The sequence below is a fragment of the Electrona antarctica genome, assembly GCF_951216825.1.
Source record: "Electrona antarctica genome assembly, chromosome: 15".
Lineage (NCBI taxonomy): Eukaryota > Metazoa > Chordata > Actinopteri > Myctophiformes > Myctophidae > Electrona > Electrona antarctica.
Genome location: NC_136796.1, coordinates 48,299,055 through 48,443,233, shown reverse-complemented (window position 1 = coordinate 48,443,233; position 144,179 = coordinate 48,299,055).

Here is a 144,179-nt window from a genome sequence, read left to right as displayed (position 1 = left end):
CCATCAGGCCTTAATACCTTTGTGTTGCATAATATCACCCGATAATGCAGTGAAGAGCATATTGGATGTGCATAAAGATAAGAATGTATTTGTCTAACTTGGAGAGATTTGCAAATTAGAGATGCACATGGATTCATTCTAATCTGTGTTTGGTGGCATAATCGTGCTGGATAATGTAGTGAAGTGCATAAAGACAGTTTTTGCCTGACGAAAGAGAGATTTTGTATTTTAGAGATGTACATGGATACATTCTAGTCTCTGGCCCATACGGGGATCGAACACGCAACCTTGGTGTTATTAGCACTATGCTCTGACCAGCTGAGCTAACAGGCCTGCTTACTGAATGAGTTGTTGCAACTAACTGTTTGAAAAGTGGCTCAGAGGGTTTCAGCATGGATCCTGAGTGTTTTCTTGATTTTGGCAAAGTCATAGCACCCAGTGCATTTCAGGTAAGTTTGACAGTTTCACGGATTGACGACCACGAAGGGACTCGAACCCTCAATCTCCTGATTCGTAGTCAGGCGCCTTATCCATTGGGCCACGCGGTCCTTAGAGTGTTGTACATTCTCTGTCAGAATGGTAGTCCTCATAAATGTCCGTCAGGCCTTATGGCTGTTTGGTGGCATAATCGTGCTGGATACTGTGGTGAAGAACATATTGGATGTGCATAAAGACAGTTTTTGCCTGACAAAAGTGATTTTGCATGTTAGAGATGCACATGGATACATTTTAAACTGTAGTATGTGGCCCATACGGGGATCGAACCCGTGACCTTGGCGTTATTAGCACCACGCTCTGACCAGCTGAGCTAACAGGCCTGCTTTTCCCATAATTCTGTGCAACTAACTGTTTGCAAAGTGGCTCAGGGGGTTTAATTGTGCAGTCTGAGTGCTTTCTTGACTTTGGCAAATTCAAAGCATCCAGTGCATTCCCGTTTCTTCAAGGCCAAAGGTCCGCTTTGAAGTATATCATAGTGATGGAGCTCAATACCCTCCATTTTATTTGGCACAAACTAAAAAAGGTTTGATTAACTGGAAACAATCATACTGCAATCAGTCACAGCCATGCATATCAATCAGTTGCCTGAACTTGAAACTCAGGTTTAACCGAAAGTCAACCCGTTACATCTACAAGTACCAAGTTATGGTGAATTCCATAGAACTTCGACATGTACACAGTACACCAACCACGAAGGGACTCGAACCCTCAATCTTCTGATTCGAAGTCAGACGCCTTATCCATTAGGCCACGTGGTCGTCGGTAACCAGTGATGTATTCCTTCTTTCAGAATGTTAGTGGGATGAAAAGTCCATCAGGCCTTAATACCTTTGTGTTGCATAATATCACCCGATAATGCAGTGAAGAGCATATTGGATGTGCATAAAGATAAGAATGTATTTGTCTAACTTGGAGAGATTTGCAAATTAGAGATGCACATGGATTCATTCTAATCTGTGTTTGGTGGCATAATCGTGCTGGATAATGTAGTGAAGTGCATAAAGACAGTTTTTGCCTGACGAAAGAGAGATTCTGTATTTTAGAGATGTACATGGATACATTCTAGTCTCTGGCCCATACGGGGATCGAACACGCAACCTTGGTGTTATTAGCACTATGCTCTGACCAGCTGAGCTAACAGGCCTGCTTACTGAATGAGTTGTTGCAACTAACTGTTTGAAAAGTGGCTCAGAGGGTTTCAGCATGGATCCTGAGTGTTTTCTTGATTTTGGCAAAGTCATAGCACCCAGTGCATTTCAGGTAAGTTTAACAGTTTCACGGATTGACGACCACGAAGGGACTCGAACCCTCAATCTCCTGATTCGTAGTCAGGCGCCTTATCCATTGGGCCACGCGGTCCTTAGAGTGTTGTACATTCTCTGTCAGAATGGTAGTCCTCATAAATGTCCGTCAGGCCTTATGGCTGTTTGGTGGCATAATCGTGCTGGATACTGTGGTGAAGAACATATTGGATGTGCATAAAGACAGTTTTTGCCTGACAAAAGTGATTTTGCATGTTAGAGATGCACATGCATACATTTTAAACTGTAGTATGTGGCCCATACGGGGATCGAACCCGTGACCTTGGTGTTATTAGCACCACGCTCTGACCAGCTGAGCTAACAGGCCTGCTTTTCCCATAATTCTGTGCAACTAACTGTTTGCAAAGTGGCTCAGGGGGTTTAATTGTGCAGTCTGAGTGCTTTCTTGACTTTGGCAAATTCAAAGCATCCAGTGCATTCCCGTTTCTTCAAGGCCAAAGGTCCGCTTTGAAGTATATCATAGTGATGGAGCTCAATACCCTCCATTTTATTTGGCACAAACTAAAAAAGGTTTGATTAACTGGAAACAATCATACTGCAATCAGTCACAGCCATGCATATCAATCAGTTGCCTGAACTTGAAACTCAGGTTTAACCGAAAGTCAACCCGTTACATCTACAAGTACCAAGTTATGGTGAATTCCATAGAACTTCGACATGTACACAGTACAACAACCACGAAGGGACTCGAACCCTCAATCTTCTGATTCGAAGTCAGACGCCTTATCCATTAGGCCACGTGGTCGTCGGTAACCAGTGATGTATTCCTTCTTTCAGAATGTTAGTGGGATGAAAAGTCCATCAGGCCTTAATACATTTGTGTTGCATAATATCACCCGATAATGCAGTGAAGAGCATATTGGATGTGCATAATGATAAGAATGTATTTGTCTAACTTGGAGAGATTTGCAAGTTAGAGATGCACATGGATTCATTCTAATCTGTGTTTGGTGGCATAATCGTGCTGGATAATGTAGTGAAGTGCATAAAGACAGTTTTTGCCTGACGAATGAGAGATTTTGTATTTTAGAGATGTACATGGATACATTCTAGTCTCTGGCCCATACGGGGATCGAACCCGCAACCTTGGTGTTATTAGCACCACGCTCTGACCAGCTGAGCTAACAGGCCTGCTTACTGAATGAGTTGTTGCAACTAACTGTTTGTAAAGTGGCTCAGAGGGTTTCAGCATGGATCCTGAGTGTTTTCTTGATTTTGGCAAAGTCATAGCACCCAGTGCATTTCAGGTAAGTTTGACAGTTTCACGGATTGACGACCACGAAGGGACTCGAACCCTCAATCTCCTGATTCGTAGTCAGGCGCCTTATCCATTGGGCCACGCGGTCCTTAGAGTGTTGTATATTCTCTGTCAGAATGGTAGTCCTCATAAATGTCCGTCAGGCCTTATGGCTGTTTGGTGGCATAATCGTGCTGGATACTGTGGTGAAGAACATATTGAATGTGCATAAAGACAGTTTTTGCCTGACAAAAGTGATTTTGCATGTTAGAGATGCACATGGATACATTTTAGACTGTAGTATGTGGCCCATACGGGGATCGAACCCGTGACCTTGGCGTTATTAGCACCACGCTCTGACCAGCTGAGCTAACAGGCCTGCTTTTCCCATAATTCTGTGCAACTAACTGTTTGCAAAGTGGCTCAGGGGGTTTAATTGTGCAGTCTGAGTGCTTTCTTGACTTTGGCAAATTCAAAGCATCCAGTGCATTCCCGTTTCTTCAAGGCCAAAGGTCCGCTTTGAAGTATATCATAGTGATGGAGCTCAATACCCTCCATTTTATTTGGCACAAACTAAAAAAGGTTTGATTAACTGGAAACAATCATACTGCAATCAGTCACAGCCATGCATATCAATCAGTTGCCTGAACTTGAAACTCAGGTTTAACCGAAAGTCAACCCGTTACATCTACAAGTACCAAGTTATGGTGAATTCCATAGAACTTCGACATGTACACAGTACACCAACCACGAAGGGACTCGAACCCTCAATCTTCTGATTCGAAGTCAGACGCCTTATCCATTAGGCCACGTGGTCGTCGGTAACCAGTGATGTATTCCTTCTTTCAGAATGTTAGTGGGATGAAAAGTCCATCAGGCCTTAATACCTTTGTGTTGCATAATATCACCTGATAATGCAGTGAAGAGCATATTGGATGTGCATAATGATAAGAATGTATTTGTCTAACTTGGAGAGATTTGCAAGTTAGAGATGCACATGGATTCATTCTAATCTGTGTTTGGTGGCATAATCGTGCTGGATAATGTAGTGAAGTGCATAAAGACAGTTTTTGCCTGACGAATGAGAGATTTTGTATTTTAGAGATGTACATGGATACATTCTAGTCTCTGGCCCATACGGGGATCGAACCCACAACCTTGGCGTTATTAGCACCACGCTCTGACCAGCTGAGCTAACAGGCCTGCTTACTGAATGAGTTGTTGCAACTAACTGTTTGTAAAGTGGCTCAGAGGGTTTCAGCATGGATCCTGAGTGTTTTCTTGATTTTGGCAAAGTCATAGCACCCAGTGCATTTCAGGTAAGTTTGACAGTTTCACGGATTGACGACCACGAAGGGACTCGAACCCTCAATCTCCTGATTCGTAGTCAGGCGCCTTATCCATTGGGCCACGCGGTCCTTAGAGTGTTGTACATTCTCTGTCAGAATGGTAGTCCTCATAAATGTCCGTCAGGCCTTATGGCTGTTTGGTGGCATAATCGTGCTGGATACTGTGGTGAAGAACATATTGGATGTGCATAAAGACAGTTTTTGCCTGACAAAAGTGATTTTGCATGTTAGAGATGCACATGGATACATTTTAAACTGTAGTATGTGGCCCATACTGGGATCGAACCCGTGACCTTGGCGTTATTAGCAACACGCTCTGACCAGCTGAGCTAACAGGCCTGCTTTTCCTATAATTCTGTGCAACTAACTGTTTGCAAAGTGGCTCAGGGGGTTTAATTGTGCAGTCTGAGTGCTTTCTTGACTTTGGCAAATTCAAAGCATCCAGTGCATTCCCGTTTCTTCAAGGCCAAAGGTCCGCTTTGAAGTATATCATAGTGATGGAGCTCAATACCCTCCATTTTATTTGGCACAAACTAAAAAAGGTTTGATTAACTGGAAACAATCATACTGCAATCAGTCACAGCCATGCATATCAATCAGTTGCCTGAACTTGAAACTCAGGTTTAACCGAAAGTCAACCCGTTACATCTACAAGTACCAAGTTATGGTGAATTGCATAGAACTTTGACATGTACACAGTACACCAACCACGAAGGGACTCGAACCCTCAATCTTCTGATTCGAAGTCAGACGCCTTATCCATTAGGCCACGTGGTCGTCGGTAACCAGTGATGTATTCCTTCTTTCAGAATGTTAGTGGGATGAAAAGTCCATCAGGCCTTAATACCTTTGTGTTGCATAATATCACCCGATAATGCAGTGAAGAGCATATTGGATGTGCATAAAGATAAGAATGTATTTGTCTAACTTGGAGAGATTTGCAAATTAGAGATGCACATGGATTCATTCTAATCTGTGTTTGGTGGCATAATCGTGCTGGATAATGTAGTGAAGTGCATAAAGACAGTTTTTGCCTGACGAAAGAGAGATTTTGTATTTTAGAGATGTACATGGATACATTCTAGTCTCCGGCCCATACGGTGATCGAACCCACGACCTTGGCGTTATTAGCACCACGCTCTGACCAGCTGAGCTAACAGGCCTACTTACTGAATGAGTTGTTGCAACTAACTGTTTGTAAAGTGGCTCAGAGGGTTTCAGCATGGATCCTGAGTGTTTTCTTGATTTTGGCAAAGTCATAGCACCCAGTGCATTTCAGGTAAGTTTGACAGTTTCACAGATTGACGACCACGAAGGGACTCGAACCCTCAATCTCCTGATTCGTAGTCAGGCGCCTTATCCATTGGGCCACGCGGTCCTTAGAGTGTTGTACATTCTCTGTCAGAATGGTAGTCCTCATAAATGTCCGTCAGGCCTTATGGCTGGTGGCATAATCGTGCTGGATACTGTGGTGAAGAACATATTGGATGTGCATAAAGACAGTTTTTGCCTGACAAAAGTGATTTTGCATGTTAGAGATGCACATGGATACATTTTAAACTGTAGTATGTGGCCCATACGGGGATCGAACCCGTGACCTTGGCGTTATTAGCACCACGCTCTGACCAGCTGAGCTAACAGGCCTGCTTTTCCCATAATTCTGTGCAACTAACTGTTTGCAAAGTGGCTCAGGGGGTTTAATTGTGCAGTCTGAGTGCTTTCTTGACTGGCAAATTCAAAGCATCCAGTGCATTCCCGTTTCTTCATGGCCAAAGGTCCGCTTTGAAGTATATCATAGTGATGGAGCTCAATACCCTCCATTTTATTTGGCACAAATTAAAAAAGGTTTGATTAACTGGAAACAATCATACTGCAATCAGTCACAGCCATGCATATCAATCAGTTGCCTGAACTTGAAACTCAGGTTTAACCGAAAGTCAACCCGTTACATCTACAAGTACCAAGTTATGGTGAATTCCATAGAACTTCGACATGTACACAGTACACCAACCACGAAGGGACTCGAACCCTCAATCTTCTGATTCGAAGTCAGACGCCTTATCCATTAGGCCACGTGGTCGTCGGTAACCAGTGATGTATTCCTTCTTTCAGAATGTTAGTGGGATGAAAAGTCCATCAGGCCTTAATACCTTTGTGTTGCATAATATCACCCGATAATGCAGTGAAGAGCATATTGGATGTGCATAAAGATAAGAATGTATTTGTCTAACTTGGAGAGATTTGCAAATTAGAGATGCACATGGATTCATTCTAATCTGTGTTTGGTGGCATAATCGTGCTGGATAATGTAGTGAAGTGCATAAAGACAGTTTTTGCCTGACGAAAGAGAGATTTTGTATTTTAGAGATGTACATGGATACATTCTAGTCTCCGGCCCATACGGTGATCGAACCCACGACCTTGGCGTTATTAGCACCACGCTCTGACCAGCTGAGCTAACAGGCCTACTTACTGAATGAGTTGTTGCAACTAACTGTTTGTAAAGTGGCTCAGAGGGTTTCAGCATGGATCCTGAGTGTTTTCTTGATTTTGGCAAAGTCATAGCACCCAGTGCATTTCAGCTAAGTTTGACAGTTTCACGGATTGACGACCACGAAGGGACTCGAACCCTCAATCTCCTGATTCGTAGTCAGGCGCCTTATCCATTGGGCCACGCGGTCCTTAGAGTGTTGTACATTCTCTGTCAGAATGGTAGTCCTCATAAATGTCCGTCAGGCCTTATGGCTGGTGGCATAATCGTGCTGGATACTGTGGTGAAGAACATATTGGATGTGCATAAAGACAGTTTTTGCCTGACAAAAGTGATTTTGCATGTTAGAGATGCACATGGATACATTTTAAACTGTAGTATGTGGCCCATACGGGGATCGAACCCGTGACCTTGGCGTTATTAGCACCACGCTCTGACCAGCTGAGCTAACAGGCCTGCTTTTCCCATAATTCTGTGCAACTAACTGTTTGCAAAGTGGCTCAGGGGGTTTAATTGTGCAGTCTGAGTGCTTTCTTGACTTTGGCAAATTCAAAGCATCCAGTGCATTCCCGTTTCTTCAAGGCCAAAGGTCCGCTTTGAAGTATATCATAGTGATGGAGCTCAATACCCTCCATTTTATTTGGCACAAACTAAAAAAGGTTTGATTAACTGGAAACAATCATACTGCAATCAGTCACAGCCATGCATATCAATCAGTTGCCTGAACTTGAAACTCAGGTTTAACCGAAATGCAACCCGTTACATCTACAAGTACCAAGTTATGGTGAATTCCATAGAACTTCGACATGTACACAGTACACCAACCACGAAGGGACTCGAACCCTCAATCTTCTGATTCGAAGTCAGACGCCTTATCCATTAGGCCACGTGGTCGTCGGTAACCAGTGATGTATTCCTTCTTTCAGAATGTTAGTGGGATGAAAAGTCCATCAGGCCTTAATACCTTTGTGTTGCATAATATCACCAGATAATGCAGTGAAGAGCATATTGGATGTGCATAAAGATAAGAATGTATTTGTCTAACTTGGAGAGATTTGCAAATTAGAGATGCACATGGATTCATTCTAATCTGTGTTTGGTGGCATAATCGTGCTGGATAATGTAGTGAAGTGCATAAAGACAGTTTTTGCCTGACGAAAGAGAGATTTTGTATTTTAGAGATGTACATGGATACATTCTAGTCTCCGGCCCATACGGTGATCGAACCCACGACCTTGGCGTTATTAGCACCACGCTCTGACCAGCTGAGCTAACAGGCCTACTTACTGAATGAGTTGTTGCAACTAACTGTTTGTAAAGTGGCTCAGAGGGTTTCAGCATGGATCCTGAGTGTTTTCTTGATTTTGGCAAAGTCATAGCACCCAGTGCATTTCAGCTAAGTTTGACAGTTTCACGGATTGACGACCACGAAGGGACTCGAACCCTCAATCTCCTGATTCGTAGTCAGGCGCCTTATCCATTGGGCCACGCGGTCCTTAGAGTGTTGTACATTCTCTGTCAGAATGGTAGTCCTCATAAAGGTCCGTCAGGCCTTATGGCTGTTTGGTGGCATAATCGTGCTGGATACTGTGGTGAAGAACATATTGGATGTGCATAAAGACAGTTTTTGCCTGACAAAAGTGATTTTGCATGTTAGAGATGCACATGGATACATTTTAAACTGTAGTATGTGGCCCATACGGGGATCAAACCCGTGACCTTGGCGTTATTAGCACCACGCTCTGACCAGCTGAGCTAACAGGCCTGCTTTTCCCATAATTCTGTGCAACTAACTGTTTGCAAAGTGGCTCAGGGGGTTTAATTGTGCAGTCTGAGTGCTTTCTTGACTTTGGCAAATTCAAAGCATCCAGTGCATTCCCGTTTCTTCAAGGCCAAAGGTCCGCTTTGAAGTATATCATAGTGATGGAGCTCAATACCCTCCATTTTATTTGGCACAAACTAAAAAAGGTTTGATTAACTGGAAACAATCATACTGCAATCAGTCACAGCCATGCATATCAATCAGTTGCCTGAACTTGAAACTCAGGTTTAACCGAAAGTCAACCCGTTACATCTACAAGTACCAAGTTATGGTGAATTCCATAGAACTTCGACATGTACACAGTACACCAACCACGAAGGGACTCGAACCCTCAATCTTCTGATTCGAAGTCAGACGCCTTATCCATTAGGCCACGTGGTCGTCGGTAACCAGTGATGTATTCCTTCTTTCAGAATGTTAGTGGGATGAAAAGTCCATCAGGCCTTAATACCTTTGTGTTGCATAATATCACCCGATAATGCAGTGAAGAGCATATTGGATGTGCATAAAGATAAGAATGTATTTGTCTAACTTGGAGAGATTTGCAAATTAGAGATGCACATGGATTCATTCTAATCTGTGTTTGGTGGCATAATCGTGCTGGATAATGTAGTGAAGTGCATAAAGACAGTTTTTGCCTGACGAAAGAGAGATTTTGTATTTTAGAGATGTACATGGATACATTCTAGTCTCTGGCCCATACGGGGATCGAACACGCAACCTTGGTGTTATTAGCACTATGCTCTGACCAGCTGAGCTAACAGGCCTGCTTACTGAATGAGTTGTTGCAACTAACTGTTTGAAAAGTGGCTCAGAGGGTTTCAGCATGTATCCTGAGTGTTTTCTTGATTTTGGCAAAGTCATAGCACCCAGTGCATTTCAGGTAAGTTTGACAGTTTCACGGATTGACGACCACGAAGGGACTCGAACCCTCAATCTCCTGATTCGTAGTCAGGCGCCTTATCCAATGGGCCACGCGGTCCTTAGAGTGTTGTACATTCTCTGTCAGAATGGTAGTCCTCATAAATGTCCGTCAGGCCTTATGGCTGTTTTGTGGCATAATCGTGCTGGATACTGTGGTGAAGAACATATTGGATGTGCATAAAGACAGTTTTTGCCTGACAAAAGTGATTTTGCATGTTCGAGATGCACATGGATACATTTTCAACTGTAGTATGTGGCCCATACGGGGATCGAACCCGTGACCTTGGCGTTATTAGCACCACGCTCTGACCAGCTGAGCTAACAGGCCTGCTTTTCCCATAATTCTGTGCAACTAACTGTTTGCAAAGTGGCTCAGGGGGTTTAATTGTGCAGTCTGAGTGCTTTCTTGACTGGCAAATTCAAAGCATCCAGTGCATTCCCGTTTCTTCATGGCCAAAGGTCCGCTTTGAAGTATATCATAGTGATGGAGCTCAATACCCTCCATTTTATTTGGCACAAATTAAAAAAGGTTTGATTAACTGGAAACAATCATACTGCAATCAGTCACAGCCATGCATATCAATCAGTTGCCTGAACTTGAAACTCAGGTTTAACCGAAAGTCAACCCGTTACATCTACAAGTACCAAGTTATGGTGAATTCCATAGAACTTCGACATGTACACAGTACACCAACCACGAAGGGACTCGAACCCTCAATCTTCTGATTCGAAGTCAGACGCCTTATCCATTAGGCCACGTGGTCGTCGGCAACCAGTGATGTATTCCTTCTTTCAGAATGTTAGTGGGATGAAAAGTCCATCAGGCCTTAATACCTTTGTGTTGCATAATATCACCCGATAATGCAGTGAAGAGCTTATTGGATGTGCATAATGATAAGAATGTATTTGTCTAACTTGGAGAGATTTGCAAGTTAGAGATGCACATGGATTCATTCTAATCTGTGTTTGGTGGCATAATCGTGCTGGATAATGTAGTGAAGTGCATAAAGACAGTTTTTGCCTGACGAATGAGAGATTTTGTATTTTAGAGATGTACATGGATACATTCTAGTCTCTGGCCCATACGGGGATCGAACCCGCAACCTTGGCGTTATTAGCACCACGCTCTGACCAGCTGAGCTAACAGGCCTGCTTACTGAATGAGTTGTTGCAACTAACTGTTTGTAAAGTGGCTCAGAGGGTTTCAGCATGGATCCTGAGTGTTTTCTTGATTTTGGCAAAGTCATAGCACCCAGTGCATTTCAGGTAAGTTTGACAGTTTCACGGATTGACGACCACGAAGGGACTCGAACCCTCAATCTCCTGATTCATAGTCAGGCGCCTTATCCAATGGGCCACGCGGTCCTTAGAGTGTTGTACATTCTCTGTCAGAATGGTAGTCCTCATAAATGTCCGTCAGGCCTTATGGCTGTTTTGTGGCATAATCGTGCTGGATACTGTGGTGAAGAACATATTGGATGTGCATAAAGACAGTTTTTGCCTGACAAAAGTGATTTTGCATGTTAGAGATGCACATGGATACATTTTAAACTGTAGTATGTGGCCCATACGGGGATCGAACCCGTGACCTTGGCGTTATTAGCAACACGCTCTGACCAGCTGAGCTAACAGGCCTGCTTTTCCCATAATTCTGTGCAACTAACTGTTTGCAAAGTGGCTCAGGGGGTTTAATTGTGCAGTCTGAGTGCTTTCTTGACTTTGGCAAATTCAAAGCATCCAGTGCATTCCCGTTTCTTCAAGGCCAAAGGTCCGCTTTGAAGTATATCATAGTGATGGAGCTCAATACCCTCCATTTTATTTGGCACAAACTAAAAAAGGTTTGATTAACTGGAAACAATCATACTGCAATCAGTCACAGCCATGCATATCAATCAGTTGCCTGAACTTGAAACTCAGGTTTAACCGAAAGTCAACCCGTTACATCTACAAGTACCAAGTTATGGTGAATTCCATAGAACTTCGACATGTACACAGTACACCAACCACGAAGGGACTCGAACCCTCAATCTTCTGATTCGAAGTCAGACGCCTTATCCATTAGGCCACGTGGTCGTCGGTAACCAGTGATGTATTCCTTCTTTCAGAATGTTAGTGGGATGAAAAGTCCATCAGGCCTTAATACCTTTGTGTTGCATAATATCACCCGATAATGCAGTGAAGAGCATATTGGATGTGCATAAAGATAAGAATGTATTTGTCTAACTTGGAGAGATTTGCAAATTAGAGATGCACATGGATTCATTCTAATCTGTGTTTGGTGGCATAATCGTGCTGGATAATGTAGTGAAGTGCATAAAGACAGTTTTTGCCTGACGAAAGAGAGATTTTGTATTTTAGAGATGTACATGGATACATTCTAGTCTCTGGCCCATACGGGGATCGAACCCGCAACCTTGGCGTTATTAGCACCACGCTCTGACCAGCTGAGCTAACAGGCCTGCTTACTGAATGAGTTGTTGCAACTAACTGTTTGTAAAGTGGCTCAGAGGGTTTCAGCATGGATCCTGAGTGTTTTCTTGATTTTGGCAAAGTCATAGCACCCAGTGCATTTCAGGTAAGTTTGACAGTTTCACGACCACGAAGGGACTCGAACCCTCAATCTCCTGATTCGTAGTCAGGCGCCTTATCCATTGGGCCACGCGGTCCTTAGAGTGTTGTACATTCTCTGTCAGAATGGTAGTCCTCATAAATGTCCGTCAGGCCTTATGGCTGTTTGGTGGCATAATCGTGCTGGATACTGTGGTGAAGAACATATTGGATGTGCATAAAGACAGTTTTTGCCTGACAAAAGTGATTTTGCATGTTAGAGATGCACATGGATACATTTTAAACTGTAGTATGTGGCCCATACGGGGATCGAACCCGTGACCTTGGCGTTATTAGCACCACGCTCTGACCAGCTGAGCTAACAGGCCTGCTTTTCCCATAATTCTGTGCAACTAACTGTTTGCAAAGTGGCTCAGGGGGTTTAATTGTGCAGTCTGAGTGCTTTCTTGACTTTGGCAAATTCAAAGCATCCAGTGCATTCCCGTTTCTGATGGAGCTCAATACCCTCCATTTTACTTGGCACAAACTAAAAAAGGTTTGATTAACTGGAAACAATCATACTGCAATCAGTCACAGCCATGCATATCAATCAGTTGCCTGAACATGAAACTCAGGTTTAACCGAAAGTCAACCCGTTACATCTACAAGTACCAAGTTATGGTGAATTCCATAGAACTTCGACATGTACACAGTACACCAACCACGAAGGGACTCGAACCCTCAATCTTCTGATTCGAAGTCAGACGCCTTATCCATTAGGCCACGTGGTCGTCGGTAACCAGTGATGTATTCCTTCTTTCAGAATGTTAGTGGGATGAAAAGTCCAGGCCTTAATACCTTTGTGTTGCATAATATCACCCGATAATGCAGTGAAGAGCATATTGGATGTGCATAATGATAAGAATGTATTTGTCTAACTTGGAGAGATTTGCAAGTTAGAGATGCACATGGATTCATTCTAATCTGTGTTTGGTGGCATAATCGTGCTGGATAATGTAGTGAAGTGCATAAAGACAGTTTTTGCCTGACGAATGAGAGATTTTGTATTTTAGAGATGTACATGGATACATTCTAGTCTCTGGCCCATACGGGGATCAAACCCGCAACCTTGGCGTTATTAGCAACACGCTCTGACCAGCTGAGCTAACGGGCCTGCTTACTGAATGAGTTGTTGCAACTAACTGTTTGTAAAGTGGCTCAGAGGGTTTCAGCATGGATCCTGAGTGTTTTCTTGATTTTGGCAAAGTCATAGCACCCAGTGCATTTCAGGTAAGTTTGACAGTTTCACGGATTGACGACCACGAAGGGACTCGAACCCTCAATCTCCTGATTCGTAGTCAGGCGCCTTATCCATTGGGCCACGCGGTCCTTAGAGTGTTGTATATTCTCTGTCAGAATGGTAGTCCTCATAAATGTCCGTCAGGCCTTATGGCTGTTTGGTGGCATAATCGTGCTGGATACTGTGGTGAAGAACATATTGGATGTGCATAAAGACAGTTTTTGCCTGACAAAAGTGATTTTGCATGTTAGAGATGCACATGGATACATTTTAAACTGTAGTATGTGGCCCATACGGGGATCGAACCCGTGACCTTGGCGTTATTAGCACCACGCTCTGACCAGCTGAGCTAACAGGCCTGCTTTTCCCATAATTCTGTGCAACTAACTGTTTGCAAAGTGGCTCAGGGGGTTTAATTGTGCAGTCTGAGTGCTTTCTTGACTTTGGCAAATTCAAAGCATCCAGTGCATTCCCGTTTCTTCAAGGCCAAAGGTCCGCTTTGAAGTATATCATAGTGATGGAGCTCAATACCCTCCATTTTATTTGGCACAAACTAAAAAAGGTTTGATTAACTGGAAACAATCATACTGCAATCAGTCACAGCCATGCATATCAATCAGTTGCCTGAACTTGAAACTCAGGTTTAACCGAAAGTCAACCCGTTACATCTACAAGTACCAAGTTATGGTGAATTCCATAGAACTTCGACATGTACACAGTACACCAACCACGAAGGGACTCGAACCCTCAATCTTCTGATTCGAAGTCAGACGCCTTATCCATTAGGCCACGTGGTCGTCGGTAACCAGTGATGTATTCCTTCTTTCAGAATGTTAGTGGGATGAAAAGTCCATCAGGCCTTAATACCTTTGTGTTGCATAATATCACCCGATAATGCAGTGAAGAGCATATTGGATGTGCATAAAGATAAGAATGTATTTGTCTAACTTGGAGAGATTTGCAAATTAGAGATGCACATGGATTCATTCTAATCTGTGTTTGGTGGCATAATCGTGCTGGATAATGTAGTGAAGTGCATAAAGACAGTTTTTGCCTGACGAAAGAGATATTTTGTATTTTAGAGATGTACATGGATACATTCTAGTCTCTGGCCCATACGGGGATCGAACACGCAACCTTGGTGTTATTAGCACTATGCTCTGACCAGCTGAGCTAACAGGCCTGCTTACTGAATGAGTTGTTGCAACTAACTGTTTGAAAAGTGGCTCAGAGGGTTTCAGCATGTATCCTGAGTGTTTTCTTGATTTTGGCAAAGTCATAGCACCCAGTGCATTTCAGGTAAGTTTGACAGTTTCACGGATTGACGACCACGAAGGGACTCGAACCCTCAATCTCCTGATTCGTAGTCAGGCGCCTTATCCATTGGGCCACGCGGTCCTTAGAGTGTTGTACATTCTCTGTCAGAATGGTAGTCCTCATAAATGTCCGTCAGGCCTTATGGCTGTTTGGTGGCATAATCGTGCTGGATACTGTGGTGAAGAACATATTGGATGTGCATAAAGACAGTTTTTGCCTGACAAAAGTGATTTTGCATGTTAGAGATGCACATGGATACATTTTAAACTGTAGTATGTGGCCCATACGGGGATCGAACCCGTGACCTTGGCGTTATTAGCACCACGCTCTGACCAGCTGAGCTAACAGGCCTGCTTACTGAATGAGTTGTTGCAACTAACTGTTTGTAAAGTGGCTCAGAGGGTTTCAGCATGGATCCTGAGTGTTTTCTTGATTTTGGCAAAGTCATAGCACCCAGTGCATTTCAGGTAAGTTTGACAGTTTCACGGATTGACGACCACGAAGGGACTCGAAACCTCAATCTCCTGATTCGTAGTCAGGCGCCTTATCCATTGGGCCACGCGGTCCTTAGAGTGTTGTACATTCTCTGTCAGAATGGTAGTCCTCATAAATGTCCGTCAGGCCTTATGGCTGTTTGGTGGCATAATCGTGCTGGATACTGTGGTGAAGAACATATTGGATGTGCATAAAGACAGTTTTTGCCTGACAAAAGTGATTTAGCATGTTAGAGATGCACATGGATACATTTTAAACTGTAGTATGTGGCCCATACGGGGATCGAACCCGTGACCTTGGCGTTATTAGCACCACGCTCTGACCAGCTGAGCTAACAGGCCTGCTTTTCCCATAATTCTGTGCAACTAACTGTTTGCAAAGTGGCTCAGGGGGTTTAATTGTGCAGTCTGAGTGCTTTCTTGACTTTGGCAAATTCAAAGCATCCAGTGCATTCCCGTTTCTTCAAGGCCAAAGGTCCGCTTTGAAGTGTATCATAGTGATGGAGCTCAATACCCTCCATTTTATTTGGCACAAACTAAAAAAGGTTTGATTAACTGGAAACAATCATACTGCAATCAGTCACAGCCATGCATATCAATCAGTTGCCTGAACTTGAAACTCAGGTTTAACCGAAAGTCAACCCGTTACATCTACAAGTACCAAGTTATGGTGAATTCCATAGAACTTCGACATGTACACATAGGTGAGGGCATATATGAAAAAAAGGCACCTTACCCTAGAAAAATTGCAACAGAAGGTTTCTCAACTGTTTTGTGTAGTATTAGGTGTCCTTAATAACATACTAAAAGTTTACCAAAGTTTGACCATGCGAAAGGTGTCATTTTCAAGATGGCCGCCGCCAGTTCTTAAAAGACCATTACTCATCCATTATTCATCCTAGACAAGTAATTTTGGTGTCTAACCCTATGTTTTAGTTATGTAGGAATCCAATTAGCTTATATAAATTAGAGTTATGATTATAATAACTAGTGTATTTGAAAAAGTGGTTATAAGGTGGTTATAAGTGGTTTTAAAGGTTCAAAATGAACACTTTCCAATATAAATTTACATTTATCCTTTTTCCACGTGCCATAATGCCCATCATTGGTGATTTTACTTGTAATTCAAATTATGTTGAAGCTTTCAACAATTTACTTAAGGAATAAATGCATTATTACTGTGTGGTACTGTGAAATTAGTCAAAACAGGGCCGCCACGTGAAGGCTCAGTACCGCTAACCCCTATTTTTTTTTTGCTTTTTTCATACTACACCGTTCTATTTCATGGTTTCTGACCATGAGAGACTCAATGGAATACGTATTTTTATTATTGGGTGTGTCTGGACCCTTATTGTGCATATTTACAAGATAGTGGCTACCCGAAATAGTGCTTTACCATGATTTCTACCATGACTGTTGACTGTTTTGGCAAACACAAGCAATATTAATCCATTGGCTAAGATTCATGGCACAGAAGGAACATATTTTCTTGAGCTTGCATATTGTCAAAATGGCTGCAAACATGAAAAAGAAAAGAGTCATTACATTTCCTGTCAGATCCTATTACCCAGGGGGGCAAACCACCCCTTTTTGGATACCTGCATTTGCCATAACATCAAAGGTTGACCACCAGAAATATCTATGACCCAATAGAATCACAACCTATATGGACACACCGGTCAATTTCTTTGCTGGAAATGCAATATGGCCACCACAATATTAGCCCCCATTAGCCTATAATGCGGGTGAATAGGGCAACATTTTTAACTGAGGGATATTTCCACGAAACTTCACAGGTTGATCAATGATATGAATACCATAATGGTTTGTATTGGAAGTTTCCATGATATCCAATATGGCCACCACAATACTAGCACCCAGAAAATAGGTTTGGCTTCTGAACCAGATGAGCTACAAACTCATGGTTTCTAACCACGAAAGATATTATTGTTCTGGGGTGTTTCTTTGCAGAAAGACATCCCTCTGGCTGTATTTTGGTTTTGTTCTACTGTTTGTTGGAATTTCCTCTGTTTATGTTGACAATCATCCCTGGCAGGATCGTGCATCGCTGAGTATGGATGGTCTCTCAGTGACGGGAATGCAGTCCCCTGTCCATCTACAGAGCCAGCCTGGCCTATGTCAATGAACAAGACAATATCATGTAGCTGTATCAAAGGCTGCCAGAAAATCTGTTCATGTGCCAGGGACTGGAGACAAGATGCAGCAGGAGCTTAACTCCATTCCTGACTGGGAATGTCTCAGATGCATGCATCATTCTGTGTGCTCTTTATGGGCCCAAAACCACTGGCTCAACTCCAGTCCGCTCCTCTGACAAGTGTCCTGCTCACTGACAAGAGTGACATCCTAGCACACTGGGAAGAGCACTTCAGTGAGGTCTTAAACAGAGAGTCCTCAATTTCCGAAGAGGATATTGCCACGATACCCCAGCTGCCAATCAAAGCTGATCTGGCTGACCCCCCCACCAGTGCAGAGACAGTGAAAGCACTCCAACAACCCACTTCTGGAAAGGCACCAGGAGGTGATGGGTTGCCTGCAGACATCTACAAGAATGGAGGCATGGCACCTGTACCAGGTAATCTGGATAGGGGGAAGTCCCTCCAGACTTCAAGGACGCATCCATAGTGCATGTTTACAAGAGGAAAGGGGACAGGGCATACTGCGATAACCATCATGGTATAGCCCTCCTGAGTCCTGAACATCACAGTAAAGATCTTAGCAAGAATCATCCTCAACCGGCTAATCAGCCATGCTGAGAATGTTATCCCTGGATCCCAATGTGGTTTCCACGGAGGCAGAGGTACCTGTAACATGATCTTTTCCATTTGCCAGCTGCAAGAAAAGTGCAGAGAGCAGAAGGGTCTCTATATGGTGTTTGTCGACCTCACCAAGGCCTTTCACACAGTCAATCGTGAGGGCCTGTGGCAGATCCCTGGCAAGTTTGGCTGTCCAGGGACATTGATCTCTCTCATCGCGTCCTTTCATGACAGGATGCCAGCCAGAGTCCAAGATAATGGTGATGCATCCCCAGTCAGGAATGGAGTGAAGCTCCTGCTGCATCTTGTCTCCAGTCCCTGGCACATGAACAGATTTTCTGGCATAGGCCAGGCTGGCTCTAGATGGACAGGGGACCATCACTGAGAGACCATCCATACTCAGTGAAGGGATGTCCGGCTTGGCGATGCACGTCCCTGCCAGGGATGATTGTCAACATAAACAGAGGAAATGCCAACAGAAACAGTAGAACAAAACCAAAATACAGCCAGAGGGATGTCTTTCTGCAAAGAAACACCCCAGAACAATAATACTTAATAGAGGGAAATTATGGCTAAAATATTTACAGTATATATCTCTCGTGGTTAGAAACCATGAGTTTGTATTTATAGCTCATCTGGTTCAGAATTTAGAGCCAACAAATCACCAATGATGGGCATTATGGCACGTGGAAAAAGGATAAATGTAAATTTATATTGGAAAGCGTTCATTTTGAACATAAATACCTTTAAAACCACTTATAACCACCTTATAACCACTTTTTTCAAATACACTAGTTATTATAATCATAACTCTAATTTATATAAGCTAATTGGATTCCTAGATAACTAAAACATAGGGTTAGACACCAAAATTACTTGTCTAGGATGAATAATGGATGAGTAATGGTCTTTTAAGAAGTGGCGGCGGCCATCTTGAAAATGACACCTTTCGCATGGTCAAACTTTGGTAAACTTTTAGTATGTTATTAAGGACACCTAATACTACACAAAACAGTTGAGAAACCTTCTGTTGCAATTTTTCTAGGGTCAAACCATAATTGCACCTGTCTAACAGTACACCAACCACGAAGGGACTCGAACCCTCAATCTTCTGATTCGAAGTCAGACGCCTTATCCATTAGGCCACGTGGTCGTCGGTAACCAGTGATGTATTCCTTCTTTCAGAATGTTAGTGGGATGAAAAGTCCATCAGGCCTTAATACCTTTGTGTTGCATAATATCACCCGATAATGCAGTGAAGAGCATATTGGATGTGCATAAAGATAAGAATGTATTTGTCTAACTTGGAGAGATTTGCAAGTTAGAGATGCACATGGATTCATTCTAATCTCTGTTTGGTGGCATAATCGTGCTGGATAATGTAGTGAAGTGCATAAAGACAGTTTTTGCCTGACGAAAGAGAGATTTTGTATTTTAGAGATGTACATGGATACATTCTAGTCTCCGGCCCATACGGGGATCGAACCCGCGACCTTGGCGTTTTTAGCACCACGCTCTGACCAGCTGAGCTAACAGGCCTGCTTACTGAATGAGTTGTTGCAACTAACTGTTTGTAAAGTGGCTCAGAGGGTTTCAGCATGGATCCTGAGTGTTTTCTTGATTTTGGCAAAGTCATAGCACCAAGTGCATTTCAGGTAAGTTTGACAGTTTCACGGATTGACGACCACGAAGGGACTCGAACCCTCAATCTCCTGATTCGTAGTCAGGCGCCTTATCCATTGGGCCACGCGGTCCTTAGAGTGTTGTATATTCTCTGTCAGAATGGTAGTCCTCATAAATGTCCGTCAGGCCTTATGGCTGTTTGGTGGCATAATCGTGCTGGATACTGTGGTGAAGAACATATTGGATGTGCATAAAGACAGTTTTTGCCTGACAAAAGTGATTTTGCATGTTAGAGATGCACATGGATACATTTTAAACTGTAGTATGTGGCCCATACGGGGATCGAACCCGTGACCTTGGCGTTATTAGCACCACGCTCTGACCAGCTGAGCTAACAGGCCTGCTTTTCCCATAATTCTGTGCAACTAACTGTTTGCAAAGTGGCTCAGGGGGTTTAATTGTGCAGTCTGAGTGCTTTCTTGACTTTGGCAAATTCAAAGCATCCAGTGCATTCCCGTTTCTTCAAGGCCAAAGGTCCGCTTTGAAGTATATCATAGTGATGGAGCTCAATACCCTCCATTTTATTTGGCACAAACTAAAAAAGGTTTGATTAACTGGAAACAATCATACTGCAATCAGTCACAGCCATGCATATCAATCAGTTGCCTGAACTTGAAACTCAGGTTTAACCGAAAGTCAACCCGTTACATCTACAAGTACCAAGTTATGGTGAATTCCATAGAACTTCGACATGTACACAGTACACCAACCACGAAGGGACTCGAACCCTCAATCTTCTGATTCGAAGTCAGACGCCTTATCCATTAGGCCACGTGGTCGTCGGTAACCAGTGATGTATTCCTTCTTTCAGAATGTTAGTGGGATGAAAAGTCCATCAGGCCTTAATACCTTTGTGTTGCATAATATCACCCGATAATGCAGTGAAGAGCATATTGGATGTGCATAAAGATAAGAATGTATTTGTCTAACTTGGAGAGATTTGCAAATTAGAGATGCACATGGATTCATTCTAATCTGTGTTTGGTGGCATAATCGTGCTGGATAATGTAGTGAAGTGCATAAAGACAGTTTTTGCCTGACGAAAGAGAGATTTTGTATTTTAGAGATGTACATGGATACATTCTAGTCTCTGGCCCATACGGGGATCGAACACGCAACCTTGGTGTTATTAGCACTATGCTCTGACCAGCTGAGCTAACAGGCCTGCTTACTGAATGAGTTGTTGCAACTAACTGTTTGAAAAGTGGCTCAGAGGGTTTCAGCATGGATCCTGAGTGTTTTCTTGATTTTGGCAAAGTCATAGCACCCAGTGCATTTCAGGTAAGTTTGACAGTTTCACGGATTGACGACCACGAAGGGACTCGAACCCTCAATCTCCTGATTCGTAGTCAGGCGCCTTATCCATTGGGCCACGCGGTCCTTAGAGTGTTGTACATTCTCTGTCAGAATGGTAGTCCTCATAAATGTCCGTCAGGCCTTATGGCTGTTTGGTGGCATAATCGTGCTGGATACTGTGGTGAAGAACATATTGGATGTGCATAAAGACAGTTTTTGCCTGACAAAAGTGATTTTGCATGTTAGAGATGCACATGGATACATTTTAAACTGTAGTATGTGGCCCATACGGGGATCGAACCCGTGACCTTGGCGTTATTAGCACCACGCTCTGACCAGCTGAGCTAACAGGCCTGCTTTTCCCATAATTCTGTGCAACTAACTGTTTGCAAAGTGGCTCAGGGGGTTTAATTGTGCAGTCTGAGTGCTTTCTTGACTTTGGCAAATTCAAAGCATCCAGTGCATTCCCGTTTCTTCAAGGCCAAAGGTCCGCTTTGAAGTATATCATAGTGATGGAGCTCAATACCCTCCATTTTATTTGGCACAAACTAAAAAAGGTTTGATTAACTGGAAACAATCATACTGCAATCAGTCACAGCCATGCATATCAATCAGTTGCCTGAACTTGAAACTCAGGTTTAACCGAAAGTCAACCCGTTACATCTACAAGTACCAAGTTATGGTGAATTCCATAGAACTTCGACATGTACACAGTACACCAACCACGAAGGGACTCGAACCCTCAATCTTCTGATTCGAAGTCAGACGCCTTATCCATTAGGCCACGTGGTCGTCGGTAACCAGTGATGTATTCCTTCTTTCAGAATGTTAGTGGGATGAAAAGTCTATCAGGCCTTAATACCTTTGTGTTGCATAATATCACCCGATAATGCAGTGAAGAGCATATTGGATGTGCATAATGATAAGAATGTATTTGTCTAACTTGGAGAGATTTGCAAGTTAGAGATGCACATGGATTCATTCTAATCTGTGTTTGGTGGCATAATCGTGCTGGATAATGTAGTGAAGTGCATAAAGACAGTTTTTGCCTGACGAATGAGAGATTTTGTATTTTAGAGATGTACATGGATACATTCTAGTCTCTGGCCCATACGGGGATCGAACCCGCAACCTTGGTGTTATTAGCACCACGCTCTGACCAGCTGAGCTAACAGGCCTGCTTACTGAATGAGTTGTTGCAACTAACTGTTTGTAAAGTGGCTCAGAGGGTTTCAGCATGGATCCTGAGTGTTTTCTTGATTTTGGCAAAGTCATAGCACCCAGTGCATTTCAGGTAAGTTTGACAGTTTCACGGATTGACGACCACGAAGGGACTCGAACCCTCAATCTCCTGATTCGTAGTCAGGCGCCTTATCCATTGGGCCACGCGGTCCTTAGAGTGTTGTATATTCTCTGTCAGAATGGTAGTCCTCATAAATGTCCGTCAGGCCTTATGGCTGTTTGGTGGCATAATCGTGCTGGATACTGTGGTGAAGAACATATTGAATGTGCATAAAGACAGTTTTTGCCTGACAAAAGTGATTTTGCATGTTAGAGATGCACATGGATACATTTTAGACTGTAGTATGTGGCCCATACGGGGATCGAACCCGTGACCTTGGCGTTATTAGCACCACGCTCTGACCAGCTGAGCTAACAGGCCTGCTTTTCCCATAATTCTGTGCAACTAACTGTTTGCAAAGTGGCTCAGGGGGTTTAATTGTGCAGTCTGAGTGCTTTCTTGACTTTGGCAAATTCAAAGCATCCAGTGCATTCCCGTTTCTTCAAGGCCAAAGGTCCGCTTTGAAGTATATCATAGTGATGGAGCTCAATACCCTCCATTTTATTTGGCACAAACTAAAAAAGGTTTGATTAACTGGAAACAATCATACTGCAATCAGTCACAGCCATGCATATCAATCAGTTGCCTGAACTTGAAACTCAGGTTTAACCGAAAGTCAACCCGTTACATCTACAAGTACCAAGTTATGGTGAATTCCATAGAACTTCGACATGTACACAGTACACCAACCACGAAGGGACTCGAACCCTCAATCTTCTGATTCGAAGTCAGACGCCTTATCCATTAGGCCACGTGGTCGTCGGTAACCAGTGATGTATTCCTTCTTTCAGAATGTTAGTGGGATGAAAAGTCCATCAGGCCTTAATACCTTTGTGTTGCATAATATCACCCGATAATGCAGTGAAGAGCATATTGGATGTGCATAAAGATAAGAATGTATTTGTCTAACTTGGAGAGATTTGCAAATTAGAGATGCACATGGATTCATTCTAATCTGTGTTTGGTGGCATAATCGTGCTGGATAATGTAGTGAAGTGCATAAAGACAGTTTTTGCCTGACGAAAGAGAGATTTTGTATTTTAGAGATGTACATGGATACATTCTAGTCTCTGGCCCATACGAGGATCGAACACGCAACCTTGGTGTTATTAGCACTATGCTCTGAGCAGCTGAGCTAACAGGCCTGCTTACTGAATGAGTTGTTGCAACTAACTGTTTGAAAAGTGGCTCAGAGGGTTTCAGCATGGATCCTGAGGGTTTTCTTGATTTTGGCAAAGTCATAGCACCCAGTGCATTTCAGGTAAGTTTGACAGTTTCACGGATTGACGACCACGAAGGGACTCGAACCCTCAATCTCCTGATTCGTAGTCAGGCGCCTTATCCATTGGGCCACGCGGTCCTTAGAGTGTTGTACATTCTCTGTCAGAATGGTAGTCCTCATAAATGTCCGTCAGGCCTTATGGCTGTTTGGTGGCATAATCGTGCTGGATACTGTGGTGAAGAACATATTGGATGTGCATAAAGACAGTTTTTGCCTGACAAAAGTGATTTTGCATGTTAGAGATGCACATGGATACATTTTAAACTGTAGTATGTGGCCCATACGGGGATCGAACCCGTGACCTTGGCGTTATTCGCACCACGCTCTGACCAGCTGAGCTAACAGGCCTGCTTTTCCCATAATTCTGTGCAACTAACTGTTTGCAAAGTGGCTCAGGGGGTTTAATTGTGCAGTCTGAGTGCTTTCTTGACTTTGGCAAATTCAAAGCATCCAGTGCATTCCCGTTTCTTCAAGGCCAAAGGTCCGCTTTGAAGTATATCATAGTGATGGAGCTCAATACCCTCCATTTTATTTGGCACAAACTAAAAAAGGTTTGATTAACTGGAAACAATCATACTGCAATCAGTCACAGCCATGCATATCAATCAGTTGCCTGAACTTGAAACTCAGGTTTAACCGAAAGTCAACCCGTTACATCTACAAGTACCAAGTTATGGTGAATTGCATAGAACTTCGACATGTACACAGTACACCAACCACGAAGGGACTCGAACCCTCAATCTTCTGATTCGAAGTCAGACGCCTTATCCATTAGGCCACGTGGTCGTCGGTAACCAGTGATGTATTCCTTCTTTCAGAATGTTAGTGGGATGAAAAGTCCATCAGGCCTTAATACCTTTGTGTTGCATAATATCACCCGATAATGCAGTGAAGAGCATATTGGATGTGCATAAAGATAAGAATGTATTTGTCTAACTTGGAGAGATTTGCAAATTAGAGATGCACATGGATTCATTCTAATCTGTGTTTGGTGGCATAATCGTGCTGGATAATGTAGTGAAGTGCATAAAGACAGTTTTTGCCTGACGAATGAGAGATTTTGTATTTTAGAGATGTACATGGATACATTCTAGTCTCTGGCCCATACGGGGATCGAACCCACAACCTTGGCGTTATTAGCACCACGCTCTGACCAGCTGAGCTAACAGGCCTGCTTACTGAATGAGTTGTTGCAACTAACTGTTTGTAAAGTGGCTCAGAGGGTTTCAGCATGGATCCTGAGTGTTTTCTTGATTTTGGCAAAGTCATAGCACCCAGTGCATTTCAGGTAAGTTTGACATTTTCACGGATTGACGACCACGAAGGGACTCGAACCCTCAATCTCCTGATTCGTAGTCAGGCGCCTTATCCATTGGGCCACGCGGTCCTTAGAGTGTTGTACATTCTCTGTCAGAATGGTAGTCCTCATAAATGTCCGTCAGGCCTTATGGCTGTTTGGTGGCATAATCGTGCTGGATACTGTGGTGAAGAACATATTGGATGTGCATAAAGACAGTTTTTGCCTGACAAAAGTGATTTTGCATGTTAGAGATGCACATGGATACATTTTAAACTGTAGTATGTGGCCCATACTGGGATCGAACCCGTGACCTTGGCGTTATTAGCAACACGCTCTGACCAGCTGAGCTAACAGGCCTGCTTTTCCTATAATTCTGTGCAACTAACTGTTTGCAAAGTGGCTCAGGGGGTTTAATTGTGCAGTCTGAGTGCTTTCTTGACTTTGGCAAATTCAAAGCATCCAGTGCATTCCCGTTTCTTCAAGGCCAAAGGTCCGCTTTGAAGTATATCATAGTGATGGAGCTCAATACCCTCCATTTTATTTGGCACAAACTAAAAAAGGTTTGATTAACTGGAAACAATCATACTGCAATCAGTCACAGCCATGCATATCAATCAGTTGCCTGAACTTGAAACTCAGGTTTAACCGAAAGTCAACCCGTTACATCTACAAGTACCAAGTTATGGTGAATTGCATAGAACTTCGACATGTACACAGTACACCAACCACGAAGGGACTCGAACCCTCAATCTTCTGATTCGAAGTCAGACGCCTTATCCATTAGGCCACGTGGTCGTCGGTAACCAGTGATGTATTCCTTCTTTCAGAATGTTAGTGGGATGAAAAGTCCATCAGGCCTTAATACCTTTGTGTTGCATAATATCACCCGATAATGCAGTGAAGAGCATATTGGATGTGCATAAAGATAAGAATGTATTTGTCTAACTTGGAGAGATTTGCAAATTAGAGATGCACATGGATTCATTCTAATCTGTGTTTGGTGGCATAATCGTGCTGGATAATGTAGTGAAGTGCATAAAGACAGTTTTTGCCTGACGAAAGAGAGATTTTGTATTTTAGAGATGTACATGGATACATTCTAGTCTCCGGCCCATACGGTGATCGAACCCACGACCTTGGCGTTATTAGCACCACGCTCTGACCAGCTGAGCTAACAGGCCTACTTACTGAATGAGTTGTTGCAACTAACTGTTTGTAAAGTGGCTCAGAGGGTTTCAGCATGGATCCTGAGTGTTTTCTTGATTTTGGCAAAGTCATAGCACCCAGTGCATTTCAGGTAAGTTTGACAGTTTCACAGATTGACGACCACGAAGGGACTCGAACCCTCAATCTCCTGATTCGTAGTCAGGCGCCTTATCCATTGGGCCACGCGGTCCTTAGAGTGTTGTACATTCTCTGTCAGAATGGTAGTCCTCATAAATGTCCGTCAGGCCTTATGGCTGGTGGCATAATCGTGCTGGATACTGTGGTGAAGAACATATTGGATGTGCATAAAGACAGTTTTTGCCTGACAAAAGTGATTTTGCATGTTAGAGATGCACATGGATACATTTTAAACTGTAGTATGTGGCCCATACGGGGATCGAACCCGTGACCTTGGCGTTATTAGCACCACGCTCTGACCAGCTGAGCTAACAGGCCTGCTTTTCCCATAATTCTGTGCAACTAACTGTTTGCAAAGTGGCTCAGGGGGTTTAATTGTGCAGTCTGAGTGCTTTCTTGACTGGCAAATTCAAAGCATCCAGTGCATTCCCGTTTCTTCATGGCCAAAGGTCCGCTTTGAAGTATATCATAGTGATGGAGCTCAATACCCTCCATTTTATTTGGCACAAATTAAAAAAGGTTTGATTAACTGGAAACAATCATACTGCAATCAGTCACAGCCATGCATATCAATCAGTTGCCTGAACTTGAAACTCAGGTTTAACCGAAAGTCAACCCGTTACATCTACAAGTACCAAGTTATGGTGAATTCCATAGAACTTCGACATGTACACAGTACACCAACCACGAAGGGACTCGAACCCTCAATCTTCTGATTCGAAGTCAGACGCCTTATCCATTAGGCCACGTGGTCGTCGGTAACCAGTGATGTATTCCTTCTTTCAGAATGTTAGTGGGATGAAAAGTCCATCAGGCCTTAATACCTTTGTGTTGCATAATATCACCCGATAATGCAGTGAAGAGCATATTGGATGTGCATAAAGATAAGAATGTATTTGTCTAACTTGGAGAGATTTGCAAATTAGAGATGCACATGGATTCATTCTAATCTGTGTTTGGTGGCATAATCGTGCTGGATAATGTAGTGAAGTGCATAAAGACAGTTTTTGCCTGACGAAAGAGAGATTTTGTATTTTAGAGATGTACATGGATACATTCTAGTCTCCGGCCCATACGGTGATCGAACCCACGACCTTGGCGTTATTAGCACCACGCTCTGACCAGCTGAGCTAACAGGCCTACTTACTGAATGAGTTGTTGCAACTAACTGTTTGTAAAGTGGCTCAGAGGGTTTCAGCATGGATCCTGAGTGTTTTCTTGATTTTGGCAAAGTCATAGCACCCAGTGCATTTCAGCTAAGTTTGACAGTTTCACGGATTGACGACCACGAAGGGACTCGAACCCTCAATCTCCTGATTCATAGTCAGGCGCCTTATCCATTGGGCCACGCGGTCCTTAGAGTGTTGTACATTCTCTGTCAGAATGGTAGTCCTCATAAATGTCCGTCAGGCCTTATGGCTGGTGGCATAATCGTGCTGGATACTGTGGTGAAGAACATATTGGATGTGCATAAAGACAGTTTTTGCCTGACAAAAGTGATTTTGCATGTTAGAGATGCACATGGATACATTTTAAACTGTAGTATGTGGCCCATACGGGGATCGAACCCGTGACCTTGGCGTTATTAGCACCACGCTCTGACCAGCTGAGCTAACAGGCCTGCTTTTCCCATAATTCTGTGCAACTAACTGTTTGCAAAGTGGCTCAGGGGGTTTAATTGTGCAGTCTGAGTGCTTTCTTGACTGGCAAATTCAAAGCATCCAGTGCATTCCCGTTTCTTCATGGCCAAAGGTCCGCTTTGAAGTATATCATAGTGATGGAGCTCAATACCCTCCATTTTATTTGGCACAAATTAAAAAAGGTTTGATTAACTGGAAACAATCATACTGCAATCAGTCACAGCCATGCATATCAATCAGTTGCCTGCACTTGAAACTCAGGTTTAACCGAAAGTCAACCCGTTACATCTACAAGTACCAAGTTATGGTGAATTCCATAGAACTTCGACATGTACACAGTACACCAACCACGAAGGGACTCGAACCCTCAATCTTCTGATTCGAAGTCAGACGCCTTATCCATTAGGCCACGTGGTCGTCGGTAACCAGTGATGTATTCCTTCTTTCAGAATGTTAGTGGGATGAAAAGTCCATCAGGCCTTAATACCTTTGTGTTGCATAATATCACCCGATAATGCAGTGAAGAGCATATTGGATGTGCATAATGATAAGAATGTATTTGTCTAACTTGGAGAGATTTGCAAGTTAGAGATGCACATGGATTCATTCTAATCTGTGTTTGGTGGCATAATCGTGCTGGATAATGTAGTGAAGTGCATAAAGACAGTTTTTGCCTGACGAATGAGAGATTTTGTATTTTAGAGATGTACATGGATACATTCTAGTCTCTGGCCCATACGGGGATCGAACCCACAACCTTGGCGTTATTAGCACCACGCTCTGACCAGCTGAGCTAACAGGCCTGCTTACTGAATGAGTTGTTGCAACTAACTGTTTGTAAAGTGGCTCAGAGGGTTTCAGCATGGATCCTGAGTGTTTTCTTGATTTTGGCAAAGTCATAGCACCCAGTGCATTTCAGGTAAGTTTGACAGTTTCACGGATTGACGACCACGAAGGGACTCGAACCCTCAATCTCCTGATTCGTAGTCAGGCGCCTTATCCATTGGGCCACGCGGTCCTTAGAGTGTTGTACATTCTCTGTCAGAATGGTAGTCCTCATAAATGTCCGTCAGGCCTTATGGCTGTTTGGTGGCATAATCGTGCTGGATACTGTGGTGAAGAACATATTGGATGTGCATAAAGACAGTTTTTGCCTGACAAAAGTGATTTTGCATGTTAGAGATGCACATGGATACATTTTAAACTGTAGTATGTGGCCCATACTGGGATCGAACCCGTGACCTTGGCGTTATTAGCAACACGCTCTGACCAGCTGAGCTAACAGGCCTGCTTTTCCTATAATTCTGTGCAACTAACTGTTTGCAAAGTGGCTCAGGGGGTTTAATTGTGCAGTCTGAGTGCTTTCTTGACTTTGGCAAATTCAAAGCATCCAGTGCATTCCCGTTTCTTCAAGGCCAAAGGTCCGCTTTGAAGTATATCATAGTGATGGAGCTCAATACCCTCCATTTTATTTGGCACAAACTAAAAAAGGTTTGATTAACTGGAAACAATCATACTGCAATCAGTCACAGCCATGCATATCAATCAGTTGCCTGAACTTGAAACTCAGGTTTAACCGAAAGTCAACCCGTTACATCTACAAGTACCAAGTTATGGTGAATTGCATAGAACTTCGACATGTACACAGTACACCAACCACGAAGGGACTCGAACCCTCAATCTTCTGATTCGAAGTCAGACGCCTTATCCATTAGGCCACGTGGTCGTCGGTAACCAGTGATGTATTCCTTCTTTCAGAATGTTAGTGGGATGAAAAGTCCATCAGGCCTTAATACCTTTGTGTTGCATAATATCACCCGATAATGCAGTGAAGAGCATATTGGATGTGCATAAAGATAAGAATGTATTTGTCTAACTTGGAGAGATTTGCAAATTAGAGATGCACATGGATTCATTCTAATCTGTGTTTGGTGGCATAATCGTGCTGGATAATGTAGTGAAGTGCATAAAGACAGTTTTTGCCTGACGAAAGAGAGATTTTGTATTTTAGAGATGTACATGGATACATTCTAGTCTCCGGCCCATACGGTGATCGAACCCACGACCTTGGCGTTATTAGCACCACGCTCTGACCAGCTGAGCTAACAGGCCTACTTACTGAATGAGTTGTTGCAACTAACTGTTTGTAAAGTGGCTCAGAGGGTTTCAGCATGGATCCTGAGTGTTTTCTTGATTTTGGCAAAGTCATAGCACCCAGTGCATTTCAGGTAAGTTTGACAGTTTCACAGATTGACGACCACGAAGGGACTCGAACCCTCAATCTCCTGATTCGTAGTCAGGCGCCTTATCCATTGGGCCACGCGGTCCTTAGAGTGTTGTACATTCTCTGTCAGAATGGTAGTCCTCATAAATGTCCGTCAGGCCTTATGGCTGGTGGCATAATCGTGCTGGATACTGTGGTGAAGAACATATTGGATGTGCATAAAGACAGTTTTTGCCTGACAAAAGTGATTTTGCATGTTAGAGATGCACATGGATACATTTTAAACTGTAGTATGTGGCCCATACGGGGATCGAACCCGTGACCTTGGCGTTATTAGCACCACGCTCTGACCAGCTGAGCTAACAGGCCTGCTTTTCCCATAATTCTGTGCAACTAACTGTTTGCAAAGTGGCTCAGGGGGTTTAATTGTGCAGTCTGAGTGCTTTCTTGACTGGCAAATTCAAAGCATCCAGTGCATTCCCGTTTCTTCATGGCCAAAGGTCCGCTTTGAAGTATATCATAGTGATGGAGCTCAATACCCTCCATTTTATTTGGCACAAATTAAAAAAGGTTTGATTAACTGGAAACAATCATACTGCAATCAGTCACAGCCATGCATATCAACCAGTTGCCTGAACTTGAAACTCAGGTTTAACCGAAAGTCAACCCGTTACATCTACAAGTACCAAGTTATGGTGAATTCCATAGAACTTCGACATGTACACAGTACACCAACCACGAAGGGACTCGAACCCTCAATCTTCTGATTCGAAGTCAGACGCCTTATCCATTAGGCCACGTGGTCGTCGGTAACCAGTGATGTATTCCTTCTTTCAGAATGTTAGTGGGATGAAAAGTCCATCAGGCCTTAATACCTTTGTGTTGCATAATATCACCCGATAATGCAGTGAAGAGCATATTGGATGTGCATAAAGATAAGAATGTATTTGTCTAACTTGGAGAGATTTGCAAATTAGAGATGCACATGGATTCATTCTAATCTGTGTTTGGTGGCATAATCGTGCTGGATAATGTAGTGAAGTGCATAAAGACAGTTTTTGCCTGACGAAAGAGAGATTTTGTATTTTAGAGATGTACATGGATACATTCTAGTCTCCGGCCCATACGGTGATCGAACCCACGAACTTGGCGTTATTAGCACCACGCTCTGACCAGCTGAGCTAACAGGCCTACTTACTGAATGAGTTGTTGCAACTAACTGTTTGTAAAGTGGCTCAGAGGGTTTCAGCATGGATCCTGAGTGTTTTCTTGATTTTGGCAAAGTCATAGCACCCAGTGCATTTCAGCTAAGTTTGACAGTTTCACGGATTGACGACCACGAAGGGACTCGAACCCTCAATCTCCTGATTCGTAGTCAGGCGCCTTATCCATTGGGCCACGCGGTCCTTAGAGTGTTGTACATTCTCTGTCAGAATGGTAGTCCTCATAAATGTCCGTCAGGCCTTATGGCTGGTGGCATAATCGTGCTGGATACTGTGGTGAAGAACATATTGGATGTGCATAAAGACAGTTTTTGCCTGACAAAAGTGATTTTGCATGTTAGAGATGCACATGGATACATTTTAAACTGTAGTATGTGGCCCATACGGGGATCGAACCCGTGACCTTGGCGTTATTAGCACCACGCTCTGACCAGCTGAGCTAACAGGCCTGCTTTTCCCATAATTCTGTGCAACTAACTGTTTGCAAAGTGGCTCAGGGGGTTTAATTGTGCAGTCTGAGTGCTTTCTTGACTGGCAAATTCAAAGCATCCAGTGCATTCCCGTTTCTTCATGGCCAAAGGTCCGCTTTGAAGTATATCATAGTGATGGAGCTCAATACCCTCCATTTTATTTGGCACAAATTAAAAAAGGTTTGATTAACTGGAAACAATCATACTGCAATCAGTCACAGCCATGCATATCAATCAGTTGCCTGCACTTGAAACTCAGGTTTAACCGAAAGTCAACCCGTTACATCTACAAGTACCAAGTTATGGTGAATTCCATAGAACTTCGACATGTACACAGTACACCAACCACGAAGGGACTCGAACCCTCAATCTTCTGATTCGAAGTCAGACGCCTTATCCATTAGGCCACGTGGTCGTCGGTAACCAGTGATGTATTCCTTCTTTCAGAATGTTAGTGGGATGAAAAGTCCATCAGGCCTTAATACCTTTGTGTTGCATAATATCACCCGATAATGCAGTGAAGAGCATATTGGATGTGCATAATGATAAGAATGTATTTGTCTAACTTGGAGAGATTTGCAAATTAGAGATGCACATGGATTCATTCTAATCTGTGTTTGGTGGCATAATCGTGCTGGATAATGTAGTGAAGTGCATAAAGACAGTTTTTGCCTGACGAATGAGAGATTTTGTATTTTAGAGATGTACATGGATACATTCTAGTCTCTGGCCCATACGGGGATCGAACCCGCAACCTTGGCGTTATTAGCACCACGCTCTGACCAGCTGAGCTAACAGGCCTGCTTACTGAATGAGTTGTTGCAACTAACTGTTTGTAAAGTGGCTCAGAGGGTTTCAGCATGGATCCTGAGTGTTTTCTTGATTTTGGCAAAGTCATAGCACCCAGTGCATTTCAGGTAAGTTTGACAGTTTCACGGATTGACGACCACGAAGGGACTAAAAACCCTCAATCTCCTGATTCGTAGTCAGGCGCCTTATCCATTGGGCCACGTGGTCCTTAGAGTGTTGTACATTCTCTGTCAGAATGGTAGTCCTCATAAATGTCCGTCAGGCCTTATGGCTGTTTGGTGGCATAATCGTGCTGGATACTGTGGTGAAGAACATATTGGATGTGCATAAAGACAGTTTTTGCCTGACAAAAGTGATTTTGCATGTTAGAGATGCACATGGATACATTTTAAACTGTAGTATGTGGCCCATATGGGGATCGAACCCGTGACCTTGGCGTTATTAGCACCACGCTCTGACCAGCTGAGCTAACAGGCCTGCTTTTCCCATAATTCTGTGCAACTAACTGTTTGCAAAGTGGCTCAGGGGGTTTAATTGTGCAGTCTGAGTGCTTTCTTGACTTTGGCAAATTCAAAGCATCCAGTGCATTCCCGTTTCTTCAAGGCCAAAGGTCCGCTTTGAAGTATATCATAGTGATGGAGCTCAATACCCTCCATTTTATTTGGCACAAACTAAAAAAGGTTTGATTAACTGGAAACAATCATACTGCAATCAGTCACAGCCATGCATATCAATCAGTTGCCTGCACTTGAAACTCAGGTTTAACCGAAAGTCAACCCGTTACATCTACAAGTACCAAGTTATGGTGAATTCCATAGAACTTCGACATGTACACAGTACACCAACCACGAAGGGACTCGAACCCTCAATCTTCTGATTCGAAGTCAGACGCCTTATCCATTAGGCCACGTGGTCGTCGGTAACCAGTGATGTATTCCTTCTTTCAGAATGTTAGTGGGATGAAAAGTCCATCAGGCCTTAATACCTTTGTGTTGCATAATATCACCCGATAATGCAGTGAAGAGCATATTGGATGTGCATAATGATAAGAATGTATTTGTCTAACTTGGAGAGATTTGCAAGTTAGAGATGCACATGGATTCATTCTAATCTGTGTTTGGTGGCATAATCGTGCTGGATAATGTAGTGAAGTGCATAAAGACAGTTTTTGCCTGACGAATGAGAGATTTTGTATTTTAGAGATGTACATGGATACATTCTAGTCTCTGGCCCATACGGGGATCGAACCCGCAACCTTGGCGTTATTAGCACCACGCTCTGACCAGCTGAGCTAACAGGCCTGCTTACTGAATGAGTTGTTGCAACTAACTGTTTGTAAAGTGGCTCAGAGGGTTTCAGCATGGATCCTGAGTGTTTTCTTGATTTTGGCAAAGTCATAGCACCCAGTGCATTTCAGGTAAGTTTGACAGTTTCACAGATTGACGACCACGAAGGGACTCGAACCCTCAATCTCCTGATTCGTAGTCAGGCGCCTTATCCATTGGGCCACGCGGTCCTTAGAGTGTTGTACATTCTCTGTCAGAATGGTAGTCCTCATAAATGTCCGTCAGGCCTTATGGCTGTTTGGTGGCATAATCGTGCTGGATACTGTGGTGAAGAACATATTGGATGTGCATAAAGACAGTTTTTGCCTGACAAAAGTGATTTTGCATGTTAGAGATGCACATGGATACATTTTAAACTGTAGTATGTGGCCCATACGGGGATCGAACCCGTGACCTTGGCGTTATTAGCACCACGCTCTGACCAGCTGAGCTAACAGGCCTGCTTTTCCCATAATTCTGTGCAACTAACTGTTTGCAAAGTGGCTCAGGGGGTTTAATTGTGCAGTCTGAGTGCTTTCTTGACTTTGGCAAATTCAAAGCATCCAGTGCATTCCCGTTTCTTCAAGGCCAAAGGTCCGCTTTGAAGTATATCATAGTGATGGAGCTCAATACCCTCCATTTTATTTGGCACAAACTAAAAACGGTTTGATTAACTGGAAACAATCATACTGCAATCAGTCACAGCCATGCATATCAATCAGTTGCCTGAACTTGAAACTCAGGTTTAACCGAAAGTCAACCCGTTACATCTACAAGTACCAAGTTATGGTGAATTGCATAGAACTTCGACATGTACACAGTACACCAACCACGAAGGGACTCGAACCCTCAATCTTCTGATTCGAAGTCAGACGCCTTATCCATTAGGCCACGTGGTCGTCGGTAACCAGTGATGTATTCCTTCTTTCAGAATGTTAGTGGGATGAAAAGTCCATCAGGCCTTAATACCTTTGTGTTGCATAATATCACCCGATAATGCAGTGAAGAGCATATTGGATGTGCATAATGATAAGAATGTATTTGTCTAACTTGGAGAGATTTGCAAGTTAGAGATGCACATGGATTCATTCTAATCTGTGTTTGGTGGCATAATCGTGCTGGATAATGTAGTGAAGTGCATAAAGACAGTTTTTGCCTGACGAATGAGAGATTTTGTATTTTAGAGATGTACATGGATACATTCTAGTCTCTGGCCCATACGGGGATCGAACCCGCAACCTTGGCGTTATTAGCACCAAGCTCTGACCAGCTGAGCTAACAGGCCGGCTTACTGAATGAGTTGTTGCAACTAACTGTTTGTAAAGTGGCTCAGAGGGTTTCAGCATGGATCCTGAGTGTTGACTTGATTTTGGCAAAGTCATAGCACCCAGTGCATTTCAGGTAAGTTTGACAGTTTCACGGATTGACGACCACGAAGGGACTCGAACCCTCAATCTCCTGATTCGTAGTCAGGCGCCTTATCCATTGGGCCACGCGGTCCTTAGAGTGTTGTACATTCTCTGTCAGAATGGTAGTCCTCATAAATGTCCGTCAGGCCTTATGGCTGTTTGGTGGCATAATCGTGCTGGATACTGTGGTGAAGAACATATTGGATGTGCATAAAGACAGTTTTTGCCTGACAAAAGTGATTTTGCATGTTAGAGATGCACATGGATACATTTTAAACTGTAGTATGTGGCCCATACGGGGATCGAACCCGTGACCTTGGCGTTATTAGCACCACGCTCTGACCAGCTGAGCTAACAGGCCTGCTTTTCCCATAATTCTGTGCAACTAACTGTTTGCAAAGTGGCTCAGGGGGTTTAATTGTGCAGTCTGAGTGCTTTCTTGACTTTGGCAAATTCAAAGCATCCAGTGCATTCCCGTTTCTTCAAGGCCAAAGGTCCGCTTTGAAGTATATCATAGTGATGGAGCTCAATACCCTCCATTTTATTTGGCACAAACTAAAAAAGGTTTGATTAACTGGAAACAATCATACTGCAATCAGTCACAGCCATGCATATCAATCAGTTGCCTGAACTTGAAACTCAGGTTTAACCGAAAGTCAACCCGTTACATCTACAAGTACCAAGTTATGGTGAATTCCATAGAACTTCGACATGTACACAGTACACCAACCACGAAGGGACTCGAAACCCTCAATCTTCTGATTCGAAGTCAGACGCCTTATCCATTAGGCCACGTGGTCGTCGGTAACCAGTGATGTATTCCTTCTTTCAGAATGTTAGTGGGATGAAAAGTCCATCAGGCCTTAATACCTTTGTGTTGCATAATATCACCCGATAATGCAGTGAAGAGCATATTGGATGTGCATAATGATAAGAATGTATTTGTCTAACTTGGAGAGATTTGCAAGTTAGAGATGCACATGGATTCATTCTAATCTGTGTTTGGTGGCATAATCGTGCTGGATAATGTAGTGAAGTGCATAAAGACAGTTTTTGCCTGACGAATGAGAGATTTTGTATTTTAGAGATGTACATGGATACATTCTAGTCTCTGGCCCATACGGGGATCGAACCCGCAACCTTGGCGTTATTAGCACCACGCTCTGACCAGCTGAGCTAACAGGCCTGCTTACTGAATGAGTTGTTGCAACTAACTGTTTGTAAAGTGGCTCAGAGGGTTTCAGCATGGATACTGAGTGTTTTCTTGATTTTGGCAAAGTCATAGCACCCAGTGCATTTCAGGTAAGTTTGACAGTTTCACGGATTGACGACCACGAAGGGACTCGAACCCTCAATCTCCTGATTCGTAGTCAGGCGCCTTATCCATTGGGCCACGCGGTCCTTAGAGTGTTGTACATTCTCTGTCAGAATGGTAGTCCTCATAAATGTCCGTCAGGCCTTATGGCTGGTGGCATAATCGTGCTGGATACTGTGGTGAAGAACATATTGGATGTGCATAAAGACAGTTTTTGCCTGACAAAAGTGATTTTGCATGTTAGAGATGCACATGGATACATTTTAAACTGTAGTATGTGGCCCATACGGGGATCGAACCCGTGACCTTGGCGTTATTAGCACCACGCTCTGACCAGCTGAGCTAACAGGCCTGCTTTTCCCATAATTCTGTGCAACTAACTGTTTGCAAAGTGGCTCAGGGGGTTTAATTGTGCAGTCTGAGTGCTTTCTTGACTGGCAAATTCAAAGCATCCAGTGCATTCCCGTTTCTTCATGGCCAAAGGTCCGCTTTGAAGTATATCATAGTGATGGAGCTCAATACCCTCCATTTTATTTGGCACAAACTAAAAAAGGTTTGATTAACTGGAAACAATCATACTGCAATCAGTCACAGCCATGCATATCAATCAGTTGCCGGAACTTGAAACTCAGGTTTAACCGAAAGTCAACCCGTTACATCTACAAGTACCAAGTTATGGTGAATTCCATAGAACTTCGACATGTACACAGTACACCAACCACGAAGGGACTCGAACCCTCAATCTTCTGATTCGAAGTCAGACGCCTTATCCATTAGGCCACGTGGTCGTCGGTAACCAGTGATGTATTCCTTCTTTCAGAATGTTAGTGGGATGAAAAGTCCATCAGGCCTTAATACCTTTGTGTTGCATAATATCACCCAATAATGCAGTGAAGAGCATATTGGATGTGCATAATGATAAGAATGTATTTGTCTAACTTGGAGAGATTTGCAAGTTAGAGATGCACATGGATTCATTCTAATCTGTGTTTGGTGGCATAATCGTGCTGGATAATGTAGTGAAGTGCATAAAGACAGTTTTTGCCTGACGAATGAGAGATTTTGTATTTTAGAGATGTACATGGATACATTCTAGTCTCTGGCCCAAACGGGGATCGAACCCGCAACCTTGGCGTTATTAGCACCACGCTCTGACCAGCTGAGCTAACAGGCCTGCTTACTGAATGAGTTGTTGCAACTAACTGTTTGTAAAGTGGCTCAGAGGGTTTCAGCATGGATCCTGAGTGTTTTCTTGATTTTGGCAAAGTCATAGCACCCAGTGCATTTCAGGTAAGTTTGACAGTTTCACGGATTGACGACCACGAAGGGACTCGAACCCTCAATCTCCTGATTCGTAGTCAGGCGCCTTATCCATTGGGCCACGCGGTCCTTAGAGTGTTGTACATTCTCTGTCAGAATGGTAGTCCTCATAAATGTCCGTCAGGCCTTATGGCTGTTTGGTGGCATAATCGTGCTGGATACTGTGGTGAAGAACATATTGGATGTGCATAAAGACAGTTTTTGCCTGACAAAAGTGATTTTGCATGTTAGAGATGCACATGGATACATTTTAAACTGTAGTATGTGGCCCATACGGGGATCGAACCCGTGACCTTGGCGTTATTAGCACCACGCTCTAACCAGCTGAGCTAACAGGCCTGCTTTTCCCATAATTCTGTGCAACTAACTGTTTGCAAAGTGGCTCAGGGGGTTTAATTGTGCAGTCTGAGTGCTTTCTTGACTTTGGCAAATTCAAAGCATCCAGTGCATTCCCGTTTCTTCAAGGCCAAAGGTCCGCTTTGAAGTATATCATAGTGATGGAGCTCAATACCCTCCATTTTATTTGGCACAAACTAAAAAAGGTTTGATTAACTGGAAACAATCATACTGCAATCAGTCACAGCCATGCATATCAATCAGTTGCCTGAACTTGAAACTCAGGTTTAACCGAAAGTCAACCCGTTACATCTACAAGTACCAAGTTATGGTGAATTCCATAGAACTTCGACATGTACACAGTACACCAACCACAAAGGGACTCGAACCCTCAATCTTCTGATTCGAAGTCAGACGCCTTATCCATTAGGCCACGTGGTCGTCGGTAACCAGTGATGTATTCCTTCTTTCAGAATGTTAGTGGGATGAAAAGTCCATCAGGCCTTAATACCTTTGTGTTGCATAATATCACCCGATAATGCAGTGAAGAGCATATTGGATGTGCATAAAGATAAGAATGTATTTGTCTAACTTGGAGAGATTTGCAAATTAGAGATGCACATGGATTCATTCTAATCTGTGTTTGGTGGCATAATCGTGCTGGATAATGTAGTGAAGTGCATAAAGACAGTTTTTGCCTTACGAAAGAGAGATTTTGTATTTTAGAGATGTACATGGATACATTCTAGTCTCTGGCCCATACGGGGATCGAACACGCAACCTTGGTGTTATTAGCACTATGCTCTGAGCAGCTGAGCTAACAGGCCTGCTTACTGAATGAGTTGTTGCAACTAACTGTTTGAAAAGTGGCTCAGAGGGTTTCAGCATGGATCCTGAGTGTTTTCTTGATTTTGGCAAAGTCATAGCACCCAGTGCATTTCAGGTAAGTTTGACAGTTTCACGGATTGACGACCACGAAGGGACTCGAACCCTCAATCTCCTGATTCGTAGTCAGGCGCCTTATCCATTGGGCCACGCGGTCCTTAGAGTGTTGTACATTCTCTGTCAGAATGGTAGTCCTCATAAATGTCCGTCAGGCCTTATGGCTGTTTGGTGGCATAATCGTGCTGGATACTGTGGTGAAGAACATATTGGATGTGCATAAAGACAGTTTTTGCCTGACAAAAGTGATTTTGCATGTTAGAGATGCACATGGATACATTTTAAACTGTAGTATGTGGCCCATATGGGGATCGAACCCGTGACCTTGGCGTTATTAGCACCACGCTCTGACCAGCTGAGCTAACAGGCCTGCTTTTCCCATAATTCTGTGCAACTAACTGTTTGCAAAGTGGCTCAGGGGGTTTAATTGTGCAGTCTGAGTGCTTTCTTGACTGGCAAATTCAAAGCATCCAGTGCATTCCCGTTACTTCAAGGCCAAAGGTCCGCTTTGAAGTATATCATAGTGATGGAGCTCAATACCCTCCATTTTATTTGGCACAAACTAAAAAAGGTTTGATTAACTGGAAACAATCATACTGCAATCAGTCACAGCCATGCATATCAATCAGTTGCCTGAACTTGAAACTCAGGTTTAACCGAAAGTCAACCCGTTACATCTACAAGTACCAAGTTATGGTGAATTCCATAGAACTTCGACATGTACACAGTACACCAACCACGAAGGGACTCGAACCCTCAATCTTCTGATTCGAAGTCAGACGCCTTATCCATTAGGCCACGTGGTCGTCGGTAACCAGTGATGTATTCCTTCTTTCAGAATGTTAGTGGGATGAAAAGTCCATCAGGCCTTAATACCTTTGTGTTGCATAATATCACCCGATAATGCAGTGAAGAGCATATTGGATGTGCATAAAGATAAGAATGTATTTGTCTAACTTGGAGAGATTTGCAAATTAGAGATGCACATGGATTCATTCTAATCTGTGTTTGGTGGCATAATCGTGCTGGATAATGTAGTGAAGTGCATAAAGACAGTTTTTGCCTGACGAATGAGAGATTTTGTATTTTAGAGATGTACATGGATACATTCTAGTCTCTGGCCCATACGGGGATCGAACACGCAACCTTGGCGTTATTAGCACCACGCTCTGACCAGCTGAGCTAACAGGCCTGCTTACTGAATGAGTTGTTGCAACTAACTGTTTGAAAAGTGGCTCAGAGGGTTTCAGCATGGATCCTGAGTGTTTTCTTGATTTTGGCAAAGTCATAGCACCCAGTGCATTTCAGGTAAGTTTGACAGTTTCACGGATTGACGACCACGAAGGGACTCGAACCCTCAATCTCCTGATTCGTAGTCAGGCGCCTTATCCATTGGGCCACGCGGTCCTTAGAGTGTTGTACATTCTCTGTCAGAATGGTAGTCCTCATAAATGTCCGTCAGGCCTTATGGCTGTTTGGTGGCATAATCGTGCTGGATACTGTGGTGAAGAACATATTGGATGTGCATAAAGACAGTTTTTGCCTGACAAAAGTGATTTTGCATGTTAGAGATGCACATGGATACATTTTAAACTGTAGTATGTGGCCCATACGGGGATCGAACCCGTGACCTTGGCGTTATTAGCACCACGCTCTGACCAGCTGAGCTAACAGGCCTGCTTTTCCCATAATTCTGTGCAACTAACTGTTTGCAAAGTGGCTCAGGGGGTTTAATTGTGCAGTCTGAGTGCTTTCTTGACTGGCAAATTCAAAGCATCCAGTGCATTCCCGTTACTTCAAGGCCAAAGGTCCGCTTTGAAGTATATCATAGTGATGGAGCTCAATACCCTCCATTTTATTTGGCACAAACTAAAAAAGGTTTGATTAACTGGAAACAATCATACTGCAATCAGTCACAGCCATGCATATCAATCAGTTGCCTGAACTTGAAACTCAGGTTTAACCGAAAGTCAACCCGTTACATCTACAAGTACCAAGTTATGGTGAATTCCATAGAACTTCGACATGTACACAGTACACCAACCACGAAGGGACTCGAACCCTCAATCTTCTGATTCGAAGTCAGACGCCTTATCCATTAGGCCACGTGGTCGTCGGTAACCAGTGATGTATTCCTTCTTTCAGAATGTTAGTGGGATGAAAAGTCCATCAGGCCTTAATACCTTTGTGTTGCATAATATCACCCGATAATGCAGTGAAGAGCATATTGGATGTGCATAAAGATAAGAATGTATTTGTCTAACTTGGAGAGATTTGCAAATTAGAGATGCACATGGATTCATTCTAATCTGTGTTTGGTGGCATAATCGTGCTGGATAATGTAGTGAAGTGCATAAAGACAGTTTTTGCCTGACGAATGAGAGATTTTGTATTTTAGAGATGTACATGGATACATTCTAGTCTCTGGCCCATACGGGGATCGAACCCGCAACCTTGGCGTTATTAGCACCACGCTCTGACCAGCTGAGCTAACAGGCCTGCTTACTGAATGAGTTGTTGCAACTAACTGTTTGTAAAGTGGCTCAGAGGGTTTCAGCATGGATCCTGAGTGTTTTCTTGATTTTGGCAAAGTCATAGCACCCAGTGCATTTCAGGTAAGTTTGACAGTTTCACGGATTGACGACCACGAAGGGACTCGAACCCTCAATCTCCTGATTCGTAGTCAGGCGCCTTATCCATTGGGCCACGCGGTCCTTAGAGTGTTGTACATTCTCTGTCAGAATGGTAGTCCTCATAAATGTCCGTCAGGCCTTATGGCTGTTTGGTGGCATAATCGTGCTGGATACTGTGGTGAAGAACATATTGGATGTGCATAAAGACAGTTTTTGCCTGACAAAAGTGATTTTGCATGTTAGAGATGCACATGGATACATTTTAAACTGTAGTATGTGGCCCATACGGGGATCGAACCCGTGACCTTGGCGTTATTAGCACCACGCTCTGACCAGCTGAGCTAACAGGCCTGCTTTTCCCATAATTCTGTGCAACTAACTGTTTGCAAAGTGGCTCAGGGGGTTTAATTGTGCAGTATGAGTGCTTTCTTGACTTTGGCAAATTCAAAGCATCCAGTGCATTCCCGTTTCTTCAAGGCCAAAGGTCCGCTTTGAAGTATATCATAGTGATGGAGCTCAATACCCTCCATTTTATTTGGCACAAACTAAAAAAGGTTTGATTAACTGGAAACAATCATACTGCAATCAGTCACAGCCATGCATATCAATCAGTTGCCTGAACTTGAAACTCAGGTTTAACCGAAAGTCAACCCGTTACATATACAAGTACCAAGTTATGGTGAATTCCATAGAACTTCGACATGTACACAGTACACCAACCACGAAGGGACTCGAACCCTCAATCTTCTGATTCGAAGTCAGACGCCTTATCCATTAGGCCACGTGGTCGTCGGTAACCAGTGATGTATTCCTTCTTTCAGAATGTTAGTGGGATGAAAAGTCCATCAGGCCTTAATACCTTTGTGTTGCATAATATCACCCGATAATGCAGTGAAGAGCATATTGGATGTGCATAATGATAAGAATGTATTTGTCTAACTTGGAGAGATTTGCAAGTTAGAGATGCACATGGATTCATTCTAATCTGTGTTTGGTGGCATAATCGTGCTGGATAATGTAGTGAAGTGCATAAAGACAGTTTTTGCCTGACGAATGAGAGATTTTGTATTTTAGAGATGTACATGGATACATTCTAGTCTCTGGCCCATACGGGGATCGAACCCGCAACCTTGGCGTTATTAGCACCACGCTCTGACCAGCTGAGCTAACAGGCCGGCTTACTGAATGAGTTGTTGCAACTAACTGTTTGTAAAGTGGCTCAGAGGGTTTCAGCATGGATCCTGAGTGTTGACTTGATTTTGGCAAAGTCATAGCACCCAGTGCATTTCAGGTAAGTTTGACAGTTTCACGGATTGACGACCACGAAGGGACTCGAACCCTCAATCTCCTGATTCGTAGTCAGGCGCCTTATCCATTGGGCCACGCGGTCCTTAGAGTGTTGTACATTCTCTGTCAGAATGGTAGTCCTCATAAATGTCCGTCAGGCCTTATGGCTGTTTGGTGGCATAATCGTGCTGGATACTGTGGTGAAGAACATATTGGATGTGCATAAAGACAGTTTTTGCCTGACAAAAGTGATTTTGCATGTTAGAGATGCACATGGATACATTTTAAACTGTAGTATGTGGCCCATACGGGGATCGAACCCGTGACCTTGGCGTTATTAGCACCACGCTCTGACCAGCTGAGCTAACAGGCCTGCTTTTCCCATAATTCTGTGCAACTAACTGTTTGCAAAGTGGCTCAGGGGATTTAATTGTGCAGTCTGAGTGCTTTCTTGACTTTGGCAAATTCAAAGCATCCAGTGCATTCCCGTTTCTTCAAGGCCAAAGGTCCGCTTTGAAGTATATCATAGTGATGGAGCTCAATACCCTCCATTTTATTTGGCACAAACTAAAAAAGGTTTGATTAACTGGAAACAATCATACTGCAATCAGTCACAGCCATGCATATCAATCAGTTGCCTGAACTTGAAACTCAGGTTTAACCGAAAGTCAACCCGTTACATCTACAAGTACCAAGTTATGGTGAATTCCATAGAACTTCGACATGTACACAGTACACCAACCACGAAGGGACTCGAACCCTCAATCTTCTGATTCGAAGTCAGACGCCTTATCCATTAGGCCACGAGGTCGTCGGTAACCAGTGATGTATTCCTTCTTTCAGAATGTTAGTGGGATGAAAAGTCCATCAGGCCTTAATACCTTTGTGTTGCATAATATCACCCGATAATGCAGTGAAGAGCATATTGGATGTGCATAATGATAAGAATGTATTTGTCTAACTTGGAGAGATTTGCAAGTTAGAGATGCACATGGATTCATTCTAATCTGTGTTTGGTGGCATAATCGTGCTGGATAATGTAGTGAAGTGCATAAAGACAGTTTTTGCCTGACGAAAGAGAGATTTTGTATTTTAGAGATGTACATGGATACATTCTAGTCTCCGGCCCATACGGTGATCGAACCCACGACCTTGGCGTTATTAGCACCACGCTCTGACCAGCTGAGCTAACAGGCCTACTTACTGAATGAGTTGTTGCAACTAACTGTTTGTAAAGTGGCTCAGAGGGTTTCAGCATGGATCCTGAGTGTTTTCTTGATTTTGGCAAAGTCATAGCACCCAGTGCATTTCAGGTAAGTTTGACAGTTTCACGGATTGACGACCACGAAGGGACTCGAACCCTCAATCTCCTGATTCGTAGTCAGGCGCCTTATCCATTGGGCCACGCGGTCCTTAGAGTGTTGTACATTCTCTGTCAGAATGGTAGTCCTCATAAATGTCCGTCAGGCCTTATGGCTGTTTGGTGGCATAATCGTGCTGGATACTGTGGTGAAGAACATATTGGATGTGCATAAAGACAGTTTTTGCCTGACAAAAGTGATTTTGCATGTTAGAGATGCACATGGATACATTTTAAACTGTAGTATGTGGCCCATACGGGGATCGAACCCGTGACCTTGGCGTTATTAGCACCACGCTCTGACCAGCTGAGCTAACAGGCCTGCTTTTCCCATAATTCTGTGCAACTAACTGTTTGCAAAGTGGCTCAGGGGGTTTAATTGTGCAGTCTGAGTGCTTTCTTGACTTTGGCAAATTCAAAGCATCCAGTGCATTCCCGTTTCTTCAAGGCCAAAGGTCCGCTTTGAAGTATATCATAGTGATGGAGCTCAATACCCTCCATTTTATTTGGCACAAACTAAAAAAGGTTTGATTAACTGGAAACAATCATACTGCAATCAGTCACAGCCATGCATATCAATCAGTTGCCTGAACTTGAAACTCAGGTTTAACCGAAAGTCAACCCGTTACATCTACAAGTACCAAGTTATGGTGAATTCCATAGAACTTCGACATGTACACAGTACACCAACCACGAAGGGACTCGAACCCTCAATCTTCTGATTCGAAGTCAGACGCCTTATCCATTAGGCCACGTGGTCGTCGGTAACCAGTGATGTATTCCTTCTTTCAGAATGTTAGTGGGATGAAAAGTCCATCAGGCCTTAATACCTTTGTGTTGCATAATATCACCCGATAATGCAGTGAAGAGCATATTGGATGTGCATAATGATAAGAATGTATTTGTCTAACTTGGAGAGATTTGCAAGTTAGAGATGCACATGGATTCATTCTAATCTGTGTTTGGTGGCATAATCGTGCTGGATAATGTAGTGAAGTGCATAAAGACAGTTTTTGCCTGACGAAAGAGAGATTTTGTATTTTAGAGATGTACATGGATACATTCTAGTCTCCGGCCCATACGGTGATCGAACCCACGACCTTGGCGTTATTAGCACCACGCTCTGACCAGCTGAGCTAGCAGGCCTACTTACTGAATGAGTTGTTGCAACTAACTGTTTGTAAAGTGGCTCAGAGGGTTTCAGCATGGATCCTGAGTGTTTTCTTGATTTTGGCAAAGTCATAGCACCCAGTGCATTTCAGGTAAGTTTGACAGTTTCACGGATTGACGACCACGAAGGGACTCGAACCCTCAATCTCCTGATTCGTAGTCAGGCACCTTATCCATTGGGCCACGCGGTCCTTAGAGTGTTGTACATTCTCTGTCAGAATGGTAGTCCTCATAAATGTCCGTCAGGCCTTATGGCTGGTGGCATAATCGTGCTGGATACTGTGGTGAAGAACATATTGGATGTGCATAAAGACAGTTTTTGCCTGACAAAAGTGATTTTGCATGTTAGAGATGCACATGGATACATTTTAAACTGTAGTATGTGGCCCATACGGGGATCGAACCCGTGACCTTGGCGTTATTAGCACCACGCTCTGACCAGCTGAGCTAACAGGCCTGCTTTTCCCATAATTCTGTGCAACTAACTGTTTGCAAAGTGGCTCAGGGGGTTTAATTGTGCAGTCTGAGTGCTTTCTTGACTGGCAAATTCAAAGCATCCAGTGCATTCCCGTTTCTTCATGGCCAAAGGTCCGCTTTGAAGTATATCATAGTGATGGAGCTCAATACCCTCCATTTTATTTGGCACAAATTAAAAAAGGTTTGATTAACTGGAAACAATCATACTGCAATCAGTCACAGCCATGCATATCAATCAGTTGCCTGCACTTGAAACTCAGGTTTAACCGAAAGTCAACCCGTTACATCTACAAGTACCAAGTTATGGTGAATTCCATAGAACTTCGACATGTACACAGTACACCAACCACGAAGGGACTCGAACCCTCAATCTTCTGATTCGAAGTCAGACGCCTTATCCATTAGGCCACGTGGTCGTCGGTAACCAGTGATGTATTCCTTCTTTCAGAATGTTAGTGGGATGAAAAGTCCATCAGGCCTTAATACCTTTGTGTTGCATAATATCACCCGATAATGCAGTGAAGAGCATATTGGATGTGCATAATGATAAGAATGTATTTGTCTAACTTGGAGAGATTTGCAAGTTAGAGATGCACATGGATTCATTCTAATCTGTGTTTGGTGGCATAATCGTGCTGGATAATGTAGTGAAGTGCATAAAGACAGTTTTTGCCTGACGAATGAGAGATTCTGTATTTTAGAGATGTACATGGATACATTCTAGTCTCTGGCCCATACGGGGATCGAACCCGCAACCTTGGCGTTATTAGCACCACGCTCTGACCAGCTGAGCTAACAGGCCTGCTTACTGAATGAGTTGTTGCAACTAACTGTTTGTAAAGTGGCTCAGAGGGTTTCAGCATGGATCCTGAGTGTTTTCTTGATTTTGGCAAAGTCATAGCACCCAGTGCATTTCAGGTAAGTTTGACAGTTTCACGGATTGACGACCACGAAGGGACTAAAAACGCTCAATCTCCTGATTCGTAGTCAGGCGCCTTATCCATTGGGCCACGCGGTCCTTAGAGTGTTGTACATTCTCTGTCAGAATGGTAGTCCTCATAAATGTCCGTCAGGCCTTATGGCTGTTTGGTGGCATAATCGTGCTGGATACTGTGGTGAAGAACATATTGGATGTGCATAAAGACAGTTTTTGCCTGACAAAAGTGATTTTGCATGTTAGAGATGCACATGGATACATTTTAAACTGTAGTATGTGGCCCATACGGGGATCGAACCCGTGACCTTGGCGTTATTAGCACCACGCTCTGACCAGCTGAGCTAACAGGCCTGCTTTTCACATAATTCTGTGCAACTAACTGTTTGCAAAGTGGCTCAGGGGGTTTAATTGTGCAGTCTGAGTGCTTTCTTGACTTTGGCAAATTCAAAGCATCCAGTGCATTCCCGTTTCTTCAAGGCCAAAGGTCCGCTTTGAAGTATATCATAGTGATGGAGCTCAATACCCTCCATTTTATTTGGCACAAACTAAAAAAGGTTTGATTAACTGGAAACAATCATACTGCAATCAGTCACAGCCATGCATATCAATCAGTTGCCTGAACTTGAAACTCAGGTTTAACCGAAAGTCAACCCGTTACATCTACAAGTACCAAGTTATGGTGAATTCCATAGAACTTCGACATGTACACAGTACACCAACCACGAAGGGACTCGAACCCTCAATCTTCTGATTCGAAGTCAGACGCCTTATCCATTAGGCCACGTGGTCGTCGGTAACCAGTGATGTATTCCTTCTTTCAGAATGTTAGTGGGATGAAAAGTCCATCAGGCCTTAATACCTTTGTGTTGCATAATATCACCCGATAATGCAGTGAAGAGCATATTGGATGTGCATAATGATAAGAATGTATTTGTCTAACTTGGAGAGATTTGCAAGTTAGAGATGCACATGGATTCATTCTAATCTGTGTTTGGTGGCATAATCGTGCTGGATAATGTAGTGAAGTGCATAAAGACAGTTTTTGCCTGACGAATGAGAGATTTTGTATTTTAGAGATGTACATGGATACATTCTAGTCTCTGGCCCATACGGGGATCGAACCCGCAACCTTGGCGTTATTAGCACCACGCTCTGACCAGCTGAGCTAACAGGCCTGCTTACTGAATGAGTTGTTGCAACTAACTGTTTGTAAAGTGGCTCAGAGGGTTTCAGCATGGATCCTGAGTGTTTTCTTGATTTTGGCAAAGTCATAGCACCCAGTGCATTTCAGGTAAGTTTGACAGTTTCACAGATTGACGACCACGAAGGGACTCGAACCCTCAATCTCCTGATTCGTAGTCAGGCGCCTTATCCATTGGGCCACGCGGTCCTTAGAGTGTTGTACATTCTCTGTCAGAATGGTAGTCCTCATAAATGTCCGTCAGGCCTTATGGCTGTTTGGTGGCATAATCGTGCTGGATACTGTGGTGAAGAACATATTGGATGTGCATAAAGACAGTTTTTGCCTGACAAAAGTGATTTTGCATGTTAGAGATGCACATGGATACATTTTAAACTGTAGTATGTGGCCCATACGGGGATCGAACCCGTGACCTTGGCGTTATTAGCACCACGCTCTGACCAGCTGAGCTAACAGGCCTGCTTTTCCCATAATTCTGTGCAACTAACTGTTTGCAAAGTGGCTCAGGGGGTTTAATTGTGCAGTCTGAGTGCTTTCTTGACTTTGGCAAATTCAAAGCATCCAGTGCATTCCCGTTTCTTCAAGGCCAAAGGTCCGCTTTGAAGTATATCATAGTGATGGAGCTCAATACCCTCCATTTTATTTGGCACAAACTAAAAACGGTTTGATTAACTGGAAACAATCATACTGCAATCAGTCACAGCCATGCATATCAATCAGTTGCCTGAACTTGAAACTCAGGTTTAACCGAAAGTCAACCCGTTACATCTACAAGTACCAAGTTATGGTGAATTGCATAGAACTTCGACATGTACACAGTACACCAACCACGAAGGGACTCGAACCCTCAATCTTCTGATTCGAAGTCAGACGCCTTATCCATTAGGCCACGTGGTCGTCGGTAACCAGTGATGTATTCCTTCTTTCAGAATGTTAGTGGGATGAAAAGTCCATCAGGCCTTAATACCTTTGTGTTGCATAATATCACCCGATAATGCAGTGAAGAGCATATTGGATGTGCATAATGATAAGAATGTATTTGTCTAACTTGGAGAGATTTGCAAGTTAGAGATGCACATGGATTCATTCTAATCTGTGTTTGGTGGCATAATCGTGCTGGATAATGTAGTGAAGTGCATAAAGACAGTTTTTGCCTGACGAATGAGAGATTTTGTATTTTAGAGATGTACATGGATACATTCTAGTCTCTGGCCCATACGGGGATCGAACCCGCAACCTTGGCGTTATTAGCACCAAGCTCTGACCAGCTGAGCTAACAGGCCGGCTTACTGAATGAGTTGTTGCAACTAACTGTTTGTAAAGTGGCTCAGAGGGTTTCAGCATGGATCCTGAGTGTTGACTTGATTTTGGCAAAGTCATAGCACCCAGTGCATTTCAGGTAAGTTTGACAGTTTCACGGATTGACGACCACGAAGGGACTCGAACCCTCAATCTCCTGATTCGTAGTCAGGCGCCTTATCCATTGGGCCACGCGGTCCTTAGAGTGTTGTACATTCTCTGTCAGAATGGTAGTCCTCATAAATGTCCGTCAGGCCTTATGGCTGTTTGGTGGCATAATCGTGCTGGATACTGTGGTGAAGAACATATTGGATGTGCATAAAGACAGTTTTTGCCTGACAAAAGTGATTTTGCATGTTAGAGATGCACATGGATACATTTTAAACTGTAGTATGTGGCCCATACGGGGATCGAACCCGTGACCTTGGCGTTATTAGCACCACGCTCTGACCAGCTGAGCTAACAGGCCTGCTTTTCCCATAATTCTGTGCAACTAACTGTTTGCAAAGTGGCTCAGGGGGTTTAATTGTGCAGTCTGAGTGCTTTCTTGACTTTGGCAAATTCAAAGCATCCAGTGCATTCCCGTTTCTTCAAGGGCAAAGGTCCGCTTTGAAGTATATCATAGTGATGGAGCTCAATACCCTCCATTTTATTTGGCACAAACTAAAAACGGTTTGATTAACTGGAAACAATCATACTGCAATCAGTCACAGCCATGCATATCAATCAGTTGCCTGAACTTGAAACTCAGGTTTAACCGAAAGTCAACCCGTTACATCTACAAGTACCAAGTTATGGTGAATTGCATAGAACTTCGACATGTACACAGTACACCAACCACGAAGGGACTCGAACCCTCAATCTTCTGATTCGAAGTCAGACGCCTTATCCATTAGGCCACGTGGTCGTCGGTAACCAGTGATGTATTCCTTCTTTCAGAATGTTAGTGGGATGAAAAGTCCATCAGGCCTTAATACCTTTGTGTTGCATAATATCACCCGATAATGCAGTGAAGAGCATATTGGATGTGCATAATGATAAGAATGTATTTGTCTAACTTGGAGAGATTTGCAAGTTAGAGATGCACATGGATTCATTCTAATCTGTGTTTGGTGGCATAATCGTGCTGGATAATGTAGTGAAGTGCATAAAGACAGTTTTTGCCTGACGAATGAGAGATTTTGTATTTTAGAGATGTACATGGATACATTCTAGTCTCTGGCCCATACGGGGATCGAACCCGCAACCTTGGCGTTATTAGCACCAAGCTCTGACCAGCTGAGCTAACAGGCCGGCTTACTGAATGAGTTGTTGCAACTAACTGTTTGTAAAGTGGCTCAGAGGGTTTCAGCATGGATCCTGAGTGTTGACTTGATTTTGGCAAAGTCATAGCACCCAGTGCATTTCAGGTAAGTTTGACAGTTTCACGGATTGACGACCACGAAGGGACTCGAACCCTCAATCTCCTGATTCGTAGTCAGGCGCCTTATCCATTGGGCCACGCGGTCCTTAGAGTGTTGTACATTCTCTGTCAGAATGGTAGTCCTCATAAATGTCCGTCAGGCCTTATGGCTGTTTGGTGGCATAATCGTGCTGGATACTGTGGTGAAGAACATATTGGATGTGCATAAAGACAGTTTTTGCCTGACAAAAGTGATTTTGCATGTTAGAGATGCACATGGATACATTTTAAACTGTAGTATGTGGCCCATACGGGGATCGAACCCGTGACCTTGGCGTTATTAGCACCACGCTCTGACCAGCTGAGCTAACAGGCCTGCTTTTCCCATAATTCTGTGCAACTAACTGTTTGCAAAGTGGCTCAGGGGGTTTAATTGTGCAGTCTGAGTGCTTTCTTGACTTTGGCAAATTCAAAGCATCCAGTGCATTCCCGTTTCTTCAAGGCCAAAGGTCCGCTTTGAAGTATATCATAGTGATGGAGCTCAATACCCTCCATTTTATTTGGCACAAACTAAAAAAGGTTTGATTAACTGGAAACAATCATACTGCAATCAGTCACAGCCATGCATATCAATCAGTTGCCTGAACTTGAAACTCAGGTTTAACCGAAAGTCAACCCGTTACATCTACAAGTACCAAGTTATGGTGAATTCCATAGAACTTCGACATGTACACAATACACCAACCACGAAGGGACTCGAACGCTCAATCTTCTGATTCGAAGTCAGACGCCTTATCCATTAGGCCACGTGGTCGTCGGTAACCAGTGATGTATTCCTTCTTTCAGAATGTTAGTGGGATGAAAAGTCCATCAGGCCTTAATACCTTTGTGTTGCATAATATCACCCGATAATGCAGTGAAGAGCATATTGGATGTGCATAATGATAAGAATGTATTTGTCTAACTTGGAGAGATTTGCAAGTTAGAGATGCACATGGATTCATTCTAATCTGTGTTTGGTGGCATAATCGTGCTGGATAATGTAGTGAAGTGCATAAAGACAGTTTTTGCCTGACGAATGAGAGATTTTGTATTTTAGAGATGTACATGGATACATTCTAGTCTCTGGCCCATACGGGGATCGAACCCGCAACCTTGGCTTTATTAGCACCACGCTCTGACCAGCTGAGCTAACAGGCCTGCTTACTGAATGAGTTGTTGCAACTAACTGTTTGTAAAGTGGCTCAGAGGGTTTCAGCATGGATCCTGAGTGTTTTCTTGATTTTGGCAAAGTCATAGCACCCAGTGCATTTCAGGTAAGTTTGACAGTTTCACGGATTGACGACCACGAAGGGACTCGAACCCTCAATCTCCTGATTCGTAGTCAGGCGCCTTATCCATTGGGCCACGCGGTCCTTAGAGTGTTGTACATTCTCTGTCAGAATGGTAGTCCTCATAAATGTCCGTCAGGCCTTATGGCTGTTTGGTGGCATAATCGTGCTGGATACTGTGGTGAAGAACATATTGGATGTGCATAAAGACAGTTTTTGCCTGACAAAAGTGATTTTGCATGTTAGAGATGCACATGGATACATTTTAAACTGTAGTATGTGGCCCATACGGGGATCGAACCCGTGACCTTGGCGTTATTAGCACCACGCTCTGACCAGCTGAGCTAACAGGCCTGCTTTTCCCATAATTCTGTGCAACTAACTGTTTGCAAAGTGGCTCAGGGGGTTTAATTGTGCAGTCTGAGTGCTTTCTTGACTTTGGCAAATTCAAAGCATCCAGTGCATTCCCGTTTCTTCAAGGCCAAAGGTCCGCTTTGAAGTATATCATAGTGATGGAGCTCAATACCCTCCATTTTATTTGGCACAAACTAAAAAAGGTTTGATTAACTGGAAACAATCATACTGCAATCAGTCACAGCCATGCATATCAATCAGTTGCCTGAACTTGAAACTCAGGTTTAACCGAAAGTCAACCCGTTACATCTACAAGTACCAAGTTATGGTGAATTCCATAGAACTTCGACATGTACACAGTACACCAACCACAAAGGGACTCGAACCCTCAATCTTCTGATTCGAAGTCAGACGCCTTATCCATTAGGCCACGTGGTCGTCGGTAATCAGTGATGTATTCCTTCTTTCAGAATGTTAGTGGGATGAAAAGTCCATCAGGCCTTAATACCTTTGTGTTGCATAATATCACCCGATAATGCAGTGAAGAGCATATTGGATGTGCATAAAGATAAGAATGTATTTGTCTAACTTGGAGAGATTTGCAAATTAGAGATGCACATGGATTCATTCTAATCTGTGTTTGGTGGCATAATCGTGCTGGATAATGTAGTGAAGTGCATAAAGACAGTTTTTGCCTTACGAAAGAGAGATTTTGTATTTTAGAGATGTACATGGATACATTCTAGTCTCTGGCCCATACGGGGATCGAACACGCAACCTTGGTGTTATTAGCACTATGCTCTGAGCAGCTGAGCTAACAGGCCTGCTTACTGAATGAGTTGTTGCAACTAACTGTTTGAAAAGTGGCTCAGAGGGTTTCAGCATGGATCCTGAGTGTTTTCTTGATTTTGGCAAAGTCATAGCACCCAGTGCATTTCAGGTAAGTTTGACAGTTTCACGGATTGACGACCACGAAGGGACTCGAACCCTCAATCTCCTGATTCGTAGTCAGGCGCCTTATCCATTGGGCCACGCGGTCCTTAGAGTGTTGTACATTCTCTGTCAGAATGGTAGTCCTCATAAATGTCCGTCAGGCCTTATGGCTGGTGGCATAATCGTGCTGGATACTGTGGTGAAGAACATATTAGATGTGCATAAAGACAGTTTTTGCCTGACAAAAGTGATTTTGCATGTTAGAGATGCACATGGATACATTTTAAACTGTAGTATGTGGCCCATACGGGGATCGAACCCGTGACCTTGGCGTTATTAGCACCACGCTCTGACCAGCTGAGCTAACAGGCCTGCTTTTCCCATATCTCTGTGCAACTAACTGTTTGCAAAGTGGCTCAGGGGGTTTAATTGTGCAGTCTGAGTGCTTTCTTGACTTTGGCAAATTCAAAGCATCCAGTGCATTCCCGTTTCTTCAAGGCCAAAGGTCCGCTTTGAAGTATATCATAGTGATGGAGCTCAATACCCTCCATTTTATTTGGCACAAACTAAAAAAGGTTTGATTAACTGGAAACAATCATACTGCAATCAGTCACAGCCATGCATATCAATCAGTTGCCTGAACTTGAAACTCAGGTTTAACCGAAAGTCAACCCGTTACATCTACAAGTACCAAGTTATGGTGAATTCCATAGAACTTCGACATGTACACAGTACACCAACCACGAAGGGACTCGAACCCTCAATCTTCTGATTCGAAGTCAGACGCCTTATCCATTAGGCCACGTGGTCGTCGGTAACCAGTGATGTATTCCTTCTTTCAGAATGTTAGTGGGATGAAAAGTCCATCAGGCCTTAATACCTTTGTGTTGCATAATATCACCCGATAATGCAGTGAAGAGCATATTGGATGTGCATAATGATAAGAATGTATTTGTCTAACTTGGAGAGATTTGCAAGTTAGAGATGCACATGGATTCATTCTAATCTGTGTTTGGTGGCATAATCGTGCTGGATAATGTAGTGAAGTGCATAAAGACAGTTTTTGCCTGACGAATGAGAGATTTTGTATTTTAGAGATGTACATGGATACATTCTAGTCTCTGGCCCATACGGGGATCGAACCCGCAACCTTGGCGTTATTAGCACCACGCTCTGACCAGCTGAGCTAACAGGCCTGCTTACTGAATGAGTTGTTGCAACTAACTGTTTGAATGGTAGTCCTCATAAATGTCCGTCAGGCCTTATGGCTGTTTGGTGGCATAATCGTGCTGGATACTGTGGTGAAGAACATATTGGATGTGCATAAAGACAGTTTTTGCCTGACAAAAGTGATTTTGCATGTTAGAGATGCACATGGATACATTTTAAACTGTAGTATGTGGCCCATACGGGGATCGAACCCGTGACCTTGGCGTTATTAGCACCACGCTCTGACCAGCTGAGCTAACAGGCCTGCTTTTCCCATCATTCTGTGCAACTAACTGTTTGCAAAGTGGCTCAGGGGGTTTAATTGTGCAGTCTGAGTGCTTTCTTGACTTTGGCAAATTCAAAGCATCCAGTGCATTCCCGTTTCTTCAAGGCCAAAGGTCCGCTTTGAAGTATATCATAGTGATGGAGCTCAATACCCTCCATTTTATTTGGCACAAACTAAAAAAGGTTTGATTAACTGGAAACAATCATACTGCAATCAGTCACAGCCATGCATATCAATCAGTTGCCTGAACTTGAAACTCAGGTTTAACCGAAAGTCAACCCGTTACATCTACAAGTACCAAGTTATGGTGAATTCCATAGAACTTCGACATGTACACAGTACACCAACCACGAAGGGACTCGAACCCTCAATCTTCTGATTCGAAGTCAGACGCCTTATCCATTAGGCCACGTGGTCGTCGGTAACCAGTGATGTATTCCTTCTTTCAGAATGTTAGTGGGATGAAAAGTCCATCAGGCCTTAATACCTTTGTGTTGCATAATATCACCCAATAATGCAGTGAAGAGCATATTGGATGTGCATAATGATAAGAATGTATTTGTCTAACTTGGAGAGATTTGCAAGTTAGAGATGCACATGGATTCATTCTAATCTGTGTTTGGTGGCATAATCGTGCTGGATAATGTAGTGAAGTGCATAAAGACAGTTTTTGCCTGACGAATGAGAGATTTTGTATTTTAGAGATGTACATGGATACATTCTAGTCTCTGGCCCATACGGGGATCGAACCCGCAACCTTGGCGTTATTAGCACCACGCTCTGACCAGCTGAGCTAACAGGCCTGCTTACTGAATGAGTTGTTGCAACTAACTGTTTGTAAAGTGGCTCAGAGGGTTTCAGCATGGATCCTGAGTGTTTTCTTGATTTTGGCAAAGTCATAGCACCCAGTGCATTTCAGGTAAGTTTGACAGTTTCACGGATTGACGACCACGAAGGGACTCGAACCCTCAATCTCCTGATTCGTAGTCAGGCGCCTTATCCATTGGGCCACGCGGTCCTTAGAGTGTTGTACATTCTCTGTCAGAATGGTAGTCCTCATAAATGTCCGTCAGGCCTTATGGCTGTTTGGTGGCATAATCGTGCTGGATACTGTGGTGAAGAACATATTGGATGTGCATAAAGACAGTTTTTGCCTGACAAAAGTGATTTTGCATGTTAGAGATGCACATGGATACATTTTAAACTGTAGTATGTGGCCCATACGGGGATCGAACCCGTGACCTTGGCGTTATTAGCACCACGCTCTGACCAGCTGAGCTAACAGGCCTGCTTTTCCCATAATTCTGTGCAACTAACTGTTTGCAAAGTGGCTCAGGGGGTTTAATTGTGCAGTCTGAGTGCTTTCTTGACTTTGGCAAATTCAAAGCATCCAGTGCATTCCCGTTTCTTCAAGGCCAAAGGTCCGCTTTGAAGTATATCATAGTGATGGAGCTCAATACCCTCCATTTTATTTGGCACAAACTAAAAAAGGTTTGATTAACTGGAAACAATCATACTGCAATCAGTCACAGCCATGCATATCAATCAGTTGCCTGAACTTGAAGCTCAGGTTTAACCGAAAGTCAACCCGTTACATCTACAAGTACCAAGTTATGGTGAATTCCATAGAACTTCGACATGTACACAGTACACCAACCACAAAGGGACTCGAACCCTCAATCTTCTGATTCGAAGTCAGACGCCTTATCCATTAGGCCACGTGGTCGTCGGTAACCAGTGATGTATTCCTTCTTTCAGAATGTTAGTGGGATGAAAAGTCCATCAGGCCTTAATACCTTTGTGTTGCATAATATCACCCGATAATGCAGTGAAGAGCATATTGGATGTGCATAAAGAAAAGAATGTATTTGTCTAACTTGGAGAGATTTGCAAATTAGAGATGCACATGGATTCATTCTAATCTGTGTTTGGTGGCATAATCGTGCTGGATAATGTAGTGAAGTGCATAAAGACAGTTTTTGCCTTACGAAAGAGAGATTTTGTATTTTAGAGATGTACATGGATACATTCTAGTCTCTGGCCCATACGGGGATCGAACACGCAACCTTGGTGTTATTAGCACTATGCTCTGAGCAGCTGAGCTAACAGGCCTGCTTACTGAATGAGTTGTTGCAACTAACTGTTTGAAAAGTGGCTCAGAGGGTTTCAGCATGGATCCTGAGTGTTTTCTTGATTTTGGCAAAGTCATAGCACCCAGTGCATTTCAGGTAAGTTTGACAGTTTCACGGATTGACGACCACGAAGGGACTCGAACCCTCAATCTCCTGATTCGTAGTCAGGCGCCTTATCCATTGGGCCACGCGGTCCTTAGAGTGTTGTACATTCTCTGTCAGAATGGTAGTCCTCATAAATGTCCGTCAGGCCTTATGGCTGTTTGGTGGCATAATCGTGCTGGATACTGTGGTGAAGAACATATTGGATGTGCATAAAGACAGTTTTTGCCTGACAAAAGTGATTTTGCATGTTAGAGATGCACATGGATACATTTTAAACTGTAGTATGTGGCCCATACGGGGATCGAACCCGTGACCTTGGCGTTATTAGCACCACGCTCTGACCAGCTGAGCTAACAGGCCTGCTTTTCCCATAATTCTGTGCAACTAACTGTTTGCAAAGTGGCTCAGGGGGTTTAATTGTGCAGTCTGAGTGCTTTCTTGACTTTGGCAAATTCAAAGCATCCAGTGCATTCCCGTTACTTCAAGGCCAAAGGTCCGCTTTGAAGTATATCATAGTGATGGAGCTCAATACCCTCCATTTTATTTGGCACAAACTAAAAAAGGTTTGATTAACTGGAAACAATCATACTGGAATCAGTCACAGCCATGCATATCAATCAGTTGCCTGAACTTGAAACTCAGGTTTAACCGAAAGTCAACCCGTTACATCTACAAGTACCAAGTTATGGTGAATTCCATAGAACTTCGACATGTACACAGTACACCAACCACGAAGGGACTCGAACCCTCAATCTTCTGATTCGAAGTCAGACGCCTTATCCATTAGGCCACGTGGTCGTCGGTAACCAGTGATGTATTCCTTCTTTCAGAATGTTAGTGGGATGAAAAGTCCATCAGGCCTTAATACCTTTGTGTTGCATAATATCACCCGATAATGCAGTGAAGAGCATATTGGATGTGCATAAAGATAAGAATGTATTTGTCTAACTTGGAGAGATTTGCAAATTAGAGATGCACATGGATTCATTCTAATCTGTGTTTGGTGGCATAATCGTGCTGGATAATGTAGTGAAGTGCATAAAGACAGTTTTTGCCTGACGAAAGAGAGATTTTGTATTTTAGAGATGTACATGGATACATTCTAGTCTCCGGCCCATACGGTGATCGAACCCACGACCTTGGCGTTATTAGCACCACGCTCTGACCAGCTGAGCTAACAGGCCTACTTACTGAATGAGTTGTTGCAACTAACTGTTTGTAAAGTGGCTCAGAGGGTTTCAGCATGGATCCTGAGTGTTTTCTTGATTTTGGCAAAGTCATAGCACCCAGTGCATTTCAGGTAAGTTTGACAGTTTCACGGATTGACGACCACGAAGGGACTCGAACCCTCAATCTCCTGATTCGTAGTCAGGCGCCTTATCCATTGGGCCACGCGGTCCTTAGAGTGTTGTACATTCTCTGTCAGAATGGTAGTCCTCATAAATGTCCGTCAGGCCTTATGGCTGGTGGCATAATCGTGCTGGATACTGTGGTGAAGAACATATTGGATGTGCATAAAGACAGTTTTTGCCTGACAAAAGTGATTTTGCATGTTAGAGATGCACATGGATACATTTTAAACTGTAGTATGTGGCCCATACGGGGATCGAACCCGTGACCTTGGCGTTATTAGCACCACGCTCTGACCAGCTGAGCTAACAGGCCTGCTTTTCCCATAATTCTGTGCAACTAACTGTTTGCAAAGTGGCTCAGGGGGTTTAATTGTGCAGTCTGAGTGCTTTCTTGACTGGCAAATTCAAAGCATCCAGTGCATTCCCGTTTCTTCATGGCCAAAGGTCCGCTTTGAAGTATATCATAGTGATGGAGCTCAATACCCTCCATTTTATTTGGCACAAATTAAAAAAGGTTTGATTAACTGGAAACAATCATACTGCAATCAGTCACAGCCATGCATATCAATCAGTTGCCTGAACTTGAAACTCAGGTTTAACCGAAAGTCAACCCGTTACATCTACAAGTACCAAGTTATGGTGAATTCCATAGAACTTCGACATGTACACAGTACACCAACCACGAAGGGACTCGAACCCTCAATCTTCTGATTCAAAGTCAGACGCCTTATCCATTAGGCCACGTGGTCGTCGGTAACCAGTGATGTATTCCTTCTTTCAGAATGTTAGTGGGATGAAAAGTCCAGGCCTTAATACCTTTGTGTTGCATAATATCACCCGATAATGCAGTGAAGAGCATATTGGATGTGCATAATGATAAGAATGTATTTGTCTAACTTGGAGAGATTTGCAAGTTAGAGATGCACATGGATTCATTCTAATCTGTGTTTGGTGGCATAATCGTGCTGGATAATGTAGTGAAGTGCATAAAGACAGTTTTTGCCTGACGAATGAGAGATTTTGTATTTTAGAGATGTACATGGATACATTCTAGTCTCTGGCCCATACGGGGATCGAACCCGCAACCTTGGCGTTATTAGCACCACGCTCTGACCAGCTGAGCTAACAGGCCTGCTTACTGAATGAGTTGTTGCAACTAACTGTTTGTAAAGTGGCTCAGAGGGTTTCAGCATGGATCCTGAGTGTTTTCTTGATTTTGGCAAAGTCATAGCACCCAGTGCATTTCAGGTAAGTTTGACAGTTTCACGGATTGACGACCACGAAGGGACTCGAACCCTCAATCTCCTGATTCGTAGTCAGGCGCCTTATCCATTGGGCCACGCGGTCCTTAGAGTGTTGTACATTCTCTGTCAGAATGGTAGTCCTCATAAATGTCCGTCAGGCCTTATGGCTGGTGGCATAATCGTGCTGGATACTGTGGTGAAGAACATATTGGATGTGCATAAAGACAGTTTTTGCCTGACAAAAGTGATTTTGCATGTTAGAGATGCACATGGATACATTTTAAACTGTAGTATGTGGCCCATACGGGGATCGAACCCGTGACCTTGGCGTTATTAGCACCACGCTCTGACCAGCTGAGCTAACAGGCCTGCTTTTCCCATATCTCTGTGCAACTAACTGTTTGCAAAGTGGCTCAGGGGGTTTAATTGTGCAGTCTGAGTGCTTTCTTGACTTTGGCAAATTCAAAGCATCCAGTGCATTCCCGTTTCTTCAAGGCCAAAGGTCCGCTTTGAAGTATATCATAGTGATGGAGCTCAATACCCTCCATTTTATTTGGCACAAACTAAAAAAGGTTTGATTAACTGGAAACAATCATACTGCAATCAGTCACAGCCATGCATATCAATCAGTTGCCTGAACTTGAAACTCAGGTTTAACCGAAAGTCAACCCGTTACATCTACAAGTACCAAGTTTTGGTGAATTCCATAGAACTTCGACATGTACACAGTACACCAACCACGAAGGGACTCGAACCCTCAATCTTCTGATTCGAAGTCAGACGCCTTATCCATTAGGCCACGTGGTCGTCGGTAACCAGTGATGTATTCCTTCTTTCAGAATGTTAGTGGGATGAAAAGTCCATCAGGCCTTAATACCTTTGTGTTGCATAATATCACCCGATAATGCAGTGAAGAGCATATTGGATGTGCATAATGATAAGAATGTATTTGTCTAACTTGGAGAGATTTGCAAGTTAGAGATGCACATGGATTCATTCTAATCTGTGTTTGGTGGCATAATCGTGCTGGATAATGTAGTGAAGTGCATAAAGACAGTTTTTGCCTGACGAATGAGAGATTTTGTATTTTAGAGATGTACATGGATACATTCTAGTCTCTGGCCCATACGGGGATCGAACCCGCAACCTTGGCGTTATTAGCACCACGCTCTGACCAGCTGAGCTAACAGGCCTGCTTACTGAATGAGTTGTTGCAACTAACTGTTTGAATGGTAGTCCTCATAAATGTCCGTCAGGCCTTATGGCTGTTTGGTGGCATAATCGTGCTGGATACTGTGGTGAAGAACATATTGGATGTGCATAAAGACAGTTTTTGCCTGACAAAAGTGATTTTGCATGTTAGAGATGCACATGGATACATTTTAAACTGTAGTATGTGGCCCATACGGGGATCGAACCCGTGACCTTGGCGTTATTAGCACCACGCTCTGACCAGCTGAGCTAACAGGCCTGCTTTTCCCATCATTCTGTGCAACTAACTGTTTGCAAAGTGGCTCAGGGGGTTTAATTGTGCAGTCTGAGTGCTTTCTTGACTTTGGCAAATTCAAAGCATCCAGTGCATTCCCGTTTCTTCAAGGCCAAAGGTCCGCTTTGAAGTATATCATAGTGATGGAGCTCAATACCCTCCATTTTATTTGGCACAAACTAAAAAAGGTTTGATTAACTGGAAACAATCATACTGCAATCAGTCACAGCCATGCATATCAATCAGTTGCCTGAACTTGAAACTCAGGTTTAACCGAAAGTCAACCCGTTACATCTACAAGTACCAAGTTATGGTGAATTCCATAGAACTTCGACATGTACACAGTACACCAACCACGAAGGGACTCGAACCCTCAATCTTCTGATTCGAAGTCAGACGCCTTATCCATTAGGCCACGTGGTCGTCGGTAACCAGTGATGTATTCCTTCTTTCAGAATGTTAGTGGGATGAAAAGTCCATCAGGCCTTAATACCTTTGTGTTGCATAATATCACCCAATAATGCAGTGAAGAGCATATTGGATGTGCATAATGATAAGAATGTATTTGTCTAACTTGGAGAGATTTGCAAGTTAGAGATGCACATGGATTCATTCTAATCTGTGTTTGGTGGCATAATCGTGCTGGATAATGTAGTGAAGTGCATAAAGACAGTTTTTGCCTGACGAATGAGAGATTTTGTATTTTAGAGATGTACATGGATACATTCTAGTCTCTGGCCCATACGGGGATCGAACCCGCAACCTTGGCGTTATTAGCACCACGCTCTGACCAGCTGAGCTAACAGGCCTGCTTACTGAATGAGTTGTTGCAACTAACTGTTTGTAAAGTGGCTCAGAGGGTTTCAGCATGGATCCTGAGTGTTTTCTTGATTTTGGCAAAGTCATAGCACCCAGTGCATTTCAGGTAAGTTTGACAGTTTCACGGATTGACGACCACGAAGGGACTTGAACCCTCAATCTCCTGATTCGTAGTCAGGCGCCTTATCCATTGGGCCACGCGGTCCTTAGAGTGTTGTACATTCTCTGTCAGAATGGTAGTCCTCATAAATGTCCGTCAGGCCTTATGGCTGTTTGGTGGCATAATCGTGCTGGATACTGTGGTGAAGAACATATTGGATGTGCATAAAGACAGTTTTTGCCTGACAAAAGTGATTTTGCATGTTAGAGATGCACATGGATACATTTTAAACTGTAGTATGTGGCCCATACGGGGATCGAACCCGTGACCTTGGCGTTATTAGCACCACGCTCTGACCAGCTGAGCTAACAGGCCTGCTTTTCCCATAATTCTGTGCAACTAACTGTTTGCAAAGTGGCTCAGGGGGTTTAATTGTGCAGTCTGAGTGCTTTCTTGACTTTGGCAAATTCAAAGCATCCAGTGCATTCCCGTTTCTTCAAGGCCAAAGGTCCGCTTTGAAGTATATCATAGTGATGGAGCTCAATACCCTCCATTTTATTTGGCACAAACTAAAAAAGGTTTGATTAACTGGAAACAATCATACTGCAATCAGTCACAGCCATGCATATCAATCAGTTGCCTGAACTTGAAACTCAGGTTTAACCGAAAGTCAACCCGTTACATCTACAAGTACCAAGTTATGGTGAATTCCATAGAACTTCGACATGTACACAGTACACCAACCACAAAGGGACTCGAACCCTCAATCTTCTGATTCGAAGTCAGACGCCTTATCCATTAGGCCACGTGGTCGTCGGTAACCAGTGATGTATTCCTTCTTTCAGAATGTTAGTGGGATGAAAAGTCCATCAGGCCTTAATACCTTTGTGTTGCATAATATCACCCGATAATGCAGTGAAGAGCATATTGGATGTGCATAAAGAAAAGAATGTATTTGTCTAACTTGGAGAGATTTGCAAATTAGAGATGCACATGGATTCATTCTAATCTGTGTTTGGTGGAATAATCGTGCTGGATAATGTAGTGAAGTGCATAAAGACAGTTTTTGCCTTACGAAAGAGAGATTTTGTATTTTAGAGATGTACATGGATACATTCTAGTCTCTGGCCCATACGGGGATCGAACACGCAACCTTGGTGTTATTAGCACTATGCTCTGAGCAGCTGAGCTAACAGGCCTGCTTACTGAATGAGTTGTTGCAACTAACTGTTTGAAAAGTGGCTCAGAGGGTTTCAGCATGGATCCTGAGTGTTTTCTTGATTTTGGCAAAGTCATAGCACCCAGTGCATTTCAGGTAAGTTTGACAGTTTCACGGATTGACGACCACGAAGGGACTCGAACCCTCAATCTCCTGATTCGTAGTCAGGCGCCTTATCCATTGGGCCACGCGGTCCTTAGAGTGTTGTACATTCTCTGTCAGAATGGTAGTCCTCATAAATGTCCGTCAGGCCTTATGGCTGTTTGGTGGCATAATCGTGCTGGATACTGTGGTGAAGAACATATTGGATGTGCATAAAGACAGTTTTTGCCTGACAAAAGTGATTTTGCATGTTAGAGATGCACATGGATACATTTTAAACTGTAGTATGTGGCCCATACGGGGATCGAACCCGTGACCTTGGCGTTATTAGCACCACGCTCTGACCAGCTGAGCTAACAGGCCTGCTTTTCCCATAATTCTGTGCAACTAACTGTTTGCAAAGTGGCTCAGGGGGTTTAATTGTGCAGTCTGAGTGCTTTCTTGACTTTGGCAAATTCAAAGCATCCAGTGCATTCCCGTTACTTCAAGGCCAAAGGTCCGCTTTGAAGTATATCATAGTGATGGAGCTCAATACCCTCCATTTTATTTGGCACAAACTAAAAAAGGTTTGATTAACTGGAAACAATCATACTGGAATCAGTCACAGCCATGCATATCAATCAGTTGCCTGAACTTGAAACTCAGGTTTAACCGAAAGTCAACCCGTTACATCTACAAGTACCAAGTTATGGTGAATTCCATAGAACTTCGACATGTACACAGTACACCAACCACGAAGGGACTCGAACCCTCAATCTTCTGATTCGAAGTCAGACGCCTTATCCATTAGGCCACGTGGTCGTCGGTAACCAGTGATGTATTCCTTCTTTCAGAATGTTAGTGGGATGAAAAGTCCATCAGGCCTTAATACCTTTGTGTTGCATAATATCACCCGATAATGCAGTGAAGAGCATATTGGATGTGCATAAAGATAAGAATGTATTTGTCTAACTTGGAGAGATTTGCAAATTAGAGATGCACATGGATTCATTCTAATCTGTGTTTGGTGGCATAATCGTGCTGGATAATGTAGTGAAGTGCATAAAGACAGTTTTTGCCTGACGAAAGAGAGATTTTGTATTTTAGAGATGTACATGGATACATTCTAGTCTCCGGCCCATACGGTGATCGAACCCACGACCTTGGCGTTATTAGCACCACGCTCTGACCAGCTGAGCTAACAGGCCTACTTACTGAATGAGTTGTTGCAACTAACTGTTTGTAAAGTGGCTCAGAGGGTTTCAGCATGGATCCTGAGTGTTTTCTTGATTTTGGCAAAGTCATAGCACCCAGTGCATTTCAGGTAAGTTTGACAGTTTCACGGATTGACGACCACGAAGGGACTCGAACCCTCAATCTCCTGATTCGTAGTCAGGCGCCTTATCCATTGGGCCACGCGGTCCTTAGAGTGTTGTACATTCTCTGTCAGAATGGTAGTCCTCATAAATGTCCGTCAGGCCTTATGGCTGGTGGCATAATCGTGCTGGATACTGTGGTGAAGAACATATTGGATGTGCATAAAGACAGTTTTTGCCTGACAAAAGTGATTTTGCATGTTAGAGATGCACATGGATACATTTTAAACTGTAGTATGTGGCCCATACGGGGATCGAACCCGTGACCTTGGCGTTATTAGCACCACGCTCTGACCAGCTGAGCTAACAGGCCTGCTTTTCCCATAATTCTGTGCAACTAACTGTTTGCAAAGTGGCTCAGGGGGTTTAATTGTGCAGTCTGAGTGCTTTCTTGACTGGCAAATTCAAAGCATCCAGTGCATTCCCGTTTCTTCATGGCCAAAGGTCCGCTTTGAAGTATATCATAGTGATGGAGCTCAATACCCTCCATTTTATTTGGCACAAATTAAAAAAGGTTTGATTAACTGGAAACAATCATACTGCAATCAGTCACAGCCATGCATATCAATCAGTTGCCTGAACTTGAAACTCAGGTTTAACCGAAAGTCAACCCGTTACATCTACAAGTACCAAGTTATGGTGAATTCCATAGAACTTCGACATGTACACAGTACACCAACCACGAAGGGACTCGAACCCTCAATCTTCTGATTCAAAGTCAGACGCCTTATCCATTAGGCCACGTGGTCGTCGGTAACCAGTGATGTATTCCTTCTTTCAGAATGTTAGTGGGATGAAAAGTCCAGGCCTTAATACCTTTGTGTTGCATAATATCACCCGATAATGCAGTGAAGAGCATATTGGATGTGCATAATGATAAGAATGTATTTGTCTAACTTGGAGAGATTTGCAAGTTAGAGATGCACATGGATTCATTCTAATCTGTGTTTGGTGGCATAATCGTGCTGGATAATGTAGTGAAGTGCATAAAGACAGTTTTTGCCTGACGAATGAGAGATTTTGTATTTTAGAGATGTACATGGATACATTCTAGTCTCTGGCCCATACGGGGATCGAACCCGCAACCTTGGCGTTATTAGCACCACGCTCTGACCAGCTGAGCTAACAGGCCTGCTTACTGAATGAGTTGTTGCAACTAACTGTTTGTAAAGTGGCTCAGAGGGTTTCAGCATGGATCCTGAGTGTTTTCTTGATTTTGGCAAAGTCATAGCACCCAGTGCATTTCAGGTAAGTTTGACAGTTTCACGGATTGACGACCACGAAGGGACTCGAACCCTCAATCTCCTGATTCGTAGTCAGGCGCCTTATCCATTGGGCCACGCGGTCCTTAGAGTGTTGTACATTCTCTGTCAGAATGGTAGTCCTCATAAATGTCCGTCAGGCCTTATGGCTGGTGGCATAATCGTGCTGGATACTGTGGTGAAGAACATATTGGATGTGCATAAAGACAGTTTTTGCCTGACAAAAGTGATTTTGCATGTTAGAGATGCACATGGATACATTTTAAACTGTAGTATGTGGCCCATACGGGGATCGAACCCGTGACCTTGGCGTTATTAGCACCACGCTCTGACCAGCTGAGCTAACAGGCCTGCTTTTCCCATATCTCTGTGCAACTAACTGTTTGCAAAGTGGCTCAGGGGGTTTAATTGTGCAGTCTGAGTGCTTTCTTGACTTTGGCAAATTCAAAGCATCCAGTGCATTCCCGTTTCTTCAAGGCCAAAGGTCCGCTTTGAAGTATATCATAGTGATGGAGCTCAATACCCTCCATTTTATTTGGCACAAACTAAAAAAGGTTTGATTAACTGGAAACAATCATACTGCAATCAGTCACAGCCATGCATATCAATCAGTTGCCTGAACTTGAAACTCAGGTTTAACCGAAAGTCAACCCGTTACATCTACAAGTACCAAGTTATGGTGAATTCCATAGAACTTCGACATGTACACAGTACACCAACCACGAAGGGACTCGAACCCTCAATCTTCTGATTCGAAGTCAGACGCCTTATCCATTAGGCCACGTGGTCGTCGGTAACCAGTGATGTATTCCTTCTTTCAGAATGTTAGTGGGATGAAAAGTCCATCAGGCCTTAATACCTTTGTGTTGCATAATATCACCCGATAATGCAGTGAAGAGCATATTGGATGTGCATAATGATAAGAATGTATTTGTCTAACTTGGAGAGATTTGCAAGTTAGAGATGCACATGGATTCATTCTAATCTGTGTTTGGTGGCATAATCGTGCTGGATAATGTAGTGAAGTGCATAAAGACAGTTTTTGCCTGACGAATGAGAGATTTTGTATTTTAGAGATGTACATGGATACATTCTAGTCTCTGGCCCATACGGGGATCGAACCCGCAACCTTGGCGTTATTAGCACCACGCTCTGACCAGCTGAGCTAACAGGCCTGCTTACTGAATGAGTTGTTGCAACTAACTGTTTGAATGGTAGTCCTCATAAATGTCCGTCAGGCCTTATGGCTGTTTGGTGGCATAATCGTGCTGGATACTGTGGTGAAGAACATATTGGATGTGCATAAAGACAGTTTTTGCCTGACAAAAGTGATTTTGCATGTTAGAGATGCACATGGATACATTTTAAACTGTAGTATGTGGCCCATACGGGGATCGAACCCGTGACCTTGGCGTTATTAGCACCACGCTCTGACCAGCTGAGCTAACAGGCCTGCTTTTCCCATCATTCTGTGCAACTAACTGTTTGCAAAGTGGCTCAGGGGGTTTAATTGTGCAGTCTGAGTGCTTTCTTGACTTTGGCAAATTCAAAGCATCCAGTGCATTCCCGTTTCTTCAAGGCCAAAGGTCCGCTTTGAAGTATATCATAGTGATGGAGCTCAATACCCTCCATTTTATTTGGCACAAACTAAAAAAGGTTTGATTAACTGGAAACAATCATACTGCAATCAGTCACAGCCATGCATATCAATCAGTTGCCTGAACTTGAAACTCAGGTTTAACCGAAAGTCAACCCGTTACATCTACAAGTACCAAGTTATGGTGAATTCCATAGAACTTCGACATGTACACAGTACACCAACCACGAAGGGACTCGAACCCTCAATCTTCTGATTCGAAGTCAGACGCCTTATCCATTAGGCCACGTGGTCGTCGGTAACCAGTGATGTATTCCTTCTTTCAGAATGTTAGTGGGATGAAAAGTCCATCAGGCCTTAATACCTTTGTGTTGCATAATATCACCCAATAATGCAGTGAAGAGCATATTGGATGTGCATAATGATAAGAATGTATTTGTCTAACTTGGAGAGATTTGCAAGTTAGAGATGCACATGGATTCATTCTAATCTGTGTTTGGTGGCATAATCGTGCTGGATAATGTAGTGAAGTGCATAAAGACAGTTTTTGCCTGACGAATGAGAGATTTTGTATTTTAGAGATGTACATGGATACATTCTAGTCTCTGGCCCATACGGGGATCGAACCCGCAACCTTGGCGTTATTAGCACCACGCTCTGACCAGCTGAGCTAACAGGCCTGCTTACTGAATGAGTTGTTGCAACTAACTGTTTGTAAAGTGGCTCAGAGGGTTTCAGCATGGATCCTGAGTGTTTTCTTGATTTTGGCAAAGTCATAGCACCCAGTGCATTTCAGGTAAGTTTGACAGTTTCACGGATTGACGACCACGAAGGGACTCGAACCCTCAATCTCCTGATTCGTAGTCAGGCGCCTTATCCATTGGGCCACGCGGTCCTTAGAGTGTTGTACATTCTCTGTCAGAATGGTAGTCCTCATAAATGTCCGTCAGGCCTTATGGCTGTTTGGTGGCATAATCGTGCTGGATACTGTGGTGAAGAACATATTGGATGTGCATAAAGACAGTTTTTGCCTGACAAAAGTGATTTTGCATGTTAGAGATGCACATGGATACATTTTAAACTGTAGTATGTGGCCCATACGGGGATCGAACCCGTGACCTTGGCGTTATTAGCACCACGCTCTGACCAGCTGAGCTAACAGGCCTGCTTTTCCCATAATTCTGTGCAACTAACTGTTTGCAAAGTGGCTCAGGGGGTTTAATTGTGCAGTCTGAGTGCTTTCTTGACTTTGGCAAATTCAAAGCATCCAGTGCATTCCCGTTTCTTCAAGGCCAAAGGTCCGCTTTGAAGTATATCATAGTGATGGAGCTCAATACCCTCCATTTTATTTGGCACAAACTAAAAAAGGTTTGATTAACTGGAAACAATCATACTGCAATCAGTCACAGCCATGCATATCAATCAGTTGCCTGAACTTGAAACTCAGGTTTAACCGAAAGTCAACCCGTTACATCTACAAGTACCAAGTTATGGTGAATTCCATAGAACTTCGACATGTACACAGTACACCAACCACAAAGGGACTCGAACCCTCAATCTTCTGATTCGAAGTCAGACGCCTTATCCATTAGGCCACGTGGTCGTCGGTAACCAGTGATGTATTCCTTCTTTCAGAATGTTAGTGGGATGAAAAGTCCATCAGGCCTTAATACCTTTGTGTTGCATAATATCACCCGATAATGCAGTGAAGAGCATATTGGATGTGCATAAAGAAAAGAATGTATTTGTCTAACTTGGAGAGATTTGCAAATTAGAGATGCACATGGATTCATTCTAATCTGTGTTTGGTGGCATAATCGTGCTGGATAATGTAGTGAAGTGCATAAAGACAGTTTTTGCCTTACGAAAGAGAGATTTTGTATTTTAGAGATGTACATGGATACATTCTAGTCTCTGGCCCATACGGGGATCGAACACGCAACCTTGGTGTTATTAGCACTATGCTCTGAGCAGCTGAGCTAACAGGCCTGCTTACTGAATGAGTTGTTGCAACTAACTGTTTGAAAAGTGGCTCAGAGGGTTTCAGCATGGATCCTGAGTGTTTTCTTGATTTTGGCAAAGTCATAGCACCCAGTGCATTTCAGGTAAGTTTGACAGTTTCACGGATTGACGACCACGAAGGGACTCGAACCCTCAATCTCCTGATTCGTAGTCAGGCGCCTTATCCATTGGGCCACGCGGTCCTTAGAGTGTTGTACATTCTCTGTCAGAATGGTAGTCCTCATAAATGTCCGTCAGGCCTTATGGCTGTTTGGTGGCATAATCGTGCTGGATACTGTGGTGAAGAACATATTGGATGTGCATAAAGACAGTTTTTGCCTGACAAAAGTGATTTTGCATGTTAGAGATGCACATGGATACATTTTAAACTGTAGTATGTGGCCCATACGGGGATCGAACCCGTGACCTTGGCGTTATTAGCACCACGCTCTGACCAGCTGAGCTAACAGGCCTGCTTTTCCCATAATTCTGTGCAACTAACTGTTTGCAAAGTGGCTCAGGGGGTTTAATTGTGCAGTCTGAGTGCTTTCTTGACTTTGGCAAATTCAAAGCATCCAGTGCATTCCCGTTACTTCAAGGCCAAAGGTCCGCTTTGAAGTATATCATAGTGATGGAGCTCAATACCCTCCATTTTATTTGGCACAAACTAAAAAAGGTTTGATTAACTGGAAACAATCATACTGGAATCAGTCACAGCCATGCATATCAATCAGTTGCCTGAACTTGAAACTCAGGTTTAACCGAAAGTCAACCCGTTACATCTACAAGTACCAAGTTATGGTGAATTCCATAGAACTTCGACATGTACACAGTACACCAACCACGAAGGGACTCGAACCCTCAATCTTCTGATTCGAAGTCAGACGCCTTATCCATTAGGCCACGTGGTCGTCGGTAACCAGTGATGTATTCCTTCTTTCAGAATGTTAGTGGGATGAAAAGTCCATCAGGCCTTAATACCTTTGTGTTGCATAATATCACCCGATAATGCAGTGAAGAGCATATTGGATGTGCATAAAGATAAGAATGTATTTGTCTAACTTGGAGAGATTTGCAAATTAGAGATGCACATGGATTCATTCTAATCTGTGTTTGGTGGCATAATCGTGCTGGATAATGTAGTGAAGTGCATAAAGACAGTTTTTGCCTGACGAAAGAGAGATTTTGTATTTTAGAGATGTACATGGATACATTCTAGTCTCCGGCCCATACGGTGATCGAACCCACGACCTTGGCGTTATTAGCACCACGCTCTGACCAGCTGAGCTAACAGGCCTACTTACTGAATGAGTTGTTGCAACTAACTGTTTGTAAAGTGGCTCAGAGGGTTTCAGCATGGATCCTGAGTGTTTTCTTGATTTTGGCAAAGTCATAGCACCCAGTGCATTTCAGGTAAGTTTGACAGTTTCACGGATTGACGACCACGAAGGGACTCGAACCCTCAATCTCCTGATTCGTAGTCAGGCGCCTTATCCATTGGGCCACGCGGTCCTTAGAGTGTTGTACATTCTCTGTCAGAATGGTAGTCCTCATAAATGTCCGTCAGGCCTTATGGCTGGTGGCATAATCGTGCTGGATACTGTGGTGAAGAACATATTGGATGTGCATAAAGACAGTTTTTGCCTGACAAAAGTGATTTTGCATGTTAGAGATGCACATGGATACATTTTAAACTGTAGTATGTGGCCCATACGGGGATCGAACCCGTGACCTTGGCGTTATTAGCACCACGCTCTGACCAGCTGAGCTAACAGGCCTGCTTTTCCCATAATTCTGTGCAACTAACTGTTTGCAAAGTGGCTCAGGGGGTTTAATTGTGCAGTCTGAGTGCTTTCTTGACTGGCAAATTCAAAGCATCCAGTGCATTCCCGTTTCTTCATGGCCAAAGGTCCGCTTTGAAGTATATCATAGTGATGGAGCTCAATACCCTCCATTTTATTTGGCACAAATTAAAAAAGGTTTGATTAACTGGAAACAATCATACTGCAATCAGTCACAGCCATGCATATCAATCAGTTGCCTGAACTTGAAACTCAGGTTTAACCGAAAGTCAACCCGTTACATCTACAAGTACCAAGTTATGGTGAATTCCATAGAACTTCGACATGTACACAGTACACCAACCACGAAGGGACTCGAACCCTCAATCTTCTGATTCGAAGTCAGACGCCTTATCCATTAGGCCACGTGGTCGTCGGTAACCAGTGATGTATTCCTTCTTTCAGAATGTTAGTGGGATGAAAAGTCCAGGCCTTAATACCTTTGTGTTGCATAATATCACCCGATAATGCAGTGAAGAGCATATTGGATGTGCATAATGATAAGAATGTATTTGTCTAACTTGGAGAGATTTGCAAGTTAGAGATGCACATGGATTCATTCTAATCTGTGTTTGGTGGCATAATCGTGCTGGATAATGTAGTGAAGTGCATAAAGACAGTTTTTGCCTGACGAATGAGAGATTTTGTATTTTAGAGATGTACATGGATACATTCTAGTCTCTGGCCCATACGGGGATCGAACCCGCAACCTTGGCGTTATTAGCACCACGCTCTGACCAGCTGAGCTAACAGGCCTGCTTACTGAATGAGTTGTTGCAACTAACTGTTTGTAAAGTGGCTCAGAGGGTTTCAGCATGGATCCTGAGTGTTTTCTTGATTTTGGCAAAGTCATAGCACCCAGTGCATTTCAGGTAAGTTTGACAGTTTCACGGATTGACGACCACGAAGGGACTCGAACCCTCAATCTCCTGATTCGTAGTCAGGCGCCTTATCCATTGGGCCACGCGGTCCTTAGAGTGTTGTACATTCTCTGTCAGAATGGTAGTCCTCATAAATGTCCGTCAGGCCTTATGGCTGGTGGCATAATCGTGCTGGATACTGTGGTGAAGAACATATTGGATGTGCATAAAGACAGTTTTTGCCTGACAAAAGTGATTTTGCATGTTAGAGATGCACATGGATACATTTTAAACTGTAGTATGTGGCCCATACGGGGATCGAACCCGTGACCTTGGCGTTATTAGCACCACGCTCTGACCAGCTGAGCTAACAGGCCTGCTTTTCCCATATCTCTGTGCAACTAACTGTTTGCAAAGTGGCTCAGGGGGTTTAATTGTGCAGTCTGAGTGCTTTCTTGACTTTGGCAAATTCAAAGCATCCAGTGCATTCCCGTTTCTTCAAGGCCAAAGGTCCGCTTTGAAGTATATCATAGTGATGGAGCTCAATACCCTCCATTTTATTTGGCACAAACTAAAAAAGGTTTGATTAACTGGAAACAATCATACTGCAATCAGTCACAGCCATGCATATCAATCAGTTGCCTGAACTTGAAACTCAGGTTTAACCGAAAGTCAACCCGTTACATCTACAAGTACCAAGTTATGGTGAATTCCATAGAACTTCGACATGTACACAGTACACCAACCACGAAGGGACTCGAACCCTCAATCTTCTGATTCGAAGTCAGACGCCTTATCCATTAGGCCACGTGGTCGTCGGTAACCAGTGATGTATTCCTTCTTTCAGAATGTTAGTGGGATGAAAAGTCCAGGCCTTAATACCTTTGTGTTGCATAATATCACCCGATAATGCAGTGAAGAGCATATTGGATGTGCATAATGATAAGAATGTATTTGTCTAACTTGGAGAGATTTGCAAGTTAGAGATGCACATGGATTCATTCTAATCTGTGTTTGGTGGCATAATCGTGCTGGATAATGTAGTGAAGTGCATAAAGACAGTTTTTGCCTGACGAATGAGAGATTTTGTATTTTAGAGATGTACATGGATACATTCTAGTCTCTGGCCCATACGGGGATCGAACCCGCAACCTTGGCGTTATTAGCACCACGCTCTGACCAGCTGAGCTAACAGGCCTGCTTACTGAATGAGTTGTTGCAACTAACTGTTTGTAAAGTGGCTCAGAGGGTTTCAGCATGGATCCTGAGTGTTTTCTTGATTTTGGCAAAGTCATAGCACCCAGTGCATTTCAGGTAAGTTTGACAGTTTCACGGATTGACGACCACGAAGGGACTCGAACCCTCAATCTCCTGATTCGTAGTCAGGCGCCTTATCCATTGGGCCACGCGGTCCTTAGAGTGTTGTACATTCTCTGTCAGAATGGTAGTCCTCATAAATGTCCGTCAGGCCTTATGGCTGGTGGCATAATCGTGCTGGATACTGTGGTGAAGAACATATTGGATGTGCATAAAGACAGTTTTTGCCTGACAAAAGTGATTTTGCATGTTAGAGATGCACATGGATACATTTTAAACTGTAGTATGTGGCCCATACGGGGATCGAACCCGTGACCTTGGCGTTATTAGCACCACGCTCTGACCAGCTGAGCTAACAGGCCTGCTTTTCCCATATCTCTGTGCAACTAACTGTTTGCAAAGTGGCTCAGGGGGTTTAATTGTGCAGTCTGAGTGCTTTCTTGACTTTGGCAAATTCAAAGCATCCAGTGCATTCCCGTTTCTTCAAGGCCAAAGGTCCGCTTTGAAGTATATCATAGTGATGGAGCTCAATACCCTCCATTTTATTTGGCACAAACTAAAAAAGGTTTGATTAACTGGAAACAATCATACTGCAATCAGTCACAGCCATGCATATCAATCAGTTGCCTGAACTTGAAACTCAGGTTTAACCGAAAGTCAACCCGTTACATCTACAAGTACCAAGTTATGGTGAATTCCATAGAACTTCGACATGTACACAGTACACCAACCACGAAGGGACTCGAACCCTCAATCTTCTGATTCGAAGTCAGACGCCTTATCCATTAGGCCACGTGGTCGTCGGTAACCAGTGATGTATTCCTTCTTTCAGAATGTTAGTGGGATGAAAAGTCCATCAGGCCTTAATACCTTTGTGTTGCATAATATCACCCGATAATGCAGTGAAGAGCATATTGGATGTGCATAATGATAAGAATGTATTTGTCTAACTTGGAGAGATTTGCAAGTTAGAGATGCACATGGATTCATTCTAATCTGTGTTTGGTGGCATAATCGTGCTGGATAATGTAGTGAAGTGCATAAAGACAGTTTTTGCCTGACGAATGAGAGATTTTGTATTTTAGAGATGTACATGGATACATTCTAGTCTCTGGCCCATACGGGGATCGAACCCGCAACCTTGGCGTTATTAGCACCACGCTCTGACCAGCTGAGCTAACAGGCCTGCTTACTGAATGAGTTGTTGCAACTAACTGTTTGAATGGTAGTCCTCATAAATGTCCGTCAGGCCTTATGGCTGTTTGGTGGCATAATCGTGCTGGATACTGTGGTGAAGAACATATTGGATGTGCATAAAGACAGTTTTTGCCTGACAAAAGTGATTTTGCATGTTAGAGATGCACATGGATACATTTTAAACTGTAGTATGTGGCCCATACGGGGATCGAACCCGTGACCTTGGCGTTATTAGCACCACGCTCTGACCAGCTGAGCTAACAGGCCTGCTTTTCCCATCATTCTGTGCAACTAACTGTTTGCAAAGTGGCTCAGGGGGTTTAATTGTGCAGTCTGAGTGCTTTCTTGACTTTGGCAAATTCAAAGCATCCAGTGCATTCCCGTTTCTTCAAGGCCAAAGGTCCGCTTTGAAGTATATCATAGTGATGGAGCTCAATACCCTCCATTTTATTTGGCACAAACTAAAAAAGGTTTGATTAACTGGAAACAATCATACTGCAATCAGTCACAGCCATGCATATCAATCAGTTGCCTGAACTTGAAACTCAGGTTTAACCGAAAGTCAACCCGTTACATCTACAAGTACCAAGTTATGGTGAATTCCATAGAACTTCGACATGTACACAGTACACCAACCACGAAGGGACTCGAACCCTCAATCTTCTGATTCGAAGTCAGACGCCTTATCCATTAGGCCACGTGGTCGTCGGTAACCAGTGATGTATTCCTTCTTTCAGAATGTTAGTGGGATGAAAAGTCCATCAGGCCTTAATACCTTTGTGTTGCATAATATCACCCAATAATGCAGTGAAGAGCATATTGGATGTGCATAATGATAAGAATGTATTTGTCTAACTTGGAGAGATTTGCAAGTTAGAGATGCACATGGATTCATTCTAATCTGTGTTTGGTGGCATAATCGTGCTGGATAATGTAGTGAAGTGCATAAAGACAGTTTTTGCCTGACGAATGAGAGATTTTGTATTTTAGAGATGTACATGGATACATTCTAGTCTCTGGCCCATACGGGGATCGAACCCGCAACCTTGGCGTTATTAGCACCACGCTCTGACCAGCTGAGCTAACAGGCCTGCTTACTGAATGAGTTGTTGCAACTAACTGTTTGTAAAGTGGCTCAGAGGGTTTCAGCATGGATCCTGAGTGTTTTCTTGATTTTGGCAAAGTCATAGCACCCAGTGCATTTCAGGTAAGTTTGACAGTTTCACGGATTGACGACCACGAAGGGACTCGAACCCTCAATCTCCTGATTCGTAGTCAGGCGCCTTATCCATTGGGCCACGCGGTCCTTAGAGTGTTGTACATTCTCTGTCAGAATGGTAGTCCTCATAAATGTCCGTCAGGCCTTATGGCTGTTTGGTGGCATAATCGTGCTGGATACTGTGGTGAAGAACATATTGGATGTGCATAAAGACAGTTTTTGCCTGACAAAAGTGATTTTGCATGTTAGAGATGCACATGGATACATTTTAAACTGTAGTATGTGGCCCATACGGGGATCGAACCCGTGACCTTGGCGTTATTAGCACCACGCTCTGACCAGCTGAGCTAACAGGCCTGCTTTTCCCATAATTCTGTGCAACTAACTGTTTGCAAAGTGGCTCAGGGGGTTTAATTGTGCAGTCTGAGTGCTTTCTTGACTTTGGCAAATTCAAAGCATCCAGTGCATTCCCGTTTCTTCAAGGCCAAAGGTCCGCTTTGAAGTATATCATAGTGATGGAGCTCAATACCCTCCATTTTATTTGGCACAAACTAAAAAAGGTTTGATTAACTGGAAACAATCATACTGCAATCAGTCACAGCCATGCATATCAATCAGTTGCCTGAACTTGAAACTCAGGTTTAACCGAAAGTCAACCGGTTACATCTACAAGTACCAAGTTATGGTGAATTCCATAGAACTTCGACATGTACACAGTACACCAACCACAAAGGGACTCGAACCCTCAATCTTCTGATTCGAAGTCAGACGCCTTATCCATTAGGCCACGTGGTCGTCGGTAACCAGTGATGTATTCCTTCTTTCAGAATGTTAGTGGGATGAAAAGTCCATCAGGCCTTAATACCTTTGTGTTGCATAATATCACCCGATAATGCAGTGAAGAGCATATTGGATGTGCATAAAGAAAAGAATGTATTTGTCTAACTTGGAGAGATTTGCAAATTAGAGATGCACATGGATTCATTCTAATCTGTGTTTGGTGGCATAATCGTGCTGGATAATGTAGTGAAGTGCATAAAGACAGTTTTTGCCTTACGAAAGAGAGATTTTGTATTTTAGAGATGTACATGGATACATTCTAGTCTCTGGCCCATACGGGGATCGAACACGCAACCTTGGTGTTATTAGCACTATGCTCTGAGCAGCTGAGCTAACAGGCCTGCTTACTGAATGAGTTGTTGCAACTAACTGTTTGAAAAGTGGCTCAGAGGGTTTCAGCATGGATCCTGAGTGTTTTCTTGATTTTGGCAAAGTCATAGCACCCAGTGCATTTCAGGTAAGTTTGACAGTTTCACGGATTGACGACCACGAAGGGACTCGAACCCTCAATCTCCTGATTCGTAGTCAGGCGCCTTATCCATTGGGCCACGCGGTCCTTAGAGTGTTGTACATTCTCTGTCAGAATGGTAGTCCTCATAAATGTCCGTCAGGCCTTATGGCTGTTTGGTGGCATAATCGTGCTGGATACTGTGGTGAAGAACATATTGGATGTGCATAAAGACAGTTTTTGCCTGACAAAAGTGATTTTGCATGTTAGAGATGCACATGGATACATTTTAAACTGTAGTATGTGGCCCATACGGGGATCGAACCCGTGACCTTGGCGTTATTAGCACCACGCTCTGACCAGCTGAGCTAACAGGCCTGCTTTTCCCATAATTCTGTGCAACTAACTGTTTGCAAAGTGGCTCAGGGGGTTTAATTGTGCAGTCTGAGTGCTTTCTTGACTTTGGCAAATTCAAAGCATCCAGTGCATTCCCGTTACTTCAAGGCCAAAGGTCCGCTTTGAAGTATATCATAGTGATGGAGCTCAATACCCTCCATTTTATTTGGCACAAACTAAAAAAGGTTTGATTAACTGGAAACAATCATACTGGAATCAGTCACAGCCATGCATATCAATCAGTTGCCTGAACTTGAAACTCAGGTTTAACCGAAAGTCAACCCGTTACATCTACAAGTACCAAGTTATGGTGAATTGCATAGAACTTCGACATGTACACAGTACACCAACCACGAAGGGACTCGAACCCTCAATCTTCTGATTCGAAGTCAGACGCCTTATCCATTAGGCCACGTGGTCGTCGGTAACCAGTGATGTATTCCTTCTTTCAGAATGTTAGTGGGATGAAAAGTCCATCAGGCCTTAATACCTTTGTGTTGCATAATATCACCCGATAATGCAGTGAAGAGCATATTGGATGTGCATAAAGATAAGAATGTATTTGTCTAACTTGGAGAGATTTGCAAATTAGAGATGCACATGGATTCATTCTAATCTGTGTTTGGTGGCATAATCGTGCTGGATAATGTAGTGAAGTGCATAAAGACAGTTTTTGCCTGACGAAAGAGAGATTTTGTATTTTAGAGATGTACATGGATACATTCTAGTCTCCGGCCCATACGGTGATCGAACCCACGACCTTGGCGTTATTAGCACCACGCTCTGACCAGCTGAGCTAACAGGCCTACTTACTGAATGAGTTGTTGCAACTAACTGTTTGTAAAGTGGCTCAGAGGGTTTCAGCATGGATCCTGAGTGTTTTCTTGATTTTGGCAAAGTCATAGCACCCAGTGCATTTCAGGTAAGTTTGACAGTTTCACGGATTGACGACCACGAAGGGACTCGAACCCTCAATCTCCTGATTCGTAGTCAGGCGCCTTATCCATTGGGCCACGCGGTCCTTAGAGTGTTGTACATTCTCTGTCAGAATGGTAGTCCTCATAAATGTCCGTCAGGCCTTATGGCTGGTGGCATAATCGTGCTGGATACTGTGGTGAAGAACATATTGGATGTGCATAAAGACAGTTTTTGCCTGACAAAAGTGATTTTGCATGTTAGAGATGCACATGGATACATTTTAAACTGTAGTATGTGGCCCATACGGGGATCGAACCCGTGACCTTGGCGTTATTAGCACCACGCTCTGACCAGCTGAGCTAACAGGCCTGCTTTTCCCATAATTCTGTGCAACTAACTGTTTGCAAAGTGGCTCAGGGGGTTTAATTGTGCAGTCTGAGTGCTTTCTTGACTGGCAAATTCAAAGCATCCAGTGCATTCCCGTTTCTTCATGGCCAAAGGTCCGCTTTGAAGTATATCATAGTGATGGAGCTCAATACCCTCCATTTTATTTGGCACAAATTAAAAAAGGTTTGATTAACTGGAAACAATCATACTGCAATCAGTCACAGCCATGCATATCAATCAGTTGCCTGAACTTGAAACTCAGGTTTAACCGAAAGTCAACCCGTTACATCTACAAGTACCAAGTTATGGTGAATTCCATAGAACTTCGACATGTACACAGTACACCAACCACGAAGGGACTCGAACCCTCAATCTTCTGATTCGAAGTCAGACGCCTTATCCATTAGGCCACGTGGTCGTCGGTAACCAGTGATGTATTCCTTCTTTCAGAATGTTAGTGGGATGAAAAGTCCAGGCCTTAATACCTTTGTGTTGCATAATATCACCCGATAATGCAGTGAAGAGCATATTGGATGTGCATAATGATAAGAATGTATTTGTCTAACTTGGAGAGATTTGCAAGTTAGAGATGCACATGGATTCATTCTAATCTGTGTTTGGTGGCATAATCGTGCTGGATAATGTAGTGAAGTGCATAAAGACAGTTTTTGCCTGACGAATGAGAGATTTTGTATTTTAGAGATGTACATGGATACATTCTAGTCTCTGGCCCATACGGGGATCGAACCCGCAACCTTGGCGTTATTAGCACCACGCTCTGACCAGCTGAGCTAACAGGCCTGCTTACTGAATGAGTTGTTGCAACTAACTGTTTGTAAAGTGGCTCAGAGGGTTTCAGCATGGATCCTGAGTGTTTTCTTGATTTTGGCAAAGTCATAGCACCCAGTGCATTTCAGGTAAGTTTGACAGTTTCACGGATTGACGACCACGAAGGGACTCGAACCCTCAATCTCCTGATTCGTAGTCAGGCGCCTTATCCATTGGGCCACGCGGTCCTTAGAGTGTTGTACATTCTCTGTCAGAATGGTAGTCCTCATAAATGTCCGTCAGGCCTTATGGCTGGTGGCATAATCGTGCTGGATACTGTGGTGAAGAACATATTGGATGTGCATAAAGACAGTTTTTGCCTGACAAAAGTGATTTTGCATGTTAGAGATGCACATGGATACATTTTAAACTGTAGTATGTGGCCCATACGGGGATCGAACCCGTGACCTTGGCGTTATTAGCACCACGCTCTGACCAGCTGAGCTAACAGGCCTGCTTTTCCCATAATTCTGTGCAACTAACTGTTTGCAAAGTGGCTCAGGGGGTTTAATTGTGCAGTCTGAGTGCTTTCTTGACTTTGGCAAATTCAAAGCATCCAGTGCATTCCCGTTTCTTCAAGGCCAAAGGTCCGCTTTGAAGTATATCATAGTGATGGAGCTCAATACCCTCCATTTTATTTGGCACAAACTAAAAAAGGTTTGATTAACTGGAAACAATCATACTGCAATCAGTCACAGCCATGCATATCAATCAGTTGCCTGAACTTGAAACTCAGGTTTAACCGAAAGTCAACCCGTTACATCTACAAGTACCAAGTTATGGTGAATTCCATAGAACTTCGACATGTACACAGTACACCAACCACGAAGGGACTCGAACCCTCAATCTTCTGATTCGAAGTCAGATGCCTTATCCATTAGGCCACGTGGTCGTCGGTAACCAGTGATGTATTCCTTCTTTCAGAATGTTAGTGGGATGAAAAGTCCATCAGGCCTTAATACCTTTGTGTTGCATAATATCACCCGATAATGCAGTGAAGAGCATATTGGATGTGCATAAAGATAAGAATGTATTTGTCTAACTTGGAGAGATTTGCAAATTAGAGATGCACATGGATTCATTCTAATCTGTGTTTGGTGGCATAATCGTGCTGGATAATGTAGTGAAGTGCATAAAGACAGTTTTTGCCTGACGAAAGAGAGATTTTGTATTTTAGAGATGTACATGGATACATTCTAGTCTCTGGCCCATACGGGGATCGAACCCGCAACCTTGGCGTTATTAGCACCACGCTCTGACCAGCTGAGCTAACAGGCCTGCTTACTGAATGAGTTGTTGCAACTAACTGTTTGTAAAGTGGCTCAGAGGGTTTCAGCATGGATCCTGAGTGTTTTCTTGATTTTGCCAAAGTCATAGCACCCAGTGCATTTCAGGTAAGTTTGACAGTTTCACGGATTGACGACCACGAAGGGACTCGAACCCTCAATCTCCTGATTCGTAGTCAGGCGCCTTATCCATTGGGCCACGCGGTCCTTAGAGTGTTGTACATTCTCTGTCAGAATGGTAGTCCTCATAAATGTCCGTCAGGCCTTATGGCTGTTTGGTGGCATAATCGTGCTGGATACTGTGGTGAAGAACATATTGGATGTGCATAAAGACAGTTTTTGCCTGACAAAAGTGATTTTGCATGTTAGAGATGCACATGGATACATTTTAAACTGTAGTATGTGGCCCATACGGGGATCGAACCCGTGACCTTGGCGTTATTAGCACCACGCTCTGACCAGCTGAGCTAACAGGCCTGCTTTTCCTATAATTCTGTGCAACTAACTGTTTGCAAAGTGGCTCAGGGGGTTTAATTGTGCAGTCTGAGTGCTTTCTTGACTTTGGCAAATTCAAAGCATCCAGTGCATTCCCGTTTCTTCAAGGCCAAAGGTCCGCTTTGAAGTATATCATAGTGATGGAGCTCAATACCCTCCATTTTATTTGGCACAAACTAAAAAAGGTTTGATTAACTGGAAACAATCATACTGCAATCAGTCACAGCCATGCATATCAATCAGTTGCCTGAACTTGAAACTCAGGTTTAACCGAAAGTCAACCCGTTACATCTACAAGTACCAAGTTATGGTGAATTGCATAGAACTTCGACATGTACACAGTACACCAACCACGAAGGGACTCGAACCCTCAATCTTCTGATTCGAAGTCAGACGCCTTATCCATTAGGCCACGTGGTCGTCGGTAACCAGTGATGTATTCCTTCTTTCAGAATGTTAGTGGGATGAAAAGTCCATCAGGCCTTAATACCTTTGTGTTGCATAATATCACCCGATAATGCAGTGAAGAGCATATTGGATGTGCATAAAGATAAGAATGTATTTGTCCAACTTGGAGAGATTTGCAAATTAGAGATGCACATGGATTCATTCTAATCTGTGTTTGGTGGCATAATCGTGCTGGATAATGTAGTGAAGTGCATAAAGACAGTTTTTGCCTGACGAAAGAGAGATTTTGTATTTTAGAGATGTACATGGATACATTCTAGTCTCCGGCCCATACGGTGATCGAACCCACGACCTTGGCGTTATTAGCACCACGCTCTGACCAGCTGAGCTAACAGGCCTACTTACTGAATGAGTTGTTGCAACTAACTGTTTGTAAAGTGGCTCAGAGGGTTTCAGCATGGATCCTGAGTGTTTTCTTGATTTTGGCAAAGTCATAGCACCAAGTGCATTTCAGGTAAGTTTGACAGTTTCACAGATTGATGACCACGAAGGGACTCGAACCCTCAATCTCCTGATTCGTAGTCAGGCGCCTTATCCATTGGGCCACGCGGTCCTTAGAGTGTTGTACATTCTCTGTCAGAATGGTAGTCCTCATAAATGTCCGTCAGGCCTTATGGCTGGTGGCATAATCGTGCTGGATACTGTGGTGAAGAACATATTGGATGTGCATAAAGACAGTTTTTGCCTGACAAAAGTGATTTTGCATGTTAGAGATGCACATGGATACATTTTAAACTGTAGTATGTGGCCCATACGGGGATCGAACCCGTGACCTTGGCGTTATTAGCACCACGCTCTGACCAGCTGAGCTAACAGGCCTGCTTTTCCCATAATTCTGTGCAACTAACTGTTTGCAAAGTGGCTCAGGGGGTTTAATTGTGCAGTCTGAGTGCTTTCTTGACTGGCAAATTCAAAGCATCCAGTGCATTCCCGTTTCTTCATGGCCAAAGGTCCGCTTTGAAGTATATCATAGTGATGGAGCTCAATACCCTCCATTTTATTTGGCACAAATTAAAAAAGGTTTGATTAACTGGAAACAATCATACTGCAATCAGTCACAGCCATGCATATCAATCAGTTGCCTGAACTTGAAACTCAGGTTTAACCGAAAGTCAACCCGTTACATCTACAAGTACCAAGTTATGGTGAATTCCATAGAACTTCGACATGTACACAGTACACCAACCACGAAGGGACTCGAACCCTCAATCTTCTGATTCGAAGTCAGACGCCTTATCCATTAGGCCACGTGGTCGTCGGCAACCAGTGATGTATTCCTTCTTTCAGAATGTTAGTGGGATGAAAAGTCCATCAGGCCTTAATACCTTTGTGTTGCATAATATCACCCGATAATGCAGTGAAGAGCATATTGGATGTGCATAAAGATAAGAATGTATTTGTCTAACTTGGAGAGATTTGCAAGTTAGAGATGCACATGGATTCATTCTAATCTGTGTTTGGTGGCATAATCGTGCTGGATAATGTAGTGAAGTGCATAAAGACAGTTTTTGCCTGACGAAAGAGAGATTTTGTATTTTAGAGATGTACATGGATACATTCTAGTCTCTGGCCCATACGGGGATCGAACACGCAACCTTGGTGTTATTAGCACTATGCTCTGACCAGCTGAGCTAACAGGCCTGCTTACTGAATGAGTTGTTGCAACTAACTGTTTGAAAAGTGGCTCAGAGGGTTTCAGCATGGATCCTGAGTGTTTTCTTGATTTTGGCAAAGTCATAGCACCCAGTGCATTTCAGGTAAGTTTGACAGTTTCACGGATTGACGACCACGAAGGGACTCGAACCCTCAATCTCCTGATTCGTAGTCAGGCGCCTTATCCATTGGGCCACGCGGTCCTTAGAGTGTTGTACATTCTCTCTCAGAATGATAGTCCTCATAAATGTCCGTCAGGCCTTATGGCTGTTTGGTGGCATAATCGTGCTGGATACTGTGGTGAAGAACATATTGGATGTGCATAAAGACAGTTTTTGCCTGACAAAAGTGATTTTGCATGTTAGAGATGCACATGGATACATTTTAAACTGTAGTATGTGGCCCATACGGGGATCGAACCCGTGACCTTGGCGTTATTAGCACCACGCTCTGACCAGCTGAGCTAACAGGCCTGCTTTTCCCATAATTCTGTGCAACTAACTGTTTGCAAAGTGGCTCAGGGGGTTTAATTGTGCAGTCTGAGTGCTTTCTTGACTTTGGCAAATTCAAAGCATCCAGTGCATTCCCGTTTCTTCAAGGCCAAAGGTCCGCTTTGAAGTATATCATAGTGATGGAGCTCAATACCCTCCATTTTATTTGGCACAAACTAAAAAAGGTTTGATTAACTGGAAACAATCATACTGCAATCAGTCACAGCCATGCATATCAATCAGTTGCCTGAACTTGAAACTCAGGTTTAACCGAAAGTCAACCCGTTACATCTACAAGTACCAAGTTATGGTGAATTGCATAGAACTTCGACATGTACACAGTACACCAACCACGAAGGGACTCGAACCCTCAATCTTCTGATTCGAAGTCAGACGCCTTATCCATTAGGCCACGTGGTCGTCGGTAACCAGTGATGTATTCCTTCTTTCAGAATGTTAGTGGGATGAAAAGTCCATCAGGCCTTAATACCTTTGTGTTGCATAATATCACCCGATAATGCAGTGAAGAGCATATTGGATGTGCATAAAGATAAGAATGTATTTGTCTAACTTGGAGAGATTTGCAAATTAGAGATGCACATGGATTCATTCTAATCTGTGTTTGGTGGCATAATCGTGCTGGATAATGTAGTGAAGTGCATAAAGACAGTTTTTGCCTGACGAAAGAGAGATTTTGTATTTTAGAGATGTACATGGATACATTCTAGTCTCTGGCCCATACGGGGATCGAACACGCAGCACTATGCTCTGACCAGCTGAGCTAACAGGCCTGCTTACTGAATGAGTTGTTGCAACTAACTGTTTGAAAAGTGGCTCAGAGGGTTTCAGCATGGATCCTGAGTGTTTTCTTGATTTTGGCAAAGTCATAGCACCCAGTGCATTTCAGGTAAGTTTGACAGTTTCACGGATTGACGACCACGAAGGGACTCGAACCCTCAATCTCCTGATTCGTAGTCAGGCGCCTTATCCATTGGGCCACGCGGTCCTTAGAGTGTTGTACATTCTCTGTCAGAATGGTAGTCCTCATAAATGTCCGTCAGGCCTTATGGCTGTTTGGTGGCATAATCGTGCTGGATACTGTGGTGAAGAACATATTGGATGTGCATAAAGACAGTTTTTGCCTGACAAAAGTGATTTTGCATGTTAGAGATGCACATGGATACATTTTAAACTGTAGTATGTGGCCCATACGGGGATCGAACCCGTGACCTTGGCGTTATTAGCACCACGCTCTGACCAGCTGAGCTAACAGGCCTGCTTTTCCCATAATTCTGTGCAACTAACTGTTTGCAAAGTGGCTCAGGGGGTTTAATTGTGCAGTCTGAGTGCTTTCTTGACTTTGGCAAATTCAAAGCATCCAGTGCATTCCCGTTTCTTCAAGGCCAAAGGTCCGCTTTGAAGTATATCATAGTGATGGAGCTCAATACCCTCCATTTTATTTGGCACAAACTAAAAAAGGTTTGATTAACTGGAAACAATCATACTGCAATCAGTCACAGCCATGCATATCAATCAGTTGCCTGAACTTGAAACTCAGGTTTAACCGAAAGACAACCCGTTACATCTACAAGTACCAAGTTATGGTGAATTCCATAGAACTTCGACATGTACACAGTACACCAACCACGAAGGGACTCGAACCCTCAATCTTCTGATTCGAAGTCAGACGCCTTATCCATTAGGCCACATGGTCGTCGGTAACCAGTGATGTATTCCTTCTTTCAGAATGTTAGTGGGATGAAAAGTCCATCAGGCCTTAATACCTTTGTGTTGCATAATATCACCCGATAATGCAGTGAAGAGCATATTGGATGTGCATAATGATAAGAATGTATTTGTCTAACTTGGAGAGATTTGCAAGTTAGAGATGCACATGGATTCATTCTAATCTGTGTTTGGTGGCATAATCGTGCTGGATAATGTAGTGAAGTGCATAAAGACAGTTTTTGCCTGACGAATGAGAGATTTTGTATTTTAGAGATGTACATGGATACATTCTAGTCTCTGGCCCATACGGGGATCGAACCCGCAACCTTGGCGTTATTAGCACCACGCTCTGACCAGCTGAGCTAACAGGCCTGCTTACTGAATGAGTTGTTGCAACTAACTGTTTGTAAAGTGGCTCAGAGGGTTTCAGCATGGATCCTGAGTGTTTTCTTGATTTTGCCAAAGTCATAGCACCCAGTGCATTTCAGGTAAGTTTGACAGTTTCACGGATTGACGACCACGAAGGGACTCGAACCCTCAATCTCCTGATTCGTAGTCAGGCGCCTTATCCATTGGGCCACGCGGTCCTTAGAGTGTTGTACATTCTCTGTCAGAATGGTAGTCCTCATAAATGTCCGTCAGGCCTTATGGCTGTTTGGTGGCATAATCGTGCTGGATACTGTGGTGAAGAACATATTGGATGTGCATAAAGACAGTTTTTGCCTGACAAAAGTGATTTTGCATGTTAGAGATGCACATGGATACATTTTAAACTGTAGTATGTGGCCCATACGGGGATCGAACCCGTGACCTTGGCGTTATTAGCACCACGCTCTGACCAGCTGAGCTAACAGGCCTGCTTTTCCTATAATTCTGTGCAACTAACTGTTTGCAAAGTGGCTCAGGGGGTTTAATTGTGCAGTCTGAGTGCTTTCTTGACTTTGGCAAATTCAAAGCATCCAGTGCATTCCCGTTTCTTCAAGGCCAAAGGTCCGCTTTGAAGTATATCATAGTGATGGAGCTCAATACCCTCCATTTTATTTGGCACAAACTAAAAAAGGTTTGATTAACTGGAAACAATCATACTGCAATCAGTCACAGCCATGCATATCAATCAGTTGCCTGAACTTGAAAGTCAGGTTTAACCGAAAGTCAACCCGTTACATCTACAAGTACCAAGTTATGGTGAATTGCATAGAACTTCGACATGTACACAGTACACCAACCACGAAGGGACTCGAACCCTCAATCTTCTGATTCGAAGTCAGACGCCTTATCCATTAGGCCACGTGGTCGTCGGTAACCAGTGATGTATTCCTTCTTTCAGAATGTTAGTGGGATGAAAAGTCCATCAGGCCTTAATACCTTTGTGTTGCATAATATCACCCGATAATGCAGTGAAGAGCATATTGGATGTGCATAAAGATAAGAATGTATTTGTCCAACTTGGAGAGATTTGCAAATTAGAGATGCACATGGATTCATTCTAATCTGTGTTTGGTGGCATAATCGTGCTGGATAATGTAGTGAAGTGCATAAAGACAGTTTTTGCCTGACGAAAGAGAGATTTTGTATTTTAGAGATGTACATGGATACATTCTAGTCTCCGGCCCATACGGTGATCGAACCCACGACCTTGGCGTTATTAGCACCACGCTCTGACCAGCTGAGCTAACAGGCCTACTTACTGAATGAGTTGTTGCAACTAACTGTTTGTAAAGTGGCTCAGAGGGTTTCAGCATGGATCCTGAGTGTTTTCTTGATTTTGGCAAAGTCATAGCACCCAGTGCATTTCAGGTAAGTTTGACAGTTTCACAGATTGATGACCACGAAGGGACTCGAACCCTCAATCTCCTGATTCGTAGTCAGGCGCCTTATCCATTGGGCCACGCGGTCCTTAGAGTGTTGTACATTCTCTGTCAGAATGGTAGTCCTCATAAATGTCCGTCAGGCCTTATGGCTGGTGGCATAATCGTGCTGGATACTGTGGTGAAGAACATATTGGATGTGCATAAAGACAGTTTTTGCCTGACAAAAGTGATTTTGCATGTTAGAGATGCACATGGATACATTTTAAACTGTAGTATGTGGCCCATACGGGGATCGAACCCGTGACCTTGGCGTTATTAGCACCACGCTCTGACCAGCTGAGCTAACAGGCCTGCTTTTCCCATAATTCTGTGCAACTAACTGTTTGCAAAGTGGCTCAGGGGGTTTAATTGTGCAGTCTGAGTGCTTTCTTGACTGGCAAATTCAAAGCATCCAGTGCATTCCCGTTTCTTCATGGCCAAAGGTCCGCTTTGAAGTATATCATAGTGATGGAGCTCAATACCCTCCATTTTATTTGGCACAAATTAAAAAAGGTTTGATTAACTGGAAACAATCATACTGCAATCAGTCACAGCCATGCATATCAATCAGTTGCCTGAACTTGAAACTCAGGTTTAACCGAAAGTCAACCCGTTACATCTACAAGTACCAAGTTATGGTAAATTCCATAGAACTTCGACATGTACACAGTACACCAACCACGAAGGGACTCGAACCCTCAATCTTCTGATTCGAAGTCAGACGCCTTATCCATTAGGCCACGTGGTCGTCGGCAACCAGTGATGTATTCCTTCTTTCAGAATGTTAGTGGGATGAAAAGTCCATCAGGCCTTAATACCTTTGTGTTGCATAATATCACCCGATAATGCAGTGAAGAGCATATTGGATGTGCATAAAGATAAGAATGTATTTGTCTAACTTGGAGAGATTTGCAAGTTAGAGATGCACATGGATTCATTCTAATCTGTGTTTGGTGGCATAATCGTGCTGGATAATGTAGTGAAGTGCATAAAGACAGTTTTTGCCTGACGAAAGAGAGATTTTGTATTTTAGAGATGTACATGGATACATTCTAGTCTCTGGCCCATACGGGGATCGAACACGCAACCTTGGTGTTATTAGCACTATGCTCTGACCAGCTGAGCTAACAGGCCTGCTTACTGAATGAGTTGTTGCAACTAACTGTTTGAAAAGTGGCTCAGAGGGTTTCAGCATGGATCCTGAGTGTTTTCTTGATTTTGGCAAAGTCATAGCACCCAGTGCATTTCAGGTAAGTTTGACAGTTTCACGGATTGACGACCACGAAGGGACTCGAACCCTCAATCTCCTGATTCGTAGTCAGGCGCCTTATCCATTGGGCCACGCGGTCCTTAGAGTGTTGTACATTCTCTGTCAGAATGATAGTCCTCATAAATGTCCGTCAGGCCTTACGGCTGTTTGGTGGCATAATCGTGCTGGATACTGTGGTGAAGAACATATTGGATGTGCATAAAGACAGTTTTAGCCTGACAAACGTGATTTTGCATGTTAGAGATGCACATGGATACATTTTAAACTGTAGTATGTGGCCCATACGGGGATCGAACCCGTGACCTTGGCGTTATTAGCACCACGCTCTGACCAGCTGAGCTAACAGGCCTGCTTTTCCCATAATTCTGTGCAACTAACTGTTTGCAAAGTGGCTCAGGGGGTTTAATTGTGCAGTCTGAGTGCTTTCTTGACTTTGGCAAATTCAAAGCATCCAGTGCATTCCCGTTTCTTCAAGGCCAAAGGTCCGCTTTGAAGTGTATCATAGTGATGGAGCTCAATACCCTCCATTTTATTTGGCACAAACTAAAAAAGGTTTGATTAACTGGAAACAATCATACTGCAATCAGTCACAGCCATGCATATCAATCAGTTGCCTGAACTTGAAACTCAGGTTTAACCGAAAGTCAACGCGTTACATCTACAAGTACCAAGTTATGGTGAATTCCATAGAACTTCGACATGTACACAGTACACCAACCACGAAGGGACTCGAACCCTCAATCTTCTGATTCGAAGTCAGACGCCTTATCCATTAGGCCACGTGGTCGTCGGTAACCAGTGATGTATTCCTTCTTTCAGAATGTTAGTGGGATGAAAAGTCCATCAGGCCTTAATACCTTTGTGTTGCATAATATCACCCGATAATGCAGTGAAGAGCATATTGGATGTGCATAAAGATAAGAATGTATTTGTCTAACTTGGAGAGATTTGCAAGTTAGAGATGCACATGGATTCATTCTAATCTGTGTTTGGTGGCATAATCGTGCTGGATACTGTGGTGAAGAACATATTGGATGTGCATAAAGACAGTTTTTGCCTGACAAAAGTGATTTTGCATGTTAGAGATGCACATGGATACATTTTAAACTGTAGTATGTGGCCCATACGGGGATCGAACCCGTGACCTTGGCGTTATTAGCACCACGCTCTGACCAGCTGAGCTAACAGGCCTGCTTTTCCCATAATTCTGTGCAACTAACTGTTTGCAAAGTGGCTCAGGGGGTTTAATTGTGCAGTCTGAGTGCTTTCTTGACTTTGGCAAATTCAAAGCATCCAGTGCATTCCCGTTTCTTCAAGGCCAAAGGTCCGCTTTGAAGTATATCATAGTGATGGAGCTCAATACCCTCCATTTTATTTGGCACAAACTAAAAAAGGTTTGATTAACTGGAAACAATCATACTGCAATCAGTCACAGCCATGCATATTAATCAGTTGCCTGAACTTGAAACTCAGGTTTAACCGAAAGTCAACACGTTACATCTACAAGTACCAAGTTATGGTGAATTCCATAGAACTTCGACATGTACACAGTACACCAACCACGAAGGGACTCGAACCCTCAATCTTCTGATTCGAAGTCAGACGCCTTATCCATTAGGCCACGTGGTCGTCGGTAACCAGTGATGTATTCCTTCTTTCAGAATGTTAGTGGGATGAAAAGTCCATCAGGCCTTAATACCTTTGTGTTGCATAATATCACCCGATAATGCAGTGAAGAGCATATTGGATGTGCATAAAGATAAGAATGTATTTGTCTAACTTGGAGAGATTTGCAAATTAGAGATGCACATGGATTCATTCTAATCTGTGTTTGGTGGCATAATCGTGCTGGATAATGTAGTGAAGTGCATAAAGACAGTTTTTGCCTGACGAAAGAGAGATTTTGTATTTTAGAGATGTACATGGATACATTCTAGTCTCTGGCCCATACGGGGATCGAACACGCAACCTTGGTGTTATTAGCACTATGCTCTGACCAGCTGAGCTAACAGGCCTGCTTACTGAATGAGTTGTTGCAACTAACTGTTTGAAAAGTGGCTCAGAGGGTTTCAGCATGGATCCTGAGTGTTTTCTTGATTTTGGCAAAGTCATAGCACCCAGTGCATTTCAGGTAAGTTTGACAGTTTCACGGATTGACGACCACGAAGGGACTCGAACCCTCAATCTCCTGATTCGTAGTCAGGCGCCTTATCCATTGGGCCACGCGGTCCTTAGAGTGTTGTACATTCTCTGTCAGAATGGTAGTCCTCATAAATGTCCGTCAGGCCTTATGGCTGTTTGGTGGCATAATCGTGCTGGATACTGTGGTGAAGAACATATTGGATGTGCATAAAGACAGTTTTTGCCTGACAAAAGTGATTTTGCATGTTAGAGATGCACATGGATACATTTTAAACTGTAGTATGTGGCCCATACGGGGATCGAACCCGTGACCTTGGCGTTATTAGCACCACGCTCTGACCAGCTGAGCTAACAGGCCTGCTTTTCCCATAATTCTGTGCAACTAACTGTTTGCAAAGTGGCTCAGGGGGTTTAATTGTGCAGTCTGAGTGCTTTCTTGACTTTGGCAAATTCAAAGCATCCAGTGCATTCCCGTTTCTTCAAGGCCAAAGGTCCGCTTTGAAGTATATCATAGTGATGGAGCTCAATACCCTCCATTTTATTTGGCACAAACTAAAAAAGGTTTGATTAACTGGAAACAATCATACTGCAATCAGTCACAGCCATGCATATCAATCAGTTGCCTGAACTTGAAACTCAGGTTTAACCGAAAGTCAACCCGTTACATCTACAAGTACCAAGTTATGGTGAATTCCATAGAACTTCGACATGTACACAGTACACCAACCACGAAGGGACTCGAACCCTCAATCTTCTGATTCGAAGTCAGACGCCTTATCCATTAGGCCACGTGGTCGTCGCTAACCAGTGATGTATTCCTTCTTTCAGAATGTTAGTGGGATGAAAAGTCCATCAGGCCTTAATACCTTTGTGTTGCATAATATCACCCGATAATGCAGTGAAGAGCATATTGGATGTGCATAATGATAAGAATGTATTTGTCTAACTTGGAGAGATTTGCAAGTTAGAGATGCACATGGATTCATTCTAATCTGTGTTTGGTGGCATAATCGTGCTGGATAATGTAGTGAAGTGCATAAAGACAGTTTTTGCCTGACGAAAGAGAGATTTTGTATTTTAGAGATGTACATGGATACATTCTAGTCTCCGGCCCATACGGTGATCGAACCCACGACCTTGGCGTTATTAGCACCACGCTCTGACCAGCTGAGCTAACAGGCCTACTTACTGAATGAGTTGTTGCAACTAACTGTTTGTAAAGTGGCTCAGAGGGTTTCAGCATGGATCCTGAGTGTTTTCTTGATTTTGGCAAAGTCATAGCACCCAGTGCATTTCAGGTAAGTTTGACAGTTTCACGGATTGACGACCACGGAGGGACTCGAACCCTCAATCTCCTGATTCGTAGTCAGGCGCCTTATCCATTGGGCCACGCGGTCCTTAGAGTGTTGTACATTCTCTGTCAGAATGGTAGTCCTCATAAATGTCCGTCAGGCCTTATGGCTGGTGGCATAATCGTGCTGGATACTGTGGTGAAGAACATATTGGATGTGCATAAAGACAGTTTTTGCCTGACAAAAGTGATTTTGCATGTTAGAGATGCACATGGATACATTTTAAACTGTAGTATGTGGCCCATACGGGGATCGAACCCGTGACCTTGGCGTTATTAGCACCACGCTCTGACCAGCTGAGCTAACAGGCCTGCTTTTCCCATAATTCTGTGCAACTAACTGTTTGCAAAGTGGCTCAGGGGGTTTAATTGTGCAGTCTGAGTGCTTTCTTGACTGGCAAATTCAAAGCATCCAGTGCATTCCCGTTTCTTCAAGGCCAAAGGTCCGCTTTGAAGTATATCATAGTGATGGAGCTCAATACCCTCCATTTTATTTGGCACAAACTAAAAAAGGTTTGATTAACTGGAAACAATCATACTGCAATCAGTCACAGCCATGCATATCAATCAGTTGCCTGAACTTGAAACTCAGGTTTAACCGAAAGTCAACCCGTTACATCTACAAGTACCAAGTTATGGTGAATTGCATAGAACTTTGACATGTACACAGTACACCAACCACGAAGGGACTCGAACCCTCAATCTTCTGATTCGAAGTCAGACGCCTTATCCATTAGGCCACGTGGTCGTCGGTAACCAGTGATGTATTCCTTCTTTCAGAATGTTAGTGGGATGAAAAGTCCATCAGGCCTTAATACCTTTGTGTTGCATAATATCACCCGATAATGCAGTGAAGAGCATATTGGATGTGCATAAAGATAAGAATGTATTTGTCTAACTTGGAGAGATTTGCAAATTAGAGATGCACATGGATTCATTCTAATCTGTGTTTGGTGGCATAATCGTGCTGGATAATGTAGTGAAGTGCATAAAGACAGTTTTTGCCTGACGAAAGAGAGATTTTGTATTTTAGAGATGTACATGGATACATTCTAGTCTCCGGCCCATACGGTGATCGAACCCACGACCTTGGCGTTATTAGCACCACGCTCTGACCAGCTGAGCTAACAGGCCTACTTACTGAATGAGTTGTTGCAACTAACTGTTTGTAAAGTGGGTCAGAGGGTTTCAGCATGGATCCTGAGTGTTTTCTTGATTTTGGCAAAGTCATAGCACCCAGTGCATTTCAGGTAAGTTTGACAGTTTCACGGATTGACGACCACGAAGGGACTCGAACCCTCAATCTCCTGATTCGTAGTCAGGCGCCTTATCCATTGGGCCACGCGGTCCTTAGAGTGTTGTACATTCTCTGTCAGAATGGTAGTCCTCATAAATGTCCGTCAGGCCTTATGGCTGGTGGCATAATCGTGCTGGATACTGTGGTGAAGAACATATTGGATGTGCATAAAGACAGTTTTTACCTGACAAAAGTGATTTTGCATGTTAGAGATGCACATGGATACATTTTAAACTGTAGTATGTGGCCCATACGGGGATCGAACCCGTGACCTTGGCGTTATTAGCACCACGCTCTGACCAGCTGAGCTAACAGGCCTGCTTTTCCCATAATTCTGTGCAACTAACTGTTTGCAAAGTGGCTCAGGGGGTTTAATTGTGCAGTCTGAGTGCTTTCTTGACTGGCAAATTCAAAGCATCCAGTGCATTCCCGTTTCTTCATGGCCAAAGGTCCGCTTTGAAGTATATCATAGTGATGGAGCTCAATACCCTCCATTTTATTTGGCACAAATTAAAAAAGGTTTGATTAACTGGAAACAATCATACTGCAATCAGTCACAGCCATGCATATCAATCAGTTGCCTGAACTTGAAACTCAGGTTTAACCGAAAGTCAACCCGTTACATCTACAAGTACCAAGTTATGGTGAATTCCATAGAACTTCGACATGTACACAGTACACCAACCACGAAGGGACTCGAACCCTCAATCTTCTGATTCGAAGTCAGACGCCTTATCCATTAGGCCACGTGGTCGTCGGCAACCAGTGATGTATTCCTTCTTTCAGAATGTTAGTGGGATGAAAAGTCCATCAGGCCTTAATACCTTTGTGTTGCATAATATCACCCGATAATGCAGTGAAGAGCATATTGGATGTGCATAAAGATAAGAATGTATTTGTCTAACTTGGAGAGATTTGCAAGTTAGAGATGCACATGGATTCATTCTAATCTGTGTTTGGTGGCATAATCGTGCTGGATAATGTAGTGAAGTGCATAAAGACAGTTTTTGCCTGACGAAAGAGAGATTTTGTATTTTAGAGATGTACATGGATACATTCTAGTCTCTGGCCCATACGGGGATCGAACACGCAACCTTGGTGTTATTAGCACTATGCTCTGACCAGCTGAGCTAACAGGCCTGCTTACTGAATGAGTTGTTGCAACTAACTGTTTGAAAAGTGGCTCAGAGGGTTTCAGCATGGATCCTGAGTGTTTTCTTGATTTTGGCAAAGTCATAGCACCCAGTGCATTTCAGGTAAGTTTGACAGTTTCACGGATTGACGACCACGAAGGGACTCGAACCCTCAATCTCCTGATTCGTAGTCAGGCGCCTTATCCATTGGGCCACGCGGTCCTTAGAGTGTTGTACATTCTCTCTCAGAATGATAGTCCTCATAAATGTCCGTCAGGCCTTATGGCTGTTTGGTGGCATAATCGTGCTGGATACTGTGGTGAAGAACATATTGGATGTGCATAAAGACAGTTTTTGCCTGACAAAAGTGATTTTGCATGTTAGAGATGCACATGGATACATTTTAAACTGTAGTATGTGGCCCATACGGGGATCGAACCCGTGACCTTGGCGTTATTAGCACCACGCTCTGACCAGCTGAGCTAACAGGCCTGCTTTTCCCATAATTCTGTGCAACTAACTGTTTGCAAAGTGGCTCAGGGGGTTTAATTGTGCAGTCTGAGTGCTTTCTTGACTTTGGCAAATTCAAAGCATCCAGTGCATTCCCGTTTCTTCAAGGCCAAAGGTCCGCTTTGAAGTATATCATAGTGATGGAGCTCAATACCCTCCATTTTATTTGGCACAAACTAAAAAAGGTTTGATTAACTGGAAACAATCATACTGCAATCAGTCACAGCCATGCATATCAATCAGTTGCCTGAACTTGAAACTCAGGTTTAACCGAAAGTCAACCCGTTACATCTACAAGTACCAAGTTATGGTGAATTGCATAGAACTTCGACATGTACACAGTACACCAACCACGAAGGGACTCGAACCCTCAATCTTCTGATTCGAAGTCAGACGCCTTATCCATTAGGCCACGTGGTCGTCGGTAACCAGTGATGTATTCCTTCTTTCAGAATGTTAGTGGGATGAAAAGTCCATCAGGCCTTAATACCTTTGTGTTGCATAATATCACCCGATAATGCAGTGAAGAGCATATTGGATGTGCATAAAGATAAGAATGTATTTGTCTAACTTGGAGAGATTTGCAAATTAGAGATGCACATGGATTCATTCTAATCTGTGTTTGGTGGCATAATCGTGCTGGATAATGTAGTGAAGTGCATAAAGACAGTTTTTGCCTGACGAAAGAGAGATTTTGTATTTTAGAGATGTACATGGATACATTCTAGTCTCCGGCCCATACGGTGATCGAACCCACGACCTTGGCGTTATTAGCACCACGCTCTGACCAGCTGAGCTAACAGGCCTACTTACTGAATGAGTTGTTGCAACTAACTGTTTGTAAAGTGGGTCAGAGGGTTTCAGCATGGATCCTGAGTGTTTTCTTGATTTTGGCAAAGTCATAGCACCCAGTGCATTTCAGGTAAGTTTGACAGTTTCACGGATTGACGACCACGAAGGGACTCGAACCCTCAATCTCCTGATTCGTAGTCAGGCGCCTTATCCATTGGGCCACGCGGTCCTTAGAGTGTTGTACATTCTCTGTCAGAATGGTAGTCCTCATAAATGTCCGTCAGGCCTTATGGCTGGTGGCATAATCGTGCTGGATACTGTGGTGAAGAACATATTGGATGTGCATAAAGACAGTTTTTGCCTGACAAAACTGATTTTGCATGTTAGAGATGCACATGGATACATTTTAAACTGTAGTATGTGGCCCATACGGGGATCGAACCCGTGACCTTGGCGTTATTAGCACCACGCTCTGACCAGCTGAGCTAACAGGCCTGCTTTTCCCATAATTCTGTGCAACTAACTGTTTGCAAAGTGGCTCAGGGGGTTTAATTGTGCAGTCTGAGTGCTTTCTTGACTGGCAAATTCAAAGCATCCAGTGCATTCCCGTTTCTTCATGGCCAAAGGTCCGCTTTGAAGTATATCATAGTGATGGAGCTCAATACCCTCCATTTTATTTGGCACAAATTAAAAAAGGTTTGATTAACTGGAAACAATCATACTGCAATCAGTCACAGCCATGCATATCAATCAGTTGCCTGAACTTGAAACTCAGGTTTAACCGAAAGTCAACCCGTTACATCTACAAGTACCAAGTTATGGTGAATTCCATAGAACTTCGACATGTACACAGTACACCAACCACGAAGGGACTCGAACCCTCAATCTTCTGATTCGAAGTCAGACGCCTTATCCATTAGGCCACGTGGTCGTCGGCAACCAGTGATGTATTCCTTCTTTCAGAATGTTAGTGGGATGAAAAGTCCATCAGGCCTTAATACCTTTGTGTTGCATAATATCACCCGATAATGCAGTGAAGAGCATATTGGATGTGCATAAAGATAAGAATGTATTTGTCTAACTTGGAGAGATTTGCAAGTTAGAGATGCACATGGATTCATTCTAATCTGTGTTTGGTGGCATAATCGTGCTGGATAATGTAGTGAAGTGCATAAAGACAGTTTTTGCCTGACGAAAGAGAGATTTTGTATTTTAGAGATGTACATGGATACATTCTAGTCTCTGGCCCATACGGGGATCGAACACGCAACCTTGGTGTTATTAGCACTATGCTCTGACCAGCTGAGCTAACAGGCCTGCTTACTGAATGAGTTGTTGCAACTAACTGTTTGAAAAGTGGCTCAGAGGGTTTCAGCATGGATCCTGAGTGTTTTCTTGATTTTGGCAAAGTCATAGCACCCAGTGCATTTCAGGTAAGTTTGACAGTTTCACGGATTGACGACCACGAAGGGACTCGAACCCTCAATCTCCTGATTCGTAGTCAGGCGCCTTATCCATTGGGCCACGCGGTCCTTAGAGTGTTGTACATTCTCTCTCAGAATGATAGTCCTCATAAATGTCCGTCAGGCCTTATGGCTGTTTGGTGGCATAATCGTGCTGGATACTGTGGTGAAGAACATATTGGATGTGCATAAAGACAGTTTTTGCCTGACAAAAGTGATTTTGCATGTTAGAGATGCACATGGATACATTTTAAACTGTAGTATGTGGCCCATACGGGGATCGAACCCGTGACCTTGGCGTTATTAGCACCACGCTCTGACCAGCTGAGCTAACAGGCCTGCTTTTCCCATAATTCTGTGCAACTAACTGTTTGCAAAGTGGCTCAGGGGGTTTAATTGTGCAGTCTGAGTGCTTTCTTGACTTTGGCAAATTCAAAGCATCCAGTGCATTCCCGTTTCTTCAAGGCCAAAGGTCCGCTTTGAAGTATATCATAGTGATGGAGCTCAATGCCCTCCATTTTATTTGGCACAAACTAAAAAAGGTTTGATTAACTGGAAACAATCATACTGCAATAAGTCACAGCCATGCATATCAATCAGTTGCCTGAACTTGAAACTCAGGTTTAACCGAAAGTCAACCCGTTACATCTACAAGTACCAAGTTATGGTGAATTCCATAGAACTTCGACATGTACACAGTACACCAACCAAGAAGGGACTCAAACCCTCAATCTTCTGATTCGAAGTCAGACGCCTTATCCATTAGGCCACGTGGTCGTCGGCAACCAGTGATGTATTCCTTCTTTCAGAATGTTAGTGGGATGAAAAGTCCATCAGGCCTTAATACCTTTGTGTTGCATAATATCACCTGATAATGCAGTGAAGAGCATATTGGATGTGCATAAAGATAAGAATGTATTTGTCTAACTTGGAGAGATTTGCAAGTTAGAGATGCACATGGATTCATTCTAATCTGTGTTTGGTGGCATAATCGTGCTGGATAATGTAGTGAAGTGCATAAAGACAGTTTTTGCCTGACGAAAGAGAGATTTTGTATTTTAGAGATGTACATGGATACATTCTAGTCTCTGGCCCATACGGGGATCGAACACGCAACCTTGGTGTTATTAGCACTATGCTCTGACCAGCTGAGCTAACAGGCCTGCTTACTGAATGAGTTGTTGCAACTAACTGTTTGAAAAGTGGCTCAGAGGGTTTCAGCATGGATCCTGAGTGTTTTCTTGATTTTGGCAAAGTCATAGCACCCAGTGCATTTCAGGTAAGTTTGACAGTTTCACGGATTGACGACCACGAAGGGACTCGAACCCTCAATCTCCTGATTCGTAGTCAGGAGCCTTAGCCATTGGGCCACGCGGTCCTTAGAGTGTTGTACATTCTCTGTCAGAATGATAGTCCTCATAAATGTCCGTCAGGCCTTATGGCTGTTTGGTGGCATAATCGTGCTGGATACTGTGGTGAAGAACATATTGGATGTGCATAAAGACAGTTTTTGCCTGACAAAAGTGATTTTGCATGTTAGAGATGCACATGGATACATTTTAAACTGTAGTATGTGGCCCATACGGGGATCGAACCCGTGACCTTGGCGTTATTAGCACCACGCTCTGACCAGCTGAGCTAACAGGCCTGCTTTTCCCATAATTCTGTGCAGCTAACTGTTTGCAAAGTGGCGCAGGGGGTTTAATTGTGCAGTCTGAGTGCTTTCTTGACTTTGGCAAATTCAAAGCATCCAGTGCATTCCCATTTCTTCAAGGCCAAAGGTCCGCTTTGAAGTATATCATAGTGATGGAGCTCAATACCCTCCATTTTATTTGGCAAAAATTTAAAAAAAATTGATTAACTGGAAACAATCATACTGCAATCAGTCACAGCCATGCATATCAATCAGTTGCCTGAACTTGAAACTCAGGTTTAACCGAAAGTCAACCCGTTACATCTACAAGTACCAAGTTATGGTGAATTCCATAGAATTACGCCATGTACACAGTACACCAACCACGAAGGGACTCGAACCCTCAATCTTCTGATTCGAAGTCAGACGCCTTATCCATTAGGCCACGTGGTCGTCGGTAACCAGTGATGTATTCCTTCTTTCAGAATGTTAGTGGGATGAAAAGTCCATCAGGCCTTAATACCTTTGTGTTGCATAATATCACCCGATAATGCAGTGAAGAGCATATTGGATGTGCATAAAGATAAGAATGTATTTGTCTAACTTGGAGAGATTTGCAAGTTAGAGATGCACATGGATTCATTCTAATCTGTGTTTGGTGGCATAATCGTGCTGGATAATGTAGTGAAGTGCATAAAGACAGTTTTTGCCTGACGAAAGAGAGATTTTGTATTTTAGAGATGTACATGGATACATTCTAGTCTCTGGCCCATACGGGGATCGAACACGCAACCTTGGTGTTATTAGCACTATGCTCTGACCAGCTGAGCTAACAGGCCTGCTTACTGAATGAGTTGTTGCAACTAACTGTTTGAAAAGTGGCTCAGAGGGTTTCAGCATGGATCCTGAGTGTTTTCTTGATTTTGGCAAAGTCATAGCACCCAGTGCATTTCAGGTAAGTTTGACAGTTTTCATGGATTGACGACCACGAAGGGACTCGAACCCTCAATCTCCTGATTCGTAGTCAGGAGCCTTATCCATTGGGCCACGCGGTCCTTAGAGTGTTGTACATTCTCTGTCAGAATGATAGTCCTCATAAATGTCCGTCAGGCCTTATGGCTGTTTGGTGGCATAATCGTGCTGGATACTGTGGTGAAGAACATATTGGATGTGCATAAAGACAGTTTTTGCCTGACAAAAGTGATTTTGCATGTTAGAGATGCACATGGATACATTTTAAACTGTAGTATGTGGCCCATACGGGGATCGAACCCGTGACCTTGGCGTTATTAGCACCACGCTCTGACCAGCTGAGCTAACAGGCCTGCTTTTCCCATAATTCTGTGCAACTAACTGTTTGCAAAGTGGCTCAGGGGGTTTAATTGTGCAGTCTGAGTGCTTTCTTGACTTTGGCAAATTCAAAGCATCCAGTGCATTCCCGTTTCTTCAAGGCCAAAGGTCCGCTTTGAAGTATATCATAGTGATGGAGCTCAATACCCTCCATTTTATTTGGCACAAACTAAAAAAGGTTTGATTAACTGGAAACAATCATACTGCAATCAGTCACAGCCATGCATATCAATCAGTTGCCTGAACTTGAAACTCAGGTTTAACCGAAAGTCAACCCGTTACATCTACAAGTACCAAATTATGGTGAATTCCATAGAACTTCGACATGTAAACCACGAAGGGACTCGAACCCTCAATCTTCTGATTCGAAGTCAGACGCCTTATCCATTAGGCCACGTGGTCGTCGGTAACCAGTGATGTATTCCTTCTTTCAGAATGTTAGTGGGATGAAAAGTCCATCAGGCCTTAATACCTTTGTGTTGCATAATATCACCCGATAATGCAGTGAAGAGCATATTGGATGTGCATAAAGATAAGAATGTATTTGTCTAACTTGGAGAGATTTGCAAGTTAGAGATGCACATGGATTCATTCTAATCTGTGTTTGGTGGCATAATCGTGCTGGATAATGTAGTGAAGTGCATAAAGACAGTTTTTGCCTGACGAAAGAGAGATTTTGTATTTTAGAGATGTACATGGATACATTCTAGTCTCCGGCCCATACGGTGATCGAACCCGCGACCTTGGCGTTATTAGCACCACGCTCTGACCAGCTGAGCTAACAGGACTGCTTACTGAATGAGTTGTTGCAACTAACTGTTTGTAAAGTGGCTCAGAGGGTTTCAGCATGGATCCTGAGTGTTTTCTTGATTTTGGCAAAGTCATAGCACCCAGTGCATTTCAGGTAAGTTTGACAGTTTCACGGATTGACGACCACGAAGGGACTCGAACCCTCAATCTCCTGATTCGTAGTCAGGCGCCTTATCCATTGGGCCACGCGGTCCAATGGAATGGTAGTCCTCATAAATGTCCATCAGGCCTTATGGCTGGTGGCATAATCGTGCTGGATACTGTGGTGAAGAACATATTGGATGTGCATAAAGACAGTTTTTGCCTGACAAAAGTGATTTTGCATGTTAGAGATGCACATGGATACATTTTAAACTGTAGTATGTGGCCCATACGGGGATCGAACCCGTGACCTTGGCGTTATTAGCACCACGCTCTGACCAGCTGAGCTAACAGGCCTGCTTTTCCCATAATTCTGTGCAGCTAACTGTTTGCAAAGTGGCGCAGGGGGTTTAATTGTGCAGTCTGAGTGCTTTCTTGACTTTGGCAAATTCAAAGCATCCAGTGCATTCCCATTTCTTCAAGGCCAAAGGTCCGCTTTGAAGTATATCATAGTGATGGAGCTCAATACCCTCCATTTTATTTGGCAAAAATTAAAAAGAAATTGATTAACTGGAAACAATCATACTGCAATCAGTCACAGCCATGCATATCAATCAGTTGCCTGAACTTGAAACTCAGGTTTAACCGAAAGTCAACCCGTTACATCTACAAGTACCAAGTTATGGTGAATTCCATAGAATTACGCCATGTACACAGTACACCAACCACGAAGGGACTCGAACCCTCAATCTTCTGATTCGAAGTCAGACGCCTTATCCATTAGGCCACGTGGTCGTCGGTAACCAGTGATGTATTCCTTCTTTCAGAATGTTAGTGGGATGAAAAGTCCATCAGGCCTTAATACCTTTGTGTTGCATAATATCACCCGATAATGCAGTGAAGAGCATATTGGATGTGCATAAAGATAAGAATGTATTTGTCTAACTTGGAGAGATTTGCAAGTTAGAGATGCACATGGATTCATTCTAATCTGTGTTTGGTGGCATAATCGTGCTGGATAATGTAGTGAAGTGCATAAAGACAGTTTTTGCCTGACGAAAGAGAGATTTTGTATTTTAGAGATGTACATGGATACATTCTAGTCTCTGGCCCATACGGGGATCGAACACGCAACCTTGGTGTTATTAGCACTATGCTCTGACCAGCTGAGCTAACAGGCCTGCTTACTGAATGAGTTGTTGCAACTAACTGTTTGAAAAGTGGCTCAGAGGGTTTCAGCATGGATCCTGAGTGTTTTCTTGATTTTGGCAAAGTCATAGCACCCAGTGCATTTCAGGTAAGTTTGACAGTTTTCATGGATTGACGACCACGAAGGGACTCGAACCCTCAATCTCCTGATTCGTAGTCAGGAGCCTTATCCATTGGGCCACGCGGTCCTTAGAGTGTTGTACATTCTCTGTCAGAATGATAGTCCTCATAAATGTCCGTCAGGCCTTATGGCTGTTTGGTGGCATAATCGTGCTGGATACTGTGGTGAAGAACGTATTGGATGTGCATAAAGACAGTTTTTGCCTGACAAAAGTGATTTTGCATGTTAGAGATGCACATGGATACATTTTAAACTGTAGTATGTGGCCCATACGGGGATCGAACCCGTGACCTTGGTGTTATTAGCACCACGCTCTGACCAGCTGAGCTAACAGGCCTGCTTTTCCCATAATTCTGTGCAACTAACTGTTTGCAAAGTGGCTCAGGGGGTTTAATTGTGCAGTCTGAGTGCTTTCTTGACTTTGGCAAATTCAAAGCATCCAGTGCATTCCCGTTTCTTCAAGGCCAAAGGTCCGCTTTGAAGTATATCATAGTGATGGAGCTCAATACCCTCCATTTTATTTGGCACAAACTAAAAAAGGTTTGATTAACTGGAAACAATCATACTGCAATCAGTCACAGCCATGCATATCAATCAGTTGCCTGAACTTGAAACTCAGGTTTAACCGAAAGTCAACCCGTTACATCTACAAGTACCAAATTATGGTGAATTCCATAGAACTTCGACATGTAAACCACGAAGGGACTCGAACCCTCAATCTTCTGATTCGAAGTCAGACGCCTTATCCATTAGGCCACGTGGTCGTCGGTAACCAGTGATGTATTCCTTCTTTCAGAATGTTAGTGGGATGAAAAGTCCATCAGGCCTTAATACCTTTGTGTTGCATAATATCACCCGATAATGCAGTGAAGAGCATTTTGGATGTGCATAAAGATAAGAATGTATTTGTCTAACTTGGAGAGATTTGCAAGTTAGAGATGCACATGGATTCATTCTAATCTGTGTTTGGTGGCATAATCGTGCTGGATAATGTAGTGAAGTGCATAAAGACAGTTTTTGCCTGACGAAAGAGAGATTTTGTATTTTAGAGATGTACATGGATACATTCTAGTCTCCGGCCCATACGGTGATCGAACCCGCGACCTTGGCGTTATTAGCACCACGCTCTGACCAGCTGAGCTAACAGGACTGCTTACTGAATGAGTTGTTGCAACTAACTGTTTGTAAAGTGGCTCAGAGGGTTTCAGCATGGATACTGAGTGTTTTCTTGATTTTGGCAAAGTCATAGCACCCAGTGCATTTCAGGTAAGTTTGACAGTTTCACGGATTGACTACCACGAAGGGACTCGAACCCTCAATCTCCTGAATCGTAGTCAGGCGCCTTATCCATTGGGCCACGCGGTCCTTAGATTGTTGTACATTCTCTGTCAGAATGGTAGTCCTCATAAATGTCCATCAGGCCTTATGGCTGGTGGCATAATCGTGCTGGATACTGTGGTGAAGAACATATTGGATGTGCATAAAGACAGTTTTTGCCTGACAAAAGTGATTTTGCATGTTAGAGATGCACATGGATACATTTTAAACTGTAGTATGTGGCCCATACGGGGATCGAACCCGTGACCTTGGTGTTATTAGCACCACGCTCTGACCAGCTGAGCTAACAGGCCTGCTTTTCCCATAATTCTGTGCAACTAACTGTTTGCAAAGTGGCGCAGGGGGTTTAATTGTGCAGTCTGAGTGCTTTCTTGACTTTGGCAAATTCAAAGCATCCAGTGCATTCCCATTTCTTCAAGGCCAAAGGTCCGCTTTGAAGTATATCATAGTGATGGAGCTCAATACCCTCCATTTTATTTGGCAAAAATTAAAAAAGTTTTGATTAACTGGAAACAATCATACTGCAATCAGTCACAGCCATGCATATCAATCAGTTGCCTGAACTTGAAACTCAGGTTTAACCGAAAGTCAACCCGTTACATCTACAAGTACCAAGTTATGGTGAATTCCATAGAATTACGCCATGTACACAGTACACCAACCACGAAGGGACTCGAACCCTCAATCTTCTGATTCGAAGTCAGACGCCTTATCCATTAGGCCACGTGGTCGTCGGTAACCAGTGATGTATTCCTTCTTTCAGAATGTTAGTGGGATGAAAAGTCCATCAGGCCTTAATACCTTTGTGTTGCATAATATCACCCGATAATGCAGTGAAGAGCATATTGGATGTGCATAAAGATAAGAATGTATTTGTCTAACTTGGAGAGATTTGCAAGTTAGAGATGCACATGGATTCATTCTAATCTGTGTTTGGTGGCATAATCGTGCTGGATAATGTAGTGAAGTGCATAAAGACAGTTTTTGCCTGACGAAAGAGAGTTTTTGTATTTTAGAGATGTACATGGATACATTCTAGTCTCTGGCCCATACGGGGATCGAACCCGCGACCTTGGCGTTATTAGCACCACGCTCTGACCAGCTGAGCTAACAGGCCTGCTTACTGAATGAGTTGTTGCAACTAACTGTTTGTAAAGTGGCTCAGAGGGTTTCAGCATGGATCCTGAGTGTTTTCTTGATTTTGGCAAAGTCATAGCACCCAGTGCATTTCAGGTAAGTTTGACAGTTTCACGGATTGACGACCACGAAGGGACTCGAACCCTCAATTTCCTGATTCGTAGTCAGGCGCCTTATCCATTGGGCCACGCGGTCCTTAGAGTGTTGTACATTCTCTGTCAGAATGGTAGTCCTCATAAATGTCCGTCAGGCCTTATGGCTGGTGGCATAATCGTGCTGGATACTGTGGTGAAGAACATATTGGATGTGCATAAAGACAGTTTTTGCCTGACAAAAGTGATTTTGCATGTTAGAGATGCACATGGATACATTTTAAACTGTAGTATGTGGCCCATACGGGGATCGAACCCGTGACCTTGGCGTTATTAGCACCACGCTCTGACCAGCTGAGCTAACAGGCCTGCTTTTCCCATAATTCTGTGCAACTAACTGTTTGCAAAGTGGCTCAGGGGGTTTAATTGTGCAGTCTGAGTGCTTTCTTGACTGGCAAATTCAAAGCATCCAGTGCATTCCCGTTTCTTCATGGCCAAAGGTCCGCTTTGACGTATATCATAGTGATGGAGCTCAATACCCTCCATTTTATTTGGCACAAATTAAAAAAGGTTTGATTAACTGGAAACAATCATACTGCAATCAGTCACAGCCATGCATATCAATCAGTTGCCTGAACTTGAAACTCAGGTTTAACCGAAAGTCAACCCGTTACATCTACAAGTACCAAGTTATGGTGAATTCCATAGAACTTCGACATGTACACAGTACACCAACCACGAAGGGACTCGAACCCTCAATCTTCTGATTCGAAGTCAGACGCCTTATCCATTAGGCCACGTAGTCGTCGGCAACCAGTGATGTATTCCTTCTTTCAGAATGTTAGTGGGATGAAAAGTCCATCAGGCCTTAATACCTTTGTGTTGCATAATATCACCCGATAATGCAGTGAAGAGCATATTGGATGTGCATAAAGATAAGAATGTATTTGTCTAACTTGGAGAGATTTGCAAGTTAGAGATGCACATGGATTCATTCTAATCTGTGTTTGGTGGCATAATCGTGCTGGATAATGTAGTGAAGTGCATAAAGACAGTTTTTGCCTGACGAAAGAGAGATTTTGTATTTTAGAGATGTACATGGATACATTCTAGTCTCTGGCCCATACGGGGATCGAACACGCAACCTTGGTGTTATTAGCACTATGCTCTGACCAGCTGAGCTAACAGGCCTGCTTACTGAATGAGTTGTTGCAACTAACTGTTTGAAAAGTGGCTCAGAGGGTTTCAGCATGGATCCTGAGTGTTTTCTTGATTTTGGCAAAGTCATAGCACCCAGTGCATTTCAGGTAAGTTTGACAGTTTCACGGATTGACGACCACGAAGGGACTCGAACCCTCAATCTCCTGATTCGTAGTCAGGCGCCTTATCCATTGGGCCACGCGGTCCTTAGAGTGTTGTACATTCTCTGTCAGAATGATAGTCCTCATAAATGTCCGTCAGGCCTTATGGCTGTTTGGTGGCATAATCGTGCTGGATACTGTGGTGAAGAACATATTGGATGTGCATAAAGACAGTTTTAGCCTGACAAAAGTGATTTTGCATGTTAGAGATGCACATGGATACATTTTAAACTGTAGTATGTGGCCCATACGGGGATCGAACCCGTGACCTTGGCGTTATTAGCACCACGCTCTGACCAGCTGAGCTAACAGGCCTGCTTACTGAATGAGTTGTTGCAACTAACTGTTTGTAAAGTGGCTCAGAGGGTTTCAGCATGGATCCTGAGTGTTTTCTTGATTTTGGCAAAGTCATAGCACCCAGTGCATTTCAGGTAAATTTGACAGTTTCACGGATTGACGACCACGAAGGGACTCAAACCCTCAATCTCCTGATTCGTAGTCAGGCGCCTTATCCATTGGGCCACGCGGTCCTTAGAGTGTTGTACATTCTCTGTCAGAATGGTAGTCCTCATAAATGTCCGTCAGGCCTTATGGCTGTTAGGTGGCATAATCGTGCTGGATACTGTGGTGAAGAACATATTGGATGTGCATAAAGACAGTTTTTGCCTGACAAAAGTGATTTTGCATGTTAGAGATGCACATGGATACATTTTAAACTGTAGTATGTGGCCCATACGGGGATCGAACCCGTGACCTTGGTGTTATTAGCACCACGCTCTGACCAGCTGAGCTAACAGGCCTGCTTTTCCCATAATTCTGTGCAACTAACTGTTTGCAAAGTGGCTCAGGGGGTTTAATTGTGCAGTCTGAGTGCTTTCTTGACTTTGGCAAATTCAAAGCATCCAGTGCATTCCCGTTTCTTCAAGGCCAAAGGTCCGCTTTGAAGTATATCATAGTGATGGAGCTCAATACCCTCCATTTTATTTGGCACAAACTAAAAAAGGTTTGATTAACTGGAAACAATCATACTGCAATCAGTCACAGCCATGCATATCAATCAGTTGCCTGAACTTGAAACTCAGGTTTAACCGAAAGTCAACCCGTTACATCTACAAGTACCAAGTTATGGTGAATTCCATAGAACTTCGACATGTACACAGTACACCAACCACGAAGGGACTCGAACCCTTAATCTTCTGATTCGAAGTCAGACGCCTTATCCATTAGGCCACGTGGTCGTCGGTAACCAGTGATGTATTCCTTCTTTCAGAATGTTAGTGGGATGAAAAGTCCATTAGGCCTTAATACCTTTGTGTTGCATAATATCACCCGATAATGCAGTGAAGAGCATATTGGATGTGCATAAAGATAAGAATGTATTTGTCTAACTTGGAGAGATTTGCAAGTTAGAGATGCACATGGATTCATTCTAATCTGTGTTTGGTGGCATAATCGTGCTGGATAATGTAGTGAAGTGCATAAAGACAGTTTTTGCCTGACAAAAGAGAGATTTTGTATTTTAGAGATGTACATGGATACATTCTAGTCTCCGGCCCATACGGTGATCGAACCCGCGACCTTGGCGTTATTAGCACCACGCTCTGACAAGCTGAGCTAACAGGCCTGCTTACTGAATGAGTTGTTGCAACTAACTGTTTGTAAAGTGGCTCAGAGGGTTTCAGCATGGATCCTGAGTGTTTTCTTGATTTTGGCAAAGTCATAGCACCCAGTGGATTTCAGGTAAGTTTGACAGTTTCACGGATTGACGACCACGAAGGGACTCGAACCCTCAATCTCCTGATTCGTAGTCAGGCGCCTTGTCCATTGGGCCATGCCGTCCTTAGAGTGTTGTACATTCTCTGTCAGAATGGTAGTCCTCATAAATGTCCGTCAGGCCTTATGGCTGTTTGGTGGCATAATCGTGCTGGATACTGTGGTGAAGAACATATTGGATGTGCATAAAGACAGTTTTTGCCTGACAAAAGTGATTTTGCATGTTAGAGATGCACATGGATACATTTTAAACTGTAGTATGTGGCCCATACGGGGATCGAACCCGTGACCTTGGCGTTATTAGCACCACGCTCTGACCAGCTGAGCTAACAGGCCTGCTTTTCCCATAATTCTGTGCAACTAACTGTTTGCAAAGTGGCTCAGGGGGTTTAATTGCAGTCTGAGTGCTTTCTTGACTGGCAAATTCAAAGCATCCAGTGCATTCCCGTTTCTTCATGGCCAAAGGTCCGCTTTGACGTATATCATAGTGATGGAGCTCAATACCCTCCATTTTATTTGGCACAAATTAAAAAAGGTTTGATTAACTGGAAACAATCATACTGCAATCAGTCACAGCCATGCATATCAATCAGTTGCCTGAACTTGAAACTCAGGTTTAACCGAAAGTCAACCCGTTACATCTACAAGTACCAAGTTATGGTGAATTCCATAGAACTTCGACATGTACACAGTACACCAACCACGAAGGGACTCGAACCCTCAATCTTCTGATTCGAAGTCAGACGCCTTATCCATTAGGCCACGTAGTCGTCGGCAACCAGTGATGTATTCCTTCTTTCAGAATGTTAGTGGGATGAAAAGTCCATCAGGCCTTAATACCTTTGTGTTGCATAATATCACCCGATAATGCAGTGAAGAGCATATTGGATGTGCATAAAGATAAGAATGTATTTGTCTAACTTGGAGAGATTTGCAAGTTAGAGATGCACATGGATTCATTCTAATCTGTGTTTGGTGGCATAATCGTGCTGGATAATGTAGTGAAGTGCATAAAGACAGTTTTTGCCTGACGAAAGAGAGATTTTGTATTTTAGAGATGTACATGGATACATTCTAGTCTCTGGCCCATACGGGGATCGAACACGCAACCTTGGTGTTATTAGCACTATGCTCTGACCAGCTGAGCTAACAGGCCTGCTTACTGAATGAGTTGTTGCAACTAACTGTTTGAAAAGTGGCTCAGAGGGTTTCAGCATGGATCCTGAGTGTTTTCTTGATTTTGGCAAAGTCATAGCACCCAGTGCATTTCAGGTAAGTTTGACAGTTTCACGGATTGACGACCACGAAGGGACTCGAACCCTCAATCTCCTGATTCGTAGTCAGGCGCCTTATCCATTGGGCCACGCGGTCCTTAGAGTGTTGTACATTCTCTGTCAGAATGATAGTCCTCATAAATGTCCGTCAGGCCTTATGGCTGTTTGGTGGCATAATCGTGCTGGATACTGTGGTGAAGAACATATTGGATGTGCATAAAGACAGTTTTAGCCTGACAAAAGTGATTTTGCATGTTAGAGATGCACATGGATACATCTTAAACTGTAGTATGTGGCCCATACGGGGATCGAACCCGTGACCTTGGCGTTATTAGCACCACGCTCTGACCAGCTGAGCTAACAGGCCTGCTTACTGAATGAGTTGTTGCAACTAACTGTTTGTAAAGTGGCTCAGAGGGTTTCAGCATGGATCCTGAGTGTTTTCTTGATTTTGGCAAAGTCATAGCACCCAGTGCATTTCAGGTAAATTTGACAGTTTCACGGATTGACGACCACGAAGGGACTCGAACCCTCAATCTCCTGATTCGTAGTCAGGCGCCTTATCCATTGGGCCACGCGGTCCTTAGAGTGTTGTACATTCTCTGTCAGAATGGTAGTCCTCATAAATGTCCGTCAGGCCTTATGGCTGTTAGGTGGCATAATCGTGCTGGATACTGTGGTGAAGAACATATTGGATGTGCATAAAGACAGTTTTTGCCTGACAAAAGTGATTTTGCATGTTAGAGATGCACATGGATACATTTTAAACTGTAGTATGTGGCCCATACGGGGATCGAACCCGTGACCTTGGTGTTATTAGCACCACGCTCTGACCAGCTGAGCTAACAGGCCTGCTTTTCCCATAATTCTGTGCAACTAACTGTTTGCAAAGTGGCTCAGGGGGTTTAATTGTGCAGTCTGAGTGCTTTCTTGACTTTGGCAAATTCAAAGCATCCAGTGCATTCCCGTTTCTTCAAGGCCAAAGGTCCGCTTTGAAGTATATCATAGTGATGGAGCTCAATACCCTCCATTTTATTTGGCACAAACTAAAAAAGGTTTGATTAACTGGAAACAATCATACTGCAATCAGTCACAGCCATGCATATCAATCAGTTGCCTGAACTTGAAACTCAGGTTTAACCGAAAGTCAACCCGTTACATCTACAAGTACCAAGTTATGGTGAATTCCATAGAACTTCGACATGTACACAGTACACCAACCACGAAGGGACTCGAACCCTTAATCTTCTGATTCGAAGTCAGACGCCTTATCCATTAGGCCACGTGGTCGTCGGTAACCAGTGATGTATTCCTTCTTTCAGAATGTTAGTGGGATGAAAAGTCCATTAGGCCTTAATACCTTTGTGTTGCATAATATCACCCGATAATGCAGTGAAGAGCATATTGGATGTGCATAAAGATAAGAATGTATTTGTCTAACTTGGAGAGATTTGCAAGTTAGAGATGCACATGGATTCATTCTAATCTGTGTTTGGTGGCATAATCGTGCTGGATAATGTAGTGAAGTGCATAAAGACAGTTTTTGCCTGACAAAAGAGAGATTTTGTATTTTAGAGATGTACATGGATACATTCTAGTCTCCGGCCCATACGGTGATCGAACCCGCGACCTTGGCGTTATTAGCACCACGCTCTGACAAGCTGAGCTAACAGGCCTGCTTACTGAATGAGTTGTTGCAACTAACTGTTTGTAAAGTGGCTCAGAGGGTTTCAGCATGGATCCTGAGTGTTTTCTTGATTTTGGCAAAGTCATAGCACCCAGTGGATTTCAGGTAAGTTTGACAGTTTCACGGATTGACGACCACGAAGGGACTCGAACCCTCAATCTCCTGATTCGTAGTCAGGCGCCTTGTCCATTGGGCCATGCCGTCCTTAGAGTGTTGTACATTCTCTGTCAGAATGGTAGTCCTCATAAATGTCCGTCAGGCCTTATGGCTGTTTGGTGGCATAATCGTGCTGGATACTGTGGTGAAGAACATATTGGATGTGCATAAAGACAGTTTTTGCCTGACAAAAGTGATTTTGCATGTTAGAGATGCACATGGATACATTTTAAACTGTAGTATGTGGCCCATACGGGGATCGAACCCGTGACTTTGGCGTTATTAGCACCACGCTCTGACCAGCTGAGCTAACAGGCCTGCTTTTCCCATAATTCTGTGCAACTAACTGTTTGCAAAGTGGCTCAGGGGGTTTAATTGTGCAGTCTGAGTGCTTTCTTGACTTTGGCAAATTCAAAGCATCCAGTGCATTCCCGTTTCTTCAAGGCCAAAGGTCCGCTTTGAAGTATATCATAGTGATGGAGCTCAATACCCTCCATTTTATTTGGCACAAACTAAAAAAGGTTTGATTAACTGGAAACAATCATACTGCAATCAGTCACAGCCATGCATATCAATCAGTTGCCTGAACTTGAAACTCAGGTTTAACCGAAAGTCAACCCGTTACATCTACAAGTACCAAGTTATGGTGAATTCCATAGAACTTCGACATGTACACAGTACACGAACCACGAAGGGACTCGAACCCTCAATCTTCTGATTCGAAGTCAGACGCCTTATCCATTAGGCCACGTGGTCGTCGGTAACCAGTGATGTATTCCTTCTTTCAGAATGTTAGTGGGATGAAAAGTCCATCAGGCCTTAATACCTTTGTGTTGCATAATATCACCCGATAATGCAGTGAAGAGCATATTGGATGTGCATAAAGATAAGAATGTATTTGTCTAACTTGGAGAGATTTGCAAATTAGAGATGCACATGGATTCATTCTAATCTGTGTTTGGTGGCATAATCGTGCTGGATAATGTAGTGAAGTGCATAAAGACAGTTTTTGCCTGACGAAAGAGAGATTTTGTATTTTAGAGATGTACATGGATACATTCTAGTCTCCGGCCCATACGGTGATCGAACCCACGACCTTGGCGTTATTAGCACCACGCTCTGACCAGCTGAGCTAACAGGCCTACTTACTGAATGAGTTGTTGCAACTAACTGTTTGTAAAGTGGCTCAGAGGGTTTCAGCATGGATCCTGAGTGTTTTCTTGATTTTGGCAAAGTCATAGCACCCAGTGCATTTCAGGTAAGTTTGACAGTTTCACGGATTGACGACCACGAAGGGACTCGAACCCTCAATCTCCTGATTCGTAGTCAGGCGCCTTATCCATTGGGCCACGCGGTCCTTAGATTGTTGTACATTCTCTGTCAGAATGGTAGTCCTCATAAATGTCCATCAGGCCTTATGGCTGGTGGCATAATCGTGCTGGATACTGTGGTGAAGAACATATTGGATGTGCATAAAGACAGTTTTTGCCTGACAAAAGTGATTTTGCATGTTAGAGATGCACATGGATACATTTTAAACTGTAGTATGTGGCCCATACGGGGATCGAACCCGTGACCTTGGCGTTATTAGCACCACGCTCTGACCAGCTGAGCTAACAGGCCTGCTTTTCCCATAATTCTGTGCAACTAACTGTTTGCAAAGTGGCGCAGGGGGTTTAATTGTGCAGTCTGAGTGCTTTCTTGACTTTGGCAAATTCAAAGCATCCAGTGCATTCCCATTTCTTCAAGGCCAAAGGTCCGCTTTGAAGTATATCATAGTGATGGAGCTCAATACCCTCCATTTTATTTGGCACAAATTAAAAAAGTTTTGATTAACTGGAAACAATCATACTGCAATCAGTCACAGCCATGCATATCAATCAGTTGCCTGAACTTGAAACTCAGGTTTAACCGAAAGTCAACCCGTTACATCTACAAGTACCAAGTTATGGTGAATTCCATAGAATTACGCCATGTACACAGTACATCAACCACGAAGGGACTCGAACGCTCAATCTTCTGATTCGAAGTCAGACGCCTTATCCATTAGGCCACGTGGTCGTCGGTAACCAGTGATGTATTCCTTCTTTCAGAATGTTAGTGGGATGAAAAGTCCATCAGGCCTTAATACCTTTGTGTTGCATAATATCACCCGATAATGCAGTGAAGAGCATATTGGATGTGCATAAAGATAAGAATGTATTTGTCTAACTTGGAGAGATTTGCAAGTTAGAGATGCACATGGATTCATTCTAATCTGTGTTTGGTGGCATAATCGTGCTGGATAATGTAGTGAAGTGCATAAAGACAGTTTTTGCCTGACGAAAGAGAGTTTTTGTATTTTAGAGATGTACATGGATACATTCTAGTCTCTGGCCCATACGGGGATCGAACCCGCGACCTTGGCGTTATTAGCACCACGCTCTGACCAGCTGAGCTAACAGGCCTGCTTACTGAATGAGTTGTTGCAACTAACTGTTTGTAAAGTGGCTCAGAGGGTTTCAGCATGGATCCTGAGTGTTTTCTTGATTTTGGCAAAGTCATAGCACCCAGTGCATTTCAGGTAAGTTTGACAGTTTCACGGATTGACGACCACGAAGGGACTCGAACCCTCAATCTCCTGATTCGTAGTCAGGCGCCTTATCCATTGGGCCACGCGGTCCTTAGAGTGTTGTACATTCTCTGTCAGAATGGTAGTCCTCATAAATGTCCGTCAGGCCTTATGGCTGTTTGGTGGCATAATCGTGCTGGATACTGTGGTGAAGAACATATTGGATGTGCATAAAGACAGTTTTTGCCTGACAAAAGTGATTTTGCATGTTAGAGATGCACATGGATACATTTTAAACTGTAGTATGTGGCCCATACAGGGATCGAACCCGTGACCTTGGTGTTATTAGCACCACGCTCTGACCAGCTGAGCTAACAGGCCTGCTTTTCCCATAATTCTGTGCAACTAACTGTTTGCAAAGTGGCTCAGGGGGTTTAATTGTGCAGTCTGAGTGCTTTCTTGACTTTGGCAAATTCAAAGCATCCAGTGCATTCCCGTTTCTTCAAGGCCAAAGGTCCGCTTTGAAGTATATCATAGTGATGGAGCTCAATACCCTCCATTTTATTTGGCACAAACTAAAAAAGGTTTGATTAACTGGAAACAATCATACTGCAATCAGTCACAGCCATGCATATCAATCAGTTGCCTGAACTTGAAACTCAGGTTTAACCGAAAGTCAACCCGTTACATCTACAAGTACCAAGTTATGGTGAATTCCATAGAACTTCGACATGTACACAGTACACCAACCACGAAGGGACTCGAACCCTCAATCTTCTGATTCGAAGTCAGACGCCTTATCCATTAGGCCACGTGGTCGTCGGTAACCAGTGATGTATTCCTTCTTTCAGAATGTTAGTGGGATGAAAAGTCCATCAGGCCTTAATACCTTTGTGTTGCATAATATCACCCGATAATGCAGTGAAGAGCATATTGGATGTGCATAAAGATAAGAATGTATTTGTCTAACTTGGAGAGATTTGCAAGTTAGAGATGCACATGGATTCATTCTAATCTGTGTTTGGTGGCATAATCGTGCTGGATAATGTAGTGAAGTGCATAAAGACAGTTTTTGCCTGACGAAAGAGAGTTTTTGTATTTTAGAGATGTACATGGATACATTCTAGTCTCTGGCCCATACGGGGATCAAACCCGCGACCTTGGCGTTATTAGCACCACGCTCTGACCAGCTGAGCTAACAGGCCTGCTTACTGAATGAGTTGTTGCAACTAACTGTTTGTAAAGTGGCTCAGAGGGTTTCAGCATGGATCCTGAGTGTTTTCTTGATTTTGGCAAAGTCATAGCACCCAGTGCATTTCAGGTAAGTTTGACAGTTTCACGGATTGACGACCACGAAGGGACTCGAACCCTCAATCTCCTGATTCGTAGTCAGGCGCCTTATCCATTGGGCCACACGGTCCTTAGAGTGTTGTACATTCTCTGTCAGAATGGTAGTCCTCATAAATGTCCGTCAGGCCTTATGGCTGGTGGCATAATCGTGCTGGATACTGTGGTGAAGAACATATTGGATGTGCATAAAGACAGTTTTTGCCTGACAAAAGTGATTTTGCATGTTAGAGATGCACATGGATACATTTTAAACTGTAGTATGTGGCCCATACGGGGATCGAACCCGTGACCTTGGCGTTATTAGCACCACGCTCTGACCAGCTGAGCTAACAGGCCTGCTTTTCCCATAATTCTGTGCAACTAACTGTTTGCAAATTGGCTCAGGGGGTTTAATTGTGCAGTCTGAGTGCTTTCTTGACTGGCAAATTCAAAGCATCCAGTGCATTCCCGTTTCTTCATGGCCAAAGGTCCGCTTTGAAGTATATCATAGTGATGGAGCTCAATACCCTCCATTTTATTTGGCACAAATTAAAAAAGGTTTGATTAACTGGAAACAATCATACTGCAATCAGTCACAGCCATGCATATCAATCAGTTGCCTGAACTTGAAACTCAGGTTTAACCGAAAGTCAACCCGTTACATCTACAAGTACCAAGTTATGGTGAATTCCTTAGAACTTCGACATGTACACAGTACACCAACCACGAAGGGACTCGAACCCTCAATCTTCTGATTCGAAGTCAGGCGCCTTATCCATTGGGCCACGCGGTCCTTAGAGTGTTATACACTCTCTGTCAGAATGGTAGTCCTCATAAATGTCCGTCAGGCCTTATGGCTGTTTGGTGGCATAATCGTGCTGGATACTGTGGTGAAGAACATATTGGATGTGCATAAAGACAGTTTTTGCCTGACAAAAGTGATTTTGCATGTTAGAGATGCACATGGATACATTTTAAACTGTAGTATGTGGCCCATACGGGGATCGAACCCGTGACCTTGGCGTTATTAGCACCACGCTCTGACCAGCTGAGCTAACAGGCCTGCTTTTCCCATAATTCTGTGCAACTAACTGTTTGCAAAGTGCCTCAGGGGGTTTAATTGTGCAGTCTGAGTGCTTTCTTGACTTTGGCAAAGTCATAGCACCCAGTGCATTTCAGGTAAGTTTGACAGTTTCACGGATTGACGACCACGAAGGGACTCGAACCCTCAATCTCCTGATTCGTAGTCAGGCGCCTTATCCATTGGGCCACGCGGTCCTTAGAGTGTTGTACATTCTCTGTCAGAATGGTAGTCCTCATAAATGTCCGTCAGGCCTTATGGCTGTTTGGTGGCATAATCGTGCTGGATACTGTGGTGAAGAACATATTGGATGTGCATAAAGACAGTTTTTGCCTGACAAAAGTGATTTTGCATGTTAGAGATGCACATGGATACATTTTAAACTGTAGTATGTGGCCCATACAGGGATCGAACCCGTGACCTTGGTGTTATTAGCACCACGCTCTGACCAGCTGAGCTAACAGGCCTGCTTTTCCCATAATTCTGTGCAACTAACTGTTTGCAAAGTGGCTCAGGGGGTTTAATTGTGCAGTCTGAGTGCTTTCTTGACTTTGGCAAATTCAAAGCATCCAGTGCATTCCCGTTTCTTCAAGGCCAAAGGTCCGCTTTGAAGTATATCATAGTGATGGAGCTCAATACCCTCCATTTTATTTGGCACAAACTAAAAAAGGTTTGATTAACTGGAAACAATCATACTGCAATCAGTCACAGCCATGCATATCAATCAGTTGCCTGAACTTGAAACTCAGGTTTAACCGAAAGTCAACCCGTTACATCTACAAGTACCAAGTTATGGTGAATTCCATAGAACTTCGACATGTACACAGTACACCAACCACGAAGGGACTCGAACCCTCAATCTTCTGATTCGAAGTCAGACGCCTTATCCATTAGGCCACGTGGTCGTCGGTAACCAGTGATGTATTCCTTCTTTCAGAATGTTAGTGGGATGAAAAGTCCATCAGGCCTTAATACCTTTGTGTTGCATAATATCACCCGATAATGCAGTGAAGAGCATATTGGATGTGCATAAAGATAAGAATGTATTTGTCTAACTTGGAGAGATTTGCAAGTTAGAGATGCACATGGATTCATTCTAATCTGTGTTTGGTGGCATAATCGTGCTGGATAATGTAGTGAAGTGCATAAAGACAGTTTTTGCCTGACGAAAGAGAGTTTTTGTATTTTAGAGATGTACATGGATACATTCTAGTCTCTGGCCCATACGGGGATCGAACCCGCGACCTTGGCGTTATTAGCACCACGCTCTGACCAGCTGAGCTAACAGGCCTGCTTACTGAATGAGTTGTTGCAACTAACTGTTTGTAAAGTGGCTCAGAGGGTTTCAGCATGGATCCTGAGTGTTTTCTTGATTTTGGCAAAGTCATAGCACCCAGTGCATTTCAGGTAAGTTTGACAGTTTCACGGATTGACGACCACGAAGGGACTCGAACCCTCAATCTCCTGATTCGTAGTCAGGCGCCTTATCCATTGGGCCACACGGTCCTTAGAGTGTTGTACATTCTCTGTCAGAATGGTAGTCCTCATAAATGTCCGTCAGGCCTTATGGCTGGTGGCATAATCGTGCTGGATACTGTGGTGAAGAACATATTGGATGTGCATAAAGACAGTTTTTGCCTGACAAAAGTGATTTTGCATGTTAGAGATGCACATGGATACATTTTAAACTGTAGTATGTGGCCCATACGGGGATCGAACCCGTGACCTTGGCGTTATTAGCACCACGCTCTGACCAGCTGAGCTAACAGGCCTGCTTTTCCCATAATTCTGTGCAACTAACTGTTTGCAAAGTGGCTCAGGGGGTTTAATTGTGCAGTCTGAGTGCTTTCTTGACTGGCAAATTCAAAGCATCCAGTGCATTCCCGTTTCTTCATGGCCAAAGGTCCGCTTTGAAGTATATCATAGTGATGGAGCTCAATACCCTCCATTTTATTTGGCACAAATTAAAAAAGGTTTGATTAACTGGAAACAATCATACTGCAATCAGTCACAGCCATGCATATCAATCAGTTGCCTGAACTTGAAACTCAGGTTTAACCGAAAGTCAACCCGTTACATCTACAAGTACCAAGTTATGGTGAATTCCATAGAACTTCGACATGTACACAGTACACCAACCACGAAGGGACTCGAACCCTCAATCTTCTGATTCGAAGTCAGGCGCCTTATCCATTGGGCCACGCGGTCCTTAGAGTGTTATACACTCTCTGTCAGAATGGTAGTCCTCATAAATGTCCGTCAGGCCTTATGGCTGTTTGGTGGCATAATCGTGCTGGATACTGTGGTGAAGAACATATTGGATGTGCATAAAGACAGTTTTTGCCTGACAAAAGTGATTTTGCATGTTAGAGATGCACATGGATACATTTTAAACTGTAGTATGTGGCCCATACGGGGATCGAACCCGTGACCTTGGCGTTATTAGCACCACGCTCTGACCAGCTGAGCTAACAGGCCTGCTTTTCCCATAATTCTGTGCAACTAACTGTTTGCAAAGTGCCTCAGGGGGTTTAATTGTGCAGTCTGAGTGCTTTCTTGACTTTGGCAAAGTCATAGCACCCAGTGCATTTCAGGTAAGTTTGACAGTTTCACGGATTGACGACCACGAAGGGACTCGAACCCTCAATCTCCTGATTCGTAGTCAGGCGCCTTATCCATTGGGCCACGCGGTCCTTAGAGTGTTGTACATTCTCTGTCAGAATGGTAGTCCTCATAAATGTCCGTCAGGCCTTATGGCTGTTTGGTGGCATAATCGTGCTGGATACTGTGGTGAAGAACATATTGGATGTGCATAAAGACAGTTTTTGCCTGACAAAAGTGATTTTGCATGTTAGAGATGCACATGGATACATTTTAAACTGTAGTATGTGGCCCATACAGGGATCGAACCCGTGACCTTGGTGTTATTAGCACCACGCTCTGACCAGCTGAGCTAACAGGCCTGCTTTTCCCATAATTCTGTGCAACTAACTGTTTGCAAAGTGGCTCAGGGGGTTTAATTGTGCAGTCTGAGTGCTTTCTTGACTTTGGCAAATTCAAAACATCCAGTGCATTCCCGTTTCTTCAAGGCCAAAGGTCCGCTTTGAAGTATATCATAGTGATGGAGCTCAATACCCTCCATTTTATTTGGCACAAACTAAAAAAGGTTTGATTAACTGGAAACAATCATACTGCAATCAGTCACAGCCATGCATATCAATCAGTTGCCTGAACTTGAAACTCAGGTTTAACCGAAAGTCAACCCGTTACATCTACAAGTACCAAGTTATGGTGAATTCCATAGAACTTCGACATGTACACAGTACACCAACCACGAAGGGACTCGAACCCTCAATCTTCTGATTCGAAGTCAGACGCCTTATCCATTAGGCCACGTGGTCGTCGGTAACCAGTGATGTATTCCTTCTTTCAGAATGTTAGTGGGATGAAAAGTCCATCAGGCCTTAATACCTTTGTGTTGCATAATATCACCCGATAATGCAGTGAAGAGCATATTGGATGTGCATAAAGATAAGAATGTATTTGTCTAACTTGGAGAGATTTGCAAGTTAGAGATGCACATGGATTCATTCTAATCTGTGTTTGGTGGCATAATCGTGCTGGATAATGTAGTGAAGTGCATAAAGACAGTTTTTGCCTGACGAAAGAGAGTTTTTGTATTTTAGAGATGTACATGGATACATTATAGTCTCTGGCCCATACGGGGATCGAACCCGCGACCTTGGCGTTATTAGCACCACGCTCTGACCAGCTGAGCTAACAGGCCTGCTTACTGAATGAGTTGTTGCAACTAACTGTTTGTAAAGTGGCTCAGAGGGTTTCAGCATGGATCCTGAGTGTTTTCTTGATTTTGGCAAAGTCATAGCACCCAGTGCATTTCAGGTAAGTTTGACAGTTTCACGGATTGACGACCACGAAGGGACTCGAACCCTCAATCTCCTGATTCGTAGTCAGGCGCCTTATCCATTGGGCCACACGGTCCTTAGAGTGTTGTACATTCTCTGTCAGAATGGTAGTCCTCATAAATGTCCGTCAGGCCTTATGGCTGGTGGCATAATCGTGCTGGATACTGTGGTGAAGAACATATTGGATGTGCATAAAGACAGTTTTTGCCCGACAAAAGTGATTGTGCATGTTAGAGATGCACATGGATACATTTTAAACTGTAGTATGTGGCCCATACGGGGATCGAACCCGTGACCTTGGCGTTATTAGCACCACGCTCTGACCAGCTGAGCTAACAGGCCTGCTTTTCCCATAATTCTGTGCAACTAACTGTTTGCAAAGTGGCTCAGGGGGTTTAATTGTGCAGTCTGAGTGCTTTCTTGACTGGCAAATTCAAAGCATCCAGTGCATTCCCGTTTCTTCATGGCCAAAGGTCCGCTTTGAAGTATATCATAGTGATGGAGCTCAATACCCTCCATTTTATTTGGCACAAATTAAAAAAGGTTTGATTAACTGGAAACAATCATACTGCAATCAGTCACAGCCATGCATATCAATCAGTTGCCTGAACTTGAAACTCAGGTTTAACCGAAAGTCAACCCGTTACATCTACAAGTACCAAGTTATGGTGAATTCCATAGAACTTCGACATGTACACAGTACACCAACCACGAAGGGACTCGAACCCTCAATCTTCTGATTCGAAGTCAGGCGCCTTATCCATTGGGCCACGCGGTCCTTAGAGTGTTATACACTCTCTGTCAGAATGGTAGTCCTCATAAATGTCCGTCAGGCCTTATGGCTGTTTGGTGGCATAATCGTGCTGGATACTGTGGTGAAGAACATATTGGATGTGCATAAAGACAGTTTTTGCCTGACAAAAGTGATTTTGCATGTTAGAGATGCACATGGATACATTTTAAACTGTAGTATGTGGCCCATACGGGGATCGAACCCGTGACCTTGGCGTTATTAGCACCACGCTCTGACCAGCTGAGCTAACAGGCCTGCTTTTCCCATAATTCTGTGCAACTAACTGTTTGCAAAGTGCCTCAGGGGGTTTAATTGTGCAGTCTGAGTGCTTTCTTGACTTTGGCAAAGTCATAGCACCCAGTGCATTTCAGGTAAGTTTGACAGTTTCACGGATTGACGACCACGAAGGGACTCGAACCCTCAATCTCCTGATTCGTAGTCAGGCGCCTTATCCATTGGGCCACGCGGTCCTTAGAGTGTTGTACATTCTCTGTCAGAATGGTAGTCCTCATAAATGTCCGTCAGGCCTTATGGCTGTTTGGTGGCATAATCGTGCTGGATACTGTGGTGAAGAACATATTGGATGTGCATAAAGACAGTTTTTGCCTGACAAAAGTGATTTTGCATGTTAGAGATGCACATGGATACATTTTAAACTGTAGTATGTGGCCCATACAGGGATCGAACCCGTGACCTTGGTGTTATTAGCACCACGCTCTGACCAGCTGAGCTAACAGGCCTGCTTTTCCCATAATTCTGTGCAACTAACTGTTTGCAAAGTGGCTCAGGGGGTTTAATTGTGCAGTCTGAGTGCTTTCTTGACTTTGGCAAATTCAAAGCATCCAGTGCATTCCCGTTTCTTCAAGGCCAAAGGTCCGCTTTGAAGTATATCATAGTGATGGAGCTCAATACCCTCCATTTTATTTGGCACAAACTAAAAAAGGTTTGATTAACTGGAAACAATCATACTGCAATCAGTCACAGCCATGCATATCAATCAGTTGCCTGAACTTGAAACTCAGGTTTAACCGAAAGTCAACCCGTTACATCTACAAGTACCAAGTTATGGTGAATTCCATAGAACTTCGACATGTACACAGTACACCAACCACGAAGGGACTCGAACCCTCAATCTTCTGATTCGAAGTCAGACGCCTTATCCATTAGGCCACGTGGTCGTCGGTAACCAGTGATGTATTCCTTCTTTCAGAATGTTAGTGGGATGAAAAGTCCATCAGGCCTTAATACCTTTGTGTTGCATAATATCACCCGATAATGCAGTGAAGAGCATATTGGATGTGCATAAAGATAAGAATGTATTTGTCTAACTTGGAGAGATTTGCAAGTTAGAGATGCACATGGATTCATTCTAATCTGTGTTTGGTGGCATAATCGTGCTGGATAATGTAGTGAAGTGCATAAAGACAGTTTTTGCCTGACGAAAGAGAGTTTTTGTATTTTAGAGATGTACATGGATACATTCTAGTCTCTGGCCCATACGGGGATCGAACCCGCGACCTTGGCGTTATTAGCACCACGCTCTGACCAGCTGAGCTAACAGGCCTGCTTACTGAATGAGTTGTTGCAACTAACTGTTTGTAAAGTGGCTCAGAGGGTTTCAGCATGGATCCTGAGTGTTTTCTTGATTTTGGCAAAGTCATAGCACCCAGTGCATTTCAGGTAAGTTTGACAGTTTCACGGATTGACGACCACGAAGGGACTCGAACCCTCAATCTCCTGATTCGTAGTCAGGCGCCTTATCCATTGGGCCACACGGTCCTTAGAGTGTTGTACATTCTCTGTCAGAATGGTAGTCCTCATAAATGTCCGTCAGGCCTTATGGCTGGTGGCATAATCGTGCTGGATACTGTGGTGAAGAACATATTGGATGTGCATAAAGACAGTTTTTGCCTGACAAAAGTGATTTTGCATGTTAGAGATGCACATGGATACATTTTAAACTGTAGTATGTGGCCCATACGGGGATCGAACCCGTGACCTTGGCGTTATTAGCACCACGCTCTGACCAGCTGAGCTAACAGGCCTGCTTTTCCCATAATTCTGTGCAACTAACTGTTTGCAAAGTGGCTCAGGGGGTTTAATTGTGCAGTCTGAGTGCTTTCTTGACTGGCAAATTCAAAGCATCCAGTGCATTCCCGTTTCTTCATGGCCAAAGGTCCGCTTTGAAGTATATCATAGTGATGGAGCTCAATACCCTCCATTTTATTTGGCACAAATTAAAAAAGGTTTGATTAACTGGAAACAATCATACTGCAATCAGTCACAGCCATGCATATCAATCAGTTGCCTGAACTTGAAACTCAGGTTTAACCGAAAGTCAACCCGTTACATCTACAAGTACCAAGTTATGGTGAATTCCATAGAACTTCGACATGTACACAGTACACCAACCACGAAGGGACTCGAACCCTCAATCTTCTGATTCGAAGTCAGGCGCCTTATCCATTGGGCCACGCGGTCCTTAGAGTGTTATACACTCTCTGTCAGAATGGTAGTCCTCATAAATGTCCGTCAGGCCTTATGGCTGTTTGGTGGCATAATCGTGCTGGATACTGTGGTGAAGAACATATTGGATGTGCATAAAGACAGTTTTTGCCTGACAAAAGTGATTTTGCATGTTAGAGATGCACATGGATACATTTTAAACTGTAGTATGTGGCCCATACGGGGATCGAACCCGTGACCTTGGCGTTATTAGCACCACGCTCTGACCAGCTGAGCTAACAGGCCTGCTTTTCCCATAATTCTGTGCAACTAACTGTTTGCAAAGTGCCTCAGGGGGTTTAATTGTGCAGTCTGAGTGCTTTCTTGACTTTGGCAAAGTCATAGCACCCAGTGCATTTCAGGTAAGTTTGACAGTTTCACGGATTGACGACCACGAAGGGACTCGAACCCTCAATCTCCTGATTCGTAGTCAGGCGCCTTATCCATTGGGCCACGCGGTCCTTAGAGTGTTGTACATTCTCTGTCAGAATGGTAGTCCTCATAAATGTCCGTCAGGCCTTATGGCTGTTTGGTGGCATAATCGTGCTGGATACTGTGGTGAAGAACATATTGGATGTGCATAAAGACAGTTTTTGCCTGACAAAAGTGATTTTGCATGTTAGAGATGCACATGGATACATTTTAAACTGTAGTATGTGGCCCATACAGGGATCGAACCCGTGACCTTGGTGTTATTAGCACCACGCTCTGACCAGCTGAGCTAACAGGCCTGCTTTTCCCATAATTCTGTGCAACTAACTGTTTGCAAAGTGGCTCAGGGGGTTTAATTGTGCAGTCTGAGTGCTTTCTTGACTTTGGCAAATTCAAAACATCCAGTGCATTCCCGTTTCTTCAAGGCCAAAGGTCCGCTTTGAAGTATATCATAGTGATGGAGCTCAATACCCTCCATTTTATTTGGCACAAACTAAAAAAGGTTTGATTAACTGGAAACAATCATACTGCAATCAGTCACAGCCATGCATATCAATCAGTTGCCTGAACTTGAAACTCAGGTTTAACCGAAAGTCAACCCGTTACATCTACAAGTACCAAGTTATGGTGAATTCCATAGAACTTCGACATGTACACAGTACACCAACCACGAAGGGACTCGAACCCTCAATCTTCTGATTCGAAGTCAGACGCCTTATCCATTAGGCCACGTGGTCGTCGGTAACCAGTGATGTATTCCTTCTTTCAGAATGTTAGTGGGATGAAAAGTCCATCAGGCCTTAATACCTTTGTGTTGCATAATATCACCCGATAATGCAGTGAAGAGCATATTGGATGTGCATAAAGATAAGAATGTATTTGTCTAACTTGGAGAGATTTGCAAGTTAGAGATGCACATGGATTCATTCTAATCTGTGTTTGGTGGCATAATCGTGCTGGATAATGTAGTGAAGTGCATAAAGACAGTTTTTGCCTGACGAAAGAGAGTTTTTGTATTTTAGAGATGTACATGGATACATTATAGTCTCTGGCCCATACGGGGATCGAACCCGCGACCTTGGCGTTATTAGCACCACGCTCTGACCAGCTGAGCTAACAGGCCTGCTTACTGAATGAGTTGTTGCAACTAACTGTTTGTAAAGTGGCTCAGAGGGTTTCAGCATGGATCCTGAGTGTTTTCTTGATTTTGGCAAAGTCATAGCACCCAGTGCATTTCAGGTAAATTTGACAGTTTCACGGATTGACGACCACGAAGGGACTCGAACCCTCAATCTCCTGATTCGTAGTCAGGCGCCTTATCCATTGGGCCACACGGTCCTTAGAGTGTTGTACATTCTCTGTCAGAATGGTAGTCCTCATAAATGTCCGTCAGGCCTTATGGCTGGTGGCATAATCGTGCTGGATACTGTGGTGAAGAACATATTGGATGTGCATAAAGACAGTTTTTGCCCGACAAAAGTGATTTTGCATGTTAGAGATGCACATGGATACATTTTAAACTGTAGTATGTGGCCCATACGGGGATCGAACCCGTGACCTTGGCGTTATTAGCACCACGCTCTGACCAGCTGAGCTAACAGGCCTGCTTTTCCCATAATTCTGTGCAACTAACTGTTTGCAAAGTGGCTCAGGGGGTTTAATTGTGCAGTCTGAGTGCTTTCTTGACTGGCAAATTCAAAGCATCCAGTGCATTCCCGTTTCTTCATGGCCAAAGGTCCGCTTTGAAGTATATCATAGTGATGGAGCTCAATACCCTCCATTTTATTTGGCACAAATTAAAAAAGGTTTGATTAACTGGAAACAATCATACTGCAATCAGTCACAGCCATGCATATCAATCAGTTGCCTGAACTTGAAACTCAGGTTTAACCGAAAGTCAACCCGTTACATCTACAAGTACCAAGTTATGGTGAATTCCATAGAACTTCGACATGTACACAGTACACCAACCACGAAGGGACTCGAACCCTCAATCTTCTGATTCGAAGTCAGGCGCCTTATCCATTGGGCCACGCGGTCCTTAGAGTGTTATACACTCTCTGTCAGAATGGTAGTCCTCATAAATGTCCGTCAGGCCTTATGGCTGTTTGGTGGCATAATCGTGCTGGATACTGTGGTGAAGAACATATTGGATGTGCATAAAGACAGTTTTTGCCTGACAAAAGTGTTTTTGCATGTTAGAGATGCACATGGATACATTTTAAACTGTAGTATGTGGCCCATACGGGGATCGAACCCGTGACCTTGGCGTTATTAGCACCACGCTCTGACCAGCTGAGCTAACAGGCCTGCTTTTCCCATAATTCTGTGCAACTAACTGTTTGCAAAGTGCCTCAGGGGGTTTAATTGTGCAGTCTGAGTGCTTTCTTGACTTTGGCAAATTCAAAGCATCCAGTGCATTCCCGTTTCTTCAAGGCCAAAGGTCCGCTTTGAAGTATATCATAGTGATGGAGCTCAATAACCTCCATTTTATTTGGCACAAACTAAAAAAGGTTTGATTAACTGGAAACAATCATACTGCAATCAGTCACAGCCATGCATATCAATCAGTTGCCTGAACTTGAAACTCAGGTTTAACCGAAAGTCAACACGTTACAACTACAAGTACCAAGTTATGGTGAATTCCATAGAACTTCGACATGTACACAGTACACCAACCACAAAGGGACTCAAACCCTCAATCTTCTGATTCGAAGTCAGACGTCTTATCCATTAGGCCACGTGGTCGTCGGTAACCAGTGATGTATTCCTTCTTTCAGAATGTTAGTGGGATGAAAAGTCCATCAGGCCTTAATACCTTTGTGTTGCATAATATCACCCGATAATGCAGTGAAGAGCATATTGGATGTGCATAAAGATAAGAATGTATTTGTCTAACTTGGAGAGATTTGCAAGTTAGAGATGCACATGGATTCATTCTAATCTGTGTTTGGTGGCATAATCGTGCTGGATAATGTAGTGAAGTGCATAAAGACAGTTTTTGCCTGACGAAAGAGAGATTTTGTATTTTAGAGATGTACATGGATACATTCTAGTCTCTGGCCCATACGGGGATCGAACCCGCAACCTTGGTGTTATTAGCACTATGCTCTGACCAGCTGAGCTAACAGGCCTGCTTACTGAATGAGTTGTTGCAACTAACTGTTTGAAAAGTGGCTCAGAGGGTTTCAGCATGGATCCTGAGTGTTTTCTTGATTTTGGCAGTCATAGCACCCAGTGCATTTCAGGTAAGTTTGACAGTTTCACGGATTGACGACCACGAAGGGACTCGAACCCTCAATCTCCTGATTCGTAGTCAGGCGCCTTATCCATTGGGCCACGCGGTCCTTAGAGTGTTATACATTCTCTGTCAGAATGGTAGTCCTCATAAATGTCCGTCAGGCCTTATGGCTGTTTGGTGGCATAATCGTGCTGGATACTGTGGTGAAGAACATATTGGATGTGCATAAAGACAGTTTTTGCCTGACAAAAGTGATTTTGCATGTTAGAGATGCACATGGATACATTTTAAACTGTAGTATGTGGCCCATACGGGGATCGAACCCGTGACCTTGGCGTTATTAGCACCACGCTCTGACCAGCTGAGCTAACAGGCCTGCTTTTCCCATAATTCTGTGCAACTAACTGTTTGCAAAGTGGCTCAGGGGGTTTAATTGTGCAGTCTGAGTGCTTTCTTGACTTTGGCAAATTCAAAGCATCCAGTGCATTCCCGTTTCTTCAAGGCCAAAGGTCCGCTTTGAAGTATATCATAGTGATGGAGCTCAATACCCTCCATTTTATTTGGCACAAACTAAAAAAGGTTTGATAAACTGGAAACAATCATACTGCAATCAGTCACAGCCATGCATTTCAATCAGTTGCCTGAACTTGAAACTCAGGTTTAACCGAAAGTCAACCCGTTACATCTACAAGTACCAAGTTATGGTGAATTCCATAGAACTTCGACATGTACACAGTACACCAACCACGAAGGGACTCGAACCCTCAATCTTCTGATTCGAAGTCAGACGCCTTATCCATTAGGCCACGTGGTCGTCGGTAACCAGTGATGTATTCCTTCTTTCAGAATGTTAGTGGGATGAAAAGTCCATCAGGCCTTAATACCTTTGTGTTGCATAATATCACCCGATAATGCAGTGAAGAGCAGATTGGATGTGCATAAAGATAAGAATGTATTTGTCTAACTTGGAGAGATTTGCAAGTTAGAGATGCACATGGATTCATTCTAATCTGTGTTTGGTGGCATAATCGTGCTGGATAATGTAGTGAAGTGCATAACGACAGTTTTTGCCTGACGAATGAGAGATTTTGTATTTTAGAGATGTACATGGATACATTCTAGTCTCTGGCCCATATGGGGATCGAACCCGCGACCTTGGCGTTATTAGCACCACGCTCTGACCAGCTGAGCTAACAGGCCTGCTTACTGAATGAGTTGTTGCAACTAACTGTTTGTAAAGTGGCTCAGAGGGTTTCAGCATGGATCCTGAGTGTTTTCTTGATTTTGGCAAAGTCAAAGCAACCAGTGCATTTCAGGTAAGTTTGACAGTTTCACGGATTGACAACCACGAAGGGACTCGAACCCTCAATCTCCTGATTCGTAGTCAGGCGCCTTATTCATTGGGCCACGCGGTCCTTAGAGTGTTATACACTCTCTGTCAGAATGGTAGTCCTCATAAATGTCCGTCAGGCCTTATGGCTCTGTTTGGTGGCATAATCGTGCTGGATACTGTGGTGAAGAACATATTGGATGTGCATAAAGACAGTTTTTGCCTGACAAAAGTGTTTTTGCATGTTAGAGATGCACATGGATACATTTTAAACTGTAGTATGTGGCCCATACGGGGATCGAACCCGTGACCTTGGCTTTATTAGCACCACGCTCTGACCAGCTGAGCTAACAGGCCTGCTTTTCCCATAATTCTGTGCAACTAACTGTTTGCAAAGTGGCTCAGGGGGTTTAATTGTGCAGTCTGAGTGCTTTCTTGACTTTGGCAAATTCAAAGCATCCAGTGCATTCCCGTTTCTTCAAGGCCAAAGGTCCGCTTTGAAGTATATCATAGTGATGGAGCTCAATACCCTCCATTTTATTTGGCACAAACTAAAAAAGGTTTGATTAACTGGAAACAATCATACTGCAATAAGTCACAGCCATGCATATCAATCAGTTGCCTGAACTTGAAACTCAGGTTTAACCGAAAGTCAACCCGTTACATCTACAAGTACCAAGTTATGGTGAATTCCATAGAACTTCGACATGTACACAGTACACCAACCAAGAAGGGACTCAAACCCTCAATCTTCTGATTCGAAGTCAGACGCATTATCCATTAGGCCACGTGGTCGTCGGTAACCAGTGATGTATTCCTTCTTTCAGAATGTTAGTGGGATGAAAAGTCCATCAGGCCTTAATACCTTTGTGTTGCATAATATCACCCGATAATGCAGTGAAGAGCATATTGGATGTGCATAAAGATAAGAATGTATTTGTCTAACTTGGAGAGATTTGCAAGTTAGAGATGCACATGGATTCATTCTAATCTGTGTTTGGTGGCATAATCGTGCTGGATAATGTAGTGAAGTGCATAAAGACAGTTTTTGCCTGACGAAAGAGATATTTTGTATTTTAGAGATGTACATGGATACATTCTAGTCTCTGGCCAATACGGGGATCGAACCCACAACCTTGGCGTTATTAGCACCACGCTCTGACCAGCTGAGCTAACAGGCCTGCTTACTGAATGAGTTGTTGCAACTAACTGTTTGTAAAGTGGCTCAGAGGGTTTCAGCATGGATCCTGAGTGTTTTCTTGATTTTGGCAAAGTCAAAGCAACCAGTGCATTTCAGGTAAGTTTGACAGTTTCGCGGATTGACAACCTCGAAGGGACTCGAACCCTCAATCTCCTGATTCGTAGTCAGGCGCCTTATCCATTGGGCCACGCGGTCCTTAGAGTGTTATACACTCTCTGTCAGAATGGTAGTCCTCATAAATGTCCGTCAGGCCTTATGGCTGTTTGGTGGCATAATCGTGCTGGATACTGTGGTGAAGAACATATTGGATGTGCATAAAGACAGTTTTTGCCTGACAAAAGTGTTTTTGCATGTTAGAGATGCACATGGATACATTTTAAACTGTAGTATGTGGCCCATATGGGGATCGAACCCGTGACCTTGGTGTTATTAGCACCATGCTCTGACCAGCTGAGCTAACAGGCCTGCTTTTCCCATAATTCTGTGCAACTAACTGTTTGCAAAGTGGCTCAGGGGGTTTAATTGTGCAGTCTGAGTGCTTTCTTGACTTTGGCAAATTCAAAGCATCCAGTGCATTCCCGTTTCTTCAAGGCCAAAGGTCCGCTTTGAAGTATATCATAGTGATGGAGCTCAATAACCTCCATTTTATTTGGCACAAACTAAAAAAGGTTTGATTAACTGGAAACAATCATACTGCAATCAGTCACAGCCATGCATATCAATCAGTTGCCTGAACTTGAAACTCAGGTTTAACCGAAAGTCAACACGTTACAACTACAAGTACCAAGTTATGGTGAATTCCATAGAACTTCGACATGTACACAGTACACCAACCACAAAGGGACTCAAACCCTCAATCTTCTGATTCGAAGTCAGACGCCTTATCCATTAGGCCACGTGGTCGTCGGTAACCAGTGATGTATTCCTTCTTTCAGAATGTTAGTGGGATGAAAAGTCCATCAGGCCTTAATACCTTTGTGTTGCATAATATCACCCGATAATGCAGTGAAGAGCATATTGGATGTGCATAAAGATAAGAATGTATTTGTCTGACTTGGAGAGATTTGCAAGTTAGAGATGCACATGGATTCATTCTAATCTGTGTTTGGTGGCATAATCGTGCCGGATAATGTAGTGAAGTGCATAAAGACAGTTTTTGCCTGACGAAAGAGAGATTTTGTATTTTAGAGATGTACATGGATACATTCTAGTCTCTGGCCCATACGGGGATCGAACCCGCAACCTTGGTGTTATTAGCACTATGCTCTGACCAGCTGAGCTAACAGGCCTGCTTACTGAATGAGTTGTTGCAACTAACTGTTTGAAAAGTGGCTCAGAGGGTTTCAGCATGGATCCTGAGTGTTTTCTTGATTTTGGCAAAGTCATAGCACCCAGTGCATTTCAGGTAAGTTTGACAGTTTCACGGATTGACGACCACGAAGGGACTCGAACCCTCAATCTCCTGATTCGTAGACAGGCGCCTTATCCATTGGGCCACGCGGTCCTTAGAGTGTTGTACATTCTCTGTCAGAATGGTAGTCCTCATAAATGTCCGTCAGGCCTTATGGCTGTTTGGTGGCATAATCGTGCTGGATACTGTGGTGAAGAACATATTGGATGTGCATAAAGACAGTTTTTGCCTGACAAAAGTGATTTTGCATGTTAGAGATGCACATGGATACATTTTAAACTGTAGTATGTGGCCCATACGGGGATCGAACCCGTGACCTTGGCGTTATTAGCACCACGCTCTGACCAGCTGAGCTAACAGGCCTGCTTTTCCCATAATTCTGTGCAACTAACTGTTTGCAAAGTGGCTCAGGGGGTTTAATTGTGCAGTCTGAGTGCTTTCTTGACTTTGGCAAATTCAAAGCATCCAGTGCATTCCCGTTTCTTCAAGGCCAAAGGTCCGCTTTGAAGTATATCATAGTGATGGAGCTCAATACCCTCCATTTTATTTGGCACAAACTAAAAAAGGTTTGATTAACTGGAAACAATCATACTGCAATCAGTCACAGCCATGCATATCAATCAGTTGCCTGAACTTGAAACTCAGGTTTAACCGAAAGTCAACCCGTTACATCTACAAGTACCAAGTTATGGTGAATTCCATAGAACTTCGACATGTACACAGTACACCAACCACGAAGGGACTCGAACCCTCAATCTTCTGATTCGAAGTCAGACGCCTTATCCATTAGGCCACGTGGTCGTCGGTAACCAGTGATGTATTCCTTCTTTCAGAATGTTAGTGGGATGAAAAGTCCATCAGGCCTTAATACCTTTGTGTTGCATAATATCACCCGATAATGCAGTGAAGAGCATATTGGATGTGCATAAAGATAAGAATGTATTTGTCTAACTTGGAGAGATTTGCAAGTTAGAGATGCACATGGATTCATTCTAATCTGTGTTTGGTGGCATAATCGTGCTGGATAATGTATTGAAGTGCATAAAGACAGTTTTTGCCTGACGAAAGAGAGATTTTGTATTTTAGAGATGTACATGGATACATTCTAGTCTCTGGCCCATACGGGGATCGAACCCGTGACCTTGGTGTTATTAGCACAACGCTCTGACCAGCTGAGCTAACAGGCCTGCTTACTGAATGAGTTGTTGCAACTAACTGTTTGTAAAGTGGCTCAGAGGGTTTCAGCATGGATCCTGAGTGTTTTCTTGATTTTGGCAAAGTCATAGCACCCAGTGCATTTCAGGTAAGTTTGACAGTTTCACGGATTGACGACCACGAAGGGACTCGAACCCTCAATCTCCTGATTCGTAGTTAGGCGCCTTATCCATTGGGCCACACGGTCCTTAGAGTGTTGTACATTCTCTGTCAGAATGGTAGTCCTCATAAATGTCCGTCAGGCCTTATGGCTGGTGGCATAATCGTGCTGGATACTGTGGTGAAGAACATATTGGATGTGCATAAAGACAGTTTTTGCCTGACAAAAGTGTTTTTGCATGTTAGAGATGCACATGGATACATTTTAAACTGTAGTATGTGTCCCATACGGGGATCGAACCCGTGACCTTGGTGTTATTAGCACCATGCTCTGACCAGCTGAGCTAACAGGCCTGCGTTTCCCATAATTCTGTTTAACTAACTGTTTGCAAAGTGGCTCAGGGGGTTTAATTGTGCAGTCTGAGTGCTTTCTTGACTTTGGCAAATTCAAAGCATCCAGTGCATTCCCGTTTCTTCAAGGCCAAAGGTCCGCTTTGAAGTATATCATAGTGATGGAGCTCAATACCCTCCATTTTATTTGGCACAAACTAAAAAAGGTTTGATTAACTATGGTGAATTCCATAGAACTTCGACATGTACACAGTACACCAACCACGATGGGACTCGAACCCTCAATCTTCTGATTCGAAGTCAGACGCCATATCCATTAGGCCATGTGGTCGTCGGTAACCAGTGATGTATTCCTTCTTTCAGAATGTTAGTGGGATGAAAAGTCCATCAGGCCTTAATACCTTTGTGTTGCATAATATCACCCGATAATGCAGTGAAGATCATATTGGATGTGCATAAAGATAAGAATGTATTTGTCTAACTTGGAGAGATTTGCAAGTTAGAGATGCACATGGATTCATTCTAATCTGTGTTTGGTGGCATAATCGTGCTGGATAATGTAGTGAAGTGCATAAAGACAGTTTTTGCCTGACGAAAGAGAGTTTTTGTATTTTAGAGATGTACATGGATACATTCTAGTCTCTGGCCCATACGGGGATCGAATCCACGACCTTGGCGTTATTAGCACCACGCTCTGACCAGCTGAGCTAACAGGCCTGCTTACTGAATGAGTTGATGCAACTAACTGTTTGTAAAGTGGCTCAGAGGGTTTCAGCATGGATCCTGAGTGTTTTCTTGATTTTGACAAAGTCATAGCACCCAGTGCATTTCAGGTAAGTTTGACAGTTTCACGGATTGACGACCACGAAGGGACTCGAACCCTCAATCTCCTGATTCGTAGTCAGGAGACTTATCCATTGGGCCACGCGTTCCTTAGAGTGTTGTACATTCTCTGTCAGAATGGTAGTCCTCATAAATGTCCGTCAGGCCTTATGGCTGTTTGGTGGCATAATCGTGCTGGATACTGTGGTGAAGAACATATTGGATGTGCATAAAGACCGTTTTTGCCTGACAAAAGTGATTTTGCATGTTAGAGATGCACATGGATACATTTTAAACTGTAGTATGTGGCCCATACGGGGATCGAACCCGTGACCTTAGCGTTATTAGCACCACGCTCTGACCAGCTGAGCTAACAGGCCTGCTTTACCCATAATTCTGTGCAACTAACTGTTTGCAAAGTGGCTCAGGGGGTTTAATTGTGCAGTCTGAGTGCTTTCTTGACTTTGGCAAATTCAAAGCATCCAGTGCATTCCCGTTTCTTCAAGGCCAAATGTTCGCTTTGAAGTATATCATAGTGATGGAGCTCAATACCCTCTATTTTATTTGGCACAAACTAAAAAAGGTTTGATTAACTGGAAACAATCATACTGCAATCAGTCACAGCCATGCATATCAATCAGTTGCCTGAACTTAAAACTCAGGTTTAACCGAAAGTCAACCCGTTACATCTACAAGTACCAAGTTATGGTGAATTCCATAGAACTTCAACATGTACACAGTACACCAACCACGAAGGGACTCGAACCCTCAATCTTCTGATTCGAAGTCAGACGCCTTATCCATTAGGCTACGTGGTCGTCGTTAACCAGTGATGTATTCCTTCTTTCAGAATGTTAGTGGGATGAAAAGTCCAGGCCTTAATACCTTTGTGTTGCATAATATCACCCGATAATGCAGTGAAGAGCATATTGGATGTGCATAAAGATAAGAATGTATTTGTCTAAGTTGGAGAGATTTGCAAGTTAGAGATGCACATGGATTCATTCTAATCTGTGTTTGGTGGCATAATCGTGCTGGATTATGTAGTGAAGTGCATAAAGACAGTTTTTGCCTGACGAAAGAGAGATTTTGTATTTTAGAGATGTACATGGATACATTCTAGTCTCTGGCCCATACGGGGATTGAACCCGCGACCTTGGCATTATTAGCACCACGCTCTGACCAGCTGAGCTAACAGGCCTTCTAACTGAATGAGTTGTTGCAACTAACTGTTTGTAAAGTGGCTCAGAGGGTTTCAGCATGGATCCTGAGTGTTTTCTTGATTTTGGCAAAGTCATAGCACCCAGTGCATTTCAGGTAAGTTTGACAGTTTCACGGATTGACGACCACGAAGGGATTCGAACCCTCAATGATTCGTAGTCAGGCGCCTTATCCATTGGGCCACGCGGTCCTTAGAGTGTTGTACATTCTCTGTCAGAATGTTAGTCCTCATAAATGTCCGTCAGGCCTTATGGCTGTTTGGTGGCATAATCGTGCTGGATACTGTGGTGAAGAACATATTGGATGTGCATAAAGACCGTTTTTGCCTGACAAAAGTGATTTTGCATGTTAGAGATGCACATGGATACATTTTAAACTGTAGTATGTGGCCCATACGGGGATCGAACCGTTGACCTTAACGTTATTAGCACCACGCTCTGACCAGCTGAGCTAACAGGCCTGCTTTTCCCATAATTCTGTGCAACTAACTGTTTGCAAAGTGGCTCAGGGGGTTTAATTGTGCAGTCTGAGTGCTTTCTTGACTTTGGCAAATTCAAAGCATCCAGTGCATTCCCGTTTCTTCAAGGCCAAAGGTCCGCTTTGAAGTATATCATAGTGATGGAGCTCAATACCCTCCATTTTATTTGGCACAAACTAAAAAAGGTTTGATTAACTGGAAACAATCATACTGCAATCAGTCACAGCCATGCATATCAATCAGTTGCCTGAACTTGAAACTCAGGTTTAACCGAAAGTCAACCCTTTACATCTACAAGTACCAAGTTATGGTGAATTCCATAGAACTTCGACATGTACACAGTACACCAACCACGAAGGGACTCGAACCCTCAATCTTCTGATTCGAAGTCAGACGCCTTATCCATTAGGCCACGTGGTCGTCGGTAACCAGTGATGTATTCCTTCTTTCAGAATGTTATTGGGATGAAAAGTCCATCAGGCCTTAATACCTTTGTGTTGCATAATATCACCCGATAATGCAGTGAAGAGCATATTGGATGTGCATAAAGATAAGAATGTATTTGTCTAACTTGGAGAGATTTGCAAGTGAGAGATGCACATGGATTCATTCTAATCTGTGTTTGGTGGCATAATCGTGCTGGATAATGTAGTGAAGTGCATAAAGACAGTTTTTGCCTGACGAAAGAGAGATTTTATATTTTAGAGATGTACATGGATACATTCTAGTCTCTGGCCCATACGGGGATCGAACCCGCGACCTTGGCGTTATTAGCACCACGCTCTGACCAGCTGAGCTAACAGGCCTGCTTACTGAATGAGTTGTTGCAACTAACTGTTTGTAAAGTGGCTCAGAGGGTTTCAGCATGGATCCTGAGTGTTTTCTTGATTTTGGCAAAGTCATAGCACCCAGTGCATTTCAGGTAAGTTTGACAGTTTCACGGATTGACGACCACGAAGGGACTCAAACCCTCAATCTCCTGATTCGTAGTCAGGCGCCTTATCCATTGGGCCATGCGGTCATTAGAGTGTTGTACATTCTCTGTCAGAATGGTAGTCCTCATAAATGTCCGTCAGGCCTTATGGCTGGTGGTATAATCGTGCTGGATACTGTGGTGAAGAACATATTGGATGTGCATAAAGACCGTTTTTGCCTGACAAAAGTGATTTTGCATGTTAGAGATGCACATGGATACATTTTAAACTGTAGTATGTGGCCCATACAGGGATCGAACCCGCAACCTTGGCTTTATTAGCATCACGCTCTGACCAGCTGAGCTAACAGGCCTGCTTTTCCCATAATTCTTTGCAACTAACTGTTTGCAAAGTGGCTCAGGGGGTTTCTGTGCAGTCTGAGTTCTTTCTTGACTTTGGCAAATTCAAAGCATCCAGTGCATTCCCGTTTCTTCAAGGCCAAAGGTCAGCTTTGAAGTATATCATAGTGATGGAACTCAATACCCTCCATTTTATTTGGCACAAACTAAAAATGGTTTGATTAACTGGAAACAATCATACTGCAATCAGTCACAGCCATGCATAGCAAGTTATGGTGAATTCCATAGAACTTTGACATGTACACAGTACACCAACCACGAAGGGACTCGAACCCTCAATCTTCTGATTCGAAGTCAGACGCCTTATCCATTAGGCCATGTGGTCGTCAGTAACCAGTGATATATTCCTTCTTTCAGAATGTTAGTGGGATGAAAAATCCATCAGGCCTTAATACCTTTGTGTTGCATAATATCGCTGGATAATGCAGTGAAGAGCATATTGGATGTGCATAAAGATAAGAATGTATTTGTCTAACTTGGAGAGATTTGCAAGTTAGAGATGCACATGGATTCATTCTAATCTGTGTTTGGTGGCATAATCATGCTGGATAATGTAGTGAAGTGCATAAAGACAATTTTTGTATTTTTTAGATGTACATTGATACATTCTAGTCTCTGGCCCATATGGGGATGGAACCCGCAACCTTGGTGTTATTAGCACCATGCTCTGACCAGCTGAGCTAACAAGCCTGCTTACTGAATGAGTTGTTGCAACTAACTGTTTGTAAAGTGGCTCAGAGGGTTTCAGCATGGATCCTGAGTGTTTTCTTTATTTTGGCAAAGTCAAAGCACCCAGTGCATTTCAGGTAAGGTTGACAGTTTTGCGGATTGACGACCATGATGGGACTCGAACCCTCAATCTCCTGATTCGTAGTCAGGCGCCTTATCCATTGCGCCAAGGGTATCAATCATTTGTCGCGGTCCTGACGCCATAAAATCAACGCTTGGCCAATCACAGAGACCCACGAGCATTGTCTGAACTGGGCAGAACGGGATCGACTCCAGTTAGAGCCACAACTTGGTTGAACCTGGCTGTAACTTACTGTAGTCTGTAGCCTACCGTAACGTTATTGTAATAATCTGAATGAAAGATGCTATAAAAGATGTATAAAAGTATACGACGCTAAAATTGACGTGAGATAAAGGCATTAGGCCTACTAACTAATTTTTCAATCCACTATACAAGGCTACTTGTGTTACGGTTCGCTCTCCATCACCATCCATGTGCTGTGGGTGTTCTGGGCACTTCAGCGCCACCAGAGGACTCCAGAGCACTCCACAGCACCTCTCTCCCTGTTACAATCTACCCACCTGGATGTCGTCTGCAATCACCTGATACCTACAAAAGCCAGGCCTGTCTGCAGCTCGGCGCCAGTTCTTCCCCAGTTCTACGGTTGGTAAAGTTAGACAGCCAGACATTTAGGCCCTCAGTATTTAGACTTAGACAGTTACACGTCACGCCGTTACTGTGCTTATTCTCTGCTCTGTGGACCTGCCTTTGACTCACCTTCTCTTCTCCTCTCCAGTGTTTCCGGGACCCGAGCTCTGTGGAGCAGCCTACGGACCCCTGCACCTCCTTCCCCCCCCCCCCCGTGTTTGTGAATAAACATCCGCCCGGGTGGGCTTTTCTCTGCTTTGCCTCTCCTTGTTGTGCATTTGGGTCATGTTTTCTCTCTCTCACACTTTCTTACAGGCAGATATTATTGTCCAATCAATACGTTTTGTTATTCAAATCTAGTTGATTGCTGTGATATCTCATATATATCAGCTATGACCGCCTCATTGTGAGGCCAAAGAGAAGTGACTGAGAATTGTGAAAGCCCCCAATCTACAAGTTTAGTTGAATCTTTGATATGAAATAAAAACAACATGGTGCTAAATCTACCAAAAAAAGGGTTAAGAATAGCTCATATTAATGTCAATAGTTTGAGAAATAAAGTTCAAGAAATATCTACCTTGATTAATGGGGAAAATATAAATGTACTTGCTGTCTCAGAGACACATTTAGACGAGTCAATTACAGATATGGGGGTTGGCATATCAGGCTATAACATTTTTAGAAATGACAGGAATATTTTTGGGGGAGGTGTAGCAATATATATACAAAGCCATATTCCAGCCAAGGTTAGATCTGACCTGATGAGTCCTGGTATTGAAGCGCTTTGGTTGGAGGTCCATCTTGCTCACTGTAAACAGTTTTTGGTTGGCTGTGTGTATAGGCCCCCAAGCTCAAATGTGCAATATATAGAACAATTATGCTCTGTGCTGATCAAAGTTACTGATACGGCTAAGAAAACATTTGTTTTGGGAGATTTTAATATAGATTGGCTGTCTGAATCATGCCCATTAAGGAAAAAAATTAAATAGCACGGCACTAATTTGCAATTTAACTCAGATGGTAAATAAGCCAACCAGAGTGTACTGCAATGATGCTGGGCATACATCTGCAACTTGTATTGACCATATATTTTCTAATAACACAGATCTTTGTTCCAAAGCAGTATCTGTCTCTGTGGGGTTTAGCGACCATAATAATGTGGCTATTGCAAGGAAAAATACAGCTCCAAAAGCTGGACCTAAAGTATTGTATAAGAGGTCATATAGAAGGTTCTGTGAAAATGCTTTTATTAGAGATATTGAGAATGTTGAATGGAATCAGGTGTTAGCATTACATGGGGTTGAAGAAGCTCTCAAGTTATTTAATGAATTATTCCTCTGTGTAGCAGATAGGCATGTCCCATTAAGGAAATTGACAGTAGGCTCTGGTAAAGCATCATGGATTGATGATGAGCTCAGAGCATGTATGCGCGAAAGAGATCAGTTGAAGAAAGCTGCAATAGATTTGAAAGGAACTGAAAAATGGCAAATGTATTGTATAATGAGGAATAAAGTTACAAAGTTAAACAGAAAGAAAAAAAGGGCATATTATCAAAATCTAATTCAGGAGAGGAAAAATGATGGTAACAAACTCTGGAGAACCCTGAATGAAATAATGGGTAGAGGCTGCAGTAATTCACCTTCATTCATTGAGGTGAATGGAAGTTTTTTAACTAACGCAAAGGACATTGCAAACCATTTTAATGATCATTTTGCAGATAAAGTTGATAAGTTAAGAAAGGACATGGGCTCCCCTAGAGGTAGACATGAAATAATAACAAACACCATCATGAAAAACAAATAATGTGTTTTTAAGTTTCAACCTATACAAATTGATAAGGTGGAAAAACTACTTGATGGGCTAAACAATGATAAACCAGCTGGTATGGATAATGTTGATGGACGGTTACTTAAAGTAGTTTCTAATATAATCTCATTGCCGATATGTATAAATGCATAAAGACCGTTTTTGCCTGACAAAAGTGATTTTGCATGTTAGAGATGCACATGGATACATTTTAAACTGTAGTATGTGGCCCATACAGGGATCGAACCCGCAACCTTGGCTTTATTAGCATCACGCTCTGACCAGCTGAGCTAACAGGCCTGCTTTTCCCATAATTCTTTGCAACTAACTGTTTGCAAAGTGGCTCAGGGGGTTTCTGTGCAGTCTGAGTTCTTTCTTGACTTTGGCAAATTCAAAGCATCCAGTGCATTCCCGTTTCTTCAAGGCCAAAGATCAGCTTTGAAGTATATCATAGTGATGGAACTCAATACCCTCCATTTTATTTGGCACAAACTAAAAATGGTTTGATTAACTGGAAACAATCATACTGCAATCAGTCACAGCCATGCATAGCAAGTTATGGTGAATTCCATAGAACTTTGACATGTACACAGTACACCAACCACGAAGGGACTCGAACCCTCAATCTTCTGATTCGAAGTCAGACGCCTTATCCATTAGGCCACGTGGTCGTCAGTAACCAGTGATATATTCCTTCTTTCAGAATGTTAGTGGGATGAAAAATCCATCAGGCCTTAATACCTTTGTGTTGCATAATATCGCTGGATAATGCAGTGAAGAGCATATTGGATGTGCATAAAGATAAGAATGTATTTGTCTAACTTGGAGAGATTTGCAAGTTAGAGATGCACATGGATTCATTCTAATCTGTGTTTGGTGGCATAATCATGCTGGATAATGTAGTGAAGTGCATAAAGACAATTTTTGTATTTTTTAGATGTACATTGATACATTCTAGTCTCTGGCCCATATGGGGATGGAACCCGCAACCTTGGTGTTATTAGCACCATGCTCTGACCAGCTGAGCTAACAAGCCTGCTTACTGAATGAGTTGTTGCAACTAACTGTTTGTAAAGTGGCTCAGAGGGTTTCAGCATGGATCCTGAGTGTTTTCTTGATTTTGGCAAAGTCAAAGCACCCAGTGCATTTCAGGTAAGGTTGACAGTTTTGCGGATTGACGACCATGATGGGACTCGAACCCTCAATCTCCTGATTCGTAGTCAGGCGCCTTATCCATTGCGCCAAGGGTATCAATCATTTGTCGCGGTCCTGACGCCATAAAATCAACGCTTGGCCAATCACAGAGACCCACGAGCATTGTCTGAACTGGGCAGAACGGGATCGACTCCAGTTAGAGCCACAACTTGGTTGAACCTGGCTGTAACTTACTGTAGTCTGTAGCCTACCGTAACGTTATTGTAATAATCTGAATGAAAGATGCTATAAAAGATGTATAAAAGTATACGACGCTAAAATTGACGTGAGATAAAGGCATTAGGCCTACTAACTAATTTTTCAATCCACTATACAAGGCTACTTGTGTTACGGTTCGCTCTCCATCACCATCCATGTGCTGTGGGTGTTCTGGGCACTTCAGCGCCACCAGAGGACTCCAGAGCACTCCACAGCACCTCTCTCCCTGTTACAATCTACCCACCTGGATGTCGTCTGCAATCACCTGATACCTACAAAAGCCAGGCCTGTCTGCAGCTCGGCGCCAGTTCTTCCCCAGTTCTACGGTTGGTAAAGTTAGACAGCCAGACATTTAGGCCCTCAGTATTTAGACTTAGACAGTTACACGTCACGCCGTTACTGTGCTTATTCTCTGCTCTGTGGACCTGCCTTTGACTCACCTTCTCTTCTCCTCTCCAGTGTTTCCGGGACCCGAGCTCTGTGGAGCAGCCTACGGACCCCTGCACCTCCTTCCCCCCCCCCCCCCGTGTTTGTGAATAAACATCCGCCCGGGTGGGCTTTTCTCTGCTTTGCCTCTCCTTGTTGTGCATTTGGGTCATGTTTTCTCTCTCTCACACTTTCTTACAGGCAGATATTATTGTCCAATCAATACGTTTTGTTATTCAAATCTAGTTGATTGCTGTGATATCTCATATATATCAGCTATGACCGCCTCATTGTGAGGCCAAAGAGAAGTGACTGAGAATTGTGAAAGCCCCCAATCTACAAGTTTAGTTGAATCTTTGATATGAAATAAAAACAACATGGTGCTAAATCTACCAAAAAAAGGGTTAAGAATAGCTCATATTAATGTCAATAGTTTGAGAAATAAAGTTCAAGAAATATCTACCTTGATTAATGGGGAAAATATAAATGTACTTGCTGTCTCAGAGACACATTTAGACGAGTCAATTACAGATATGGGGGTTGGCATATCAGGCTATAACATTTTTAGAAATGACAGGAATATTTTTGGGGGAGGTGTAGCAATATATATACAAAGCCATATTCCAGCCAAGGTTAGATCTGACCTGATGAGTCCTGGTATTGAAGCGCTTTGGTTGGAGGTCCATCTTGCTCACTGTAAACAGTTTTTGGTTGGCTGTGTGTATAGGCCCCCAAGCTCAAATGTGCAATATATAGAACAATTATGCTCTGTGCTGATCAAAGTTACTGATACGGCTAAGAAAACATTTGTTTTGGGAGATTTTAATATAGATTGGCTGTCTGAATCATGCCCATTAAGGAAAAAAATTAAATAGCACGGCACTAATTTGCAATTTAACTCAGATGGTAAATAAGCCAACCAGAGTGTACTGCAATGATGCTGGGCATACATCTGCAACTTGTATTGACCATATATTTTCTAATAACACAGATCTTTGTTCCAAAGCAGTATCTGTCTCTGTGGGGTTTAGCGACCATAATAATGTGGCTATTGCAAGGAAAAATACAGCTCCAAAAGCTGGACCTAAAGTATTGTATAAGAGGTCATATAGAAGGTTCTGTGAAAATGCTTTTATTAGAGATATTGAGAATGTTGAATGGAATCAGGTGTTAGCATTACATGGGGTTGAAGAAGCTCTCAAGTTATTTAATGAATTATTCCTCTGTGTAGCAGATAGGCATGTCCCATTAAGGAAATTGACAGTAGGCTCTGGTAAAGCATCATGGATTGATGATGAGCTCAGAGCATGTATGCGCGAAAGAGATCAGTTGAAGAAAGCTGCAATAGATTTGAAAGGAACTGAAAAATGGCAAATGTATTGTATAATGAGGAATAAAGTTACAAAGTTAAACAGAAAGAAAAAAAGGGCATATTATCAAAATCTAATTCAGGAGAGGAAAAATGATGGTAACAAACTCTGGAGAACCCTGAATGAAATAATGGGTAGAGGCTGCAGTAATTCACCTTCATTCATTGAGGTGAATGGAAGTTTTTTAACTAACGCAAAGGACATTGCAAACCATTTTAATGATCATTTTGCAGATAAAGTTGATAAGTTAAGAAAGGACATGGGCTCCCCTAGAGG